Source organism: Clarias gariepinus, chromosome 19 (genome assembly GCF_024256425.1).
Source record: "Clarias gariepinus isolate MV-2021 ecotype Netherlands chromosome 19, CGAR_prim_01v2, whole genome shotgun sequence".
NCBI lineage: Eukaryota > Metazoa > Chordata > Actinopteri > Siluriformes > Clariidae > Clarias > Clarias gariepinus.
The window spans coordinates 3,715,821-3,849,341 of record NC_071118.1 but is presented as its reverse complement, the minus strand read 5'-3'; the positions used below and the strand labels follow the sequence as shown (position 1 = coordinate 3,849,341).

Sequence of the window (133,521 nt, the reverse complement as noted above, 5' to 3'; positions counted from 1 at the left end):
GGTAAGAAATAAGAAAGGTAGGAGAAAAAAACAAGGATAAAAGGAAGAAAAGATGGAAGGCATTACGAAGGAAAGTAGAATGAGGAAGGAAGGAAGGAGAAAAAAGAAAATTATGAAGTAAGGAAAAAATAAATAAGGAAGAAGGGAAATAAAGAAAAGGAAAGTAGGAAAGAAAAAAGAAAAGGAAAGAAGAAAGGAAAGGAAAGAAAAAGAAGAATGGAAGGAAAGAATGAATGAACAAAAAAGGAAGAAGGAAAGAATAAAAAACAAAAAAAGTGGAGAAAATAAGGAATGAACAAAAAAGGAAGAAGAAAAGAAAAAATAAGAAAGATGACAGGGAAGATAGAAGGAATGAATTAAAGAAATAAGGAAGAATAAAAAGAAAGAAGCTTCTGTAAGGTAGTAAATGAGTACGAAAGAAACTTCACTGTTTGAATAATGACATCATATTCATTTTTGGTAGTCCTGTTTTCTGAATCACATTACTCGTTTACTTTTACGGCTGATAAAGCATTGTGTGTGTGTGTGTGTGTGTGTGTGTGTGTGTGTGTGTGTGAAAGAACAACCAGACAGAATATATATATTTTTTTTTTACAAAAAAATGTTTTTATTGATACCATCATTCTCACAAATCCTTTTTGAACACACAAAACTCAACTTTTTTATGTTCTTTGGTTTTCAGATCTTGCAAATTTCATTTTCTAAAAGAATATTTACATTTTGAGAGCCACATGAGAGATCGGTCATGTTGGTCAAACATAAATAATGAGTGTGGGTGCTGAATAAATGGACGGGGCAGTTTTATAGCACGTCACTGTAGGGGGCGCAGTGAGAAGACCTCACGGAGGACCAGGGAGGGACAAACAAGTCTGGATTCGTGGACATTACTCTTATGAAATTTGGTGCTAATTTTGGTGGTGGTGGTGACCAACAGAATCGGTCTAGAATAATCTACGCGCTAATGGAGGAAATCATCTTTTTGTGCAACAACATCAGTTCTGATGTTACTGAAAAAATGTCTGCCGTTACTAACCGGTCTGGGGTGAGGTCTAACATGCTTTGGGGTTTTTCCAACAGAGAATGCGCCAGGCTAAATTTGACTTTTGCCTGATTAAAGCCTGCAAAATTATGGACTGAACAGTCACCTTAAGAGGAACAGGTACACCTGGTCATACCCAACTAGCCAATCATGTAGCATCAGTGCAGTTGATCACATTGACATTTGGTGTGTTTGTTGGTACCGATTTGAGTATTTCAGTATTTATCAGTATATAAGCGATATAAGCAATTCTGTTGGTGGAAAACATCTTCATTGTGAGAGGGGTGTGGTGAGCTTTAATCTGGCAGGAAATCTACAGTAACTCATAGAATCACTTTTTACAAACATGGTGAGCTGAAAACTATCTCAAAGGACAAGGTCAATCCATGAGCAGATCATCACTCCTGTCAAGAAGAAGAATCTGATGCTTGGGACAGGCTCACCCAAAATGAACAAGTGATGATCTTCCAATCTGTATGTATATGCAGGATCTTGCGAAATGATTGGCTGATTGGATAATGACAAGAATATTGAGGTACACAGGGGTTCAAATTAATGTGGCTGGTGAGCGTATATCATTTTGAGTTATACGTGCAATAATCGTCCCTTTACATGTTCTATATTCGGAAAAGACGTACGGTGAGTGTGTTAAAATTTAGCTTAAAGCCTGATTAACAGCAGTTGTTTAATCGTGAATGCACTTGTGTGAATGCTGTGGTAATGATGAATATATATGTGCATGTATATAAAGGGGTCGGGGTGTTTGGGCAGTGGGTACAGGGGTGCTTGTGCTTTACTGTATCGCTCACACAGTGCCGTTGCTGTACTTGGAGAGCTTATTCTCTAAGTCACAGATTCGCTTTTCTTGAGACAGAACTGCAGCCTTCAGACTCTGAATCTCCTCTATAAGCTTTTCCAACAATTGAGGCTAACAGGGAGAGTACAGGGAGAAGAGCAGAGAAAATAAAAAAAAGGATGGAGTGACAGTCGATGGAAGAAAAAAAGAGGAGAAAAAGAAGAAGGGACAAGAACAGAACGGATAAAACGTTTTAGAAGACAAGAAACAAGGAATGGAAAAGCAGGATAAAAGGAAAGCAGGATAACAAAGCGTCGAATGGAGTAACAGGGTGAAGAGATGACGAGTGGAATGGAATGGATGAGTGAGAGATGGACGGTCTAATTACCGGCAAGCTGCCTCCGTCGACAGAAGACATGCTCCTGCGCGGTGCAGGCCTGGTGTCCAGGACGTTCTTCTTGGCCACCTTCAGCTCTCTACTCTTTGGGGGAATGTAGCCATCTTTCATGGAGACTAGGATGGGCTCTTCATCTCGCCCCTCCAGCCACTCCTCAGGCTCCAGCGCAGGGTCCGGACCTGCTGTGTCGGGATAGAGGTCATCCTGGAAGAGATCTGACTGGAGAGGAGGAAAGAAACGACCATATATATATATATATATATATATATACATATATATACTCAGCAAAATAAAAAAAACGTCCGCTTTTCAGGACTGTGTATTTTAACAATAATGTTGTCAAAATCCGAATAACTTTACAGATCTTCATTGTAAAGGGTTTAAACAATGTTTTCCATGCATGTTCAATTAACCATAATCAATTAATTAACATGCACCTGTGGAATGGTCGTTAAAACCTTAAAAGCTTACAGAAACTAGGCATTTAAGGTCACAGTTCTAAAAACGCAGGACACTAAAGAGACTTGTCTACCGACTGTGAAAAACACCCAAAGAAAGATGCCCAGGGTCCCTGCTCATCTGCGTGAACGTGCATTAGGCATGCTGCAGGGAGGCATGAGGACTGCTGATGTGGCTAGGGTGATAAATTGCCATGTCCTAAGACGGCGCTACAGGGAGACAGGAAGGACAGCTATTACCTTCCCTATGTGACCCATTTTAAATTGTTCGCTCAGTAAGGTTTATATAGTTAATTAAAATGAAATAAAATTCAGTTCATATTGCCTATGCTGTGCTGAAAAAAGGATGTCACTCTATACTGCATAATCCTTCTTATTAAAAAAAAACTATTTATATGGTTAAACTAAACATACTTGGTTAGGTAAATACTTACCTTTCTAGGGACTGTCATCATGATGGGCTCACATTTCCTCTCATGAAGCTTGTATAATCTAAAACACACAGAATCAGTGCTGAAGCCTTAAGGCAAACTTATCTTACATCAGTTTTTTCTTCTGTTTCTCATACTGAGTATAGTAACAAGAGATAAAAATAGGTTAAAGTAACAACGCGATTCCAATCTTTTTTTTATTATTATTATTATTATTAATTTTATATACATGTTTGCATTTGAGGTGGTAATATGTTGCAGTTCCTCTATAGCCCTGAAGGTGGTGCACTATAAACTCTTTACACATTAGCAGGCAGCACAAGCAAATTGTGTGCTACGTTTGTTTAGAATTACAAGCGTAACAAAATTTATAAAATCATGATACTTACAGAATCGCAATAGAAATTTCCTCCGAACCGTGCTCGCTCACGTACCATTCGGGCCGCGTAACACACTGGGAGGACAGCGCTATTCGCTCCTTCCGCCTGCGTGAGCTAACAGACGCCCCTGATTGGCTGTAGAGCCGTGGTTAATGTGGAAGCACTAATCCCTCCCCTCTGAGAGAGTTCGGCCAATCAGCTCTCTCTAGACCTTCGGCTGCGAGAGGTTACAGCATCACCCGGGAATCAAAATCGCGGTCTCCGGATGATAGGGCAAGCACTTTACCGAAATCGCGAGGCACACGCAAAGTGGACCCGAAAAACATCACTTGGTCCTGCCCTGCTGTTACATGGTTGGCTGATTAGATAACTTTATGAATCAACATGTGTACATAAGATGTCAATACATATACAACACACACCAATTTTGATAGGTACGTACTCAGCTTAAGCTCACCTGGCAATCTCACACTTGCTAACATCAACTCCTCTCTTGGGCATGAAGCCCATGCCTCGCTGTGGCTCCTTGCTGCTATATGTGCTGAGGTAGTGCACATAGGGAGGCTCGTCCGTGATCTCAAAATAGCGGATGCTGCTGTCCCCCTGGAGGCAGAGACGAGGAAGAGAGATTCAAATCTGTGACACAGTGCTGAGCCCTGAGTTTTAACTGATGCTGAGTAATTGCTGCACATACCTTACCACACAGATACACCATGCTGGTGTCTGGGTCATAAAAAGGCAATAAGACGCCATTACTCGTGTCCAACTCCAAAAGTGCAATGGGTTCCTCGAAATTTGTCTGCAATGAAGAAGAATTGTTTGCATCTACCTGTGCACTTCTCTTTTGTTTTCTGTGCTTTTAAATGCATGCACTCGATTCTTGGGGGCAGATGGAAGTAGGTAGTGTGCTCGTACCGGGTCCCAGAGGCCAACCTCTCTCTGGCTCATCCTGGTAAAGCCTGTAGTGAAGATGTTACCTTCTCTGGTAAAGATGGCTCTCATGGGCCTGATGCCCTCATGTGGCGCCATTCTCTCCTGCAAGGACAAAAACATATCAGTGAAATTTTTTCAATTGTATTTCCTTATAAAAACATTTGGTTAATCGTAATATGCTACGATCTGTTTTGGATACTCTGAGAGTTCTGGCTTTATTGTGCTCGCCAGCTTTCATGCTCAATCATATCTGGATTACTAATTGCTTTCGTTCTCAATACTCACAGCCACCACCTCTCTCTTGCGAGGGTCGCAAACGCGAAGGCGGCGGTCTTTGCAAGTCGTACAGAACAGGCTTCCGTTGTGGTTCCAGCTGACGTTGTAGATGAGGTCTGGGTGATCTTCCATCGTGATCAACGGCTCTCCGATGCCCACGTTCCAGATTATGATCAGATTATCACTGCCTGTGACAGAGAGACATGTTTAACAGACAACACGCAAAGGCAAAACAGAGGCGAGAAGGTGAGAGTTGAGCGTAGAGATATGGGCGAGCTGAGCACACCTGCAGTGAGAAGGACGTTGCGGGCAGTGGGGTGCCAGCTGACGATGCCTACGCGTTTGGAGTGGCCCTCCAGAACCACAATAGGCTCGCTGATGGCACGGGTTGGAGTGTGGTCTGGGATTTGCCATACCTGCAGACAGAAAAGTGGTAAACTTGCACAGAGGTAGGCTCTTATTTTATTCTATGCATCTGACATGGTTCTTCTAGAAATATTGACTGTGACTGTTTTTCCAAGAAATGGGCCACAGTGGCTCAATCAGTTAAAACTCTGGGTTACTGATTGGAAGTTTGGGGGTTCGAGCCCCAGCACCGCCAAGTTGCCACTATTGGATACTGCTCCAGGGGCGCTGTATCCTGAAATCATTTCACCGTGCTGGTAAGGTACATGTGACAAGTAAATAAATCGAGCATTTTTTGTCGGCCATTGGGGAGTCTTTCTTTCACTCATACAATAATCCATTAAGTAACACAGAAAAACTGGGTGTGTCAGATAAAGCACAACACTGGACAACCTATTGTATGTTGGTAACGTCATCCCTAATAACTTCGAAGCGCTATGTCAGTGTTGTTTAAGTATGAACACACCCTCAGTAACAGCGTGTGTGACAGCTGCAGTGTGTTGTCTGCACCAGACTCGCATGCCGTGCATGTCAGTCATTTTTTTTTGCAACACGATAGAACCGACATTCGCCTTTACACTACAGAGTGTAACGTGCTTTATGAGTTCTACAACAAGGTTTCAGATAAAGCACTGAAATACAAGGGGTGTTTAAGTCAAACTGGGACTTTTGCTCATGCAGAACAACAGAACACAGTTATAAGATTAAAAACTCATTTATTTCTCTATATACTGTAATCCCCTGCTACACTAATGCATTTATCCCAGTGTTTGGAAAGTTTTTTCTGTACGCAGGAGCCATGATCAGACTGCCTGTCTGGAACACTGGCCTCCCATACACATACAATAGTTCGAGACGGGATATAGTTTTACCATGGCAGTGGTGTCTTCTGAGCCGCTTGCCACGATGTTGTCATTGTGAGGACACCAGTCAATGTCCAGTACAGGCCCAGAGTGTCCCACCACCAGGGGATAGTTCTTATCCACACGTCCCGCCTGTAATGTGGAACACCAACCAGAAAACATCACATGTAGCAATAGAAGTAGTCTGATAATTTAAAAACTTAGGGGAAAAAAAAAAACTAGGATTTATTTTAGCCTTTCAGAGCTTTCATCATTATTATCATCATAATCAACATGGATCTGACAGTTTAAATATTTTTTGATATCTTTGTACACCTCAGGCCTCCTAATCTGACATCAGTACCCAAGCTAACTAATGTTTGTGTGGCTGAATAAGGACAAATCCCCACATACAAGTGGAGCTCATTATAAAGTCAAAAGGAGAGAATACGTGTCCAACAAGTCAGGTGTCCACATACAGAACCTTTGAATATAGCATTTATATAAACCTGCACACGCTTTTTTTATTTATTGTTTGCTATCTTTCTACTATTTTAGAATAATAACGAAGACAAAAAAATAATATACATTATATAGACATAAGTATTTGGCTATACTTGTCCCCATTTTGCAGCTTCCACTCTTCTTGGAAGGCTGTCCACAAGATTTTGGATTGTCTCTGTGTTGGAATTCGAGCCCATTCATTCTGTAGAGCGTTTATGAGGTCAGGCACTGATGTTGAATGAGAAGGCCTGGCTCACAATCTCCATTCCAGTTCATCCTCAAAGATAGCGGTTGAGGACAGAGGGCTCTGTGTGTGGGTCAGTCAAGTTCCTCCACACTGAAGTCCTTAAACCGTGTCTTTATAGTCCTTGCTTTGTGCACTGGGGCAGAGTCATGTTGGATTAGAAAAGGGTCTTCCTCTAACTGTTGGAAGCATGGCATGTCCAAGATGTCTTGGTGTGCTGAAGCATTAAGATTGCCCTTCACTAGGGAGAAGGGGACTGATTAAAACACCTGAATTCAATAATTAACAGGTTTGGGCAAATACTTTTGTCCATATAAGGTATGTGGAATTATGCAGTGAACAGGAATCTTCAGCAAGCATTTAAACACTTCTTTAGTTTCACCAAACTTTTTTTTGTTGTATAAAGTCTCACAATTTTTGGAAATTTCTTAATTTACTCCAGTGATTGACATGAAAATGGCTTGTTTGGGGAAACAATTTAAAATAACTTTTAGTGAACTACTACTAAAAAAAAATTTTTATAATATATAATACATTTATTCTTAGGCTTTGAATAGACTATTTAAATCTGTCTTTGAAGCCAACTTTATGAAAATATATGTTCATGTCTCGTACTTGTTTATACAGTACATGTGCACCGATAAATAATTTTTGTTAATGGAACTTACTGCTATTAAAAAATAATAATAATAACACCAATTTAAACGCGCACTTAGCATGTCCGCATGTTGTTATTGGTTTATTTCCCTAAGTGCATACTCCTGTTTCATGTCAGTTTAAACCCAGCAGGAAATTTTTCATGTCAAAACCTTGTGGTGTTGGTAATTTGGCTGCTTTTAGAGCGTAGAATTATGTTGATGTAATGGCATCAGAACAACATCGACTACATGACAATGGAAAAAACGTTGAACGAACACTTCAAACACAATGTCGCACAAATGACTTCAATACAATATTAATACCAAACTCGTGGCCTAAACAGGAATCAAACTCTGGTCACTGCGGTGGGAGCAATGTGCGCTTCCTGCTGAACCACTAGGGGGCATGCTTTTGGTTGAAATGAGATAAGAATAACTTGAGATACACACGCTGTGCGTGGGAAGCTGTTTTGTCCGTCTTAATCTCCAAACAGAGTTCTAAACCCTGTTAGAAACTCAAGGGCCCATGCATGTGCTCGAACATTGTGTGAATAGATGTTAATCAGCACGTAGGCTCCAAAAAAATTTCGTTGTTTTGAGGTTGTATTTAGAACCCTGTGGTTGGGGCGATCGTTCAACAATACCTTTACATCATTTAGTCATTCTAAAAGCCTCATAATCCTAATGGGGAACATAATTGCAATGTCATTACAACATTATTATAACACTCATCCAATGTTAGGGTTAAGTAGTAAACTTTAATTACGTCTTTAGTTTGATTGTTAAAGTTCTGGCTCAACTTTATTGTTTCACGTTCTCTTGTTTTGGTTATATTTGTTAAATGATTATGGATCACCCTCTAATAAACTCTTCATGTTCTCCTATGCATTCACCCTGGCACGAATTTATAATAGACATATCACTAAGTTTACACTTAAATCCTGCCTTATATCACATGATACAAGAATCTAGATCTGGTTTAATTACACTCCTTAGAACAAACTGCCCTAATTTCACCGATTCCTGATTTGTTTCTGTGAGTGTGAGTATGTTCCTGTCCTGGGCTGCTCCTGCTGCTGTGGCTCCTTGCTCCCTTGGTGTGTATTTATAACCCTGTGACGAGGCGATGAAAAGGCAGATTTTATTCTGACCTTTCTGGAACTGGGCCGGGTGAGAAAGCAGGCAGGGTATTTATAGGGTGTCTGTTAATCCATGCTTCTACATGCTCATGTGTCCCTGTAATGAGTCTGCATACTGCATTCCCGAAAACAAGGAGAACTGTATTTATATTCCAATAATACCCAGTCATCAGCCTTACTTAATGATGGTCTGATATGGACACAAGGTTGTGATCGCAAAATAGCAAACTCCCATATAAGGTATTGTACAAGAGTTTCCTTAAAGCATACTCTTTCTTATTGATCTACCACTGATCAGTGACGCTCTCATAATGATATACAGTTACAGTTTATGTACAGATTTCACAATCAAATAATCAGCTGGTGTTCCAGGTGGGAAGTATGTGCGTGTGTAGGGGGGTTACAGAAATAGTTCAGACCTACAAAAGTGCTGGGAGATAAGTAACTATCTACTCCTTTAAATCCTGGCACAAGGTTCTTCCAGCTGACAACAAAACTAGTTTCAGGTTTTTTTTGTTAGCTCGTATGTGAGCATTGTGTGATTTTAATTGGTCTTTTGTTAGTCGATTCAATTAACTGAATCATTTGGTTAGTCCCCTACATACGACAATTTGAGTTACGAACTTTCGAAGATATGAACATCCGTTTGCAGATGTTTAATTACGGAAGTTAGATCACATGTCCAGCGTACACTGACACGTGTATGCAGTGTGATTCCCAGGATGTTCAGTAGCAAGCATAAAAAAGCAGTGGCGATGATGATGGTACTGCTAGTAAAAGCCAAGCAATAACCATGGAGACAAAAGTGAAAATAATTGAGAGAATGGAGCAAGGGGAAAAGATGGCAGACATTGCTCATTCTTTTAACATGGATCGTTTAACCATCGTCACAATTCTAAAGGATCATGGACAAGATCATGTAACATGTTATTGTTATACTGTGTATAGCCATTTGTGTTAGTATCCCAGTACCTAGACAATGTTTGTTGGACTTACGAACAAACTCGACTTATGAACGAGCTCTCAGAACAGAACTCATTTGTATGTTGGGTACTTATTGTACTCTTGTTTTGCAAGAGTATCGCTCCTTTTTCCTTTGTTTTTATGATACGTTGATGCATCACCACCACCTTCTGGACTGGAGTGTGTGATCACTTTGTATGAGAAATGGCATTTAACAATTACCAATACAGCATTTCATTGCCTTTTATATACTTTTAGTCATTTTTAATTCTTCAGAACCTATAAGAAATATAGCAGTGCTACTGATTGTAAGGTCACAGGTGCAAACCCCAACACCACCAAGCTGCCAGTACTGAACATTTGAGCGTTAAGCCCTTAATGCTTAAATGTTCAGATGTATAAGCAGATAAATTCAATTTGCTCTGAAATAGGCGTCTGTCAAATTCCTTAAATGAAAATGTAGTGCTGTTGTATTAAATCGACATTCTACTTTTCCTGTGAGCATATATGATCACATTCTGTGAAAAGAGAGCATGGCAACTCAGTTAAATTCTCCTCCTTGAACACAAGAATATCTTCAGTAGAAATCAACACTACTCCTCACATGCTCAGCAGCGCTTGCACATGGACTCATCTCTTCCCTCTGGACTTGCTGAATGGTTTTCCAAAACATCTTTTTCTATGACCTCTACAAACTCTTCCAATGCCAAAGTTTTAACAGTACACTCTTCTTTACAGTACACCTCAACTGAATCATGTCCACCAGGCCAAGCAGTCGTCTGACCACAGTTTCTTGCAGCTACCTGTATGATCAACAAACTTAACCGTGTTTCCATTCAGACTGACTTTTGGTAAAGTTCTTTTGGAGATTAAATTTGTCTCTCACCAAGGCTTCTTCCAGATGATCTGTAACAATCCATTCAGAGTTGACCAGGTAAATATAATATTCTAGACCTGTTTGACTGTCCCTAGAGGTACACTTTGTGGACAACATTTTGGCTACACCCAGTCACCCGAACATCCAATTCCAGACTTAAACCCCCTTGGCTGTTATAATAAGCTCCATCTTTCAGGAAAGGCCTACCGCTAGACTGTGGAGTGTGCTGTTCATTCACAGCTACAAGAGCATTAGCGAGGTCAGGCACTGATGTTGGGATGTTGAGGAGTCTCCAGTTCCAGTTTACCCAAAAGGTGTTCAGTTGAGTTTGAGATCAGGGGACACTTAAGGTCCACTCCAAACTTTATACACCATGCTTTCACAGAGCTTTGTGCCCAGGCTCATTGTCTAGTGAGCTCTTAGGCCTCTCAGTTCCACTGCTGGGGAAATTGAAATGCTACAATGTACAATGACACGCTATACAATTCTGTGCTTCCAGTTTCGGGAAGAACCACATATGGTCTGGTGTCCAAAAACCTTTGCCTATATAGTGTGCAAGGAAGACATGCATCTGTGCATCAGACAATAAGCTCATTTCACCATGATAAGGTCTCAATCTGTAAAAGGAACATTTTTAGTTTAAAGTCTTTATTATTGAGTAAGCAATTTCAGGACAAGCCCCCAGTGCACATCAGATAGCTAATGAGATAATTCAGGTAGTGACATAATTTATCATTATCTGGAAGGTTGGCTCAGAGACCTTCTGGACATCTGAAAATCACCCGTTTTTCGAGGTGAATTTGACAAAATAAATTTTGCCTGTTTAATGAGTTCAACTTTTTTAGGTTATTTAATAAGTTTGCTTTGGTCAATGACATTCTTTCCAATTTTGGATCTGTTGCTGCACCCATTACCAGAATGCTCAAGGAATTTCTAAACAAACAACTTTACAAACTTCTCATTCTTCTTACCTTTGAAAGGGGCAAAACCAAAAAGGCTCCTCCTCCGCTGGACTCCACAATAACTGCCAGGAACTTCGGGTTGACTGCGCAGAACGAGCTGTCCCACGTCACCTTGGAAACCCGAATGTCATCGTAACTCTGCTCCGCCTTCGCAGCTTGACCAAAAACATGCCGGAACTTACTCTGGCGCACAATACTGCGACTCATCACTAGGAGAAAACGAACAGACAAAAATAAGCAAAATTTAATTTGTAGCTTTGTTCGTACTTATGTATACCATATAATGTATGCTGACATGCTTATTTGGGATATACGTAAGTGCCAATATAAAATATGATCTAATAATACAGAATATTGAACTCGTGACTCAGCTGAATGGACGACTCACACGAATGGACGATTCCAGGTTAAAGGAAAGATCAGAATTTGCACCTTGAGTCCATGGAGCCATTACTATGTCAGAGCTGTCTATTTACATTACAATCCAGTACAATTATGATGGTGCAGTGAATGTTTTCCCGCCACTAATCATGTAAAAGGCATGGTGAATCTGGTGGTATCCCTTAGTGGTGGTATTTTATCCAGGCTCAGGCAGATGATGATGCACAATACCAAGCAAAGTATCACCAAATGCTCAAAAATGTAGTCTTTTAATAGGATCTAGGGAAGTTAATCAATGCTTCTCTCCAACAGATTGGAATAACTGCAATGGCACAAGCCAAAAGACACATATGGGTGTGATGTTCATTTGTTATTGCTGTTCTGAAGACGAATAAGGACTAGCATACCTAATAACCAGGTATCACAGGTATGTCTCTATGTTAAATAATGTGACACATTCATTAGTGGGAGGGTCAAAAGCGATTTATTTTAACTAGTCTGTAAGGTATCGTTTATTTGCAAGGTGTTCTTTATATACTTTGTAGGTTTACATATATTAAGATTGAATTAATCAATTATTTGTCACAGCACTTTGATATGATTTATTTTTTTCCCTGCATATCCTATTTAGGAAGCTGGGGTCAGAGCACAGGGTCAGCCAGGATACAGCGCCCCTAGAGCAGATAGGGTTAAGGGCCTTCCTTGCTTGACAGTTGCAGGTTGGTGGTCCTGGGGCTTGATCACTTAACCTATTGGACTTATTGGACCTATTTTAATTGTTTGAACCACCACTGCCCCAATTCAGGTTTCATTCGTGTTAGAGAAATGTTAAAGCCCTGTTCAACAAAATTTTGCTGTGTAGTGTGGCATGGTGGCTCAGGGGTCAGTGCTGTCACCTTACACCTCTAGGGTTAAAAGGGTTCAATCTGAGCTCTGGTCTGTTTGCATAGAGTTTGCAAGTTTCAATGGAATTTCTCCAAGAATTATCGTTTTTTTCCAACAGTCCTACTGTAAAAGTTGTCCAGGGTTAATAATTTTCCAGGGTTGTCCAGGGTTAATAATTTTATAATTGCTTATACTACAGAGCTGCACAGCAATTTTGCAAAGATAATGTGCTTCTTCAAAGGAATGAGGACAGAATTTTGTTGTGACAACAACTGGAATATGGATAGGTAGTGTTTAGGTAAGAAAATTAATATGGACAAAAGTTTTGGAAATCACAATGTTAGTGTCAGTGGTAGCTCAGTGGTTAAGGTATTGGACTACCCTTCAAACCCACAAATGATAAAAATTTTAAAATATGTTCAATAAGTGAGGATACAACAGTATACACTTGATCACCTTGGACGCATGTTAGTTGACCTCTGGTATACATTACTAGAAAGAAGAGGTCAACTAACAGGCATCCAGTGGCATTAAGTAATAACTAGGGATGCACCGAAATGAAAATGCTGGGCCGAAAACGAAACCGAAATTTTTGGATGCACTTGGCCGAAAACCAAAAATGGCTTTATTAAAAAACATGTTTAAAATATTTTCTTTTTGTTTGTATTAAAAAAACTACAAATTAATTAAGCAATCAAACTTTTATTGATAATAAATAACAGTAATAAGGCTGTTTAACAATAACAAAACTTGCTTCCAAGTGCTTCCAAATCGCCGACATACTCCGTTTTGATGCGTAATGACAGCGCGAACGAGACGGGAGGATGGGAGAGGCGTGGCGACAATTTTCGGCTTTTATTTTCAGCGCTTTCTTACGTTTCGGCCGAAACCGATAATGCTATTTCGGCCGAAAATTTTCGGCGTCCGAAATTTCGGTGCATCCCTAGTAATAACTACAGTACATGAAGGGTAAAAACCACAACCTAGAATCAGCCACTACTAAACAAGCTATATCATAAAAAATAAAAAAAAGCCGGCATTACAATATAGTCCTTTTACTCAAGGAAATGTGTCTAGGACTGTAACTGTTTAGGGACACGAAAAAAATTAATATTGTTTAATAAGAGAACTATTTTCTTAAATTCTAACATCATTTGAAAAACTAAAAAAAAATTTTCTTGATAGTTATAGAGTAAGCAAAAGAACTGAGAGCTAGCAGCTAGCGTAGAAAAATAGTCATGCTAAGTCTGACATTCTGTTAAATCTCATTAAGCCTCTGCACAAGAGATGATTCCTTGACATGATTTTGACTTTCTAATGTCATTATCTTAAAAAAAAAAACAAAGTGAGCTCCCATGACACACCGTAAAACATGCAATTTGTTGGCAACGTTTGGCATCATTTGACTGTGACGAGATTCAAAGTAATTTTTCTTTGCTTCTAACTTTTAAACAACTCGCAAACTTTAAGTGGACATTTCTGCACAATGTCCTATTCAGCAAAAAATAAATAAACAAATAAATAAGTAAATAGATTAATATATAAAAAACTATGAAAATGTTCAAATGAAAAGAGAAGAGATTTCGCCCTGCAGTGATGGTTTCTCTTGTGAATTTTCTGTTTACGTTTAATAATATCTAACAAAAGCATCTGTTTGATCATTTTGAAAACAGTTCTAGTTTAATTTTTATTCTGTGCAAGTGTGAGAAACACTGTTTTACAGTTTTGCACATTTATTAGATTAAAACTATACAAATGCACAATTGTGTTTATGTAATAAGTGTTATGATAAGATGCATCATGATTGCAGTGTTAGATGGTATGGGAGGCAAAACTAAGGTTGCCACATTATACTTAAAAAAAAATCGACCGACCAACAGAGAAAACAACTGACCATCATGTAGAGATCAAACTTTTAAAAAAATGAATGATGGCTTTGTTGTGTTTCTTGTCACTGGCCACCAGTTCTGGATAGCTTGTGTGATATTTATGCAACACAGATGTATAAAAATACCTTTGTAGAAATTAGCCATATAAAAACATTATGAAGGACAGTCCTGGGAAAACCGGGACAGGTGGCAACCCTAGATAAAACTATAACAGGTTAAAATTAACATCAAATGTTGTTCCATAAAACAAAAACACAAGAGGATTTTTCTTGCTCTCCAGGGACAATGAAAATAAAAATGCCAGAAGGGTTGGTTCATGAACAGCGTAAGCTGCTTGTACTTCAGATTCTTTTCCCCTTACTCTTCTCCTGTGCTTGTTTCGACTTTTACCCCCTTTTTTCCTGTTCTGCATTTATGTTCCTTCTCTCCATCTCCTTACCTTCAAAGCCTTATTCTCTCTCTCTCAGTTCTTAATTAATGATACCTGCAATACATTTTAAAACAGTATGACATCCATGTAAATCCATCTCACTTGCAGTTCAGACTGTTGCCAAAGTTCTTCTGGCTTGCTGTGTATATCAAAAGTCTATAGAATCTTAAATACATGTGCCTGCTACCTCCTCCTTTGATTTCTCATAAATCACTTTTTCCCTCCCTTTGCAACACCCGGTCGCTCCACAAAATCTAACAACGATGGCCTTGCACACCCAGGTCCTAGGTTCGTTTTTATTCATGATTAGACTCATTAAATACACTAAACTGTGAAACTGCTTTGGGTTTCAAAATTCCATATCGCTCCGTTTTGTTTTTAAAGAGCTCTCATTAGGCTTAGTTTGCTTCAACAATAAAAGTGCCGGTGTGTACATTTGTGTTTTGCTGTTGCCTAGCTGTCACACAACTGTGTTAACCCGTCATGATGTTATTCTGGGAAGCTACGCAAGACAGATGCAAGAAACAAACAGGCAAGCTTCTACAGTATCATGAACAAAATGACACCCTCACGCATCTGTTGAGTGATCCTCAACTTGTCTCTAATTTATGTTCCTCTAATTGCATACAGGTCGAAACAGATAAGCTTTTTACAACTGAAAGTAAACTAGAGCTGTTTATGAGGCACGTGACAGGACGCACTTGTTTCAAATGAACAGCAAAATTAAAGAGAATTGTAAATGATATGACTTGACATGCAGTGACACACTTGCATACAGTGAAACAATTATGTATGAACACCCCGTTAATCCAAGTTTTGCATGTTTTAGGCTAATGTTATCTGCAGAAGCTCTTTAAAATCCCAGCAACACAATGTAAGAGTCGCTAAGGCCCGTTTAACACATCTGTGAACAATGTTCGCATGATGAATAATTCATTTTCTCTTTAAATGACTTAAGCATGAATGGAACGATCAATTTGCAACTCTTTAGATCTGAAGGACAAACACATTTATGTTTGTGCGTGAATTGTAATTGGGTCTTAGTTACATAGCTAATCATTGTCACAAACGGAAACTTTTACTTTAGTCATAGTTATCTAAGAAATAAAACTAAATATTTTGAAGTGTTTCTTTTATACATAGCAGCTTATTATAGCAGCTATAAACCTTCATGCTCTTACCATTCTCTCTTTAAATTAAGGCATAAGTAAAAAAAAAAAAAAAGAAGTACAAATCCATCTGTCCTGAAACATATGCACATATTTCCTCACACTTTTTACACTCATTACCATATTTTTTTAATTCTGTATAACTGCTTTGCAGTAATGACCTTTATTAAAAGCACTCTATAAATAAAACTGAACTGTATTAAACTCAATAAATGTGCAAGCATTGAGAGGAACCTCGAGGTACCTCAGTTTATGAACTTAAATTCTAACACAGATTCTAACTGTTGTCAATGCTGCTCTTATAGAACCTTGAGAGCAATACAATTCAAAAATTGTGACGATTAACGGCCATGGAATAAATAAAGCATGAAATCACAAGATTAAAAAAATGAATCATGAAATAAATTTATTAAATAAATGAATAAATCTTGGGGAAAAGAACATGAAATACACACAATGCTGTGAAAAAGGTTTTTGTTTTGTTTTTTTGCATATTTGTCACACCTAAGTGATTGAGATCATCAAACATTTTTGAACATTACATAGTTCAAAGTTTTTGAATGATGATCTTTGTGTAATATTAAAATGTGCTTATTGATCTCAAATGTTTTTAAAACATTTAATTACTTAATTCTCCTTTAAATATGTATATAATTGCATATCTATCTATTTGTTTATGTATTTATTCTTGCCATATCACACCTTCCATAGTGGAGATCACAGTCCTGACCATATACATAGTTTATGCCTATTTTTTTTTCTTCTTTTCTTTCTTAAAGCTGTTTAGAGAAATTAATCAAACCACGCGGTTCACTTAAACCGGAATCGAATCTGGAACCCGAGTCCATGCTTGAGCAAATGACATGGGGCACTTTCCTAATATAGTCATGCTGAACTACCTCCTACCCCCCTACCCACCAACACCACCCCCGCCCCCTCAAGTTCCCCCACCTCTCCCATGGGGGGGGGGGTCAATGCACACAACAGACCCGCTAAGGAAGAAGCACACAATAATACCCCTCCTCAGCACCCCCCCCCCACTCCCCTCCCCTCCCCCCATGGCCATTTGCCAGAAATATTCCTGATCATACCTTAAACCCCACCCCCAGTAAACCCGCGTGCTCCAGATCTGACAGACCGAAAAGAAGTGCGCGAGCACCGGCGCGCGCTGGCGCACTCTCACGCGCAAACCGTGACACGGCAGTATTTATTTATTTATTTATTTATTGTTCTATAATTAAAGTGACGCTACTCGTTCACACGAACACAAGCAAAAGTCTTACCTCTGTGCTTGTCTTTTATACACCAGTTTGTTTTTATTTCTCAAATGCTCCTTTTTCTCAGGTTTTTTTTTTTTTTGCTGTTTTTGTTCAGAAAAGATGCAATTCGTTTCTTCTTTTTGTCTTTTAATTCCAGATAAGAGAGTTTGTAAAGTCGTTAAAAAAAAAAAAAAGCAAAACCAACTCCGCGTGCTGGTGTCCGGGCGTCCACTGAAAGAAAAGAGAGAAACAGATACGGGCTGAGTGGAGACTGTTAGGGAATGAGAGAAAGAGAGAGAGAGAGAGAGAAGGAGAGAGAGAGGGGGGGGCGCGAGGCGGTTCTACACCCGGGCTATTTTAGAAGCACCTTCATCTCCCGCGACGGCGAGGATCACGTGCACAGCGAAACTGTTCTAAGGACAGTTTTAGAATCGCAGAACTGATTAAGTCGATTTGGCCAGCGTTCTAGAACTGTTCTCAGAACTGTTGCCGTACAACACGGAAAACGTGACACAATAGAAGACGGTCTTGGACTCTGCTGATTTAGTCAGCTTTTCTCTGAGGACTTGTGACTGCAGTCACTCAATAGTTCAGGACTGAAAATCCTAGCTTTGTACCCGAGCCTCCAAAAACAAAAGTGATCAGCTCATTAAGTTAAACCTTTATTTGTCACATGTACATTACTGTACATTGAAACCTTTACAAATCCCAGCAGAACCAGAGTCAGAGCGCAGCGTCAGCCATGATACAGCACCCCGGAGTGTTAGGGGCCTTTCTCAAGGGCCCAACAATGTCAACCTGGTGGAGCTTAGCACACAGTATGACTGCATATCAATCCCTTCTATCTGTTCTCACCCAGATGAGGATGGGTTCTCTGTTGATCTGGTTCCTCTCAAGGTTTCTTGCTATTACCATCTCAGGGAGGTTTTTCTTGCCATCGTCACCCTCAGCTTGCTCATCAGGGACGACCTGATCATTTTGATTCACACATATTTCCTCACATATTTTATCCTGATTTCCCCAACTTTTGATTCCATAAAGCTGCTTTTGCAATAATAATCATCGTATAAAATTTATTTGACTTAAAAAAGACGCCGTAGTACCCTAATAAGAGGTATGTACCATAGTTTCTGCATAGTACCCTCATTTGAGGTTTGAAGTGGTCCCAATTGTCATGTATGATAAAAAGCTAGCCGTCTGTACCTAGCTGCAGTTTTCAGTCACCTCACAAAAAAAAAAAAAAGTGAAAAATGTAATCTGTTCACCTTAATTCTGAGTTTTGGGCCATTTTGAATCATAATATCGACAATTTAGTTATACCGTTAAGTTGTAAAAAAGTTGTAAAGAACGCGTTTGTTTGATCAACAATTAGTTCACTCATGATAAAACGTTCAGAAATGGAACAGAATTTCCATCTTAGATCCACTTGCATTGTGAAACCATGAAAGTATTTTTTTTTTCATCAATAAAGAACTATACATGAAAACACCATAAAACACCTCACAAGTGAACCATACCAGATCAAAGTGGAAGTGGCTTGATATTTATTATATGGCTAAAAAGCTAGCTGTCTATACCAAGTGAGAATTTTCTATTACCTCCTATTAAAAAATACTTTTTGCTGGCAAAGGAAGCAGTTTTAGGTAACCAAAGGGACAAATTTAGCTTTTTAACAATTCCAACTTGCATTGTGAAAACAAAGACTTCCCAGTTATCTTCACATTTGCTTTAGGACTAAAGAGTTAGCCGTACCTAGTATCAGTTTGTGGACACCTCAGTGGAAAAACTAAAAAACTTAATTTAAGTAAAGCCAATAATGACCTTTTAGATTGAAGCTGCACGTTTTTAGGTGAAAGAAATTTATCAAAAGTTACATACGGACTACTGGCACCACCCCACTGCCAAAGACTTTTACACTTTTTCCTTTTTTTGTACTCAGTAAAATCGTTCTCATCCTTTGTGAAAATCACTTGTACTGTATATCACTTTGTATGAGGAGTGTTCAAGTCAAACCTGGACTTGTAAATAAACTGATTAATGTGTACAGAAGGCAGTAAGGTAATGAGACTCTGCAGTCATTCCTGTGAACATTTAGTGAGAGGAACGACTGATCCTTGAAAATCGACGGATAACGTGTCGCCAACTTGCAGAAGAGACACATCTATCTGTGGGAACTGTACACACAATCATTCACCAACACCACTTGCACATTACATTACTGGGAGTTATTGCCACATACGTACAGTACAGTCCTGACCTAGCAAAAGTCCCGGTTTGACCTAAACATCTCTCGTGAATATAAGATTGCATTTCTTAATGATAGTCATGGCAGAACTGTCTAGGCTTTAAAATGTGCATATTCTGGGGTCTAGTACTGGCTTCTTTTCTAGACCTGATGTTATTTGACCATTTTTTGTAATATCATTGGATATACAAGACACAAAATAAAAGCTACCTAAACACCACTTCTCTTTCTTTCACCCTGTCCCTGAACAGTCCTATGTCCATTATGTCCAACCTATAGCCCTTAGGTTAGTGCATGGGTTCCCTTCCTTAGTGTAGTTTTGTTTGTTGTTGCTATTGTTGCTTTCCAGTATATTTCGTTTTCACCCCCATTTGTTAGCGATGAATTGTCATGAGTAGAATATCTAATGTGACAGAATCGCAGGTATTTGTTTTTCCTTAAACGTTCTTTAATTGTCACAGTTTAAGTAGATTAAAAAGAAAATCCAGTTTTACAAGGAACAGGAAAAAAAAGACAAAATTGCACGTTGCATCATACAGGCCACCTTAAATACACACTCAGCCAGCATGCGTCCAGATTACAAACCACAGATTAAAAAATGTAAAACATAATAAAAAAGATAAAGTGCATTTTAAAAACTTCCCCGCATTTGCTTATATATTACTAAAAAAAAGGAGAAACTGCACTTAAGATTTGAACACGGGGAAAAAATAGGTGCACACATACATTTACATATACAGTCATACACATCCATTAAAAATGAATCTATACATACATCCACTAAGCCCCAGAGATCTACATTCTACGTACCACAGGACTTGTTCCATTCTTAACTGAGCTTAACATGCACACTAATCAGACATCCATAACAACTTTGCTTTCATTTACATTACATACATATCTGAATGGTGTTTTAACATTTATTCATCCGTGTCTCTTTAAATCGCGCACACACACACACACAAAATCCCCAGACAATTGAGAATCTATTTCAGTTCAAGATCATTCTGCAGAACGCAGCTGCAGGCTAAGAGGAAACTCTAAATTTATCACTTGTGTGTAATAAACCATTTGACAGATATTGTGCAAAGTGAGGATCAAACTTTTTTCTTTTTTTTAAACCAGAATTTCTATTCATTGCTGATGGATCCGGGATTAAAATTGCCCCATCAACCCCATCACAAAAACCAGTAACTTCTCTAATTGCTAGCTTTGTGCTTCTTACTGTATATCTGATCACTGGCTCCAAAAGCCACCTGGCAGTTTTGTATTATTTCTGGTTTTTATAAGGCCCACTGAGGTATGTGTGGAGAAAGAGAAAAAGAGAGAGAGAACACATGCACACAGCACAAACACATGAGGAAAACAACAGCCTGGGTCACATGGTGTGATAGTAGGAGTTCGTGGGTCGTTTTTGAAGCCTCATCAAGGGATGAGTCCTACCATACTGTTGCCGTGTCGCCACTGATATTAAGGCAGGCGCCGGCACTGGAGTGTATGCTGAATCTGGGACCTTTCTTTCCCCACAGCATTCGTTAGACGATGGTGAGACTGGCAGTGGCATGGGGACCGAGTGCTCTACTTCTCCAGACTGGCAGTTTTCCAACCTTTTATCCAAGTGTGATCCAGCTAAAGGGAGGCGAGGTGTGCAAGACGGAGGGAGGGAGGGTGTCCGTCTGGGTAGAATGCGCTTCTTTTTTGAGGTATCATCAGTAAAAGAGTGAGGGCGTGGCTTTACAGTGCTTGGGAATGAAGACACGGGACTCCGCTCCAGTTTGCTCAGGTCGTTAGCTGACAGGTCGAGGGAGCCTAGCTTAGCCAGGGAGGCCGATCTCTTGATCAGCGAGGGCGGGGTCAGACCGGCATGACGCATTCTTGCCTCTACCTCTTTGGCTCGTTCTTGAACAACCCACCCTCTTTTCTGTTCTTTCCCAGACCAAGGGTGGCTCGGCCTCTTGTCTGATGTGCTGCTTACCTGGCAAAGGAATGCACCGAGCTGTCTCAGGGTCTCCAACATCTCCCTCAGGTGGTCTTGTAAAAGGCATTCGGTGCTTGTCTCCTCCTCCGTGACACCCCTTAACTTAAAAACGGCATTTGAAGACGAACTGGATGGAGTGGAAAGGCTTTGCTTCAAGTGTAAGAGGCTCATGTCTGTCTCTAGAAATCCAGTGTGTCCAAGCTCTTCTTCCCTGAGTCTTATGTTGCACCCTTTTCCCATTGCTTCCTCTACAGGTAAAGGTTCCTCTTCCACTGTTTTTGTCTCAGCCGTTTCCTCAGGCCGATGGTGGTGGGCTGGCACAGTGCTCAAACCGGGGAAGAGGTCTGAATGAGGTGAAGTGTTCTCGGTTCTGTCATTGGTGCTGGTGCTACCGACGGAACGCTGTGTGGGAGAGCCGAGAGCACCTGATAGCAGCGTTGACGAGGGAACGTCTTGCTTCATCTTCTGTTCTAGCTGCCTGGTGGCTCGCCGCACCGTACCCTTTGTCCAGTCGCCTTGGAGGGCTTCTTTGAGCTCCACGTTCTCCTCTTGCGGTGAGTTTTTGACTTCCTCCTCCTCCTTCTCCTCCTTTAAGCTACTGAGATCAGGTTGGCTGGCAGGAGAAGGAGGAGGAGTTGTGCTGGGCCTTGTGGATTCCATTTCTGAGACTGTGTTATAAACCAAAACACTGCTGGTCTCCTGGAAAAAAAAGAGAAATAAAAACGATTAAGGCTAGGGACTGAAGTGGTATTACTACAGGCGAATTTCCACCGCAGGAACCTTTTCAGGAACTCGAGAATTGAAGCAGGATTGAAATAAGGTTCTGAAACTATTTCCAATAATCTTTTCAGCTATAGGCTTCAATTGACTTAAATGTGAGTTTCACAAAATGACTCCAATATAATAAAGAGTTATATTGTACACAAGCAATGACTCAAGCTGGATTACACAACACCGAGCAGCCCGTCAGCACCACAATGACCCTGAGGTTGGGCAGAAATTGAAGCAGATGTGAGCACAAGGAATGACAATTCTGATTCATGAAACTGAGAAGTGCGTTTATGAATCAACTCTCAGATGCGCTGATGCAAGCTCCCGACCACTAGTTCCTTTTTTTTACCAGTCATATACCAGTCATGCAGCATGCCCCGAGTTACCCTCATATACAGATGAATGAAAAATGGAGGAAAGAACAGCACAAAGACACAAAGTTCCTACACCATACTTTTAATCTTTTTGCACAAAGTTGCAAGGAAAGAAGTCCATTCCCTAAATTTGCAGCAAAGTCTGTGGTGTTTTTGTCAACCCTGCCAAAAATAAAAAAGAGTAAAAATAAAAAAATAATGTCAACTTTCATTATGAATAATATGACATTAATTATTGTATACAAGAATACTGTGAAACTTTAGTTTCTTTAATTAATGTAAATAAAGAGCTCGTGTAAGCAGACAGCTGTGATTAAATTTAAACCTGACAATGTTTTTAGCTAATTTAATCCTCCTAACTCAAATCATCCAGATTAAAACAGCACGGGCAAACTAAACACATGAGGAAATGATCCGCTGTGGTGATACCCCCCTAAAAAGGAATAGCCGAAAGACAAAGAAGAAACTAAACAAGTACAAACTACCGTACAAAAGTTTGGGGTCACTTTCTAACTCCGAAGGCGTCCAAAAAATGCATTAATCTCCTTTGAACAGTTAATGGTGAGATGTGTCTGCTACTTCTGCTCTGTAAAGACTTCATAACGCCTCTAATCTGAGGTGCTGTTAATTTGTAATTTTTTAGGCTGATAACTCTAAATGTACTTCTCGTCTGCGGCAGAGGTAGGTTTTGGTCTCGCCCTCCTGGGATGGCCTTCATGAGAGCCAGTTTCATTATGGTGCTTGATGGATTTTGCAAATGCACTTGACAATACTGTTCTTGCAAAAACTATTACAGAAAGGCTGACCTCTGTGTCTTAAAATAACAACTAACTGTTGTTTTTGTTGTTACATAATTACCTCATTCCATATGTGTTATTTTATAGTTTTGTAATAGGTTTTAGTAATAAATAATAAATCTGTGGCTAGATCTCTAATATACTAAATAATACTCTCTAATAAATACTAAATACACGATAAATCCCACACTGCGCACTAAACTACAATGGATATAATGGCTAAATGCAACTAAACTACAGGTTTGTCCCAGACTTATGAATGAGTTCAGTTCTGGGAGCACGTTTTGAGTCTGATTGGTCTTAAGTCCAACAAACAATGTAAAGCATACCGATCGACTCGACTAAATCTTTCCTCATACTGCCATCATGTGGCCAAACCGTAATCGCGACTAACTAAATAAATCTCACACAAATGTAAGTGTTGAATCCCGGACGCCAGTCTGTGTCAGAGCTGTTTTCCACTGTATTGGACTGTGAACTTTTGTTAAGGATTTTCCAAAATTAGGATTATTCACCATAAGGACAGATTAACAGGACAGACATTTTCTATCATCGTGCTCTCGGCCTGATTTATTGAAACCGATGAGGCCGACTCATGTCTCCCACACTCCCCACACCCACACACATACAATATACCGGCATATAGACATTTTATACATTCACTTACACACTTTACTATATTGTTTATAATTGTGAATATTGTTATCTGGTGCACTGCAGTGTCTATTTTTTGTACAATACACGTGAGCTACTTTCGTGATTGTACTGGAAATAGAACTCTAATATGAGATGCTATATCCTCCGTATCACAGAAGTATGCAGAAGTACAGCAGGTTCAAAGCATCAAATCATAAGGTGTAGTGGGTACTTCATAAATTCTAGGTAAATCATAAGTACATTTAAACATTTCTTAGCTGATGCGTAGTCGAGCAACCAAAAACCATTAACGATTTCAACTGGGGACAATTTGGCACGCTCTATCAAAAAGTGTGTGAATACGGGAAAGTCCACTAAGTTTATTTTACACATAAAAAGCAGAAAAAGTTTGATGCATGAAATTGCACATTTTTTTAAAGGCGATACACACTGACCACTTAATTAGGAACACCATACTAATCCAGGGCAGGCTGTGCTCTCAGAACTTCCTTAATTCTTCTTCATGGCATAATAACTCTGTCAGCTGCACTTTTATGCTATGAATCTTCTTTTCTATCACACGCCACATTACCTCTAGTTCCTGACCCGTATCTACACACCGCTGCTACATTCGACAAGTACACAAATTGGTTCCTAATAAAGTGGCCAGCAAGTGTACAATATGGAAAAAAAAGATCACTAACTGTTGGGTCCATCACACACTTCACACTTATAAATTAATGTTATTGGTAATCTTCATGGTCCTGACCCATGTGTTCCCTCCTTTCAATTTAGTTCCTCAAAAGGTTCTGCAACCTTGGTGGAAACAAGCCTTAAGTAAAGAATATACCAAAGGATGACGGACAGCACATGGACCAACACCATAATGGAAATGGGGAACCCCATGCAGCATTCCTTTTCACCACAGGGTGGCAGCCAATGACATGAGTTCAAACTCAAAGCATGGTTACGGCGGGGTGTGGGATACCGATACACCTGAGTTTAAACAAAAATGTCGGACTTACTCTCGGCAACACTACTCCCTTGCTGAAATCAAAAATTATAACAGTGATTTAAACATAGGTTTTCATTTTATCACGTAAAAAAATTAAAAACTATTTGCTAATAGGCTTGTGCGATATTACAATGACGTGATCAGTATGAAGAGACTGAGAATAATCAAACAATACAAAGAATATTTAATTTGCTTTTCTATTTTCCCAAAATTTAACTACAGTTTTAGTTTAGTTTTTTTCCCCCTTTGGTTAGTTTTGCATTTATTTGTTTGTATGTCCAAATGATGTCAGGCTTTTGTTTGACATCATTTTAAATGTCATTCAGGAAGAAAGCGTCTAACCCTCATCAGACGTCAGACCATCGTCAATAGAGCTTTTAATAGTTTTGCTCTAATGTGAAAATTTGCTTTAAAATTACTTTTCTTGTTTTGTTCTATAATTCTAATTCAAAGACCCAATGCGTTGGTGTAAAAAAATGCATTTGTTTAAAAAAAAAAAAAAAGAAAAAAAGCAATAACTAAATCAAAACTGTTTGCTCAAGCTGAAGGTATTTGTTCTGACAGACCCAAGTTCTAAAGTTGTTTCTTTATGACCTACTTTTTTGCATAAATATACTTAACAATTCCACTGGAAAACTTCTCAATGTTGCATCTGATTATGATTAATTAGGAAACTCAACATCGCACAAGCCTAAGATTGATCAAAAAACAAAACAAAAACATGGAAGTCAAACATAAGCTTTTCACGCACACCTACACACACTAATACCTTTTTCTGTTCCTCTTCCCTTTTAACGGCGTGCTCAGGAAACGTGAGCTTCTGCTCCTGGTTTGGGCTTTTATCTCGCGGGTTCTGTTGCACCACCTGCTCAGAACTCCCACGGCTCTGAGCCTCCTGAGAGAGGCCGAGGAATTTCTCTCTGGCACTGAAGAAATCGATGCGGTCAGAGCTGAGATCTGACGGAGGGGAAGCAGAAAGGCCCGCTTCCTGTATTGTGGCACTGGGGTGTTGGTGGTGGTTATCGTCCTTGGCGTGACCTAGCCCTGCGGAGTTCATGTCTGCGTCAGGCACTTGCTGGCTGAATTTTTGCCTAAGTTCAGGCACCTGTGTGTGCTGCCCTGCAGCTGAGGAGGTGGAGGAAGAGTTTGGGGCAGGTCTGCTTGGCTCGGGGGTTCTACTTCTAACACACCCTGTTTTGTTAGGGGAACACACATCTGGCTGCTTGTGGCTGACTGGTTTGGCCTCTGCATCTGGGTGGAGCGTGGGCGATGAGGTGGGGTGATGAAGAGCAGCGGGTGGATGAGGCCGGCTCACCGGGACTGATTCTGGCATGTTTATGGGCGCTGAAGTGGGTCGGGCACCAGGCACTACTGTAGCTGCTCGGGGTTTAGGGGGCTCCTCGGCGGTGAGGCTCTCTTCTGAGTTTCCGAGCCCATTTGCAACAGGCGCCTCGTGCGCGCGGCCCTTTTTTTCTCCTGCAGGGGCTGAGGAAGGAGTGAGAGTCTGGAGAAGCTCCTGCAGAGACGGAGACGCCTGGCTCTGGTTGCGGGGATTGGAACGGCCCAGCGACTGCGCCCCAGGAGCTTTGACAAGCGGCTCGTGGAGCTCGGACAGATTGCTGTCCGAATGGGAACGCCACAGTTTGTTGTGCCTCTGCCTGCTGTTGAGGGAAGAAGGAAAGAAACAGAAGAAATACAGAAGAAGAAAAAAGAACAGGTTTGATAATTGGAACACCACTAATCTGCACTGATGTACAGTGGGGCAAAAAAGTATTTAGCCAGCCACCAATTGTGCAAGTTATCCCACTTAAAAAGATGAGAGAGGTCTGTAATTTTTATCATAGGTGTACCTCAGCTATGAGAGACAAAATAAGAAGAATTAAAGAATTTATTTGCAAATTATGGTGGAAAATAAGTATTTGATCAATAATAAAATTTCATCTCAATACTTTGTTATATACCCTTTGTTGGCAATGACAGAGGTCAAACGTTTTCTGTAAGTCTTCACAAGGTTTTCACACACTGTCGCTGGTATTCTGGTCCATTCCTCCATGCAGATCACCTCTAGATCAGTGATGTTTTGGGGCTGTCGCTGGGCAACACGGCCTTTGAACTCTCTCCAAAGATTATCCATGGGGTTGAGATCTGGAGACTGGCTAGGCCACTCCAGGACCTGGAAATGCTTTTTTCGAAGCCACTCCTTCGTTGCCCAGGCGGTGTGTTTGGGATCATTGTCATGCTGAAAGACCCTGCCATGTTTCAACTTCAATGCCCTTGCTGATGAAAGAAGGTTTTCACTTAAAATCTCATGATACATGGCCCCATTCATTCTTCCCTTTAAACGGATCAGCCGTCCTGGTCCCTTTGCATAAAAACAGCCCTAAAGCATGATGTTTCCACCCCCATGCTTCACAGTAGGTATGGTGTTCTTTGGATGCAACTCAGCGTTCTTTCTCCTCCAAATACAAAGTTCTATTTTAGTTTCATCTGACCATATCACATTCTCCCAATCCTCTTCTGGATCATCCAAATGCTCTCTAGCAAACTTCAGACAAGCCTGGACATGGACTGGCTTAAGCAGGGGGACACGTCTGGCACTGCAGGATTTGAGTCCCTGGTGATGCAGTCTGTTACTGATGGTAGCCTTTGTTACTTTGGTCCCAGCTCTCTGCAGGTCATTCACTAGGTTCCCCCGTGTGTTTTGGGGATTCTGCTGAGATCCTACATTGAGCCCCAGATCGAGGGAGATTATCACTGGTCTTGTATGTCTTCTATTTTCTGAAAGAATTGCTCCCACAGTTGATTTCTTCCCACCAAGCTGCTTACCTATTGCAGATTCAGTCTTCCCAGCCTGGTGCAGGTCTACAATTTTGTTTTTGGTGTTCTTTGACAGCTCTTTGGTCTTGGCCATAGTGGAGTTTGGAGTGTGACTATCTGAGGTTGTGGACAGGTGTCTTTTATACTGATACAGTAACCAGTTCAAATAGATGCCATTAATACAGGTAACGAGTGAGAGCCAGAAATCTTGCTTAGTTTGTAGGTGACCAAATACTTATTTTAATGAGGAATTTACCACTTAGTTCATAAAAAATCCTACAATGTGATTTTGTAGAATTTTTTTCTTATTTTGTCTCTTATAGTTGAGGTATACCTATGATGAAAACTACAGGCCTCTCTCATCTTTTTAAGTAAGAGTACTTGCACAAGTGGTGGCTGACTAAATACTTTTTTGCCCCACTGTACTTGTACTTGTACATCTGTATACTGATTTAAACAAACCTCTCCTATCCTCCGCCTCTAGCCTGCACTCAGTGACCTGTGATTATATCTTAAAACGTCTTAAAGGGTCTTTAAGAGTTCTGCTTCATTATAAACACTGACTGTTATCAATAGAATCAGATGAATAAACATTAACAAACAACACCTTTCAGAGACAGGCAGCTCAAATCACATTCAACTTTCTGCAGCCTGAACATAAAAAAAAAAACAGAAAATGATTTCTTCACGTCTGTTTCAAGCCCGATTTCACGCAGTAAAATTTTTTTTAGGCAACAATGAGCACAAAACCACGTCGTTCATACGTAAACACGCTCTCTGCAGGGGTAAACATGAAAATGTGGAATGTAACATAACAGCTACTGTAAATCTAAAGTATATATAAAGTGACACCCTAATGACACTGCAATGGCGCTCATAACTGAGCTCAGGTGAAATAAGGCAAATCCTGTACATATTTGTTTTAAAACATGCGCACACTGTGTACAGTATGTACCATTACGCAGGTCAGTGGGAAACATGCTAAAGTGACTAGATTATGGATGAACATGTTCTCATTTTAATGTTTATGTAAATAAATTTGTTTCTAGTTATTCATGCAGCCTCTGAGCCTCCGTTCGTTTTGTATGTATGCAAATCAAGTGCATACCTGGCCAACAGGATGCCCTGGTACTCCTCTAGCTGCCTCATAAACGAGGGGTTGGGTTTGGTCACGGCACGGCGCTCTTTGACGTAGTCGAAGGCTTGCTCCAGGTCCCAGCCGTACTCCTTCATGGCGTACGCTATCACGGTGGAGGCCGAGCGGCTCACGCCCATCTTACAGTGCACCAGACACTTGGCTCCTGCTTTCCTGAAAAGATGAGTTTAGTTCTTTGTTAAAGATAAAGAATGCTGGTAGAGGAAAGGGAATAACTTGCGACTAAAACATGCATCTATGGCGTGTAGCCGCTGTTAAACTTACTTGGCTCTGGAGATGAATTTGTACGTGTCGTTCCAATACGCGAGCAAATCCGTGGCCTCTTCATCGTACACGCGGATGTTGTGGTATTCGAACAGACCGGGGAAGAAGTTATCGATCTCCCGTGTCACGTTGAGGATGTACTGAACCCTGACAATGAAAAGAAAAAAAAAAAAAGAAACAATAGTTTGGCATGGTTTTGCTAACACGCGCATTTGCATTATGGATTGTATTTGAGCGTTATGGATGGGAGAGAGAGAGTCGTCTCGATTTGTCTCACCCGCTGTTCTGTAGCTCTTCCAGGTTGGACGCATTCCATTCAGAACCCTTTAAACAATCCCAGACAGACTGTTAAATGATGCTTAATGTCCGGGTGAGAGGTTAAACACTGCTAAAAATGGAAAGTGTTAAATGAATGGAAGGATTACCAGGTACACATGCTCAAAGATCTCAGTAGGGCTGTCCATCTGCCCCAGGATGACAATGATCTCGTTATCGATGAACTCTTTAAACTCTCGCAAGGTACACCCCATCTGCATTTCCAGTTCTGTGCGGATCTGATAGGACAGACATGGAGTCATGAACCATATCTAGTGAATTCAAGATTTTGTATTTTACGTCTTTAGTTAACTTTTTTCTTTTTTTTCGACTAAATGATATTTGTGGTAAGAAATGGTGGGCCAAAAGTCTGGATTCATAAAACTTTCCATTAAAGTACAAGGTTTAATATCAGAATCAAGATTCGAAACTAACAACGGAAGATGCAACAGGCCTCCGAGTGGCGCAGTCATAAAGTGCTCGCTCCGGAGATGATACGGCTACATGGGTCAATCCCCGGGTGATGCTTTTACCTCTTACAGCTGGAGGCCTAGAGAGGGCTGATTGGCCAAGCTCCCTCAGATGGGAGGGATGAGAGGTACTTTGTGCTCCCACATTAATCACGGCTCAACAGCCAATCAGGGACGTCTGTGAGCACGCGCACGCGGAAGGAGCGGCTAGTGCTTTTCTCAGAGTGTGTTACTACGCTGCATGAGCAAGCAGTTCGAAAAGATGCGGCTGGCGTGACGCGGTTTGGAGGAAACACGTCACGTGGTCTTCGGCCATCCCGGCTAAATGGTAGTAGTAGCTTTAATGTGGGAGCCCCCTAGTGACTGGGAGGAATTGGCCCCACTAAATTAGGGAGAAAATCTGGAAAAAATCCAACAAAAAAAGAAGATGCAACAGAACCAGAAGGAACACCAACCACACTGATCTGAAATCAGTAGCTGATCAGAATCTGTCCAGAACAATTGTTGCTCTAAAGCAGGAAATCATCTCTGTGTGGAACAGCATCAGTTCCGATACATTACGAAAGCACCTGTACTTAGAGTATCCAAAAATGCTGCAAAGTCAGAGGCTGTGAATCTGCTTTTTGAATTTGCTTTCGTTTCTAATTTTAAATACTTTAAAAAGATCCATGAATCCAGATTTTTATGTCATACTGTATAAATTCTAGTCATTACTGGTGGAATTGATTAATTTACTCTGGAATTAAGGATACAAACATCCTTATAAAATTAGATGTTGAAGCAGTTATTTAATAGTCTTACAAAAAAAAGCATAAATTATAGTAAAATAAAAAAAAAAAGTTTTGTACAGATATCCAGTATATGAGAAAAGTGTGTTTGCACCCACATCTTTAGAGGTGACATTCTCCAGATCTTTCTGCGTCATGATCTCTCGTAGACGTGTCTTGATCAGCCGCTCCGTTCTCTCTCGCTCCGTTGGCCTAACGACACATACATAACACACGGTCGTTATATAGGAGATTATTAAACGTTAACTTTTTTCACACTCACTAAAGCAAAAACAAGCTAGTAAAAAACTTATGCATTACTGCCTACACATATCATAGAAGAAAAAAAAAGAACATGATAGATGCTGAACATATTGTGCAAACTGGCAGTCTGGCTTGCGATAATGTGCCCACAAACAGGAAGTGTAAAAGAGCAAGTGTGTCTGGCTGCTGAGGGAAGTGTCTGATCTCGTTCCTCTCCGAGCTATCAGACGTTTAGACTTCCTTTCTGATATACTTGTAAACCGCAGTCTCTCACACGACTGTGTGTGTAAACAGCTGGCACGCAACTAGCTGCCAGAAATACTGCCATGTTCTCGGACTTTTAACTCGAGAACCAGCGTATCAGCGCTTGGGGCACAAACTTTTGAACTTTTGTTAGTGGGAAGTGAGAGTTTTAGAGGGCAAATTTTAGTTCTGTTAAAAAAGACTTCTGTGTTTAGACCCAGCCAAAACCGGTGATTTATTTACATACACAGTACTGTGCTAAAAGTCTTGGACCCCAAACCCACACCCCCACCCCCCACCCCTAATTCTTCATAATAAATTAAAGTAAATGCTGCGGATTACATAATAGGAACGGGAACAAATGTTTTACTGCGACAGGGTGCAAATTGCTTATAGATACAATGTAAAAATCGGTTGTTTCTATAACAAATTATAAATAAATTAGATGCTTTTTTAAAAAAAAGAATGTAAAAGATTAATTTTACTTTCTCTTAATATTAATTTTATTGATATTTAATTCTTCTTTCCTCATAAAGCTTCTTTTCTCTGAAAGCTACTGTCTGGCTTGTTTGTAAACAAAAATTTAGCTAAGAAGCCATTTCATGGGCATTTTTGACTGAAATCACACTTGACTGCATGTACACGTTTAGTCATTCTGTCTCTCTCACGCATGATCTCACTCTTTTTCATTCATGTCTGTTGTCTTAAAAGTGCTCTTACAACGAGTCCTGACCCCCGGGACGGTTAAAGGGGAGAAGTTATTTCACGTACACGTCAGAAAAGAGCACGGGTGAGTCGGCGCGGTGCGACTGCACGTCCTGCATGGCGTTCCACTCGTTGATGTGGACCTGGTCCGACGACATGCGGCTCTGGTAGTAGCTGACCCAGGTCAGGAAGAGGCTGCCGGGAAAGTAGTTATGACAGCGAGCTACCTCGCATGCCTTGTGCAGAGACTGCAGAGCCGACCTGAACGAGAGACAAGAAGAGGAAGAGTTGGGCGGGTGAGGGAAAAAAGACAAGACAAGACGCTGTTTAACAGATTCCTTGTCTGCACTGGACACTGACCACATGGCCTGGACTGAGACGGGCTTGAAAACGTGGATCCTGTTATCCGTGGACACGCTGAACCCCCTGTGAGAGGAGGGGAAGAGTGTGAAATGTAACGTCGACACGTCCTGGATGGTAAAGGTTTAGGTGTTCGACTTACCCGTCTCCATCCAAATGGATTAGTGTGTCACTCCAGAGAGGAAGCACCAGGCCTATTGAACAGGAACTAAACACACACACACACACAGACATACACAGTGAATATTTCGTCTATAATCTGGATTCTAGTCAGCGAATAACTCCAACAGTTCACACACACACTGACCTGTCCAAGGGGCTGAAGTCCATGCCCAGCACCACGCTCTCCTCTGTGTCCTGCCGTCCATTTGTGGTCACTACAACCATGTAGCGTGTGCATTGAGGGTGCACGCTTTCCAACCGCACCGCCTGTCCAGACAGCACTAGGTCAATATAACCACTTATTCTAATCGCAGGATTTCTGAACAGCATCGTCTTACCACTATTAAATGGTAACATGAACTGCTATGGGGGAAAAAAAATAAGAAAAAAAAATGTGTTTTTGCATCATTCACCAGACGGATGTTGTCCTCCGGCCGCAGCAGAGTGAACATGGTCTGAAGGTGCTGCTGAAGATCTCCTAAACCAAAAAAAAAAATCATTTAGTCAGGATATACATCTCTGTAATCATGTGATTTATGAGGTCCCATCATCGTGTCAGGGGAATCTGACTTCTCATACCTGCATGTTTGCTACGCAGCCCTGTGATCTGCGAGGAGCAGATGGACGATGAGGAGGAGCCATTTCCCCTTGGGAGGAAGAGCGCGGCGCCTTTCACTGTTAAGAAGCTCTCGCTAATGCTGAGGGAGAAAAATGAGAGGGACAGAAAACAATCGCATCATTCATTCGTTCATCTTTAGAAAGCGCTTCATCCTGACCGGGCCTGTACACGGAACAATGTTCGCAAGGTTGCACAGAATACACCCTTGATAGGATGACAGTCTATTATCTCTCTCTCTCTTTCTTCTTCTTTCTCACGCGCACACACACACACACACACACACACACATAAACACACACACACAGGAGGAATTTGGAGTAGCCAATACATCGAGCAGCATGTTTCTGCGTGCTGGGAGGAATCGTGTTAATGAAAGAAAAAAAAAAAACTCACAGACACGGTGGGAGGATGTAAAACCCCACAGACAGTCTGAGGATCATATTAATCCGCTTTAACACCAATTTACTCCTTAACACGTCTTAATTTATGAAGTTTCGGTAAGAAATATAACAGCACAAACCTTTCAAAAGACCCTCCCACAATGCCGAACCCGGGCAAGATAAACATATAATATTAAAATACTTTTAAAAAATGTATATTACGATTAGATTTTCTGATATTTTGATGATTTCCTTCCTATTTAAATTACATGCAGATCTTTTCTTTTCTTTGTTTATGTTTTCTTTTACAGGAGATTAAAAATAAAATAGTATGTTTTTTTTGTTTCTTTTTAGTGTTTTTTTCCTAATAAATAAAATATTAAAAAATTTGTATATTTAAACTTAAATATTATTATTATTATTATTAAAATTTAACTTATAAAATATTTTTGTAAACATTAAATAAATCAAACACTACTATACATGCCTTTACCCTTTTATAGCTTTTTATTTTTGATATATTTCTCAGCAGACAATCACACATATTTTATTGCACTTTTGTAAATCTGTACATTTGTAGACGCTGAATCCCAAAATTTTACATTTGACATTCTTATTGTTTAATCTTTCTATCCTATACTGTCCTATTGTTCCTTTTAAGGTCACAGACAGTCGTATAAACATTTCCCTGCATATCGTACCGCGTATGGTTGTGTACGTGACAATAAAATATTTTAATTAGAATTTGACTTTTGTGAGGAAAGTTTGTAAAGAAGCCACTTTATTCTGTGTCTTACTATGTAAATGTGTGTTTTTTTTCTTTAAACACAGATAACCCAACACCATGGCCTTGATGATGAAGAAGTAACCCTGGTGTCTGATTTGTCCTGATGTATTTTCTCACCCTGTTGCTGCACTGCCTGCTCTCTAGAAAGAGAAATCAGAGCTCTGGTGGAGCTTATTTGAGGGCATTGCCTCAGACGCTAAACACTCTAAACTGTGCAAAAGAACAGACTGTTCCAGTGCAGCTCTGTTCCCTCCACGCTGCAACAGCTGTGACCGGAGCGCGAGACCGCGAGTGAAACTTGTACAGTCAGGGTTCTTCCTGAAATCCACTGATATCACATAAATAGGCAGAACAAACAAGAGGAACTGAATAGAAACCTGGTAAAGCATGCACACAAAAGCGCAGAAGGTCGCCTGTGTCTGTGGCTCTGAATGTTGGAATCAATAGGTGTGTGTTTGTGTGCGTGGCTTATGCATTGCATTTATGAGCAGGTGCAACGTGTAACTGATACCAGGTGTAGTATTGCAGTTATGGATAGCAAAATTGTATTTTTAATAAAATAATCATTAGAATAAATAGTCACACACACATAGATTAAACACCCAAAACTCTGACATACATTCTGGTAGCATTAGTGGTGGATTAACTTAGGCTTATATTTTAAGGTCATCTGCATCAGAGTGCAAGCATGGGTGATTTAAAGTGCTTGAGGTTCCTCTTTCGTGTGTCCTGTTTAGGGCTGGGTACCAAACTTCAAAACTTATGCAACACTAGCTGAACTGCTTAGACACCATCAAGTACCGGTTCAATGCCTTGCCCATCGGTAATAAAGATGTACATATACAGTATATCTGCGTCAGTGAGGCAATAAACACGCAGCATGTTAGTTACAACGCCTAGAGAAGGAGACGGGACTCACGTGTGCTGTATTTTGAGAGGATTTGTGTAAAGTGTAAAAATGTCTTAACAATCAAAAATAAGACTCCATTTGATCAGGCTTAATGTTAAACCAGTGTGCAATGCAATATATACACAAAGCACACCGACTGGCAAGAAAAACGATCCACATACATCTTCCTTTTATCAGTAAAGTCCAACTAATGCTACAAAATTTGGTTCAAAATGTCCATCACTGGATTCCCCTTGTCCGATATTACTGAGGACGGAATGTCCTATAACAGTGACACCTACCAAAGTAATAACAGCTTACAAATGTAACGAACCACAAGCGTAATACAAATTTACCGCCCGATACGATGTTATCGCGATACCTCGGTGCTGACTCGATTAATATTGCGATTCGGTAACTATCACGGTTTGATAAATATCCCTATTCTATATACATTATTTTCAGATTTTGTTAAAATTTTAAGACCTTGAACCTTTAAAAAGTAAAAAGTTGAGTCAAAACTAAAGTTTTTTACACTAGCGTTATTTACTAGCTCCACAACTAAAATCAACATAAGTAATTAAATGTAGCCTGTTTCTTATACCATTAGTTTTCTCACTTAAAAAAATTAAATGCAGCATTTAAACAATACAAACTAACTTTAAATACAAGAGTTTTACATTACATTCGAATTAAATTAAACAAAAAGCTACATCGTTACTGAGCAGTATGTAAAAAAACTTAGCAAATAATTCACTTCCACCAGACAGGGTGCTAATGTGGAAATCGTAAAAAAATAAAACCGCCTGTGGGATTATAAAGAAACAGTGAATATTTACTGCCTCAAATGCTTCCAAAGTTTTAATGTTTTGAGACTAATTAGCACACGTGGTCCTTTAAGACTAATTTGCTCACAGTGTATGGCTTTTTAACACGTGCAACTTTTGGGAACATAAAAAAAAATGCGTTTCTGTTGCGTCACCCCGAAGCTTGTGCACTTGGCAGAGGATCAGTTATATCCAACGTGAACCATTCAGATGAAAACTAGACAGTTCCGGTCAATGGCTGATTGATATTATAAATGTGAAAAAAATTTCAATTAGAAGAAATCAGAATCAGAAATCAGAAAAAGCGATAGTGGCGATACATGAATCGGCACACAAAAGAATTGCGATTTTTTTTTTTTTTACTTGCTATGTTTGCTGTGCTGATTCATGAATCACCACAATCGATTTAAAATAATTTATTATACATCTTATGATGTAGATGTATAGATATAGTATGATTAAGCAGAAACTAGTATTTTAGCAGAAACATTTACCAAGTGAAAAGTTGTATATTAACATTACTGTAACAGGTGTACTGCAGGGAATGAACCTGGGACCTCTTTACGTTAGACATTGTTTGAGACTAGCTTTATCGTACAGCCAGTGATAGCTAGCTGAAAAAAAAACTAAACATGATTAGTACAGCCGTCTGGCCTTTCAATGTGTTTATTTGCTGATATCATCTTACTGAACAACTTCAAGTTAAATTGATAAATTTATTTTTGGGTTTTATGTAAAACCTGTTCCGTGTAGAAAAATAGAGCTGCTGAAACATAAAACTAAACGGTTGAAACAGACAAGTTAACACACATTGCAGTAAACACTGTAGGTTTATATTTTTCATTTTATAAAAGTGTGTAAACCTGCCAATGAGCTGAAAAATAAAACTTAAGACACATAATAAAATGTAATGTCATTTTCTTTTTGCTATAATAATAAAATTGGTATTGAAACAAAAAATGATAAGGAACTGGCATTAAAGTCAAGCTACTGGTATTAGTGTTAAAAATTCTGAGCGATAGTGCTGTTCCTGTAATACCTTTTGCACAGTTTTGTTACAGTAGAGTACAGTTCATCGGACTTCCTCTGCAGCATGGTTAGAAAAAAAAGCTCCCTCTCACATCTTTCCCACAAGCTGAAGATATGAAATTTCAAGTCAAGTCAACTTTGTTTTCTTTATCGACGCAGGTTTCAATGAACGCATGGCATGTAAGTCAAATCAGCACAACTTACACGTAATTCACTTGTAGACAAAACACAACAGTTTAGTGCTGGTCACTACAACATCAGAAATACTGAATATTACAGAATCAAATAGAAAATAAATTAAAAGTTCGATTCATTGTGCAGTTCTGCTTATAAATTAAGCAGTGTAGAAACAAAGTAAGAGGGTTTCGAAGTGAGATCCAGTCTGCGCTTAGCTAGACTTAGCTTTATCTACTCTTACTAACAAATTTCTTTGTTTGTAAAAAGACACTTTTTTTTTACTTCTTTACATGACAACCCTGACAACAGTGACAGAAGGTTTAATGTTGGTCACGTGAAAAGAACAGATAAGTGACAAACACACCAAGCACACCCAGACCAGCAGATATCATTAAACACCACCCTGCTGCACAGACAGGAAGTGGACGAGTTTTGCATACTCAAAAAGTCTCCAGAAGTCAACAGACAGAAGAGAATATGCCTTCAATATTCATGACTGTTTGCATTTCCTTGCTTGAAGAAAGGTCTCCTGAGTTTGATTATAACAGAATATAACAGTTCATTAATTATTTTAGAAATAAATACGTAGTCTGTCAAAATAGTACCATTTTAGGCATGGAGGGTTCATAATCCAGGACAAATAAATACATAAGTAGGTGATAAAAACAATAATCAGGCACTGGTAACTGGGAACAATGGCGATCACTGACTGGTCACTGAGAACAGTGAAAATAACTGATCGGTTATTGAAAACAACAGGTAACTGGGAACAGTGGTAGGTCAACATCAGGATGACTGGTTATTGGGAACATATGGTGGTGTGCTGTATAACATTTACATTTAGACATTTGGCAGTTGAGGGTTAAGGGCCTTGCTCAGGGGCCCAACAGTGGCAACTTGGTTGTTGTGGGGTTTGAACCTGGGATCTTCCGAACCATAGTCCAATGCCTTAACCACGGAGCTACCCGTAACCATCAACTAATGAGAGCTGGAGAGCTGTATCAAGTGCAGGACAATCACCAACTTCTGTTCTAAAAGGCGCTAGTTGTTTTTTTTACCCTTATGTGTCTGGTTGTTTTTAATCAAGACGGTAAGAACATATAAAAAAGTCAAGCTGACATATCAGTGTACAATGTTCAATGTCCTCAGATGGACAGGACAAGGACAGAATCAAGATGCGTCCTCTTAATGTTATCTCTAAGTCTTCTGCTAGCTAAAAAGGCAGGAAAATCCCAAATACTAACAAAATAAACACTACTGTGAACTATGAATAATAATAAACACAATTAATTACGTCAGTTAATAAAACTGCCAGAACTGCACTGTGATGTGTCGTGACATGAGGTTGGCTAAACCAGCAAAAACAATGTATTAACAATGAGCCACTTATGTGATTTATGTTATTGCTGCATACGAGACTCTTCGCTTTGATAAAAACGTGTTAGATTACAAAAAAAAAACAACAGAGAAGTGAAAGTTTAAAAAATAAAAAAATGCAGGGAGTTAAGCTGTATACACTGCATACAGGAAAAGGGTGGAGAGGCAGAAAAGGTGTCAAATAAAACCCAAATATTTTCACTGCATATTATCACCACAAGACCTGTATAAACATAAGCAGTAGTGGATTTCACACCTTTGTACAGGACACACCCTGGTTTGTGGGAAAGGCACGATGAGCAGTCATATCAACATTCACAGATCAGACTTTGAACTCTGTCATCTGTGTGTAAAGCATTTAAAGAAAATACTGTAAATATATATGTTTATATATATATATATATATATATACACAGATAGATATATATTGATATGTACAGTATAGACAGAACCAAAACAAAACCATCCCAATTGCAACACATCTGATGAACAAACAGTAGCAAGAGACTTGTGTCTCCAGGCAGGTCGTAAATAACAACCTTCCAAAATACTCTCCCTGTTACTTCCTTGTGACGCTGAATGTTTAATAAGTGAAGATCGGACAGGTGCATGACTCAGCAAGCGTAAGGGAAATCCCAATATCGCAACTACCTCCTTGTTTTGTCCATTGTACCCTTGGGTTACACTCTCATGAGACCGAGCCTTTGTTTTCTCTCCATTTATGTTTTGTACACAGACGTGTGGGATAAACACGTGAGGTCGTTATGTATGACACAGTTATGATTGCTCCTAGCTCGGTCGTAGGTGATGAACACTTCAGCTTTGGGAGATTTTGGGCCGTTTGGATCGTGGAGGGTCAGAATTCATCAGTGTCATTATTTAACCTGGTCTTTGAGCAAATCTCTAACCTGTGCCTCCACCCTTGTTCTACGAGTTCTATATGTCAGACTTTAAACTAAACATGTGACCTTTTTTTTTTTTTCAAACTCTACAGACAGGAAGAGTTCTGTTCTGGTCACGTAATTTAAAGTGAACAAAAACCTATCATCTTTTGAACTATAGTAATGAAGAAAAAAAAAACATTCAGTGTAACGTAGCAACTTTGAAAACCAGCATTAAGCCTCTTGCTACTCGGCACCCAGAACAAACGCAACAGCACTTCACATATTGGTTAAAAACAGCTCCCCCCCCCCCCCCCATATGTCATATATAACATTATATTTACATACCATTATAATATACTGAATGCGTCAATTTCTAAAACTTGTCAAACCTTTTATGGTCCAATAATCAGGCTGTAAGCTGATTAAACCGCACTGGTTTTATGATTTCCATTTTTTTAATGTTTAGATGCAAAAATATAGTACAGATCAATCGAGTCAATCCTTGCAAAACTCAAGACACAACAGGCTTCTCGTCCAACTTCACCTTTTAGGCATTTAACTACAGCAAAAAATGCCTACTAGCATGTTCTTGGACAGTGTATGGAAACCGAAGAACCTTGAGAAAACCAACGGTATCAGAAACCTGACCTCAGGATCGAACCCATAACCCGGACATTTCCCATTTTTTTCAATCATTACCCAATATCAAAAAACTTTACTTCTTGGAATTTTAAACAAAATGTACATAACAGAATATCCCTCAATACTCAAAACATCTCATCAAAATGTGATGTCATGAAATTGATATGATACCACTGATTGAGATATTGTTCAGTAAGTTCTTTATCCTTGTAGCGTTTTGCATTAAAACCATAAAAAAGCTTTCAAGGAAGACGTGGTACACAAAATAAAGAGCCTTTTGTCAGCAACACAACGAGCATTTTGTTTCCCCTCAACATCACATGGATACTTTTAAACCTTAAAGTCACTTGATAAGTCACAAAGTCCCCGTGTAGAACAGAATCAGTCCTAGCAAATGAACAAATATTAAACATTAAATCAAAAACAAAGCCATTGCTGAGTCTCCTTTTCCTGCGCACTTACAGATTGTTGACCGTCTCCGGGTGGAACACCTCGCTCCACACCATCGTGGTTTATTCATGCAGACAAGCTCCCCTACATCGCTCTGTAACACTCCAAAGAGCCGCTGCGAGCACAGCACGACTCGTATAGTGAAGAAACATAGTGCTGACTTCCTTGTACGAGTGTGTGTGTGTGTGTGTGTGTGGGATGGTTTGTTTTCATGTTGTCAGGGCTGAGAGGCGACCAGAAGGGGCGGGCTGAGCTGCACGCGCTCTGGAGGAGAGGGCGGGGCATTACTGCTGATGTCAGACAACAAACCTTTATTCCGGGGCTTAATTAAGCAACCACTAAGTAGGTATTGCATGACAATAACGGTGTCCCGTGGAGTGAGCACAAACGGGATCAATTGCCACAAAAACAGTTTAACATTAGATGCTATGAGATTATTAATAAAAAAATATTACTCTAAACTGTATCATATACAGTATCAGTTCAACTTTTAACCGCTTTCATATCTCCTTGTGTACTTTCTCTTTTAATTTTGCATGTACAAATATTTTAACTTATTATACTTATATACATATTAGGGATGGGAATCACCTCACCAAGGATCAGCCAATACGATATTATTACAATATCTAGGTGTCGATTTGATTTGTATTGCAATTAAATAAGTATTATGATTTTATGAATATCCAAATTTTATATAACATTTTTTCAGATTTTGTTACAATTCTAAGACCAAGCAAATAATTTACTTCTGCCACAAGGGGCGCTGTGCTACCTGCCATTATGTATGTAAATAGTTTAAAGTGCTTCACCTGCAGGATTATAGAGCAACATTTAACAAAAACTCACAGACAAATTAAAAATGAAAACAAAATTCAATTTGAAATCAGTATGGGCGATAAATTCTGAAAAATAGTATGATGTATATTATAAACACATGATGTATTTATGATGTATATATTATATACGCAAATATGATACTGTATATTAATTTTATTAATACTCTCATTGTGGTAATTTCTTGGCATTTGATTACATTTGTGTTTACAAAGGTATATATATATATATATATATATATATATATATATACAGTGGAACCTTGAATTGCGAGCATAATTCAAAGCATATCAAACATGTATATCAAAGTAAATTTCCCCATACGAAATAATGGAAACTTCAATGATTCGTTTTTTTCGTTTTTCGAAAAAAAATCATTAATACAAAATGTAAGGTAAAGATAAAAAAATTAACTTGCACTTTACCTTTGAACAGAATTGTGGCTGGAGTAAAGATGGGTGAGGAGAGGAGGAGGAGGAGTAGGAGGGAGGGGGCTACTGTATACGATGACTTTCACACACACTGCTCTGCTTTTGCTTTGCGCGCACACACACGTGGTCATAATGTTATAATAAACAGTACACACACGCACGAATGTTGACTATAAGAGCGTTATATATATATTTATCTGTGTATGTGTATCTGTATAGTTAGCTGTGTATGTAACGATATATATATATATATATATATAACACAGTGGATATACCATATATATAACCACTTTTAACCATATAGCGAGTTCTCATCTATATTCACTTACATATTTCCTTCAGATCAATCGACGTACATGTATATATTCTCTTGTTGAATCTATAACGCAAGGACATCACGAATAGTGTAGATTTTGAGCTGCTTCCAAGGTGATAAGCACAAACCTGACAGAACACTAATCCTGATCAGGAAAAGGTGTAATCCATGAGCTGGACAATATGGTTAGAGAGACCAGTTCACTGCTCAAGGCATGACCTTCCTGTGCTCCATTGTCCTGCCGAGGTCAGAGCGGGGCCGTCCTGAGATCTGGAATTTCACTTAGCATGCAGAGGCTTCATTCGGAACTGCCGCTGCAAGATGACAGGGCAGATATTTCCCCATGGCGCACAGCTGCCCCTGAGCGTGCACACACTCCCGTAGTGACTGGCCTGGCGAAATCCAAAACCCAGGGTGAAATCCAAGGAGAAGGTGCGTCTTATAAGACAGTGCCATGTGAGTGTTGGTGAATTTTAACTGACGAGAAGACACACAAAAATATCTCTTCTGGTTGAGTCACACACACAAACACACACACACACACACACACACACACCGACCTGACCGCGACCATAAAAGCAAGCTTCTGATAACGCCAGAGCCTATCGCACCGGACTTAACACATTAACTAATCACTACACACACAGTATCGATCGATCTCGCCTTGTCTGTAGCTTTAACAGAAACATTCATGATGAGCTCCTTTCAGAAATTATTGAAACTAATGATATATGTAAAGTGCTCGCCCTATCATCCACAGATCGCGAGTTCGATTTCCCGGGTGATGCTGTAACCTCTCGCAGCCGGAGGTCTAGAAAGCGCTTATTGGCCGAGCTCTCTCAGAGGGGAGGGATGGGAGGAACATAGTGTTCCCACACTAATCACAGCTCTACAGCCAATCAGGGGTGTCTGTGAGCTCGCACCGGGTAGGAGCGGATGGCGCTGTCCTCCGAGTGTTACGCCGCCCCCAACGGTGCGTGAGCGAGCAGTTTGAAAATATGCAGTCGGTTGGCGACACGTGGTTTGGAGGAAACACCTGATAGTCTTCGCACCTCCCGACTGAGTGGTAGTAGTAATAAGTAGCTTATTCTGGAGCGCCCTAGTGACGGAAAGGAAAATCGGGGAAAAATGGCAAAAAAAATTTAAAATGATATACACAATGTGACCAAATGTTTGCGGACACCCGGACATCACAATCACACATGCTAAATGTTAAAGACACCAAGCCAAGCTTTTAAACCAAGGTCGCACAGTAACGCATGATTTTTAGGGGTATTTTGCTCAAATCTCATCAGTTGTTCGAAATGAACGAGCAGTCACACAACAGTTCTTCCGGTCAAACCTTAACACACACCTTGTCTTCATGGAGCCGGCTTTATGCAAAAGCAGATCGTCATGCTGGAAGAGGGTTAGGCCTCTCGGTTCCAGTACGAATCCGGGTTAGGCTACTTAGAAGTACTTACAGCCAGTACGTGCATGCTACGAGTCGAGGACTTGGGGAAGAGTTATTCTAAGCAACAGGTAAAGATTTAATGCTGATTTATTTTTACACAATGAACTAACACACACCGATGCTTAAATTCTTTTTTTTTTCTTTTTAAGTTTTGCAGATTTTTATTTTACTAATTCTGCCCATTCTCACCAACTCTCTCTCCAGTCAAGGGGACAAACATTCAACAAGGGAGGGCAAAGTTTTAGAGAAGAGACATGTGATGTCAGCTGACCGCATCTTCCTGAACACCGTAACTCACTCATACGACAGCGCTATCTGCCACATCTTTTGTGACCTCATAAACGCCCGTGATTAACCAATGTCACAATGATTGACATGACAGTGTGAGTATGTAACCCCTCCCCACTAGAGGGAGAGCATGGCCGATCTGCTCTCTAGCGTGATGTTTAATTTCTATGCCGCAAGCTGAGAAAGCATTTTAGCTGACTTTGGAACAGCTCACTTTGTTTCAGAGGAATATTTTCAAAATCAAACACTTTGGGAGAATTTATGAATCAGTGATCTACTTCTGAGATATTATTCTCTAGTGGATCTTGTCTGCATGCAATATTAAACCTCTACTGACATTTTGAAAATGCAAAAATCGAATGCTAGGGAACATGCGTTAGTGTGACCATCGCCTATGTAAAGCTGCACTGGAATGCATTTACATGTCTGATTGCGTCCTCTGGGTGGAGCAGCAAGAGAAGCAACGCTCGCTTCACTGCAGCAACCTGACCTAGTGACCCCTCGAGAAAACCTTTTCACACCACACATGCAAAAAAAAGAAAAAATGAGGGAAAAATAGACTGTTCGCGTGACGCAGCTTACAAATTGAAAGCGCGTAGAAAGAAAAGAAAAATGACGTGAGCCAAGGATAGCGCTGTTGTTGTTGTTGCTGCTGTCTCATTTAAGGAAACAAACACGTCATGGAAATATTTAAATATCTTATCACGGGTTTGGGAACGTTCACGCATTGTGGAGAAATGGAGAGCGAGGTTTACATGGAGAAAAAAAAACACGCAGGCCCCTAAGCTCTGGGTGCAAGCAGGCCATGAAGCATGACTGAACATGAGTTTATAGTGCAGATACATCCTCAAGCCAATGTGTGTTCAATTCAAACCAGGACTTTTGATTGTGAAGAATAATAAAACACGGTTATTTATCTATAAAATCTCCTGCTACACTAACGCACTGATCCTAGTGTTTCACTAGTGCTTGGATACCATCAAGGTAGAGCAAGTCATGATCGGACTGCCAGTCTGCTTCACGTCTGAAACACTGGCCTCTTAGGAACACCTTTACTGGGTCCAACATGTGTAAATGGATTGCAGCGAGGTGGAGACAGTACGGGCGACATGGCAATAATGTGGTGTTGGTGGATGATTGTGTGTACAGTTCCCACAGACACAGATTTAAAGACATTATCTGTTATCTGTTGATGTTTAAGGATCACCAGTTCTACTCGCTGAATGTTCACGGACTATGACTGCAGCGGATCCTGTGCCGTGATCTTCATTTATGCAGCCTTCTTTAAAATGTTTTGCGCTATTCAAATGTTTTCCACGGCTAAGAGTCTCATCACTGTACTGTGCTTGAAGTCTACTGTAACTGTCAATCGGTTTTATGTATTCATTCATGAGAAATTTCATCACTAGTCCTGGTTTGACTTGAATGCCCGTTGTAATGTGTCTGCATTAATGAATCATAAATAAATTACTCTTATAAAAAGTCTTTAAAAGCAGTCAGTGGCGCAGTGGTAAAGTGCTCGCCCTATCATCCGAAGATCGCAAGTTCAATTCCCGGGTGACGCTGTAACCTCTCACAGCCGGAGGTCTAGAGAGAGCTGATTGGCCGAGCTCTCTCAGTGGGGAGGGATGAGAGGTATATGGTGCTCCCACATTAATCACGGCTAATCATTGGACACGAAATCCAAAAAAAAAAAAAAACATCAGCTGAGAATTCCAAACTGTGGATGCGTTAATTTCCGATTTAGGAGATTTTTAGTCGGACTGTCTATGTTGCACCCATGAGTGTTACTAGGAATGCACCTTCACCCTGACCAGGATTACATGAAGCTTACTGAAGATGGATGAATATTAATATTAGTAGGCTATAACAGCAAAAACAAATAATCAAAAACTCAAATGCACCCTAATATGTGTGGATTATTGTACAACAAGGAGTTATATCTTATTCTGTTTATATGTCCAGATCTGTGAAGGACATTATAAAAAAAAACTTTTTTTGATTTGTTGATGAAGCACAATAAAGAATCCTGTGAGGTACGCACCACTACTAATCACAAAACACCTTAGTATCACTGAAAATCTCTGATAGTCTGAAAGACTCCTGCTCCACCATTGTGACATGTCCACTGCATTAAATGAGGAGTAAAACGCCGAACTGTGTATCAGTTGTAAAGGACACAGGCCAGGAAATTCTCAATCTCAACCTAACACCGGTCTGAGGAAACCTGAGTAAAGCCTGAGGAGACTGGTTGGACTCGCTTGCTCGGTATAAGGCGACGCAGAGGGGAAGCACTGAAGTGTGATGTCAACACAACACAATACAGATGCTCGAACATAATACATCCAGCATAATGCAGCCGGAGCCGATGTCAAAGACAAACAGGCTCACTGTGGACGTCTGTGTTCGGTTCAGGAAAGCGGTCTGATGTCTGGTGGCGCAAGAACACACCCTGAAACCCGGAGGAAAGCCTCGAACCGGGTTTCCTCCCAAGTGAAAACAAAAAAGTAGCAGTATAGATTTAGGACCTGATTTCTTAAAATATAATAAAATTTTTTTTTATTGTTTTGCAAAATCTACTTGTTGACAGCGTACAGGGCAGGAAGTTACACAGCAACACAATGCACTGCGTCAAGGAGAACTTTCTGTTCCTGCCAGGTGTAATTATTAGTTATATCAGGAGTAAAAAAAAAAAAAAGTCAAACATGATGAGGTTTTTTGTTTTGTTTTTGTGTTTAATACCTTCTGGGGTGAGATCGGCGATCATCCTCCCCGCTGCCGGACTCCTGATGAGAAAAACAGAAACAACAATTAAAACCAGGCATTATGTTCATAACAATAGCAATAAAAAACATAAAGGGGAAGAGTGCTCTTCTTTTGACATGTTAAGTGCTTTTTTCTATCACGTAGCTTATGTCATCTAAATAAAGCATAACAAAATGCAGAAAAGAGATTTGTTTGTTGTTCAGATCGTGTATCTGAAACTGTATACTTGTATCACATGAACGTTAATTAGTTCTCCTGATTGCTGTTTATTTTTATACACTCGTCCTTATAAACATAAACTCCTCCTGTCTATTTCTGTTGACGAGACGATATGATGGAATAATCCTCGTTTGCTGTACATGGAAAGAAACGACGCAGACGTCCTGGTTGATTTCCGAATGGTGAAAAACCTTTCACAGCTCGCTTTGCATAGAGCCTTAATTTGCATCCGGAGTCATGTGGGACGGCCAGACGGTCTGCACCTGAGAGGGTGACGTCGCTACACCTGACCTCTTGTGCTCTTCGTATGTTAAACCCGAGGCAGGGGGACCTTTGTGTTGGGTGCGGAGAAGCACTCGGACTCACACAGACTATTACACGTATAAAGTAATAATATTCGAAGGGGTGACAATCAACAGAAAGTGGCTGTATTTTTATTAACGGTGGGACGGAATATAATGTTCAGGCTGTGAATATAAATAATAATACTTATTTAATATTACTTATAACATATAATAAATTTAGATTGAAACTGATGCTTTACTACGACTCCGTTGTTGTCTTAGTACAATATGTCTTCATGATTGACTTTACAGCATCATGCAGTCTTATAAATACTTTACAGGGATTTAATCAATCGATATCTCCCATTAAAGGGGCTTATTTGCTATTTTATTACTTACCACGAAACACATTCGTCTGATACGCTGATCTACTACAACGGACTAAGAGTTCAGGGTGAAACCCTTTGGTTTGGGAATGACACAGCTAATTAAGGTAGGTGAGGGGAAGGGATCGCCGAGCCTTACGCAACACATGCAAAAGACAATTTCACCGCCGAATCATCACTCTGACATCACTACCGGCCGTGGGTCATGCCTTGGATGATTGCTGTAGCCGGCTGTAAGACTTTAGGTTCACCCTGAAATACTTTTGCACCCTATGTCAGAAGAGAGGTTCTTCCAGACTGATGATGTTCAAGAATATTATAACTGATGAATTATATAATTCCATATTCCATGAAGCCTTTTTTTCATGAAGAGTGAGGTATAAAAGTATTAAAATAAACTTTTTTTAAAAAGAAACATATGCAATTACAGTTCCCTTAAGGACATGGTCTGTTTTCATGGTTTTATTTGTAGATTTTTCTGTTGGAAAAAGCATGATTTGTGTGCTGACGCCTTTAAGGATAAACGCCTTGTCACCACGTTGGCTTACACTGAGATGGACTGATTTATCTGTATAAACTCGTAACTACAATGTAATCAGATACTTATAACAACTTTAAAGGTTGATGGTGATCTGCATCAGTGACCTCATTAAAGAAAGAAAACAAAGGTCAACATAAACACTATAAGGAAAGGCTCCTTGCTTGATCTAATCTGTTTAAAAAAATGTAAGAAAGCGAAACAGAAACGATACACCTCATTAACTCGGTTTAATTACTAGGTAGTATTATATAGTATTAGTATAAAAAAGTTAATTACAAGATACTGTGCTTTACTTTATCTAACATGCTAGTTTTTTTTAAATCGCTGCATAACAATTGACACATAAAACCTAGGATATATGAACTATATATGACTATTAGAGTTAATGTAACACTAATACCCCTTAATAACCCCTGATCCTGGAATGCAGTCTGTTGAGTAGCCTGTATTAAAGCATATGCACCTCGCTGCTGAAAGAACTAATGTTTGGTATGTACATGCCTCGAGCACCTAACTAACCTGGTGCTTTGCATCATGGAAATCTGTCGACCTTTGAAATTAATCTTCGTTGCAGCCTCTTTATTCCGATCTTTGTGTTTTATCCCGACCCTAGTACTTTGAATTATGGAAATTTTGTCAAACTCTGGGATTATTCTACATCCGAAAAAACCCATCTGTGTTTTGTGTGTGCACGTGTGTGTGTGTTTTGGGGGGCACAACATGGCAAACGTAATGCAATGCTCATAATGATAATAAAAAAAAGTTTATGGATTTAGTACTGGGTATTATGCCAAGATCATCTCATGTTTCCGAGGCGCGGCCAAACTGAGGGCAAAGTAAAGTTTTATTCCAGTCTTGGTGTGAAGGGAAATAACGGAAGCAATAACCCAGGCTTATGCAACAAACGCAAAAGACAATTTCATGGCCGAATCATCGCTGTGACATCACAAACCAGCCTGGACGGATTGGATGATCGCTGTAGCCAGTTGTAAGACTTTAGGTTTACTCTGAGATAGGTTTGCGGTCTATGTTAAAAAGGGTAGCTCTTCCAGACCGATGGTTTCTAACAATATTATGACTGTTGAAATATGTAATAGGACCTCTCGATTAGGAAAGAAATCATAATCATGATTATTTTTACCAATTTTTGAGATCATTATTGTGGGAAATTTTGAAAACATTATGTATTTAAAAAACTACACTTTTCACTTTACACACTGGATTTTCTTGAACTTTAAATAGAATTTAGCTGTAAAGCCTATTGAAAATAATTGAAAGAATTTTTAATAAATGTCTCAATTTGGGCTTTTACTCAGAAACAAACTATAACAAACAAATAGACAAAAAACAAAAAATGTTCCAAACAAAAAACCCACAAACAAATAAAAACATTCTGTCTGCTTTGCTTCATTAGTTTTTTTGGAATTCCAAAAACATCAATAAATAGCTACATTAAAAAAGAAACAAAGACACAAACTAATAAAATCAAACAAACGTTTGTTTTCAGATTTTGTTGTGTCTTTTGTTTTTGTTTGTTTTTGCCAAAACCATGATCTGGTTGTGTAAAATCTACAAGGATAAACGTGCCATCATCACTATCTGAAACAGTAGCCATCTTATGCTGTTTAAGCATAATTAACCTAATAATTAATAAATAAAATAAATAGCTATAAGAACCAACAAACAAATGAGTAACCCAAATAAATGGACGAACCATGTTCGGATGTGGCGGTTTTTGTCTGATTTGTAAATTGCTTTAATTATTGTTTATGGTTGGTCGGCAACACTTCGGCAGGAATAACGATGGACTTGTATAATGCATCTTGTATAATAAACAAAAAAATAATGCAAATTTGTGAGTGGATAGAGCTCTCTAGAATTCGACTTAAAAATAGATACGTAATGCAAACAAAACAAAAACTGAACATTAATATAAAATGAAAATCCTCTTGCTTGCACGATCTGTTTCTCCGAATCAGTTTTTAGTTCTCGTTTCCTGTTTTACTGGCATTTTTATTTTTTTTATTTTTACGATGCACGATTGAGGTGTTTACAGTCGTGAGGATCGACACAGCTATGGATTCATGCATTTTGTATAACCTCGCTGTCTTCCATTTAGTCTGAGAACTTCAACCCGAGCGCTCATTCAGTTTTAATTAGGAAATGTGGGCCACACCGATATCACAAACTCGGACGGATGACACGAAATCTCCAGGCTGTCGAACATCTCATGCGCCGAGCCGGCATGCGAGGTATTTCCTCAGTCTGTTTTGGGTGTTACAGCGTCGAGCCTTTCCTCCCTGTCCTCTGTGAAGATTGCTGTGTGTGATTAAATCTTATCCTTTGTGCTCTTCAGACGTATAGTATGCAAAATAACAGCAAAGTTTATCCCGGTACTGTAGGTGTGACTTGTGTGTGTGTGTGTGTGTGTGTGTGTGTTTTTCTTTCTTTTTAAAATACACAGGCTTGTCTAGGCCTGGTTTTTAAGAACCTGTGTCATTCATACTGTGTGTTATAACACACACATAGAGGGGTTTAAATTGAATAACTTGAGTGTAATGGTGCAAATGTTGTGTATTAGTGTGTGTGTGTGTGTGTGTGAGTGTTTGTGTGTGAGAGAGAGAGAGAGATACATTGTAGCCGCCTTTAATGCAGCCTCAGTCGGTGTAACATTGTTTCCTGTGTCCCTCTGATGTTCGATATACAGATCCAACGCTACAAAATAACCAGGAAAGCTTCACTTCATAACAACAATGTCATTCCAAACCGATATTATTATTATTATTATTATTATTGCGCATGCGCGTTATTCAAGCATAATGGACTGTATAGAGAGAGAGAGAGAGAGAGAGAGAGAGAGAAAAGAAACAGCGGAAATGAACCCAAGAAACTAACCGACACGGTGGAAGAAGGTGTCTGGGGGCTAAAAAAAAACAACAAAAAAAAAACCAAGAAGCCGTGAATTACTCACCGAAACGCACGGGCTGGATGTCGCGCTCGGAGTGGGCGACCTCTGCACGGTTACTAACGCCATTCAGGCTCCGGGAGACGGACACCGGCGGGAATCTGCCGACGCCGAGACCGACATGATCGTGTCAGGAGAGAAATCAGCTGCGCGCGAGCGGATCCAGCTCGTCCGTTGCTGCTGCTCGCGCTGTGTCGCTTCCTCTATGCGCGCGGTCTGCGCATGCGCCGAGCCGCCAGCTGTCAAACCTCAGTGGCCTATCTTTAACCAGTGAGAACATGTTTTCTCACGAAGGTTGAAACCAAAAGGAAAAAAAAGAAGAAGAAGAAAAAGGAAAAAGTATAACTTTCTCATGTACGTTGCATTCACAAAAGGTCAAAAAAGGAGCAATTATATCATAATTATCATCATGATTGTGACTTAACATCTCATAATTATGACTTCATTTCACACACCAACCTGCAATTATTATTATTTTTTTGCACAGCTGTTATTTTTTTAGAGAACTTTTTATCATTCTTTTTTATCTCTGCTGATACTGTTTTTCAGTTTTTTTTCTATCATCTTATAGACACTTTATTTGCATTACTCATTATCACAGAGTAGACAGGTACAACTTTATTGCCACGGCATCGTTCAGGTCCTCAACAACAACATGCAGTTTAGCATCTACACTTAGTGCAAATAGTAGTGTGTATACATCAGAGCAATATTGGCATTGTGCAAAAAAAGAAAAAATATGTACACACATATATACTGTATATATATAGACAATAAACCAATATACAGCTAAAATAAACATACACACTTCAGGAAAAGAAAACTTTTATAAATATTTTTAAACTTTTTAAAGTGTATTGCTATATGTTATATATTGATATGTATGATAATATTATGAATATTATATTAATATAGTATACGTACATCATACTATTTTTCTTTTCCTGAAGTGAGTATACAGTAAATGCAGTATATAATGCACGACAAAAGCAAAAAATCTAGCAGGTAATATCCATAACAGTTGCCAGAATATATTTAAATATATATATATATATATATATATATATATATATATATATATATATATATATATATATATATATATATATATATGTATACTGTTTATATATACACTGAATATACAAAAGACTTAAACTATTTTGTATGTAGCCCCTTGGTCCCGAAGAAACGTTGTTTCGTTTTCACTGGGAACTGAACTGTATGTGGGTGAAATGATAATAGAAGCCTACTTGACTTGACTCGACTTGACTTAATACAATAAATCTAATATGATATAAACAAAGATATTTGGCCAAACCTGCAATTAAATTGTATCTGAATACATATACTTTAATATGTTGGTGAGTTAATCCCCCATTTACAGCTATAACAGCTTTGACTCTGTCCACAAAACTTTGGAGTGTTTCCATGGGAATTTGTGTCTGTTCAATATGTAGAGAATTTATAAGCTCAGGCACTGATGTTGGACGAGAAGACCTTGCTCACAATCTTGTGAATCGTGAATCTCCAGTTCATCCCAAAGGTGCTTGATGGTGTCGAGGTCAGGGCTCTGTGTGGGCCAGTCAAGTTCTTCCACACTGAACTCATCAAACTCATTTCTTTATAGTCCTTGCTTTGCGCAATGGGGCAGAGTCATGTTGGAATAGACCAGGGCCTTCCCCAAACTGTTGCCACAAAGTTTGAAGCATAGCATTGTTTGAGATGTTTTGGTGTGCTGAAGCATTAAGATTGCCCTTCACTAGGGAGAAAGGGACTGATTGAAACACCTGAATTCAATAATTAAAAGGTTCGGCCAAATAATTTTGTCCATATTGTGTATAAATTATTTTAACCACCATTAAATTTTTTCCACACTGAACAAGGGTAAATCAAGCAAATATCCACACTCTGGGTGTAGAATATATTTGAATTATCTTTTAACTTTTAAAGACATAATTCTTTGAAGGTGTCACTGTGGCTTAGTGGTTAGCACTGTAGCTTTCGATTCCCGCCTCGGGTCTTCGTGCATGGAGTTTGCATGTTCCCCCAATTCTTCGTGCTTTTCCTCCGGGTACTCCGGTTTCCTCATACAGTTCAAAGACATGCATATTAGCCTAATTGGCATTCCCAAATATAGCCATAGTGCTAACCACTAAGCCACCTATATATTAACATTTTAAGGTGTCTATACATTGATTGCATGTCTGTACATCTATGACACAAGAATGCATTTTCAATCATAATATTAACAATGTGTTGGTTTCTTGTTTCAGTCAGAGGATTCAAAAAGCTAAACAAACAAGCAGCATGCCCTTATGACCTAACGTATGATTCAACTATTTAAATGTCAAGCACACTAGGCAAATATGGAGTGTGCTGTGTATTTATTAGAGCCATGATGCCTGATGAATTGTAGGTTATATAAGGAAATGTACAACTTCCTTAAAACACACCTCCCCAAACACACACATACCACACACGCACATACAGCAATTAGTATTTTTAGGAAGTTTGTAAGCCCATTTTTTTTAAAGACACCCTACTCATTTATTTAAAGCATTATACTAAATTTAAAAACTTTATATTAAATTATAGTACAGGTTTAAAAATAAGTCTTTCTTTGATTTTAGACATACATTTGCAAAAAAAAATCTATTCTAGGTACAAACATACGGAAAAGAGAAAACTGTGCAGCAGGATGCCTATCTAAAACTCCAAAGAAGTTGGACAATACCGTGTACCACAGCTGTTCAAACACAGGTTTTACATTGAATTGTGCATAAATCAATAGCTCGACTCAATTGAAAGGCTTTTAAAATGGTTTGACGCAGGATGTTGAAAAACCTAATGTGCTGGACAAACTAAAAACAACAGGAAGTACAGGGTCAATATCTATGACTGTTTATACCTGCAACAATACACCTTACAAACAATGACCATAGATTATTATGGTTTTATTATGTTGTAATTTGACTATATTTGTTTGCTCGTCAAACTCTATACCACTATTATTTCACTGTGGTACGTCTTAGTCATTTTGATGGATGATTGATATGTTAAACCATAATACCATCATGGCTTTACTTGTTTTTATCAGGACTATATGTTTTGTGTATTTTACACATATATTTATGTATTTATTAATATTATATTTACAAAAATATTTTTAAATGACGATCAGGCCCAAGCACCTGCACTATTGCTACCCCGGCGCACCAGAAAGACGGTGGGCACATGCGTTTAAAGGGGATGCACCAATACCATTATGACATAATATATGACTACATAATTAATAAAGAAGTTATTACTCATTTTTTTCCCATTAGATTAAGGCATTGCCAAGGCTGAACCGTTTGAGAGATCCAAAATCCCTTTGTAATTTTGCATCCTCAATGTCTTGAGATCATATTGGCCCGGGTTGGTGGCGATCATGTAAACCCCCTTGAAGGAGTATATCAAATTCCTTTGTGTGCATTTTGCAGACAACGTTCCCGATGAGTTACACTGTATTATCATCATTACGAATGATCAGAGCTTTGTGTTTTAAGTATTTACACACTTAAGTGTGTACACACTTGACACACATGAGTAAGTCTTACTTGTTAAGAGAAATAAAGAATAGATTCCTGCTTTAGGTCTATGTGTGGTTTCCCCTGGGTAACCCAGTTTTCTCCCACAGTCCAAAGACATGCAGATTAGGCTAACTGGTGTCCCCAAATTGCCCGTAGTGGGTGAATGAGCATGTGAGCATTGACTGGAGGTCTTTCCTTGTTTGTGAAAATTGTAATTTTATATATATATATATATATATATACATTTACAGTAACTGACATCTGACATGACGTCACTTTAAAACATGATTCTTAAGTTGAAACTATCGCCATCTGCTGGTAAGCATTTGCAATTATACACTATTATACTTTTAACGAATACAGTATTAAATGAACGTTTTCCAGACATTTAAAATTATTTTAAATCTTTCATTAACTGAAATAATTATTATATTATAATATAATCCTAAAAGTCGGTTTCCAGGGGATCCAGGGGGTCAACATTTCTGATTACGGATTACAGTTTCACAAAAATATTTCAAAGCGTTGACCTAAATTTAAAAACTATTTAAAATTTATTATCAAGTGTGTGGTTAATAAAATGAATTTTAAAAATTGTTGCTATTTTAGCGAATCTGCGCCACTCGTTTTTCCCATTGCGCTGAAAGAAAAAAACAAGATGGCGGCCTCAGGTGGTAAACAGTAAGTACCGTCAATTGAAAGTATTGTAGAATTTAATTCGCAGTGTTTAAACGCGTATTAGCAGTTTACAAACGTGTGTAATATCGGTTGTATGAGTGTATAGTTAAGGTAATAATTGTACATTGTTGTTTGTAACCGGAAATAGCGATAGCAACATGGCTAGCTAGCGAAGCCTGAACAAACACCATAGAGATAAAAGTCATGATATCTGCACGCGCCGCATAGCTAATCTGTGCTTTACTTAGACTTATGCTAGGTGTGTAACTGTCTAAAGTGTTTAGTTTGACTTAGTGTTTCAACAATGTTCATGTTTTGCAGCCAGCCTCTTTTAAAATGAAATGAATTAAATCATTTCAACAAATGCATTACATGGGCATAAGTTTGTGCACCCTCGAATATCACAGCACTTCTACGTTTTTCTTCCCCAAACTGTTGATTCATTGGAATGTCTTCTCAGTGGAACCTCTGGGCACAAAGTGAGCTCCATGAACATAAGGTTCATGATGCCAATGTTAGATTGAAAGGATTTGAGACTCCTGATCTCAATTATGTTGAACAAAATAAGGATGAATTGGATGACTGGAACCTCCTCGATGTCACTAATGATCTTGTAGCTGAATTAATACATATCCCTATGTACTGTACATGCTCCAAAATCTTGTGGAAGGTCTTTTAGGAAGAGGATCAAGAAGACGTTTGCATTTATGGGTTCTTATGGTCAGGGTGTACAAATCTTTGCCTAGCTAAAATAGCTTGTATATTTCATGAAAAGATTAAATATTTATTCGGGTTCAGTTCCCACCCAATGCCCAAATCCCAGCCACTGGATGCAGTGCCAGATAAAATAGGAGGGTTGTGTCAGGAAGGGCATCTGACGTAAAGCCTGTGCCAAGTTGTGTGTGGTTTAGATGGTCCGCTGTGGCAGTTAAAAGTTTAATGGCAACGTTATTCAAATTACACAGACTGTAACAACATTATTTGTACGACTTTGCCTGATTATTTGTTTTATTTATATTTGACCACGTGCCTCGTAGAGATGGTGGCGGTGTATCGCGTTTTTGTGTGTGTGACGATACATGTATCCCCACTCCGACTCCAAAATCTAATTTTTAAGTCATTCATGTATATGTGTGTGTTGGGGAGCATAGTGGCTTAGTGGTTAGCACTGTATCCTTGCACCTACAGGGTCCAGGTTCAGTTCCCTGTATGCATGGAGTTTGCATGTTCTTCCCGTGCTTGATGGGTTTCCTCTGGGGACTCGGGTTTCCTCCCACAGTCCAAAGACTAATTACCGTTCCTAAATTGCCCGGAGTGTGTGCGTGTGTATGTGCATCCCATTCAGAATATGCAATGGATTGGCACCCTGTCCAGTGCCCACTTTGTGCTCTAAGTCTTCTGGGATAGGCTTCAGATCCCAGCCCCCATGACCCTGTATACAGGATAAAGCAGTATAGACAATGAGTGAGTGGTATGCATGCGTTTGTGTAATGATGTCGTTTCTCTGTAATCAGACACTCTAAACTATACACACATTGGCAGTTAGTAGGTAGTGTCACAGCATCCTGTGTAATAGGAGTGAATCATTTGCTAGGTTTGTTTAGAATTGTAAGAAAAGCTACATTTTATGTATATAAACACACTAAAGAAGTGGTAAAAAGTTACTCAACAGCAATGTGAAAAACTGGCATAGAACCAAAACGCATGAAAGCTGTAATTGCAAATCGGGTTTATTCCACCAAATACAGATTTTGCTTTGATATTGTAATTTAACGAAAGCATTAACACAATTTGTGTACAAATGATTTGCAGTTTCTTTTATTTGAGTTATTAAAGCTCTGCAAATACGGCGTGATCTTGGGTTATTTTGACACGGTGTGATGTTTTAATTTCCTTTAAATATACACTGAATAACAATTATAATTAATAAGTTATAACAGTTATATTTTGAATTTGGGAGAAATATTGTCAGAAGTTTACAAAAAAAATAAACAAAACTGTTCATCTCACCAATACTCATCTTTATTTGTATAGCAGAATAAATATAAGAAGAAAATAAACATAAGAAACTGATTATTTTTTCAGTGGTCTCTTATTTTCTTTTCTGACCTATATATATTATATTACATTTTATAAATATGAGCAAGATGGAGAGAGAGAATCTGAATATTTCTAAAGTCCTGAGAATCGTAATACAGTCCCTGATGATTACCCTTTCCTAGACTAAAGGGCTTTTCAGCAGTAACTGCAATAAATGTCTAATTTAACTTATGTACACAAATGATGAACTGTGTATATCATCTCAAAATGTGTACATTGTGTTGAACAGGTATGGGCTCATTATACCCCAGAAGAGTGCTTCTAAATCAGCCCCCCTCTCACGACCTTCTATTTTCGGGGACGACTCTGACGATGAAGTAAGAACGCATATATAATTTCTCATGCCTTTCCTCGTATATAGCTTTAATCCAGTAATTAAAGCTGTACATTGATGTCATTTTTACTCGTTCTCAGCGGTCTGTTGGTGAGAGTTTGCAGAAGGAGGCGATCAAAAAAAAGATGATGAAGCAGGTAAGTAGGTGACCCGTTCCCAATATCAAAACTGTAGTGCAGACATCAGATTTGAACATTTTATCTGTAAATTACGTGATTGGAAAAATGGTTAGTTGTGCAGGACAGCCAGAACACGTTGAATAAATGAAGCATTCCGTCACGTGTACATGATTTACGCTTTATAAACTATACATTTGTCACACGTCTTAGACGCGACTTGAGATGCAAAAGGCTCTGGAACAGGACAGCAGTGTATACGAGTACGACAGCGTCTATGACGACATCCAGAAGCAAAGGTTGGAGAGTAATAAGAAGCTCCTGGGAGGCGCTGACAAAAAGGTGGGTTTTATTTGTGTAGTTCAGTTCGAATGTTTAGTTTCTTCCATGTGTCTCTGCATTATAATCTGGATTCAGTGTGAACACAGGACAGATTTTATTGCTATGTGTTTGGGTCGCTGTATTGAAGTCCATTTTTCTCCTTTTAGCCCAAATACATTACTCAGCTAATGCATGCTGTAGAAGAAAGAAAGAAGGAGCAGGAGCGGCGCGAAGACAGAAAGATCCAGAAGGAGAGAGAGGCAGAGGGGGAACAGTTTGCAGATAAAGAAGCCTATGTGACCTCAGCTTACAGACAAAAGCTTAAAGAGCGCCAGGAAGAGTTGGAGAAGGAGCGGAGAGCTGCAGAGATGGAGGGTATAAAAATTTCATCACACCAGAGCTACAGTGTTTTTATAAAGATGCTAAGCCTTTTTAAAAATATATAGTTTTGCTACTCCACCTGAATGTACAGTGGTGGCCAAAAGTATTGAGACAATAATGAAATTCAGTGTTTTAATGCTATTTTCAGGCAGCTTTTATTAGCTCTTAAAGACGTTAACTATAGTCACTTGATCATAACTAAAGCCTGAAAATCTCATTAAAGATGTTACTTCATGGCACCCACTACGGGTGTAATAAAGGGACAATATATATATATATATATAATTCCATGCTTGCACAAATAGTCTGGAAAATGCAGCCGATTAAAACTAATACAAAAGATGATTGAGTCAATGAAAATTTGTGTTTATTAGTTTTGGGATCCATCTCCTGTCAGACGCAAAAGGTTTTGGCTGAGGAGGGAAAAAAAGGAAAGGCTGTGGAAAATTTGGTTACGTTCACATTGTTCTAAAATGGATCAATTTTTAACTTGTTTCACTGGCTAGTTACTGTATAGCCTGATGAAAGTAACAGAAAAATTTAGTAACAAAGATCATTTTGTGAACACCAAACACACTTAATGTCTAAGTCTGGATGAGAAGCTGGACCGGGCGTAAAGCTATCTTAGGCATTTTGGAAGGTGGCAATTAAAAGGATCCACTCATCATCATCCTAAAAGTATACTCTGGGCTTGTTGTGATCGATGCTCTCATCCTCCAGCCACCATAGTACACATACTATGGTCTTGCTCTGGTCTAGATAAGTACTGAGCATTGGTTTTTAGGACCCTCAGTAAGGCTCTGAGGGTTAAGTTGAGACCCAGCTCTTTAATAGCAATTTTTGGAACACCAGACGATACAACAAATGTTACTTGTGACTACTAGCCAGAGGAACATCATTGCTTTTTATTTCTCGCCTTACACGTAGGACAATTTTTGAGCTAGAAATCCTCTTGGGCCTTACAGTGGCACAGTGGTAAAGTACTCTTTTTGAACGAATCTTTAACGTGACTCAGATGAACGAGTCGTCTTGGAGAGTGATTAGTTCATTTTCTAATGGGGCGTGCAGCGCAAAGCATTGCAAAACCTCCGTATGTTATATACAGGAAACAGTATTAAACGATTCTCAGCAATGAATCTTCAAGTCTCGAGTCGTTCGTTCTTTTGACACGTGACTCTCATAGACGCTATGCAGTGCAATAGGTTTAAAAGAATGAACGACTCAGATTGGAAAATATAAGCTGCTTATTCTGTTTATTATAATATGTATATTATCTGTATACTATATACAGATATTTATATATCTGTATATTATCTGTATATTATAATATGTCCTTGGTTGCATTGTAATATTTGCATAACTGGAACTATAGCCAAAATTTGTGTATGTAGACGTATTGGAGGTATTTTTATTGAAAACGCAACATTTTAATTTATTTCTGATCAAAAAAATGAAATGAACGAAATGACTCCAAAAAAGATTCGTTCATTTTGATGAACGAGATTCAAAGAACCGAGTCATTAAAATGATTCAAACTTCCCAACACTAGTGCTCGCCCTATCTTCAGGAGATCGCCAGTTCTCCCGAACCACGTGATAGTCTCCGGCCCTCCCGGCTGAGTGGTAGTAGAAGCTTTAATGTGGGATCCCCCTAGTGACGGGGAGGAATTGGACACGACTAAATTGGGGAGAAAATCTGGAAGAAAAAAAAATCCTCCATCCCTTCGTCAGCAACAGGCTGGCTGCAAGACGTGATGTTTTTAAAACTAGACAAGGTCAAATTTAGTAAATAAGTAAATAAAGGGCTCAGTAATTAAGTTTTACTTAAAATAGAAACCCATTTGACATACTTCAGGGATTACCTAGCAGATAATTTGGTATTTAGACACTTGTTTGTACATCTATGCATATAGACGTTTATATAGACTCTTTTTTTTTTTTTCGCCCTTTTCTTTTCTTCACAGTATTGTAGCTCTGTTAAACAGTTTGGCTGATTTATACTTCTGTTGTATCTTTTGATTTTTTGGAACATCACATCATGAGCTTCACAAACAAGGATAGGAAAATTAGAAGTAAAAAAAAAAAAATATATATATATATATACACACACACACACACTGTAAGCATGACTTATTGATGAAATGTTGATGAAAGAAGGAATGACTATTTTTATCTTTTTAATCTCCAGCTGCTTTGGACGTGAAAAAACAGAAGGACCTGAGCGGCTTTTACAGACACCTTCTGAATCAGACAGTAGGAGAAGAGCCTCTCCCCGATCGCAGCACTGACAGGTAGATTCAGAGAATTGAGAGATTTAGGCCGTAGCCTGATAAAACTATCTGTAGATTGCTACAAATGATTTGCACCAAAATTGCACTAGTAAAAGCACTCACTGGCCATTTTAATAGGAACACTTATTGATGTATTATCGTGTTTTTAGCAGTGTTCGGCATGAAATCTACACAGCTATTTTATTGACGGGTGTGTTTTCTCATCAGTAATTTTTCTAATAATCTTCTAAATCTTGTTACAGAAAAGAGAAATCCAAGTCCCCCATTCAAAATGCTCAACCCCGAGAAAACGACAGCGAGGCTGAATCAAACGAAGAACAGAGCTCTTCTAAAGCGGAATTCAGCAAAAGTGGAGGCAACGGCAGTCACTCCAAACGGCAATACCGCCAGCGGTCCCCATCCTCCGGCAGCGAAGATGAAAGGAAGAATGAAAAGAAACGGGAAAAAGAAAAGCGCAGTCACAGGGAGAGAGAAAGACAAAGAGAGGACAGGCACAGTCATCAGAAAGAGGACCGGGACGGACAAAGAAAGGAAGGCCGCGAGCACACAAGAGACAAGGATCGTCACCGGGAGAGAGACCGAGATAGAAGGGACAGAGAAACGGAAGATAGGCATGGTAAAAGAGACAGAGGAGAGGGTGAGCAGCAGGACAGACGCAGAGATAAAGAACACCACAAAAATAATGACAGAAAGGAACGAGAGGAGAAGCCACAAGTGGATGAAAAGGACAAAGACAAGGAGATACAGGCTGAAAGTGGTGTGCAGGGGAACAGCAAATTTGCAAAACGCAGCAGTGAACAGACCGTGAGCTCGGCCAGAGAGCGATATCTGGCCAGGCAGATGGCTCGCTCAGCTGTAAAGACCTATGTCGAGGAAGATGAATAACACCAGGGACATCACTGAGGGAGTAGCTGAACGTTGGAAGATGATGGCCCAAAAAAAAGAAATTAAACACAGTTTAGAAATTTTAAATTTTCACTTGTTTTTGAAAATATAATGAATCCACTAAAAACATGCTCGTCTTTGCTGTTTTACCTTTAGGGACCCATCAAATCACAGCCGTCTGTTAAAGGTCTAAACAACCTCATTAAGCTTTTGTAAATGGTTTGTAAGAGAGCAAGAGAAACTTAAATGAAAGTTCTTTAATTTGTGTGTGCCCACTTGAATTCAGATAGTCATGACAGATTCTTGTCCAAATCAGAAGAACCCGAATCCAGCAGTCTTTAAATGATAATGTTCTTACTGCGTGTTTAAGTTAAAATAAATCATTGCTGTTGGCCAGTTTATGACTGAATTACTGGCAATACTTACATCGGTTTTGCGTGGTATATTAATTTCTGCACTGGTCGAAAATGAAAGCTAAATGGTCACTCTGCTCAAAAAAAAACATTTCTTGTACATCTCAAAGAGGAATACTAGATCAATTAGTATCTTCCCCCACAAAAAAAAATAAAGTACAAAACAATAGGTCATTTTTTTTTTTCTTCTTTGTTCAGGTTCACATGGTATTCTTGGATATTTAAAGTGATATCTCTTAGAACTCAAAACATTAATGTAATTTTCTCCACACAAAAAAAAAGCCATCAAGGTGTATTTTTAATACATGTTTTATTTACAAAAATACTGATGCCAAGACAATGAACAAAGAAGGGGTCTAGTTTTGATCACTGCTTCTGGACAATTCTCAAGTAACATCAGTGGACACTGCTTGTGGAATCAAGTTCTGCTCTTCCATTGACCCTTCATGCACTGTGGAGAAAAGACCAGGAAAATATAAATATAGTACAAATATAAAAAATAACATTCTTTAAAAGGGGACTCCATTATGCAAACTTCACATTTGGATCATTTTGGCCAGTCTCCTGTGCATTCGTGTTGTGTATTCCGGAAAATTTCCATTCAATTAAACCCCACAATTGAAACAATTTATATAGCCCATATTCTACTTGACTGAGACAATTTAGGGGCCAGGGGTAGCTCAGTGGTTAAGGCATTGGACTACGGTTCAGAAGATCCTAGGTTCAAACCCCACAACCACCAAGTTGCCACTGTTAGGCCCTTGAGCAAGGCACTTAACCCTCAACTGCTCAGATGTGTAATGAGATTTAAAAAAAATGTAAGTCGCTCTGGATAAGAGCGTCTGCAAATGGCTAAATGTAAATTACGCATTGGAATGGTGTGTTTAGAACAAAGCACAGTTGGCCAGAAGCAAAGTCATTCAGATGTTCCGTGTGAGCTTTATAATTATGCAATTAAGATCAATCTTTTGTTGGTAAATTTAATTAATTGAATCATAAATTTTACCTAAAAACAATTTACACAGGATTGTGAAAATTCCAAGTTAACTAGGAGCACCAGAAAGTGAGCCATGTGGTGCTTCAGCTGAAAGCTTACATTTTATAGACTTTACCCAGTTAAAAGAAAGCATTATGGGTCCCACTCAGTAAAAGTTCACAAGTTTAAATATTTACCAATGGACAGCGTGGACATCTGTGACAACTTCACATCAGATGGGTTAACACCAACATGGTGCTCAGGTGGTCCTTTTAACCCTATAAAAGATAATAGTGATTGTTAGAAATGTATAAAAATCTATTCCTTAATTTAAAGTTAAAATATATAACTTTCGTGTTCAGAAAACCGATGATCACCACTGAACAATCTGCCGGTAATTCCAGCTCAATTTCAGTTTAGGTTTTCATCACGACACCAGCTGTGCTTTTTTCTTCCAATATAATACAGAACACCACTTGCCTTGCTGATCCACGTCTACTCAACTAGCTGGTGCCTAAGGAAACCGCTAATTAGAAACCCAATGCTAACCAAAGTGCATGTTTTAAACTAATATTTGTCAATCATCGAGGCGTCAATATAAAATTTACCTTTTGTAACAAACACCTGAAACCTTTTAAAACCTGATTTTGTACTTGTTTTGCAACCTAAAAAAATATGACTTCGATTTACACACATGCAATCCTAATTTCAATAATAATAATAAAGTAGGAATATTAACAATGTAATATTAGGAAGAACATACAAAAAGGATTTATATTAAAATTCAAGACACAGGAAAAGGAAGCGTTAGACGGTTTTAAGGAAGGCTGGTATTGAAAATAGGCTTTTACAGGCCGGGAAGATGAGGGAGAATGACCTACAGTTTGCAGTAACGTAACCAACCTACTGGATTCCAGTCACCGTTAAACAAAGAAAAAGAATATCCATCCATCTAGCAACCTCTAGTCCAACTAAAGACAGTGGAGGCCAATAGTGATTGCCATTGTACTTAGTCCCATTTTACCCAGAAAGCATTATGGGTCCCACTCAGTAAAAGTTCACAAGTTTAAATATTTACCAATGGACAGCGTGGACATCTGTGACAACTTCACATCAGATGGGTTAACACCAACATGGTGCTCAGGTGGTCCTTTTAACCCTATAAAAGATTAAAGTGATTGTTAGAAATGTATATAAAAATCTATTACTTAATTTAAAGGTAAAAATATAATTTAGCAGGAGTTTCGTGTTCAGAAAACCGATGATCACCACTGAACAATCTGCCGGTAATTCCAGCTCAATTTCAGTTTAGGTTTTCATCATGACACCAGCTGTGCAATTTTATTCCAATATAATACAGAACACCACTTGCCTTGCTGATCCACGGATGGACCAAAGGACCAGGATGTTCAACCTGCAGACAAAGAACATGTAATGTAAGAACAGAGACCCTAAGGTGTGTGCTCACGTGGTGCTTCATACACTCGGGTCTCTCAGATTAATTGTGAAATAAATCGTCAGTTATCGCATAAGACGGCACTTCCTATTCACAGGTTTCATCACAGAGACTGTAAAAAGAGATTAATTATTAAAGGGGGGGGGGGGATCTCACCTTGGATCCATGGTGCAGTAAGGAGTTCTCCAGAGTTAGCTTCATGCTAGACCTGTGGAGGCACGTGCTCCAACAATCCTCCGTGAAACTAAATCAGTTTGAACTTTCATAAAAGCCCACATATACCTCAAGTGGTAACATATATTTTTTTAATTAATAAAAGAACTATCAATGAAGGCATTGTTTTTTTTGTTGTTGGTTTTTTTTTTTTTTTGTCGGTATCTACACCCTTAGTTCGACCAGCTGCCCGGCGTGAAAAAGACTGAAGCAGCGGCGCGCGTCCAAATATATTAGACCCTGTTTGATGACGTAGACACATGTTTTGCGTGCGTCATACACATTTTTGCTGCCTACGTCTACTCAACTAGCTGGTGGCTAAGGAAACCGCTAATTAGAAACCCAATGCTAACCAAAGTGCATGTTTTAAACTAATATTTACAGTCAATCATCATCGAGGCGTCAATATAAATGTTACCTTTTGTAACAAACACCTGAAACCTTTTAAAACCTGCTTTTGTACTTGTTTTGAAACCTAAAAAAATATGACTTCGATTTACACACATGCAATCCTAATTTCAATAATAATAATAAAGTAGGAATATTAACAATGTAATAATATTAGGAAGAAGAAAAATACAAAAAGTATTTATATTAACAAAATTCAAGACACGGAAGCGTTAGACGGTTTTAAGGAAGGCCTGTATTGAAAATAGGCTTTTACAGGCCGGGAAGATGAGGGAAAATGACCTACAGTTTGCAGTAATGTAACCAACCTACTGGATTCCAGTCACCGTTAAACAACAAAGAAAAAGAATATCCATCCATCTAGCAACCTCTAGTCCAACTAAAGACAGTGGAGGCCAATAGTGATTGCCATTGTATTTAGTCCCATTTTATGACTGTGGTACAACCTCTGGTCAACATTCACACGCTTGTTCACACACTACGGGCAATTTGGGAACGCCAATTAACCCAATTTGCATGTCTGTGGACTATAGAAGGAAACTGGAGTACATGGAGGAAACCCACCAAGCACAGGGAGAACAGGCAAACTTTATTTACACAAACACCCCGCGACAGGAATCAAACCCAGACCCTGGAGACGAAAGTGCTAACCAATACGCCACCGTGTCACTAATGTTAACAATGTAATACTTAATATTATTACTCCTACTATGACTGTGTCCCTTTACATACAGTAATTGGCAAGGTTAGGGTTGACCCCATTCAAGGTATGAAAACATAGTTATCATTGTTAGAATTGTTGGAGTCTAAATGACTTTACTTAAACAATATACATACAAAGATCAAAGACAAGTCAACATAAGAAATATATCAATATAGGAAGAGAGGTGGATGAAGTAATGCACCCATCAGGCCGAAACAATTCACAGGAGAGAGGATAAACAGAAATGTTTGGATATTTGCAAACAAAATTTGGATCGATACTAAGGAAGGTGAAAGTTTCCTAAAGAGAATCATTACTGGTGACAAGACACAGATTCATTACTACGTGCCTGAGAGTAAACGGCAGAGTATATATAAATATTACGTCCTCAATCACCGACCTAGAAAAAGTTCAAAAGCTCATCAGCTTGAAAATTAATCAATACTTATACAGTCAATACAGTTTTCTTGGATTCTCATTGGCCAGTATTGGAACATTGGAAGATTTTTGTGATCTTGTGTGACAATGAACATCTGCACACTTCTGCCTATACTGTCAATACTTTGTTTTGAGGTGTTAAAGCATCCTCCCTATATTTCTGATCTTGCTCCATCATCAGTTTGGTCCCCTTAGGAGATTATGTCAAAAAATTATGTCTTTGTCTTTTCTACAGCCAGAGTGCAGATAATTTTGACTCATGTTTGTGTGTATGTGTGTGCGTGTATAATGTATAATGTTGAGTAAGTCCCCCTTTTGCCACCTTAACAGTGATACACTGTGTGTTTTGACACCTTTCTATCACAACCAGCATTAACTTTTGAGGAATTACTCAAAATTAGGCTGGTGGTCATAATGTTATGGAAGATCAGTGTGCGCTCCTACAACCTCACAGTATGCTGACAGGGCATCTAATTCGTGACGTCATTGGTGACGCGTATTCAGGGAAACGTCACAGACGGCGCTCGAGACAAGATTCGGGTCATCATGCGTTAACCCGACCACGCGCATGTTTATTTGCGGCATTTCCCGTAAAAGTGTCCTATGAGAGAGCTTTGAAAACAGCACGAGACGAGAGGAAGTCCCGAGCGCTCAGAGAAGCAAGTTTGTGATGTTTGAAACAGAAAAGCACTTTCGGTGAGTTCTCTTTGAAGCCAAAGTTGCTTTAATTCTAACTCACTTGAATTCCCGCTATATAATTTACACTCAATCAAAATTCATTCTGTTTTTGCGTTTATATTATTGCATGCGGTAGTTTATACCATTGTTATTTTTATCAGAAAAAGGAAAATGTCACACACTTTAAAAACTTAGATATATTCTACTGTGTGAAAAAAGGCACTCATGTACATTACAGTGAATTGTGACATAATTTACTGTACTAATTAATTTAACATAATGTATTACTTCTAATTGTTACACAAGATCAAAAGCTACAGAGAAGTATACTAGCAATATATGAACACTGAGCGCAATAAAAACTTCATAAAAAAAATTAAAAGTCAACAACATTCCACCTGAGATACGCAAAATAACGGACCTCCCTTCATTTAAAGCAAAACTAAAGACTCACTAATTTAAAATGGCCTTTAATATTTTATAATTTTATGTTTTTTCTTTATTTTATTATTTTGTTTTATTTATTCATTTAATCAATTAATTATTATTATTATTATTATTATTATTATATTTTCCATAATTTCCATATTTTTCATTTATTTATTTATGACTATGTGTTTTATTTTGTTCCTGTATTTTAATTTCCATTTTTTGCCATTTTATTGTCATTTTTAGTGTGGTGCAGCACTTCGGGTCAACTTAAATTGCTGTAAAGTGTTATATAAATAAATGTTGATTAATTGATGGGATAAAACCTTTATCTTATATAAACTATATATCTATATATCTACCTTTATCTTATATAAACTATATATCTATATATTTATCTTATATAAACCTATATCTTATATAAACTATATATCTAATCTCAAACTACCTAACATTTACCTTTTGCTGATAATAATAATATAATAATAATAATAATAATATAATCTGGCTATAACACATGGCATCATAGCGGATTAGTTGTTAGCACTGTTGCCTTGCACCTCCAGGGTCCGGGTTCGATTTCTCGTGCCAAGTCTGTGTGCTTGCTGGGTATCCTCTGGGTTCTCCGGTTTCCTCCCACAGTCCAAAGACATGCAGATAAGGCTTAATTGGTCTTTCCAAATGTTCCTCATTAGTTCCTCATTTTCCTTTCAGTTTAAATCCTCTTTTCTAGTCCATCACTTTTAGAAACTCATAAAATACTTTCTTCGTTGACCCCTTTTATCATTTTCTAAAATATTTTTTACAGTGTACTCAACCTTTCCAAATTCCCACTTCTCTGTGTATCTCAAAACACTAAGACACACTTCCTCTCTTGGATGTCTCCTTATGTAAGTCACTCTGGATAATATGGTCTGCCAAGTAGTAATATAAGTATTATTATTATTATTATTATTATTATTACTATTATTATTACCTAGCCAGTAAATAACAGGCATTATTTTGATGTCTAATTTTGTAATCTTTTTTAAAGCATTTTCTCTATATTTATTTAACAAACAATATTTTTTATCATAAAATGTCCATTAAGAAATAAGACTAGCAGCCATGTGGGGTGCACATACAGTGGAAGAATTTATAAGAATAACTTTTTTATTAATAATAAAAATAATAAAAAATCCCTTGCACAAATCCTTGCCTATTTATGAGACTGTATACATTTATGAATAATTTTAACTACATTCCGCTCAGAAAGGCTCATGCATTTATCACTTAACATAAAATTCATGTAGGAAGCAGCCATTTAAAACTTTATTCCTCATCGTTAGTTTTAAAGGCCTATTAGGGCATAAACAAACTGTTTGCACTAGTACAGAGATTATTATCAGCAGGTTTCTGTGTGTTTATAATTTAGTTATGTGTTTTTCCACCTGGAGAACTGTGTCTGTTTGTCCTGTACATATACATAAAATTATTGATGTAATATGTTATTCAAGCTATAAATAATAGATATATTATTGTCATGACTGTGTCTGTTCTTTACAAAGTAGGCATATTTCTTATTCTTATCCTACATAACTTAACACATTGATTATGTGTTGGAAGGAAATATTCTACAAATCTTATTAAATTATATGAATCAAGGCAGAATGTCACATTTGTAAACAGAGATTCAAGTGCCTTATCTTGTTGTGTTCTTTCTAAGTGATTGTATTGTGTGTGTGTGTGTGTGTGTGTGTGTGTATGTCTGCGACAAACTTATGCAGTGTCCATAGCAATGCAAGATGGCCAACAAGTCATTCGGTACTCCTTTTGGGGCAGGGACGGGAGGCTTTGGGACTTCATCTACATTTGGACAACAGAGTAAGTACTCGGGATGTTGGTCGTGTTTTAATGTAAAGAAAAAGCACAATAAAAAAAAAGTGAGAAGGAAAAAACAGTTAGCAAATACATTATATAGCTAAATAAATAGATAGACTAATAGATAGGAAGAAAGAAGGAAAGTATTTTATAAATTCCAAAGGGAATTTTTTTATTTTTAATGTGGTGGCATATTGTTTTTTTCCCCCAGATGCAGGGTTTGTAACGACAGGTGGTTTTGGTGCTTCTGCTTCTGGAACCACAAACAACAGCGTTGATCTCTTTGGCGCAACACAGAACAAACCTGGTATGCTTTTATATATATATATACAGTATACGAATATACTGTACAATGTAAAAGCATTACAAGCTACTTGACTAAATCTGTCCCTTTCCCCACACTGCCATCATGTGGCCAAAAATCACAATCGCATCTAAGGTTATAAATCTCACACAAATATAACTGTTGCTGTTAAATTGGGAAGGGAATGACTGATGCCATTTTGTCTCAGAGCTATTTTTCACTGTATTGGACTGCTAAGTCCAAATGTTTTGTTGAGGATTTTCCGAAATTAGCACCCCATACACACATACTAATACAATATACCGGACTTTCGACATTTTATTCATTCACTTACACACTGAAAATATTGTATATAATTGTAAATATTGGTATCTGGTGCACTGCAGTGTCTATTTTTTGTATTTTACACTTATCTACTTCTCCAATTGACCCGAAAGTAGAACCACGGTCTGTTCGTATCCGCAGAAATTTTTAACTCAAATGTTCTTAAGTTGGGGGACAACCTGTTAATGTTACTTCCTTCTACAGATGTTGAGTAAATATTATGCACCGGTTTGGAACAAGTTTTTTGTGTGTTCCACAGTAAGGCAATGGAAAGCTTTTTTTTTATTTTATATTTTGTTTTAATTTAGTAATTGGGTAGATAGATAGGGCTTGACTCTGATTGGTACACGAGTCAACTGAATGAATGAAATAAACATATTAGTAGAAGACATAGAAGTCCCTTTTCTTTAGTCTTGAATTTCAGGAGCTGAATGAGATAATGACCGGTACCTGTTTGTACACACAATCTAACATGACCTTTTGCTCTACCCAGATGGGCTGTTTGGCTCCATCACATTTGGGCAACCTGTCAATTCATCTACCAGCAGCGCATTTGGGTTCGGTGCAACAAGCGGGACCTCCAAAAGCCCCTTTGGAAACACTAATACAGGAGGTGGAGGTCTTTTCTCTCAGCAAGGCAATGCATTTGGTGCCAACAAACCCGCCTCTTTTGGCAGTACTTTCAGTTTCATGTGTTTTTTTTTATGTGGAGTTAACAAGAGAAATGTAACTTATTGGATTTTTTTTTTAAACTGCCAAATACATATTTTGCAGCTTTTGGCACTTGCAGGGGAGGATTCTCCAATCCGTTTGGAAAAACCCCTTCGCTCTTTGGATCCTCTGCTTTTACTGCGACCCAGTCTGGCACAACCATCAAATTTAATGTAAGTATTATTTTTCTGTATAATTTACTTTTTTTGTAAGAAACATAGCTGTGTTATTTTTTTCCCCTTTTTTTTCTATCTCTGATTTTCTTACAGCCACCAACAGGAAGTGATGCGGTGGTAAAGAGCGGTGTGACGACCAGCATCAACACCAAGCACCAGTGTATCACAGCAATGAAGGAGTATGAAAACAAATCTCTAGAGGTCAGAAACAGTTAGTTGGTTTATACTATCTAGTCTCCCATGTGATATGTTGAGTTTAATCATTTTGTCTATATTTTGTAGGAGCTGAGGTTAGAGGATTACCAGGCAGGGAGGAAGGGACAATCCTACAAAGGGGCTGCAGCCGCAGGAACCCTCAGCACTGCTACAGGCCTCCTCGGGACCTCGGGTGCTGGGTTCAACCAGGCAAAGCCCTCATTTAACTCTGGTCTGTTTTTATGTGCAACATTCAGATGTGTAGAAATGTACACGATTCTAAATGCTAGGACACAGTTTGTATAATAGTAACAATATATAATAATTAGAAATTATTATATATTTTATATATAAGAAAAATTATAGACATACAACGCCTTGAAAAAGTATTTGCCTTTTCCTGATTTTTATTTTATTTTACATATTTGTCATACTTAAATGATTGAGACATGTTAATATTGCACAAATAACTTGACAGATTTCATTTATTAAAGAAAAAAAAAGCCCAACCAGCCCTGTGTAAAAAAGTAATTGCCACTTTGCCAAATCAGAAATAAAGTTTGATTCTTGGAAAGCTGAGTTAAATTTCACTTGCCATACCCAGGCCTGATTAATGCCAGACCCACGACTCAAGAAATCACTTAAATTGAACCTGTCTGATAAGGTGACGCTCGCGAAGATCCAAAAAGGCATCCAGGAGTGTTCAGCTTACCTAAAGTACACCAAGAGCACAACGACGACTCATTCAGGAGCTTAAAAGACCCCAGGCATCCATGGGAGAGTTCCAAGGCAAAAGCTGTTGCTGACCAAAAAGGAACACAAAGCCTCGTCTCACAATTGCCAAAAAATATTTTGATTATTCTCAAGACTTTTGGGCAAATGTTATATAATATAAACCTTCAAATGTGGCAGAATTAAACAAAGTCTTCAAAGAAGAGTGGGCCAAAATTCTTCCGCCGTGATGTGAAAGACTTATTGGCAGTTATCACAAACACTTGATTGCAGTTGTTGCTGTGAAGGTTGACACAACCAGTTATTAGCTTTTTTAAATTACCTGGTAAAAAGGCCTGGTGAAAAAGTAATCATCTCAAAATGATTACCAGTAACTTGTCTTATTCTTCTGTAGCTACGATTGGCTTTGGGACGACCCCCGGTTCATTTGGCCAGACATCGCAGACCAATAGTCTCTTCAAGCCCTTTGGTCAGGCCACCACTACCCAAAACACAGGCTTCTCATTCAGTGGCACCAACACCAGCAGCATAGTGAGTAGACGCTAGCAGATTCACAGATGATGTTGCTGCCAGTGATATGTACAGTTGTCTAATACTTTGTAGACTGTTATGTAATTTTTTGTGTTCAGGGTTTTTTTGGCAACACGGCTGAGTCACATCCCAGAGGTCTATTTGGAAACATGGCAAAAACCAGCATGGCCATGGGCTTTGGGCAGCCCAACACCGGCTTTGGGAATGTGGGTACACAGGTGACTGGTGGAAAAACTCAACACCTGTTTTCCATATAAACCACTGTTAATGGTAGTTTAATATAAATTTCCTATGTTCACAGAAACTGGTTGTTAATAAGCCTTCGGGGTTTGGCATCACCACCATGAGTGCTCCCTCCTTTGGCACAAGCACCGGCCTGTCTGGGAACAAACCCATGCTCACTTTGCAGAGGAGCACAAACACCTCCACCCTTGGTGAGCAAGGAGAATTGATTTGTAGTCTATAATGTAAAGATTAGCTATATTTAGATATAGACATGCTTCTCACATCTTTTATTAATGGCTCACTGCTAATACATCTCATAGGGTTCGGGGATAATCCTCCTGGATGCAAACTTCAAAATTGAATTGAAAATTGAAATGTGTCTTGTTGTCTTTGTATTAAGAGTAAATTTTGAGCCCATCCTTTCAGGTGTAGGTGCAGGGCCGACGCCTCTGTCTGGAACCAACCAGAACAAGATAGGCTTCACCATGGGGACAGTGGGGAAGCCTGGGTTTAATCTTTCAGCCCTGACAGATTCCAATGCTGCAACCCAGCAAGCAGTGCTTCAACAGCAGCTGTTCTATGCGAATTACTATTCTCCTTATGGAGATAATCCATTATTCCTGAACCCAATCCATGAACCCAAGAAGAAAGAGGAGGTATGGAAGGCTCTTCTGTGACTTCTACCACTTTTTTTCTCTTAATTTCTCTTAGGCTCTGACGAAGAAGGGAATGTCCTGGATGTCTGTAAGAATAAAGTTGTGAGGTGGTGGCATTTGTGAAAATACTTATTTAAATAATGGATTATTTTTCTTTTTTTTTTTTAACTTTAATTAGCAGCAGAAGCCAGCTAACCAGAGGGCCCCAACGACGACCCCTACGCACTTCAAACTAACCCCTCGTCCTGCCACACCCAAGGCCCTCAGCTCTTGGAAACCTCACCACTGGGATTGGCTAGAAGATGACGAACCGTCTCTCATCAGTGGACCTTTTAAGCCCAGGTAAGGGATCTTTATGATTTTGTAAAGGCATTTTTTCCTTGTAAAACTTGCACCAGTGTCAAGTTTACACCTGTTCTGTTTTTAGGCGGAACATTAAGAAGCATGTGTTGAAGAACATTAATATAATCAACCTGCTCAGCAGCTCCAGGGACAGCAAGACTGATGACTCGAACTCACCGTCAGGATACCCACAAAACAGCCTTGGGTCAGATTTTATCTAAGAATTTTATAACCTTTATAAGTTTTTGAACATTAAAAAAATATTCCCCTAATCCTACCAGGAAAATCCTTAGTACTATTTCAAATTTGTCTTCAGTCTGAGGGCAGATGAGAGAGAAACGCATAATGTAAAGGTGAAAGGTGGAGCAGAAGAATATCTGCAAGTCTCCAGGTTCTACATCAACCCCATTGCTAAGCCCATCCCACTCATTCAGCCCTGTTTTTTGCCACACGACACCATTAGCGAGCTAAATTTTGGAGGCAAGTGCCTGGACGCCGGCAGTCAGGAGATCTCTCTGGGAGACGACAGTATCCAGAAAGAGAGAGACAATGAACTAGACGTACAAAAGCCTTCTCACCCAGCTGGTAGGTCATGGCCATAGTCTTCTGTTCATGAAGTTAATCTAAAGAACCGTCCTGGATCCATTGAGTCATTGTTCTTTACATCCTCAGGTATTGTTCTCACTCGGGCGGGATACTACACCATTCCCTCTATGGAGGAGCTGGGGAAGATGCTGAATGAAAACGGGGAGTGTATTGTCGAAAACTTTACAATAGGAAGGAAAGGTATGCTTCAAATCACGATCCCTAAAATGTTATATTTTTATAATATAGATAGGCGTTAATTAACCCTGAGCGTGTGTTCCAGGCTACGGGTCAGTTTTCTTCCCTGGTGAAGTGAATTTAACAAACCTGAACCTTGACGAGATTGTGCACTTCAGGCGAAAGGAGGTAATCGTCTACCCTGATGACAAAGATAAGCCACCTGTAGGAGAGGCCCTTAACAGGTTAGCAGCTCCATCTCGTGTGTTCTTGATCATGGTTTTGTTAGTCAATCAGTCTTCCATGTTCTGTATGTTGTTTTACATAATCACATTAAATCTCATTTACAGACGAGCAGAAGTGACTCTTGATGGTGTTTGGCCCAATGACAAAACCACCTGCACTCAGATCAAAAGCCCTCAGCGTCTGAGTGAGATGAACTACGAGGGACGTCTGGAGAACGCCTCACGCCGACAAGGCGCCCGCTTCCTGGAGTATAGACCCGAGACCGGATCCTGGGTGTTTGAGGTATGAGCCTGCTTTTTTTTCTTAGTTGTGAGACTGTAATTGCTTGAGCCTTTAGTACTAGATGTTTCTTAGCTTGCTTTGGAAAAATATGTTTACACTTTTTCACACGTTTGTAGGTGAGTATTTAGTATTGAGTATTGAGTTTTTATTTAATGAATCAATCTTCTCCAGGTGCCACACTTTTCCAAGTACAGCCTGCAAGACTCCGATGAGGAGGAAGAAGTTCCCTCAAGATGAAGAAGATGATGAAGGCCATCTCTGCAGGACTGTAACAAATCCCACCGTCCCAGCAGCATCAGCAGATGGCGCCACAAGCTCAGGTGGACGAGGAACACCAACCAGTACACACATCTGCACACATCTGTACACACATCTGTACTTCTGACAGCTCTCCTCCTCATATGGATAACTACATCCATCCTAATGTATGATTTTTTTCAAAATAATTGATAATATATATTGTTGTGTTATATTGTTATCTATCTGAGCCTCCAATAACTAAGACTCCATATTAACATCAATTAACATCAACTGGTATACAGTAGCTGAACTGGCTGCCATCTAACACACAGTATGGATGCAGATCAATTGCTGCTCTCTGTTTCATCCAAATGAGGATGGGTTCCCTGTTGAGTCCGGTTCCTTTCAAGGTTTCCTTCTATTGCCATCTCAGGGAGTTTTTCTTTGCCACTGTCGCCCTCGGCTCGCTCATCAGGGATCTGATCATTTGATTTATACACATTCACATTCCATAAAAACTTAATTAATTCTTTTGATTGTGTAAAGCTGCTTTGCGACAATAACAATTGTTGAATGCGCTATACAAATAAAATTGAGTTGAATTGAATTTAATAGGTTTAGCAATATTCTAATATAAAACTCCTTTGTCTCTAATCCATAAGGAGGTCCCGTCCAACACCAGCACACGCTGAACTCCCCGATCTGCAGCCAGGACATGGTGAAGGACTTCAGGTGTAAGAATTGGAAATCAAGAAAGTGGCCAGGCAGGCTCCAGATGCTCCTCTAACACAACAAAGAGTAGTGGAAGAGAACCAGAAAGCCTTAAGCCGGTCAGCTAAAGGGTGTGGCAACACAGTCCATTGAGGTCTGTGGTGTTGAGGAGACTACTGTATGACGTGATTGTAGAGTAGAATAGTGTGGAAGGCACTTAACTCCTCTTCAGGCACGGATACCGTTTAAGAAAGGTTAAACTTCATCACAGGCTAAAATACCCTCTGCTGTTCCACACTGGAAAAGTGAACAGCGTTGAATTGGCAGAAGTCACAGGCACACACCTTGTGGATCAGCATGTGATGCACATAGGAAACTGGAAATAATATAGAATAAAGGTACCTTAAAGAGTGTTCTGAAACACTCCCATGATAAACAGATAGAGACGATGAGACCTTTTAGACACCCAAGCAATTGTGAAATGAGGGGCACCGATGTCCTTATCCAAATAACCGTCATAATGCTGCCCATTTTATGGGTACATTGGCCACAGGTGGAAAGTAAAAAAAAAAAAAAACTTTACTGATGTGCCTACTGTCATGCCGAGTAAATTCGTCCCCATTTTCCTTAAAAAAAGGACAGTAATTGCTTCTTTTCCTGATCAGGAATTATTAATATTATCCCCTGATTATTATTTTTTACAATTCCACTCTCTCTCTCATCACTTTTTTCCAGTCATTCTCTCTTTCCTCATCCCTCTGCCACCCTGCAAGGAGCCATATAAGAGTATAATTCTGGACCTGTACAGACAGTCGTACAACCTGGGCCTGTAGCCCTAACATCTGTACATCCAAAGCTCTATATAACCTAAGGTTTTCTCTGGCCTTTACTAAAACAATATCATTGGATGTTTGTCTAAATTTGGGTGGGTGCCAGTGCGGTGCTTTATTTAATACATGACTCATGCAAAACTATAAATTGATGGGATAATAATTATCATATAAGACCTTCCTTTTTTGCCTATTTTGCCCAAATCACACATTTATTTGCCTTAGTTTATTTTCAGTTTATTCACCATGCTGGAAATAAAAAAAAAAGTTACAGTGGTCTTTAATGCAAGGCTGTGTACACAGTGTCACAGAAGAATTAGACCATCAATGTAAAACATGAAATTAATTGTCAGATTTTTCTGTCAAGAAACCATATATTTCAAAATAAGCTCAAAGAACTGCGACCCGTATTATTTTCAAGCGACTTCAAAGAAAAAGAAGCCCAAAGTCACGTATTATAAGCGGACCTGGCAACTATGGATATTTCCTTTTTGAGATGCTCCTGCTGTGTATGTACTGTGTACCTGCTGTGCGCAGACAGGTGTGCACGCGCTGCAGTTTCACTTTTGATGTTCTATGACGCACCTGCAGAACTCTGGACGAAAGTAAACGTTGAGACTCATCCACGCCTCTCACGGATGTTTATTCACTTTAACTGGAGGCTAAAATCATGAAACTTTGTGCTTTTATTATTTTCTTTAATAAAATGTCCTTTAATAAAGACAAAACATGATTTGCTCCTGGTTGTATCTATTACAATCCCACCTCCATGTTTTTATCTCATGCTGTCATTATCGTGAACTAAACATTTAAAGACATGCAATCACACACACACACAAAACAATCAAAGCCATATTAAAACTTATGTTTGTTAATTTGTAGCACATAATGGGCCATATTATTCCTGCATTTAAATATTTCATTTAATAAGTATGGAGAATATTATCAACCGGTATCTGTGTATTTATAATGAGTCATGTGTTTTCTCACCTGGAGAACTGAGCTCTAGTCATGTGACCGTTGTTATGTTACGCTTTTTAAAATGATATCGAAACTACTTAATACATTACCTGTTATCACCTGAATAGTGTAATATTCTAATCATATCGAGTGTCATGAATGTCACTGTTGTGAACAGTGGGTCAAGTGCTTTAGCTGGTTGTGTTCTTACTAATTGATTGTGTGTGAGAGACAGATTTATGCAGTGTCCGTAGCAGCGCAAGATGTTTAACAAGTCATCCGGTTCTCCCTCCGAAGCAGGACCAGGAGCATTTGGGACATTTGGACAACAGAGTAAGTACTCGAGATGCCAAGTACACTTAACTCTTGACCAGTCTGTTTAAAAAGAGCTTTCTAGTGTTATGATATTTTATCAGACTGTTATCAGTAGCCGTACAGTAAGCCCCAGTGTTAAGAACACAAAACAGTTCTTACAAACAAACCGATAAAAAACCTATTATCAAATTCAAATTCAAATTTTATTTGTCACATACACAGTCATACACAGTACGAAATGTAGTGAAATGCTTACACAACCGCCAGTGACCTTAAAAAGAGAATTAAAGCTTATAATAGTAATAAATATGAATAAAAGAAATACAATAGAAAATTTTAATTAAAAAATAAAATAAAATTTAACTAGGAAAAATAGAACTAAAAATAGAAACTGAAAATAGAAATGTACTGTACAAATAGAAATATAATGGTGTGCAAATATGCATAGAAAAAGTGACTTTGTGCAAAGGTTATTAAAGTGTCTTTGTGCAATGGTCCAGAATGTAAACGTAATTATGTCCAAAATACAAACAATGAAGGGAGAAGGAAATATCAACTAAATCAATCAAGTACTGTATGTAGTTACTAATTCTTATTATTGCTAAATTTAACGGCAAATAAAAACCTGAATGTACAGTCGAGTGTAAAAGTTAGTTCCCCCTTGTATAAAAACAAACAAAAATCACCTAATTGTACCAGGTCTAATTACAGTATTAGGCGAATTCAACCTCAGACAAACAACATAACGCTTTGTCATTATTTCTTTTGTGTTAATATGTAAGCATACGAGGGGTATCAAAAAGTTTAGAGATTCACGCGCCGCAAATCAGGTCGCTTTCACCATTTTTGGTTAAGTCTTCCTAAGATCTCTTGTCCTCTTCCAGTAAGGTTCTTCCGCTCTTGAAGGGTGCCTGCCACTCAAAACACTTTGACTGTGTGTGCAGCCTCGTGCTGCCCTCTGTTGGTGTATTACAAAACTAGTCTCAAAACTTTTTGATACCACCTCATGCTTAAATACTACTTTCTTCTCCTTATGTTGAATATTAAGCGCTGAGTTTGAACATAATTTATAAAATTTGTTTGGTAACAAGAGGAATATCATTCATTTGTTTTTTTGTTTTATACTTTGCAGCTTTTGACACTAGTGGAGGATTGTTTGGAGCAACCAACACCACGTCAAATCTGTTCGGATCCTCAGAGTTTACTGCGACCCAGCCTGGCACAAGCATCAAATTTAACGTACGTTTTATTTCTCTGTTTAATTAACTTTTTTTTTTTTTAAATTACAAACTGACAGAAAGCCTAATATGTCAAAATTGTTGTTCAATAAAACAAACATGACGTTAACATTTTCTTGGAAGCATGCCAAATCTTGGTTGTGTTTCAAAGAAAAGGAAAATCATGACCAAAAATAAAGTGAGATGGAATTTCTGAATTTCTTACAGCCACCAACAGGAAGTGACACAGAGCAAAAGAGCGGCGTGATGATCTTCATTAACACCAAGCACCAGTGTATCACAGCAATGAAGGAGTATGAAAACAAATCTCTAGAGGTCAGAAACAGTTAGTTGGTTAATTCTATAGTCCCCAGGTACTGTTTATAACAGTAAATAACTGTTTATGTTGAGTTTAGTAATCATGTCTATACCTTGCAGGAGCTTAGGTTGGAGGATTACCAGGCAGGGAGGAAGAGACCCTTCAACACAGGTGGTGTGATTGGGGCTGCAGTCACAGCAACTCCCAGCACCGCTACTGGAGTCTTCGGGTCCTCAGGTACTGGGTTTAGCTTCAACCACAACATATACAGTACATGTGCAACATCCTGGGAATTAAGCTATTATGACACCTAGCACGCAAAACAATTCACACAGATTAATGTATTATATTGCATATCTGCTTGTTATATGATATACACAATTTGGTTGCTAAGTAATTAACAAGAGGAATGGCATAAATTTGAATGTTTTTTCATTGTCTTACACGACTCACTGTAAGTTAGGGATATTGTGAGAGACTTAGTGGATGTCATACATACGGTGTTTGTTTCACTTCCATGCAATGGTGTCACTGTATACAGGTGTGCCTTATATTGGGGCCAATCCCAAAAAACAACTTTTTCCAATGTGTCATTCCAAGTTCATCATTCAAACAGCCATGAACACACCACGTCACTTAACGGACGAGCAGCGCCACCTGGCCATGGCGCGCCTTCGGGTCAGTGGCAGGCAGTCAGATGTTGCTCGTGTACTTGGTGTGTCTGAAAGTGTCATCAGCAGACTTGCATCAAGACACAGAACTACTGGCAGAGTTCATGACAGACCCAGGAGTGGAGCCCCACGAGTGACAGACCGCAACGATGACCAGTACCTAAGGACCTACGCACTCAGACATCGTCATGCAACTGCCATATAGCTGTAGGCCCATTAACGAAATGTGAGTGGGACTAGGGTTTCCAGACAAACCATTCCGACTCCACCGCTTTGGCTTGAATGCCAGACGGTTCTTGCAGGTGACTCCAATGACGCCAAGACACCGCCGTAAACGTTTGCACTGGGCACAAGACCATGTGACCTGGACAATGCAGCAGTGGTCTACCGTCCTGTTCACTGATGAGTGTCGGGTCATCTTGCTGGAAAAGGCGAGGTGAGCGATCCGCTGAGGTCAACATGGTCCCCAGGGTTTGCTTTGGTGGAGAAGGTTCAACAGTCTGGGCAGACATCACCAGTCAGCGCATAACAGATTTGGTTATTGTACATGGCTCAGTCAATGCACGTTCTTACCTCAGAGACATCATAGAACCCATCATCATCCCCCAATTTCACCAGCACACCCCCGACCTTCTGTTCATGGATGATGATGCTCCACCACATCTTGGCAGAATTGTCACAGCTCGACTTCAGGAAGTTGAAGTGCCTCATATGGTATGGCCATCAACGTCCCCTGACCTGAACCCCATAGAGCACGTCTGGGACCAGTTAAAGCAGAGACTGGATGATCGTACCCCCCCACACATGACCTGGCAGAACTTGTAGCACTTGTGGAGAAGTGGAACGTATTGCCTCAGAACAACATCATGAGGCTAGTGAGGAGCATGAGACGTCGCTGTCAAGCTGTCATTGCGGCAAATGGTGGAAACACCCGCTACTGACATTGTCAACTTTTGTTGGGGCTATCCCTGTTATTGTTTAAATTTTTGGGGGTAATAAATATTAAACTGATGAAAATGGTGCCTCTTCTCATACATTATTATTAATTCCAAAGGGAACTTTTACTTATTTCATTCAAATTCAGAGCAAATAGGAACAGCACTCATTTAAACAACAATATCCCTAACCTATTGTGAGTAGTGTATATGTATATTGCAGCTTTTGGCACTAGTACTAGCAGTGGAGGATTGTTTGGGACGACCAACACCACGTCCAATCCATTTGGAGGAACCCCTTCTCTCTTTGGAGCTTCGGGCTTTACTGCGACCCAGCCTGGCACCACCATAAAATTTAATGTAAGTTTTATTTTTTCCGTATGATTTACTTGACTTTTTTCAGGAAGAAACATTTATCCATCTCTGATTTTTCTTACAGCCACCAACCGGAAGTGATACAATGGTAAAGAGCGGTGTGACGACCAGCATCAACACCAAGCACCAGTGTATCACAGCAATGAAGGAGTATGAAAACAAATCTCTAGAGGTCAGAAACAGTTAGTTAATTTATACTATTTAGTGTTTCTTGTGATAATTGTTTATGTTGAGTTTAATAATTGTGTCTAGGAGCTAAGATTAGAGGATTACCAGGCAGGGAGGAAGGGACCCTTCAACACAGACAATCTGTTCTGGGCTGCAGCCACAGCACCTCCCAGCACCGCTCCAGGCCTCTTCGGGTCCTCGGGTACTGGGTTCAGCTTCAACCAGGCAAAGCCCTCCTAATTAGGCTAATGTGACTTTTAGCATATAATGTATTTCTTATCTCTCTTGGGCTCCTCAGGCTTTACTGCGCCCCAGCTTGGCACAACCATCAAATTTAATGTAGGTTTTATTTTTCTGTTTGATTTTTTTTTTTTTTTTTTTAGTAAGAAACATAGCTTTGTTTTTTTTTGTCCCTGATTTTCTTACAGCCACCAACCGGAAGTGATACAATAGTAAAGAGCGGTGTGACGACCAGCATCAACACCAAGCACCAGTGTATCACAGCAATGAAGGAGTATGAAAACAAATCTCTAGAGGTCAGAAACAGTTAGTTGGTTTATACCATCTAGTCTTCCATGTGTAATAACTGTTTATGCTAAATTTAATAATTGTGGCTATACTTTGCAGGAGCTAAGGTTGGAGGATTACGAGCATTACCAGCATCAGCTCTTGGCGTATTCGCAGCTTCCCTTTAAACATGGTCAGCTGCCCTCCTTGTGTCACAGTGAATAAATGCATATAACAAGAGGAATGTCATATACACTATATTGCCAAAAGTATGGATATGCATATGAACTTCATAACATCCAATTCTTATTCCATAGGGTTTAATATGATATGATGTTGGCCCCTCCCCCTTTGCAGCTGTAACAGCTTCAACTCTTCTGAGAAGGCTTTCCACAAGGTTTAGGAGTGTGTATATGGGAATTTTCGACCATTCTTCCAAGAGCGCATTCGTGAGGTCAGACACTGATGTTGGACGAGAAGGCCGGTCTCACAGCCTCCGCTCTAATTCATCCCAAAGGTGTTCTATCAGTTGAGGTCATGATTCAAGGCAGTCAAGTTCTTTCGCACCAAACTCACTCATTCATGTTTTTATGGACCTTGCTTTGTTCACTGGTGCGCAGTCATGTGGGAACAGGAAAGGGCCGTCCCTGGTTGGGAGTATGTAATTGTCCAAAATGTCTTGAGTTTCAGAATGTGAGTTCCTCTCACTAGAAGTAAGGGGTGGAGCCGATTCCAGGTTTATATCAGGGTTTATAAATCATGTGGTTATACAGTAATACATGTAGCCTACTGAATAATCTGTTTAAAATGTAAATGAAATGTTTGCATTGTTTGAAATGTTTCCTGATTTAGTTTGTAATGAATTCTTCTTTTATTCATTATTAAATCTTTCCTGCACAGTCAGTCTCTGGTTATACATTTGGGAGGGGAGACACATGAATTAAATGTTAAGAACTGTATAAGGTTTATATACAGTAAATGTATATAAACCGTATACAAAATACACACCCACGGTGATTAAATAAAAAGAACATAGAGGTCATCTCTATTGGCTTCCTCAAAATAGTCCCCATGCCATGGCACTGGGCTCCAGGCCCCTAGGTGGATGGACTTTAGTCTATGATCGAGACAGGCTGCTTTGGCCGTGTTCTGCAATAAAAAAATGGATACATTCTCATGTCTGCCTTCAGTTCTGACTTTTGTTGACCGTTATCAATTTGTTTCATGAGTTTGGTGTCTTGTAATTAATACACCTGTGTGTTTAATACACTGATAATTTCATAGAATTGGACTGTGATTGAACATGTAGAAGGAGATTATTGTCTGTTGTAGTCCATAAATATATGGTGTGGGTAGTCTATAATTGGATTACATGCCACAATTAATTTTAAAGTATCAATTTAATATAATTTAAAATAAATCAATATCACATATATCTTCACACACACACACAAATAACAAAAAGATAAATTTAATTAAGAGAAAAGCCATCCAAGTTCATGTTCGCGTACACAGGGTTAGGTAGAGGCTAAGGTCATCACTTGAAACAGAATTTCCTTGCAAGTGCAAACTAAACTAAATATCGTAAAAATATTCTCTTCATAGCACAAAAGTGACTGAAACTACAAATAACTACAAATGTCGATGTTAGGGAGAAATCAATTAATTTTGTTGTGTTCTGCTTCTCACAGCAAAAAAAAATAAATCGTTAGAAACTTTACCTCGTTTTCTGTCATTACACACATACACTACACGTTTATTATAAACCACATCAGATTCAGTATAAGAGATGCACGTTTTATTCTATATGGTATCTGGAGTTTTTGTTTACACTGCGCTTACAACGCCATCACTACAACTCTTTTGTGATTTTTTGGTTAAATTGGTTCGTACAGTATGTAGCGTGGGAACAAGTCATGCATCTTTGTCTTTCCGCTGTTGTCTCCTCTGCTTAAGAAACTTGTAAGGACTTGTAAAGTCCTCCTCATTAGTCCTAACAGTTTCTCACCTTAGGATGTTTGATGAATAACTTTTATCTATACAAGGATCTACTCTTTTTAAGAAGAAAACACCTGCAATTCTAAGACTTTTCTTAGAATTTCATCTCTAGGAAAACTCTTTGCTCTAAGAATTTTCATGAATTTGGCCCCTAGTTTAAATGTTAGACGTCTACCCTCAGACACACATATGCAGAGATAACGTTCAATACAACGAGAAAACATTTCATATAGAACACCTGAAATAGAGCACCTAAAATTAGCTCATAAAACATGTACACAGAAGAAAATAGGTTTTTAATTCAAGAATCACATGTATACACAGGATTAAAACCCATACTGAAAAAATATCTACAAGGTAATATTAAATGCTATTAAATATTAAAAAAAATATCTTGAATCTATTGATTTTTAAAAAAATATATACAGGTGCTTTTTTTTAAATACAGAAATGTGACACCAGCAACACCAGCAGATGACATGGTTCCCCAAATCACCACTGACTGTGCAAACTGCGCAGTCTGTGCACTGGACCTCAACCAACTGCAAAAGTCCTCAACCTCAAATTTACTTTAATCTGAAACGAGGACTTTTTGCCCGGACACCAGTGCCAGGCAGAATTTTTGTTTTATATATACAACACAGAAATTCTGTTTGTTTTTGTGTTTGCGCAGGACGTTCCATCACGTTCCATCACAGGCGTTTGATTGTAACAGTAGGCAGCGTCATCATCAACATTTTATGTCATACGGTGAGTGTGTCACAGGCATTCCTTACTAAATGTAGCAGTAGTGAGAAATAGTAGCTACTGAAACCCCAGATTGGATTGTGACGGCATACATGACAGGCAGAAGTAGTTGCTTCCTAAATATTGGAGCAGCAGCAAGTTGACCGAACACGCCATCCGCAGGTAAGGATAATAATACTTCTAATTAGTCTCACTTAAATAGATTTTCTTATGGACACACAGCAACACACTCTAATACCTGCAACACAGCAACACACTCTAAAGCCTGCCGTCTTGTCATTTGACACAACTGGAATGTTTCCTTAATAGTGCCTTGCAAAAGTATTCATACCCCTTAAACTTTTCATATTACAACCACGTAAATGTATTTTTATCAAGATCTTACTTCAGCTTCTTTTACTTTGACCCTCCTAACTAGTATCCAGTGGAACCAACTGCCTTCAGAAGTTACCTAATTAGTAAATAGAATGTGTAATTAAATCTCAGTATAAATACAGCTTTTTTTTTCTGAAGCCCTCGAAGGTTTGTTAGAGAACACTAGTAAACAAAATGCATCTTGACGCCAGAGGAAAATACCAGACAGGTGAGGGATAAATTTGTGGAGAAGTTTAAAGCAGGGTGAGGTTGTTAAAAATATTTTCCAAGCTTTGTACATCCCACGAAGCACTGTTCAATCCATCATCTGAAAATAGAAAGAGTATGGCACGTCTGCAAACCTACTTACAGCCCAGGTAAGGAGTGCATTAATCAAAGAAGTAGCCAAGAGGCTCATGGTAACTCTGAAGGAGTTGCAGAAATCCACAGCTCAGGTGAGAGAATCTGTCCACAGGACAACTATTAGTCAGGTACTAATTGGCCTTTATGGAACATTGGCAAAAAAAGCCATTGTTGAAAGTAAACCATAAGAAGTCCCATTTGGAGTTTGCAACAAGCCATGTGGGGGACACAACAAACATGTGGAAGAAGGTGTATATATTGCATGTCGCCATTGTACATGATTCACACACAATGTACTGGCTCTTTAGTGGTAAGCTCATGTTCATATGGTTGCTAAGAAGTTAAGAAAAACAATGGCATTCATTTGAATATGTTTTTGCATTGTCAAATATATCTTTGCAGCTTTCGGTATTACTACTAGCAGTGGAGGATTGTTTGGGACGACTAACAACATGTCCAACCCGTTCGGAGGAACCTCTCTATCCATGCACAGGCTTTACTGTGTCCCAGGCACCACCATCAAATTTAATGTAGGTTTATTTTTCTGTATGATTTACTTTGTTTTTCAGTAAGAAACCTAGCTATGTTTTTTGTTTATTTTTGTCCCTGATTTTCTTACAGCCACCAACAGGAAGTGACACAGAGATAAAGAGCGGCGTGACGACCAGCATCAACACCAAGCGCCAGTGAATCGCAACAATGAAGGAGTATGAAAACAAATCTCTAGAGGTCAGAAGTTGGTTTATTCTATCTAGTCTCCCATGTGTATTAACTGTTTATGTTGAGTTTAAAGAGGCATGACCTCTGCGCTGCAGAAATATGGGTAAGAGACGAGCACTAAGATCCAGCAGGGGAGACGATTACCCATGCGATTACCCAAACATTTTTTATTTTGTGTTTGTATGCGTGTGTACAGCACGTGTGTACTGTTTATTATAGCACACGTGTGTGCGTGCATTGTAAAGCAAAAGTAAGTCTCATTAGAGATGTTAAAGATCCATTTTATCTCTCCCCCTCTGTATCAGCCTGCACTTTGTCTGCGTGTCATTGGACACCGTGCCCCATCACACACACACACACACACACACACACACACACACAGACTTTCTCTCTATTTACTTTACAGCAGTGATTCTGTTAGCTTACGCTAAGCCAAGTGTCATTAACGATGTTTCTTGATAATTTTTCGGATCAAACTGTCTTTCCGTTAATGTGTGTGTGTGTGTGTGTGAGTGTGTATGTGTGTGAAAAACTTAAATAAAAGAGGAAGAGGAATTACTGTGTAAGACGAGAATAGGAGAGCGTCTGATTCCTTCTCTTCTCTTACTTTAGCTTCACACACATACACAAACACACACGCGCACACACACACACACACATATGCACAGCATCTGCGCGCATACATGGAAACACTTATCTGTCGGGATTTATTTTTACTTTTTTTAAGGGTAAAGTGCAGGTTATTTTGTTTTATTATGAGTTTATATTTAGTATTAATTATTTTATGTAGTTATTTTTTTGGGCTGTGTAACGAATAATTTGAGTTTCCATTATTGCTTATGGGGAAATTCGGCATATAAAGCAAAAGAAAGCTTAAGCTCTTCCTGGCTCCCAATAACTCAAATATTGTATGAGAGCCAGGGATGCATTTAAGTGTGGTATCAAAAACCATTTACTTTCTGCTTTTCTTTTAACCATACATATTCTACTTTTAGAAAGAGCTGAATGAGATCAAAGCCGTTTGGAACAGCTATGCAAGGTATGCAAGTTCCTCTCAGCTGTCCCATGTGACAAAAAATTAATTTGACCTATATAATATGACCATGTTAGAATTGGGACATAATAAAATAGTCTTTTTCAAACTTTTGGGTTAACTTTGTGTTTGCTGGAATTTGGGTTATCTTCACTGATATGTCCAAGCTGTTGAAAGTGTACCAGTAGGTATAATATTGGTGTGAATTGAATGGGGTTAAGTCCCAAACTGCTGTTCAACAGCTTTTATTTCAGCAGCTATTAAATCAGAATATTACACTGTGCAAAGAAAGAAGCTGCCAGTCAACTGTAACCAGTAACTTGAACTTGATATTAAAACTTATAATACAGTTCTGTTATGCACATCCAGTATTATATGCATGTCATTAGGCAAGTGAATACAAAAATCCCTTTTTTTGTAGTGTTAAATTAAATTTGTTTTAAGCAGTTATTAAACAACAAATGTTCAGACAACAAACAAACAATTCTAACAACTGTGTATACACTTGAATCTTCCTAAGTTTGCTTTAGATTATGTCCATAACTCACTGTGCGAGTCGCCAGAGAAATTCCTACTTTTAAGGAGTAGAAGCAACTTATTAATATTCTTACAATAGGAAATTGAAAAATCTCCTTGCTCCTTGTTCTATTTGCTTTGATAAAGTATTAAACGATTTTTAAAAAATCAGGTGAATGGACAGATCACCATATAACTATTCTTCCTGCAGGAAGTTTAAAACCAGTAAATCTCATATGTTTTGAAGCCATGGCGATAATAAAAAGCAGTTATGTAAAGCGCCACTATGAGATAAAACACGTAAAATAGTGCGTAAAATTGCTGAATTGAGAGCTGTGTGACAAAGCAACCAGAGTCATTTTACATTCAATTACAGCCCATCAGCGTGAAAACGAAGATTCACTAAATGCACTTCTTGAGATACTTTCTATATGAGAAAAAATATCTGGACACCTGACCATAATAGAAAATACCTTTAACCATGTAAGCTAAAGTATATTTTCACCTGCTGCCCCCCCCCCCCCCCTTTTTTAGCACACAATTAACTAAATTGAAAGTAATATAAAGGAGAAAAAATAATATAAATAGTAATAGAATGGGCAAAGTTTATGTATAACTAAAATATAGTATGGGTGTTGCTATAAGCTAATTGAAATAAATTAGTGCATCAATGATGCTAATTCTTGTAACTAAGCAGCAGTTAGCTTGGTTGTATCTTTTGCTGTTAGATTCATTTCTTTAGAAGCAGTTGCAAAAAAGTAAAAATTTTCTTCTTCCATCATGTTTTAAAGGTGAAAAACGCATTGACATTTTTTTTCAACCTGTAAATTAAAAATTTATTGCACAGATTTTTAAAATTAAACTTCGTGACCTCGTGGTTCTGCGTGTCGAATCTGCGTCTCTGTTTTTATAACCCGTCGTGACGCATTTCGGTTGCGTTGTTTTCCCTCCATGCCAGTTTATTTGCTCCATGTTCTTTAAAAATGTTCCACTGGAAAGCTGAGCGCTCTTAAAACAACACGAGAGGAACTCCCGAGCGCCTAGAGAAGCAAGTTTGTGATTTTTGAAACGGAAAAGCACTTCCGGTGAGTTCTCTTTGACACGAAAGTTGGTTTAACGCTAACGAAATTGAATAGTCTGGTCTCGCGCGCTACCACGTTAGCTAATGCTAGTTAGCGCTAGCTAGCTGAGGTTTCGGCTTACGTATTGGTTTATTGCTGATAGGTTTATAATATTTCAGGCATTTAAATATTGTGATCATCCAGAAAAGAAGATACGAGGACATACTGATTTTATGTTTTAAAAATATTAAGTCGGTTTGTAAATCTTGAGGTAAGCGAGCTAGGTTTAAGCTAACAACTAGCATAGTAACTAACAGCTAGCACATTATCTTAAAGTACTAACATAATGCATGCAGCAACAAAGCGGGTAATAATAATAATGTTAACATAATTTAATCAAATATAAACTTATTTGGGTGTTTATGATTAATCTACACTTTTGACTAGCCGGAGTTAACAGGTTCGGGTTGGTGCTTGTGAGTATACGCTAGTTTTTACAGGATAAATCCGGTTTTAAAACCGCATAGCGGCTTCTGACTTCATCTTACTGTCTCGGGTACTTTCTCTGTTGTTAGTGTGTGTGTCAGTGACACAAATTAAAGGCATCCTGGTGATTTATATACCCAACACACCTTGTATGATTAAACACAGGCCTTGGCCCAGCTCTAGGCCTGTCTATGGCTCTCGGAAAACTTTTCAATGCCACTTGTTTCAAGTTAGAGCATTATTAAAGATTCATTCTGCTTATATTTCTTCAACTTGCATCATATAATCACAATAAAGGTATAATCATTTAAATGAATAAATGTTCAATTGGTATTAAAAAAATTGTTAGTGACTTGCGTAGCTGACTACAAATCATATTTTATGGACGTTATAACAGTGGCAAAATTCTTTAAAGCAAAACAGCATAATAGTCTTAAAAATATTTGAAGTTTTCCGCATTGCAATTTGATCTGAAGCATTCACAATGGTTGAATATTTAAAAATTTTATGTGGAGATATTGGCCTTACTAAATTGTTGTTTGAAAATGTATATCATTTTAAATAACAAGGATGATATGTTTAACATTCATGTCAACAAAAAAAAGGATTTCACATCCAGGATATTTCAGGAAGAGTGATGGATTGCTGATTGGCTCCATGATGTACCCTAAAGTGTGCTCCCTGTGCAGGAAACTACTGGCCGATTCGAATGACGTGCTTCTAACCAACTAGCTTGGTTGGTAATTGAGCAAACATGCACAAAAATGCTTTGATAAATGCCCCCATTGTCACGGATCTCCCCGATGTAATCCCTATCTCCAAACCAAAGCTGGTGCACACTTTTTTTTTTTTCTTTTTTTTTTCTTTTTTTACGTGATAGTAAAGAGTAAAGATTTTAAATACATTTTGACTTGGAAGACGAGCATCATCTTGGTTTACGAGCATGAAGTATCATGTATCACGCATGCGCTTCTTGATTTGATGCAGAGCGTCACATGATCACAACAGAGCCGAGAACGGTTTTTCTCTCTCTTGCGCTGCGGGTAATTGTCTTCTCTGCTGGGTCTTAGTGCTCGTCTCTTACTGGTATAATCAGCATCTGTGTGTGTTCTTGCGCTGCGGAGTGTGTGTTGTGTGCGCGCGCGTAATTTGACACTGCGCCGGTTCACTCTCGCCTTTAGTTTGTGTGTGTGTGAAGCAGAGAGGGGGGTGCTTCACTCACACACAACTGGCACGGTATCGAATTATGCGCGCACACACAACACACACATTCCACAGCGCAAGAGAGAGAAAAACACACACACAGCGCCTGTGCGCATAAATGGAAACACTTATCTGTCTGGATTTATTTTTACTTTTTTTTTTAAGGTTAAGTGCAGGTTAATTTGTTTTCTTTTTACTTTTATATTTTGTGTTAATTCTTTTTATGTATTTTGTGTGTGTGTGGGGGGGAGGGGGGTTGGGGAACTAATTATTAGAATTTCCGTCATTTATGGGAAAATTTGCTTTTGTGTACGAGTGTTTTGGAATATGAGCCCGCTTCCGGAAAGAATCATGCTTGTAGTCCAAGGTTCCACTGTGCAGTCCCATGCATCAGTTCTGGTTGCACAGGCCTAACAGATTAACAGTTTAAATACAGACGTTTTGCAAAAAATACAAGGAAAAACCCATTACAGTGGAACCTTGGATTACGAGCATAATTTATGAAAGTGGGCCCATATTCCAAAACACTCGTAAACCAAAGCAAAGTATTTCCCATAGGAAATAATAAATTCTAATTATTCGTTCCACAGCCCCAAAAAATAAAGACATTAAAATAATTAACACAAAATATAAAGTAAAAATAAAACAAACTAACCTGCACTTTCCCTTAAAAAAAAAAAAAAATAATTAAATAAATCCTGACAGATAAGTGTTTCCATTTATGTGCGCAGGCGCTGTGTGTTTTCTCTCTATCTTGCGCTGCGGAGTATGTGCGTTGTGTGTGCACGCGTAATTTGACACCTTGCCGGTTCACACATTTTCTCATCCGTACTGTCTTTGTGTGTGTTCATTCAGAGTTAATTTGTTAACCACAATACTAAAACATCATGGAGAATCACTGTGCTCTTAAGAGAATATCAGGATAAGTTATTATTAGTGAATGTTTATGTGCCTTATTAAATATATAGCTATTTATACTGGATTCTAGGGAATATTTTGTTATATTATATATAAAATTTTGAATATTTTGTTTGAAGCAGCACTCACTCACTCACTTACGCACAGTAAAGGGGCGGGGGGAGTGTGTGTGAACCGGGACGGTGTCAAATTATGCGCGCGCACACACTTCGCAGCGCAAGAGAGAAAAACACATGCACACACACACACTCATAACGCGCACACAGTAAAGGCGAGAGAGAAAATGTGTGGACCGGAACGGTGTTAAAATATGCACGCGCACTAATCGACAGAGAGGGAGGAAATGGATTTTTAATCTCTAATGAGACTTTCTTTTGCTTTACACTCGTGCACACGGTATAAGAAACAGTACACGCGTGCTGCACACATGCGCTTTCAAACACAAAATAAAATTTGTTTTACGCACACACGTGGTCACAGTATTATAGTAAACAGTACACGCGTGCACGGATAGTGATGATACCAGTAAGAGACGCTACGACCGAGCAGGGGAGTCGATTACCCGTCATTTCGTAGCGCAAGAGAGAAAAAAAAAATGTTGGGTCAGTCGTGATCACTGTTTTTCAAGTAAAAAAAATTAAAAATTTGCTCGTCTTGCAGAACACTCGCAAACAGAGTTACTCGCAGTTCAAGGTTTCACCGTACTGTGCATTCCTTAAACTGGACGTGTGCCATTTTGATTTTCAAATCAAATAAAAAATCCAAAAGTTGTTCATTACATAATTCAAACGTAAACAGTGAAACCTTGGATTACAAACATAATTCGTTCCGGAAGCGGCTCTTATTTTAAAACCCTTATAAATCAAGGCAAATTTCCTTATAAGAAATAATGGAAACTTAAATTATTTGTTCCACAGCCTAAAAAAATTAATACATAAAAGTAATTAACAAATTAACCTGCACTTTTTTTTTTTTTTTTTTTTTTAAAGTGCGAATAAATTCCAGAAGATGTGCCCGCATTTATGCCCACAGGCGTTGTGTGTGTGCATGTGAGTGAAGCTAAAGTAGGAGGAGAGGAGGAATCAGACCCTCCCCCCTCTCTCTTCTAGTCTTGCACAGTAACCTTTCCTCCTTTTTTATTTGAGTTTCTCACACACATTAGTGGAAAGACTGTTTTATTAGAAAAATTAACAAGGAACGTTGCTAATAACACTTGCGTGAGCACAAACTAACGGAATCACTGCTGTTAAGTAAAAATAAAACAAATTAACCTGCACTTTACCTTTGAAAAGAATCGCGACAGAGCAGTGTTTCCATTAGAGAGAGAGAGAGAGAGAGTGTGTGTGTATGAAGCTGAGAGGAGGGTGAGGAGCACAGTGTCCAATGAGGCGGGCACAAAAAGTGCAGGGTGATGCAGGGAGAGAGAAGATGGATCTTAAACCTCTCTGAGATTTTCTTGTGCTTTACACGCGCAGACACCGTGTTTATAATAAACAGTACACACAAGCATACAAACACAAAATAAAATATGTTTTACACGCACACACTATGTTAGAGTTTTAGTAAACAGTACACATGCGCATTGATGTTGATTTTACCTGTGAAAGATGCACACTAAGACCAAGCAGGGGTGTAAATACATTTAATTAATTACTTGTTGGTATGAGTATTAGGAATTCGAGGCAGAATAATTACAGATGTAAACAGTGGGTCAAGTGCTTTAGCTGGTTGTGTTCTTACCAACTGATTTTTTTTTTTTGTTGTTGTTTTTTGTATGCATGTATGAGACAGACTTATGCAGTGTCCATAGCAGCGCAAGATGTTCAACAAGTCATTCAGTACTCCCTTCGGGGCAGCAACGGGAGGATTTGGGGCTTCATCTACATTTGGACAACAGAGTAAGTGCTCAGAATGTCAAGTGTACATAACTTTTGACAAGATTTTTTTATTTATAAAAAACAAAAAAAAACAAAAAAACCACTTTATTGTTATGAGGTCATTACAGTAAGCCCCGGGGCTAAAAGCATTCAACAGTACTTACGAATGGCCCAGAAAGATCACGTTGCAGTTAAGAATGTGTAAAATGTGAAACTTGATGGCTTAACATTTTCTTGGAAGCATGCCTACGAAACGTAAATCAGAGTAAAATGTCGGTCAAGCTTCAAAGAAAAGGAAAATTTACGACTAAAACGAAGGTGAGAATAAAAAAGCAGTCAGGAAAATACTATATGCGATTACTTATTTTTATTATTGTTATTACAACAAACATTCGAATGTACCAGCCAAGCAGGCAAAAATGACCGTGAGACTCATGGCATTTTTCTGTCTCGTGTTATTCACTGTAAAACTAGCCAATCATGAATGTTAGCTTTTGTCAGTGGGTGATAATTAGCAGGTAGCCAAGGAACAGGTTTATAAACGAGCTGCTTTATTTATTTATTTATTTATTTTAACCTAAAAAACTGTTTCTTTTTCATGCTGTTGGATCTTTTTTTATTTTTTTATGTTTTTCCCCCAGATGCAGGGTTTGGAGCGACAGGTGGTTTTGGTGCTTCTGCTTTTGGAACTGCAAACAACAGCGGTGGTCTCTTTGGGGCAACACAGAACAAACCTGGTATGCTTTTTTTAATATATGCTGTTTTTGAGTACGAGTACATTAGTGGAATCAGTCAAATGAGCATAGTGTTCATTCTGTTCAGTCTTGAGTGAAATAGTAACCACAACTTTTAATCTTTTTGCTCTAACCAGGTGGGCTGTTTGGCTCCAGCACGTTCAGTCAACCTGTCACTTCGTCTACCAGCAGCGCATTTGGGTTTGGTGCAACAAGCGGGACCTCCAACAGCCTCTTTGGAAACACTAATACAGGAGGTGGAGGTCTTTTCTCTCAGCAAGGCAATGCATTTGGTGCCAACAAACCCGCCTCTTTTGGCAGTAAGTTAATATTCATGCGTTTTGGTAATGAGTTAACAAGAGGAAAGAAAGTAATTGGATTTTTTTATGATGTCTAACATATATTTTGAAGCTTTTGGCACTAGTACTAGCAGTGGAGGACTGTTTGGGACGACCAACACCACGTCCAATCCATTTGGAGGAACCCCTTCTCTCTTTGGAGCTACGGGCTTTACTGCGACCCAGCCTGGCACCACCATAAAATTTAATGTAAGTTTTATTTTTTCTGTATGATTTACTTTTTCTCAGGAGGAAACATTTATCCATCTCTGATTTTTCTTACAGCCACCAACCGGAAGTGATACAATGGTAAAGAGCGGTGTGACGACCAGCATCAACACCAAGCACCAGTGTATCACAGCAATGAAGGAGTATGAAAACAAATCTCTAGAGGTCAGAAACAGTTAGTTAATTTATACTATTTAGTGTTTCTTGTGAGAAATGTTTATGTTGAGTTTAATAATTGTGTCTATACTTTGTAGGAGCTAAGGTTAGAGGATTACCAGGCAGGGAGGAAGGGACCCTCCAACGCAGGTGGCCTGTTCGGGGCTGCAGCCACAGCACCTCCCAGCACTGCTACGGGCCTCTTCGGGTCCTCGGGTACTGGGTTCAGCTTCAACCAGGCAAAGCCCTCCTTCAGCTCTGGTACATATGCATATTCATATATATGCATTTTTTTATTTAATATTTGGCTTGGAACAGTAAAGTGACTAATTGTTCTCTAGCTACAAGTGGCTTTGGGACGACCCCCGGTTTATTTGGCCAGACACAGCAGACCAATAGTCTCTTCAAGCCCTTTGGTCAGGCCACTACTACCCAAAATACAGGCTTCTCATTCAGTGGCACCAACACCATGGGCCAGGCCAACACCAGTAGCATAGTGAGTACATTTTAGCAGATTTAAACATGATTTTACTGACATTGATGTGTCTAAAACTCTGTGCACTGTTTTGTTCTGTAATTTTCTGCGTTCAGGGGCTGTTTGGCAACACGGCTGCATCACAGCCCGGGGGTTTGTTTGGAAACACAGCCAACACCAGCACGGCCGCAGGCTTCGGCACGGGCACTGGGCTCTTTGGACAGCCCAACGCCGGCTTTGGGAATGTGGGTACACAGGTGATTTGTGGAAAAACTCAGACTTTTCAACAGTCAATTTCAACAGGAATTTTAATTGTCTTACTTGGAATTAGGTTATTTGTTTCCCGTTGTTAATGTTATTTTAATATTAATTTTTTATTTTCACAGAATCTGTTTGGTAACAAGCCAGCAGGTTTTGGCACCACCACCACGAGCGCTCCCTCCTTTGGCACAGGCACCGGTCTGTTTGGGAACAAACCTACGCTTACTTTGGGGACGAACACAAACACCTCCACCTTTGGTGGTGAGTATGGAGAATTTATTTGTTGCCTGTAATGTAAGGACTTAATTCATAGTTATAGAGACCAATCAGGGATTCTGAGCAGAGATAAATTGAAGGAAAAAAGTTATTTTTGTGAAGGATTAACAAAAGTTGTGCATTAAACTTTGTCCAAATCTGATCCTTGACCAGGTATATCTAGGTTAAAAGTGCTAAACCACATCTATGAATTTTTTTTTTTTTTTTTTTTTTTTTAAGCAAGTTAAAGCTGGTGCTTTTGTAAGGCTAGGTTGGCTACACCTTACATCTTTTTCTGGCAAATCCAAAACTTTCTGCATTATGTTTGGATACAATAATTGGGGTATTGGTAGCTAATAATTAGAATGGTTGCGTAGTAGAATTGTACATGATTAGTTTGCTAGTCTAATTGCCTTTCGTGGAACCTTTCCATTATTTACAAAAGTATACTTTTTTTTGTATGTCTTCTTTGCTCCGCAGCTCCATTTATTTTAATTTTTTTTTTAACCGCTAACATTATAAATATGTCTCCTAGCGTTTGGAGCTAATCCTCCTGGATGCAGTCTGTTTGGAAACAAACCTGCCACTGGTACACTAGGAACAGGACTCAGTGCAGGTTTTGGAGCAGGTATTGCCTATGTTTTTTAGGAGATGAGAAAGCAATGTGTTTGTGAAATGAGTAAATTCTTACCTTATCCTTTCAGGTGTAGGTACAGGGCCAACGCCTCTGTTTGGAAACAACCAGAACAAAATAGGCTCCACACTGGGCACAGTTGGGTCATTTGGGGCTAATAGCTTTAACACAGGTGCTAGCACGTTGAACTTTGGGGCACCGCAGCAACCTGTCGGTGAGTATTACACTTCTTTTTTTTTTTTTTTTTTTTTTTTCTTCTTTTTTTCCCCCAAATATTGAAAAGAAACAGTTGATTGGTTGGTGTAATGATTGTAAAACTATATTGAGAGTATTTAGATTTGAAGATTTTTAAACTTTTATGTCTCATCCTTTAGCCCTGACGGATCCCAACGCTGCAGCCCAGCAAGCAGTGCTACAGCAGCAGCTCAATGCACTCAGCTATTCCCCTTTTGGAGATTCGCCCCTGTTTAGAAACCCGCTCTCGGACCCCAAGAAGAAAGAGGAGGTATTGGAAGGCTCTTCTTTAACTAGTAACACTTTTAGTGGTATATTTGTTGGGGAAAATAGACAAATTTATTTATATAATTTTTTTGGTTTCTTTCAACTTTAATTAGCGCTTGAAGCCAACAAATCCAGCTGCCCAGAAAGCCCTGATGACCCCTACTCACTACAGGCTCACCCCTCGTCCTGCAACCCGCGTACGCCCCAAGGCCCTCACCTCCTCAGGTTCTGGTAAATCTCAGCTTTTTGATGGGCTCGACGATGACGAACAGTCTCTCACCAACGGAGCTTTCATGCCAAGGTAAGGGACGTTTATGATTTGATGATGAAGCCTCTTTAAAAATTATTATTAATTTTATTTTTCTTAAACTTCTTTCAGACAGCTTGTGATGCTTTCCAAAACGCTATAATGGCTTGTAAAAGTGCACTAGTTGAAGTTTACACTTAATCTGTTTTTAGGAGGAGCATAAAGAAGCTGGTGTTGAAAAACCTGAATGGTAGCAGTCTGTACAGCAACTCCGTGAACAGCGAGGCTGATGACTTGAACTCGCCGTCCGAGTACCCACAGAACGGCCTCAGGTCAGATTTTATATTAGGATTTTATGACTTTAGCAGGATTAGGGAAAATGTTTTGAAGTCCAAAAACCTAAATACAGTTTAAAGTACACTTTAACCACATGGCATAGCATTACCAGGAAAGTCTTATTACCAGGTAATATTCCAAATTTGTCTACAGTCTTAGAGCAGATGACCGAGAAACGCATGACATAGAGGTTGAAGGAGGAGCAGAGGATGACATGCAAGTCTCCAAGTTCTACAACAACCCCATCGCCAAGCCCATTCCACACACCCAGCCCAGTCCGTCGCTACACGACACCATTAGCGAGCTGAATATGAGGAGAGCTGTTAGTGCTCGCAATGGCCTGGATCTCAGCAGTGAGGAGATCTCTCTGGGAGACGACAGTATCCAGGAAGAGAGAGATGATGAGCTGGACACACAGAGACCTCCTCACCCAGCTGGTAGGTCATGGCCATAGTCCTCTGTCTATATAATGGTTTTATTTAGGTTTTTTAAATTAAATATTTTAAAAAAATATTTAACTAATTAGTTTTTTCATGTTTTCAGGTATTGTTCTCACTCGGGCGGGATACTACACCATTCCCTCTATGGAGGAGCTGGGGAAGATGCTGAATGAAAACGGGGAGTGTATTGTCGAAAACTTTACAATAGGAAGGAAAGGTATGCTTCAAATCACGATCCCTAAAATGTTATATTTTTATAATATAGATAGACGTTAATTAACCCTGAGCGTGTGTTCCAGGCTACGGGTCAGTTTTCTTCCCTGGTGAAGTGAATTTAACAAACCTGAACCTTGACGAGGTTGTGCACTTCAGGCGAAAGGAGGTAATCGTCTACCCTGATGACAAAGATAAGCCACCTGTAGGAGAGGCCCTTAACAGGTTAGCGGCTCCATCTCGTGTGTTCTTGATCATGGTTTTGTTAGTCAATCAGTCTTCCATGTTCTGTATGTTGTTTTACATAATCACATTAAATCTCATTTACAGACGAGCAGAAGTGACTCTTGATGGTGTTTGGCCCAATGACAAAACCACCTGCACTCAGATCAAAAGCCCTCAGCGTCTGAGTGAGATGAACTACGAGGGACGTCTGGAGAACGCCTCACGCCGACAAGGCGCCCGCTTCCTGGAGTATAGACCCGAGACCGGATCCTGGGTGTTTGAGGTATGAGCTCGTTTTACATTTACATTTCAGCATTTGGCAGACGCCCTTATGCAGAAAGACATACCTTTTTTTTAATCTCGTTATACATCTGAGCAGTTGAGGGCCTTGCTTAAGGGCCCAACAGTGGTAATTTGGTGGTCGTGGGATTTGTACCTGGGACCTTTCAAATCTGTACAATGACTTAACCGCTGAGCTACCCCTACTCCTGTTTGATTGTTATTTCTAGATGTTTACCGGGAATGGTGAGGTTATATAGGTCTCAATGATTAGAACATAATTTCTTTTACTATAATTGTATCATAGTTGCATGAGTTTGATGTTTCCTGACTTGTTTTAGAAATAAATGGTCACACTATTTGTTTCTCTGGTTGCAGGTTTATAAATGGTTAAAAAATATATAATGGATCTTAATCTTTTTCAGGTGGCACACTTTTCCAAGTACGGCTTGCAAGACTCCGATGAGGAGGAAGAAGTTCCCCCGGCTAAAACGGAGACCAAGAAGTTGAAGACGGCCATCCCGGCAGGACTGCAACAAATCCCACCGTCCCAGCAGCATCAGCAGATGGCGCCACAAGCTCAGGTAGACTGAGGAACACCAACCAGCAGACACACACCAAGTTCATCTGTACCTCTGACTGCTTTCCTGCTCATATGGATAACTAAATCCTGGCTGCTCTTTAACTGATGTCTTTTCAAAATAATCAATAAGATTTATTGTTGTGTACCACCATAACGGCGTTTTTACTTGCTCGGAATGTGTTCTATGGGTTTGCAGTTAAGAATATATTTACAAGCATAGTACCTCAGTTGGGATTTTATTTAATATCAGAAAATGTTAAATGATGTAATTGTTTAGCATTTAAATATCTAACTTTTAGGAAAGGTTTTTTATGGAACGTGTTACCTGAGGCCATGAATGTATTTAAATGTATGAGCAATTTTATTACATTATTTTTGAATTGTGTGAGGGTGTTGAAGTGTTAATGTGATTTCATAATTATTCAAGCTTTTTTTTTTTTTTTGGTCAAATGTAGTGATTTCGGCATCTGTGATAGCTAAAATTTACTAAGGGTAAATATTGTGCACATTGAATTTTGTTCTGTATCCTGACAGAAATAAAATTGCAATATTGCTTGGCACTGCAGTAGTTATAAATTGTCTTTTTTTTCCCCCCTTCTTTTTTTTTTCTTTTGGCTTAAAAAAAAAAAAAGTCCAATGTGTAGCATGTTGAACATAAAATTATCGATTTGTCTAGATTATATAGAATGCATGTTAAATATGTGTACACCTCACGGTCTATCTTTGCACATACGTGTAGAGTACAGCAGTACTGGAGCTTCTGAGCCGCGTGTCGGAGCTGGACAGTGACATGGTGGATATTACCCAGGAGCCTCCAGCGGAGGGAGTGTTAAGTGAGGAGGATGACAGCGTGATGGAGGATGATACCAGAATGGCCCTAAGAGCAGTGACCCCTGCTGAACCAGAGCCCATCTCTGCCTCCAGTCAGATCGCCTCCTCATTAGGAATCAATCCACATACTCTTCAGGTTTTAGCAGCATTTGCACGACACTTTTTCATTGCATAGACTTTGTTTATTCAAACATCTGCTTCATTGAGTCGATCCAAACACTACTGCTTTTGTATGTTATATATGGGGTTAAATATGTAATAAGTTATCTACATTTTAATTCCTTTAAATTTCAGATTATGAAGGCTTCCTTGTTTGCGGGTGATGATGACTGCGACCTCTTTAGCGAGCACCTCCCTTCAAAACTTTTGGAGGAGGTGGCGTCTCCCCGGCTTTTGCTCGGCAAAGCACAGGCCAGGCTATCAGGTTGGCAAATTTTGGCTTCAACGCCAGCATGGTTTATAAAGATTCACTGAACACTAGGGGCAGTTCCAAAAATGTATATAAATAAATAAAATAATTTAGGAACCAGTGCAACCTGAGGTTTTGGTTAGTTTAATGTCAAATCGAAACAAACAGAACTGCTATGTGGTAATAAACTTTCTTGTCCAAAAACTTTGCACACACTAAGATTTCATTCAGTCATCTTAAGCTTTAATGACAGCAAAAAATGATGAAAAAATGAAATGATTTCTCATGCTCCCAAAACCACTCTTTGACAATCCGAGTCCTGGAATATACCCGTGTCATCAGGAAGAAAAACTCCATAGATGTGATGACCTGGACATTTAGTTACATTCAGGTCGTCAGCTGACTTCATTTTATTGACGCACAACGTTGCTGAGACTAGACCTGAGCAACTGAAGCAACCCCAGATCATAACACCTACCTCCAGAGTGTCTGTACATTACCCAATACCCATATAAAATGGCAATTTTTTTTGTTTGTTGCCCTGGCCAGTATAGTAGTGCAACTTACTGTATTGTGGTAAACCAACAAATTCAAAACATTTAGCTTGAGTGGATCCTCGGCCCAATGAACGAGGGTTTGATTTTTAAGTTTCTCATATACAATTTCACTTCCTTTCCACTTACTATTAAGGAAAACTATATTCATGGTTTTGTAATCTCTTATTAAACGTTTATGGAGAAGTTATAAAGGTATGGCACCTCTAGTGTGTGTGCATCTGACCGATGCATTTAGCTTTTGCTTGCTAACTGGCTAACTAGCATATAAAGAACATTTTACACACATTAGTGCTTTAAATTGCATGTCTACTTGTGACATTATACGTGCACACACTGTCAAATGTGCAACCGTTTAGCAACTTTTTTTTTTTTTATCTGGAGCACGTACCAAAAATCATGCAGCCAATGCATGAAACGCGGCTCTGCTTTTTTTTCAGTATAAGAAACCTGTCATGTTTCTAAAATGTATTATTTTTCTTTTTTTCTTGGAAGTGGGAGGACTTCTGCAGAGCAAGTTCACTTCGGGTGGAGGGATGTTTTCACAGCTGCCAGAGATTCCTTTTGGGGCGATCTCCCAGAAGCTGAGTAAACCAGCAGCCACGGAAAGCCCATGGCCCTCACTGAGCACCTCCATTATTTTACCTCCTCCAGCCCCCGAGGTCACACTGAGGACTGTAGGAGCACGCAGACTGGGGGGTCCTGTGCCGCTCGATAACTCGGTCACTCGGGGGAAAGGTCGCCTGCTAATGGACGCTGCGCTGTATATGGGTCGCTCGTTCAGGGTGGGATGGGGACCTAACTGGACATTAGTGCATTGTGGGAATCCACTTAGCACATCTTCGGAGTCAAAGGATCAGAACAAAGAGGACATGAGTTTCAGTTTCTTGCCCAGACCTGTCAAGACCCGGCAGTAAGTTTATAGGAAGATGTGAAGAAATATTAATCACATTTGATAAAGCTTTTAAGTTTGTTTAAAATGAACTTTAAAATAAATACTCAGTTAAATACATTTGTTGTTACAATTTTCTGTTTATAAAACCTTAAAAGGTTTCAGTGGATAACTAGCTGTCTAGTTGTTTTGTTAGATAATTAATGCAAAATGAATAACCGTTACACTGCCTTGTTAGATAAAAGCAGTAGTATCAATTTGAATTTTATTTATTTTTTATGTTTACTGCAGGATCACTGATGGCCCTTTTAAAGTACACATAGAGCAAGTGGTGGGCTTGGAGCACAAGGAGACTGCAGCGAGTCTGGCCGTGTATCACCAGCCCCTTGAGATCGGGCTCAAGCACAGCACGATTAGCACTGATGATACCTGCCCCTTCATTCAGCCAGAGAAAGGAGTGAACGCTCTGCACGATTATGCCAAGTGGATTGTAGAGGTTCTGAAGGAGGCAGGAGCTGGAGATGGTAGGATGATCTCCACCATCTTAGACTGCTAACTAATAATAAGAGATTAAGCCGTGGTTGCACGCAGAAATGTCAGTTAGAAGAACTGAGGGAAAAGTGAAAAAGGCTTATGTTTCAGTTGTTAATATATTGAACATTATTTTACATCTAAGAAAAGAATAGATTATTAATGCCTTACTGAGAACCAAAGATTTCCAATTAAAAAGTTCTTTATAATGACTTAAATAGGCATACAAGCATCACATGCAACAGCTTCTCAACCCCCCCCCCCTCTTCTAATGTGTAAGGATTATTAATATAGGTATGCGTGTGTGTAATGTATTCATAAAAAAAGATTTTGCCCTCATTCAACCAGTACTTCTCAGATTGTTCTGTCAGCTTTAGTTACAGACTGGATGTTACTTCCTGCATGCAATGTGGTTTACTAATCTAATTTAAAACTTGGAAGCCTTTCTTATATTGTGGGACTTTGTTTCTTTTAGTTGTACTCGCTCATTGGCAGCAAGTGTGGACTCTGTGTGAGGCTCTGTGGGGACGGCTTGGAGATCAGGACTTGGAACCTGTGGTTGGCAGAGGTTATCGAGAGCAACATGCGAGAAGGCGCACTTTCTCCCGCTGGCTATCTGAGAGCGCCGCACAACACGTCCAGGACGAAGTGTGCCAAAGTCAGACACAGCGCCACGTCAGTGCCATCTTCAGCTACCTGACTGGCCACTGCATTAGTGAGGCTTGCAAACTGGCCCAGAAAAATGGTGAGGGAATGCGGGAAACACACTCATTGTCGGGGTGGCTCTCTCTAAACTCTCTTCTTTTATGTATCAAAACATGGATTAATAATGTGCTCTGTTTGTGGGTGTGTATAGGAGATCATCGCTTGTCCCTGCTGCTGTCCCAGTCTGTGGGTTCCCAGTTCAGCAGAGATCTTCTGGCTCTCCAGTTAGCAGACTGGAACAAAATGCAGACAGACTCATTCATCCAAGAGGAGAGACTGCGTATTTTCACCTTACTCGCAGGCAAACCTGTAAGACTAGCATTTGTGTGTCTGTATTTATGTTTTTCACTGAGTTTGTATGCATCGATTTTATTTATTTATTTTTCTTGTATTCTTCTTGTTTCAGGTTTGGGAAACTACGGACTGCTGTATAAATGTGTGCTCCGAACTGGACTGGAAGCGTTGTTTGGCAGTGCATTTGTGGTACATGCTGCCTCCCACAGCCTCTGTAGCAGATGCTCTCGCCAAATATGAAGTTGCCTTTCAGGTCTGAATCTTGCGCAATACTTCTGCTCCAAATATTTGAAACACCCTTTTTTTTGGGCTGGAGTAAAACTGAAAAAAATGTGGTGTCAAGTTTGTAGTATTAACCAGTAGTTTAGACAAACAGTACATTCTAAATTTGTACCCACTTGTATGAGGGGTGTTCCACTCCAACCATTGTTTTGTGATGAAATGTACGAGGTATGTAGGTGTGAACCTGATTGACTATTTAGAGTTCAATACGGTGAAGAGATCCTTATTCACAGTTAAACATTAGAACCGGGCAAAAGTTTTAAAGTAGACAGTAGCTCTGTTAAAGGCAATCCAAGCAGAGGTAGCTCAGATCCCACTGCAGTTATTCCCGTGAAAATTCAGCGAAAAGAAGCATTTGTCTGTCAGAACCGTTACACACATCACAGGGACATATGATAGGAACTCGACTAGGAGTTATTGCCACATTCCTCATATAGTGTTGACCTCGCTCCAAGAGATTCCCCCATGTTGCATGATTATTAAAAGAAATTTTAACTCTTGATTCTGCAGAATAACAGAACACAAAAGGTCCTGGTTTGACACAAACAATTTTTGTAAAATCACATTTTAATTATTTATTAGATATTGAAGTTACAGCAAGTTTCCTACATATGAACATTCGAGCTACGAACTTTTGAAAATGGACATGCATCCTCTGCAAGTGCAGTAGAAGCCCAGGATGTTCGGAAATAAGTATTAAGTAGCGCTAATAAAGCTGGTACTGCTAAGAAGCGTCGAGCAATAACAATGGAGAAAATAATTGAGGGAATGGAGAGAGGTGAAAAGATGGTGGACATTGCTCGTTTACCATGAATCATTCAACCATCAGCACATTTCTAAATATCACGGACAAGATTATGATTTATATGTGTGTATAATTACTTTTTTGCCCCACTGTATGTATTCTAAGTATTCAGTTGATTTTCTGCTGGACCAAATGAATCCAATTTTTACTTGGATCTTTACTTTTTTTTTCTTTTTTTCTCTCTCCCCTTTAAAACAAATGTATGTTGTCAGGGTTCGGAAGAGGTAATGAAATATGCCTGCGCTCCTCTTCCTCCCTATATGGCTGATGTGGATTCGGAAGCTTTGGACGAGATGGAGGATTCAGAATCTAACAAATCCCTCCACGACATCTGTTTCCATCTACTCAAACTTTACAGTGACAAGTAAGTACACATTTTAGAAAGTTTTTACCCCACAAAGGACCCGTGATGATAGTAGTAGTAGTAGTAGTAATGATGAAAAAAATAATAATAATGGTATTTTATTAGTACAGATTTCTCCTAAGAAATGATCGACTGTCTTATTTCTTCATTAATGTTCTGTTCAGGCACTACAGTTTGGAGCAGCTGCTGGACCCCATTACAGTGACGGCCGAGCAGCTAGACTACAGGTTGAGTTGGCACCTGTGGAACGTGCTGCAGGCATTGAATTACACCCACCTTTCAGTTTCCCGTCAGTCTCTCCTACATTCTAGCTACGCTGCCCAGCTGGAGAGCGCAGGACTCTGGGAGATGGCAGTTTTTGTTCTGCTGCACATCCCTAACTCGTTGTGAGTAACCTGGCTTTAATTTCTTCAAGTGAATTTCAGAGATCGCTTAATGATCCTTAGAAATCGGAGCCATGTTTAAATAATATTTAAATAAATAAATAAATAAAAATATTTGCTAGGGAGCATAAAAATTTATCTTCTGCACAATGGAAACAAGGCATGTGGTCTAAAGAGTTCAGATTGACCCTATTCCTGAGCATCTGGGTAAAAAGGGGACGCAAGAAGCAACAAGCTTTGGATGCCAGTTGGTCAGAACTAGGTTTAGCAACGTTATTTGGCAGTAAAATGTACAGCCAGTGTAAAATATTTGGCATGTATACAATGATCCCATGTGGTGAGGTATGGGAGAAAAATTGCAGTTGCAGTCTTTATGGCCAAATTAAACTCAAATTATTTATAATTATAACATTCCATGTATACTTCTTGTTTGCTGAGTCTTTGCTGTGTCTGCTAATGGATGTGTAGCCTTCGAGAGCGTGCTGTGCGGGAGATCCTGAACCAGCACTGCACCCTTGAGGACACTGAAGAGTCTGCAGAGAAGGAACGCTTTCTTACTGACAAGCTGTTCATCCCCACGCAATGGATTCATGAAGCCAAGGCCACTCGGGCACGCAGAGACGGAGACAAGCATAATGAAGCACTGCACCTCTACAGGGCTGAACACTGGAACCCCTGCCACCGGCTTGTCATCCGGAATTTGGCTTCAGGTTCGTCCACTAATGTGTAAAGGAATAAAAATTCCAAGAGATTTTATCAGTAGTGTTCATAACTTTTGTCATAACTGTTTATTTCTTTGCTTTTTAAGACTGCATCATTAATGATAATCATGAGTATCTGAAGGAGTTTCTGGAAGGCTTGGCAGTGCCTGAGCGCAGCGTGCAGGTACAGGACTGGGACACATCAGGGCGTGTCTATCTGGACTACATCCACGTTATTCAGACCCTAAAGGTCATCCAGCAGGTCCGTTACAACTCTTCCCAAAGGTTAATTTACTTAAACGTTGACTTGGTTATAATTAAATATTTTTTAACAACACATGCTTATTAATTAATTCAGATGGAAAGCCCAGGATACGAGCTGGAGCGGCTGCACACCAACGTGACGTCCCTCTGCAGCAGGATTGACCTCCTTCCCTGTTTCAAAGCCAAAGATCGTCTGGCTCAGTCAGGTCAGTGATGTTCGAATGTGTTTGTCTGATTCCTTTTGTAAAAAGTGTTGCACTTACAGTTTGCTTGTTCTGCTTAATGTACAGAAATGGCCAAACGTCTGGCCAACATCCTCCGTGCAGTGCTAAGCCTTCAGCAGGGTGGAGAGGGCACCCCGGACCCTCGCTACATCCCTCTTTGCCATCTTGCACCCCACATCGGACGCTTACCCATGCCCGAGGACTATGCTCTGGAAGAACTCCGCAGCCTTACCCAGTCTTACCTACGCGAATATATTGGTTGTCACTGAGAATTGGGACAATTTACAGAACTGTCAATCTTTGAGAACTTAAGTTTAACCTCTTGTCCAAAACATAGTCTTTCAACACATTATCATGTTTGTTCATCTGTCATTTGTGTCTGAATTGTATGCTTTGATGTGAATGAGTGTATTTTACTGATTATTGCATCTTGAGAACTCTTACATGCATGTAAGTGTTACTTTTCTTTCTCTTCATGGAGTGCTTGCTAAATGTCTTTGGCTGGCATTCAGTTAAGAGAGAGTTGCAGTGACGGTCATCAGCTTTTCTATATCATTTGCTATTAAGCACCATCCATGTTTAGTTTATATTTTTAGTGTTTTTTTTGATGCTGCAATAACTGGTCTGGCAGTAGACAAACTGTAGAGTTAAGTATTTACTTTTTGCGCTTTATAGTTAAGTAGTTTTGAACATATGACTTGAGCAAATCAAAAACTCTTGGTGGTTGTGATTTTTGAAAAAATAAATGCTGGTCTTTTTAAGGTGATTATAGATTGGAGATAAAGGGGTAATCTCATCAACTGTTTTATCATCACTTGGCATCAAGTGATGTTGAACATAAATCTGTAAAATGGCCGTAAATATCTTTATTTTTGTAAGATTTTGTACATATGCCAAACAGCAAAACTGCATTGTTAAAATTTTCAACAAACGTAATATAAATGAATGGATAGAGCTGCAAAGTGGATGAATGTGAGGATGTATTTAACAGTTGTGGGGTCAGATTCCTTCCTGCTGCCATGTGTTCCTCAGAGATGTTTGTTCAGCATATAAGTCTGCCTGTATATTTTAAGTATATAATAACTCTGTCCAGCTTATAATGCTGATTACCCACCAGTTTTGTTTTAACTCTGTGTAGTTTAGTGTGGACTGTCTGACTGGTGTTTATCTGCGGCTCTGTTCATTTAATCTGTGGATGTTTGAATCTTTTTTTTTTTTTTTTTTTTTTGGACTAAGCATGTTTGTGCAGGTTAATTTTCTAAAATAAAAAGGCAAATAAAATTGAATTCTATTTTCTGCTGAAATTGCTTTATTTATCTTATGAAGAATTTAAGGCTTGAGAATCTAAATCGCATAAAACCTTAAAATCGGAAGGCATGTGATTTAGAAATACAGGTGAAACTCGAAAAATTAGAATATCGTGCAAAAGTTATTTCGGTGAGGCAACTTAAAAGGTAAACCTAATATGAGAGTCTCATTACATGCAAAGCAAGATAGTTCAAGTCGTGATTTGTCATTATTGAGATGATTATGGCTTACAGCTCATGAAAATCCCAAGTCCACACTCTCACATTAAAATATTACATGCAATCAATAAAACAAGGGTTGTACGTAGAACACATCGGACCTCTGAAAAGTATCAGTAAGCATATGTACTCAGTACTTGATTTGGGCCTGCTGAGGGGTTATGGAAGACCCGGATGCTTCAATAGCGGCCTTCAGCTCTTCTGCATTGTTCGGTCCCGTGTCTCTCATCTTTCTCTTGGCAATGCTTCATAGATTCTCTATGGGGTTCAGGTCAGGCGGGTTTGCTGGCCAATCAAGCACAGTAATCCCACGGTCATTAAACCAGGTTTGGTGCTTTTGGCCGTGTGGGCAGGTGCCAAGTCCTGCTGAAAAATGAAGTCAGCATCCCCATAAAGCTTGTCTGTGGAAGGAAGCATGAACTGCTCGAAAATCTCCTGATAGACTGCTGCGTTGACCCTGGACTTAATTAAGCACAATGGACCAACACTAAGAGATGACATGGCTCCCCAAATCAACACAGTGGAAACTTCACACTGGACTTTAAGCATCTTGCAGTGTGTGCATCTCCATTCTTCATCCAGACTCTGGGTCCTTTGTGATTCCAAATGAGATGCAAACATTGCTCTCATCAGAAAAGAGGACTTTGGACCACTGAGCAACAGACCAGTTCTTTTTTTTCTTTAGCCCAGGTAAAGCGCTTCTGACATTGTTTGTTGTTCAGGAGGAATATTGAAGCCCAAGTCCAGGATCCGTCTGTGTGTGGTGGCTCTTGATGCACTGACTCCAGCCTCAGTCCACTCCTTGGAAAAGTCCCCAAAACTTTTGAATAGCCTTTTCCTGACAATCCTCTCCAGGCTGCGGTCATCCCTGCTGCTTGTGCACCTTTTCTTCCACACTTTTCCCTTCCACATAACTTTCTATTAATGTGCTTCGATACAGCAGTTTGGAAACATCCAACTTATTTTGCAATTACCTTTTGAGGATTTCCCTCCTTATGGAGGATGTCAATAATGGTTTTCTGCACAACTGTCAGGTCAGCAGCATTTGATCAGTGAATGATTTGATCAGTGAATAGGTAACGTAGACACAGGAGCCATTAACCAAATTACACCCATTGTATCCAGCGGTTGCTGGATGAACAGCGGTGCACCTACAGTACATCCAAACCACACAACCCATGGAGTTCCAGCTAGTCAGTGTTTTCCTCCTCCAACCTAATGCCAGCTGTAAGTTTCTGGCTTCCTGACAGACTGGCACACAGTTGTCGAGTGAGTCAACCCTGTCAGCTATGAATTACAGTAGCCCAGTTAGAGTCACAGACATGCCATGTTAACCTGCAAAAAAAGTGTATAGAACGTGTTCCTGCCAACACAGCCTATGTTGATGTTTTTTTCTGACTACTCAGACTCTTGGAGAGTATTTTCTCCAAGTACTCGTTGTGAATGCTTAATTTGCTTTTCATCCACTGTGACCAGGCACATTCCTCACTGTGCTCATTCTTTTGAGCTAGACACACTCTTGTCAGGCGTATGTTCTTTTCCATTCACATGGCTTGCTCCCTTTACAGAGCAATACCTGACCACACCATCACAACAACAGTTCTTCTGCTTACTCGGGTTTTCTCCCACAGTTTAAAGACATGCAGTGCAAACTGATTAGCATTTCCAAATTGCGCCTAGTGTATGATCGCATGTGTGAGTGTGTGATTGTGCCCTGAAGTGGGTTAGCATCCAATCCTGCCTGTACCTACCTACCTTGTGCCATGTGTTCTAGGGGAGGCTCCAGGCCATTTGCAAAGTCACACAGGATAAACTGTATGGAAAATGGAGGGATTATATTATTATTATTATTATTATTATTATTATTATTACTTCCATTTGACTCCAGTTACAGTGCTTACAAACTATTTAGATTTATTTAACACTATATTTGATAAAAAGACGCCAATTCTAGATCTATTGGTTTAGTTTGATGTTCATTACAGCATTCACTGTTGGAAGCAAAATGCTGAATCATTTTTGGAGTAACTTTTTATTATTTATTTTTTATATTTGTAGTGTGTGGTGAATAAATTCAAAATTAACCAGCCAGTTTCCAAAAACTGTACAAAGCGTAATTTCCTTAAGGCAAACGCTTTTCATATTAATTTCATAGTCTAATTAAGTGCAGTTTAAAAAAATATTCAGAGTTTAGAGTCATGCTTTACAATAGTGTTTCTCCACTGATCCTGTGGGACGCCCTGTTTTGCACATTTTAATGCCCCCTACTCCATTGAGCCACCTTCAATTCAGAAAACCAAAGAATCCATGCTTCATACTTTTTTTGTACAACACGCCATTATTGCGAGTCATGCTGCGTACATTACTTACATTTGCATTTGTAACACTTCATATAAGGAATCCTGAAATCACTTGAAATGGAACTCAATCATAAGTAGGTGACAACCTGTATTCCCCATAATGACAGTTTTACAGGACAACCATTTTCTGTCATTATGCTTCTGGTCTGATTCATTAAAACTGATAAGTTTTTTTTTTTTTTTCCCTGATTTTCTCCCTAATTTAGTGGCCAATCCCTTCCCGTCACTAGGGGGCTCCCACATTAAGACTACTACTACCATTCAGCCGGGAGGGCCGAAGACTATCACGTATTTCCTCCGAACTGCGTGACGCCAGCCGACTGATCTTTTTTGAACTGCTCGCTCACGCACCGTTGGGGGCGGAGTAACACACTCAGAGGAAAGCGCTAGCCGCACAAAGTACCTCTCACCCGCCCCCTCTGAGAGAGCCTGGCCAATCAGCTCTCTCTAGGCCTCCGGCTGTGAGAGGTAACAGCATTACCCGGGGATCGAACCAGCGATCTCCGGATGATAGGGCGAGCACTTTTACCACTGCGCCACCCGGTAAAAGTGCTCGCCACTCATATATTGTATGCGCATTCATACAATATACCCGAGAGTTTTTTAAGAGTTTTCCTCCTCTTTCCTATACCAACTGTATATTCCTGTGTCACTGACAGGCTGGTACTGAGTCTGTCCTTTCAGCTATGGTCTACAGACATACAATATTAACCTACCAAAGAAGTAGATACTGTAAGAACCAGTTCCTGCCAACACAGTCTATGCCATTTTATCTACTCCATATTTTATGCCTGCTTTTAGCAGCTAAACATCTGATGGAAACAAGGACAAAGTGATTTTTCAAATTACAGTACTGTTTAAAAGTCTTAGGCACTGTATTATATGCTGTACCAATTTTGTTATATATGTTTATCATGTCTGCATAATTATGTACAAAATCATTCAGTATTTCCATATACAACTTAAAAAATTAATAAATAAATAGCATTACAGAAGAATATATGCATGGCTGTAAAGGATAAAATATAGTACAAGACAGACCGGTTTTCGGATGAAAACAAAAAACCTAATGTACGCTCCTGGGATTTGCATAAAAATTTAAAGGAGCGAGTGTGACAAAGTTACCAGAAGAACTCATATTCTCCAGCAAGCTCAGTCCATGATCCGAATTAGTGGTCGAGATAGAAGAGCGGGGGTTAATATGCAGCCATCCAAACTAACAACAATCCGAGACATGAAGCAGGAGTGTGATAACGGTGAACTAGACTGTGGAACAAAGTCGTAGGTGATCATGGCTTGACAGTTGGGCATGACCTGGCGTTCCATGTGTTGTGTACTTTGCATTAAATCCTGCATAGCTTATATAGTTCATTGAGGATCACGTAATAGTTTAATTTTAGATACAGTGGAACCTTGGAGTACGAGCATAATTCGTTTCGGAAACGGGCTAGTATTCCAAAACACTCGTAAACCAAATTTAATTTTCCCATAAGAAATAATGGAAACTTAAATTATTCATTCCACAGCCCTGAAAAATGAATACATAAAAATAATGAATATAAAATATAAAGTAAAAATAAAACAAATTAAAGTGCACTTCATCTTTAAAAAAACCTTTAAAAATAAATGCAGACAGATAAGTGTTTCTTTTTGTGCGAGCAGGCGCTGTTTGTGTGTTTGTGTGTGTGTAATGATGAGATGGACAAACTGGTCAATGCATGCCAGTTCTTTTATTTGCTGCATTGTCGGGCTATAGTACAAACTTTGGGGTGGATTCTGCACTTAAATCCAACTAAAAAAAACAAAACTTAACTCAGGCTCTATATCCTAGCTTACATCTCGCATTCGCGTTCAAACACACCAGACTGCATTACCCACAATGCATCTCACGCACTGGACTACACTTCCGTTAACAGCTGTCATAAATGAACCTCTCTCTCCCTCAACACTGTTTTGTCGGAAAAATTTACAAGGAACATCGCTAATGACACTCGTTTGAGCTCATACTAACAGAATCACTGCTGTACAGTAAAACAAACAAACAAATGAACCCGCACTTTACCTTTGAAAATAATAGCGACAGAGCAGAGTTTCTGTATAGACCAAAGAGTGTTTGTGTGTGTGTAAAGCAGAGAGGGGGTGCTTCACACAGACACACTAAAGACCAGAGAGTGTGTGTGAACCGGCACAGTGTCAAATTACGCTGTACACACGTGTGTTATAAAAAATAGTACATGTGCGCTGTACACGCGCGTACAAACACAATATAAAATATGTTTTACACAAACACAGTTATAGGAAACAGAACACGCGTCCACGTATGTTGATTATTCCAGTAAGAGATGAGCACGAAGACCCAGCAGGGGAGACGATTACCCACAATTTCGCAGCGCAAGAGAGAGAAAAACCGTTGGCTCAGTTGTGATCACGTAACGCTCAGTGTCAAAACAAGTAGCGCATGCATGTTACATGATACTCGGTGCTCGTAAACCAAGACAATGCTCATTTTTCAAGCCAGAATATATTAAAAATCTAACTACGTTACTCATAATCCGAGGTTCCACTGTATACAGGATATTGCTGCACAAATGTCCTAGGCATCATTGGGTTTCCTCAAGGTACATTGGTTTCCTTACACAGTCCAAAAATATGCAGATTAGGCTAACTGCAATTCAAAATTGCCTATGGTTGTAGATGAGTGTGTGAAAGTATGTGTGTGTGTGCCATGCAATGGATTAAAACCTTCACACAACGTGTATGTGTGTGGACCCCGCCTTTTTAAGGCACCTTTTTAAGGTTCTCCCACTTAAAAAGATGAGAGAGGCCTCTCTCAGAAAATTACATTGTAGGATTTTTAATAAATTTATTTGGTAAATTCCTCAGTAAAATAAGTATTTGGTCACCTACAAACAGACGATTTCTGGCTCTCACAGACCTGTAACTTCTTTAAAAGGCCTCTCTGTCCTCCACTCGGTACCTGTATTAATGGCATCTATTATCAGTATAAAAGACACCTGTCAACAACCTCAAACAGTCACATTCCAAACTCCACTATAGCCAAGACCAAAGAGCTGTCAAATGACACCAGAAACAAAATTTTAGACCTGCACCAGGCTGGGAAGACTAAATCTGAAATAGGTAAGCAGCTTGGTGTGAAGAAATCAACTGTGGAACCAATTATTAGAAAATAGAAGATGTACAAGACCACTGATAATTTCCCTCGATCTGGGGCTCCATGCAAGATCTCAAAATGATCACAAAAACTGTGATGAGCAAAAATCTCAGAACCACACGGGGGGACCAGCAGAGAGCTGGGAACAAAGTGACAAAGAGCACCATCAGTAACACACTGCGCCGCCAGGGACTCAAATCCTGCAGTGCCAGACGTGTCCCCCTGCTTAAGCCAGTACAAGTCCAGGCTCGTCTGAAGTTTGCTAGAAAGCATTTAAATGATCCAGAAGAGGATTGGGAGAATTTCATATGATCAGATGAAACCAAAATAGAACTTTGTGTTTGGAGGTGAAAGAATGCTGAGTTGCATCCAAAGAACACCATACCTACTGTGAAGCATGGGGGTGGAAACGTCATGCTTTGGGGCTGTTTTTCTGCAAAGAGACCAGGATGGCTGATCCGTGTAAAGGAACGAATGAATGGGGACATGTATCATGAGATTTTGAGTGAAAACCTCCTTCCATCATCACAATGATCCTAAACACACCGCCCGGGCAACAAAGGAGTGACATGGTGGGAAGCATTTCAAGGTCCTGGAGTGGCCTAGCCAGTCTCCAGATCTCAACCCCATAGATAATCTTTGGAAGGAGTTCAAAGTCCGTGTTGCCCAGCGACAGCCCCAAAACATCACTGCTCTAGAGGAGATCTGCATGGAGGAATGAGCCAAAATACCAGCGACAGTGTGTGAAAACCTTATGAAGACTTACAGAAAACGTTTGACCTCTGTCATTGCCAACAAAGGATTTATAACAAAGTATACTTTGTATACTTCCACCATAATTTGCAAATAAATTCTTTAAAAATCCTACAATGTGATTTTCTGGATTTTTTTTATTTTTATTTTGTCTCTCATAGTTGAGGTATATCTATGATGGAAATTACAGGCCACCCATATCTTTTTAAGTGGGATAACTTGCACAATTGGTGGCTGACTAATTACTTTTTTCCCAACTGTACATGCTGCACAAATGTCTTAGGCATCTTAATGTTTTTTTTTTTTTTATACAAACGCTTGTTTTACAGGATAATTGTATGACATTACATTGCTATAATAAAACATTACTTCTTCATAAAAAAAAATTGCATTACACAGAAATGTTTTCACATCAGTAAAGGACGTATAATATTAAAGGTTTAAAAATAAGTGGATCATAGATCATGCTTTAGACCAGTGGTTCTCCACCCTGATCCTGGTGGACTTTTTAATAAAGCACATTTTAATGTCCCCCTGCTCCATCACACCCAACTTCAAATCAGAAAATGCTGTTGGTGCTGGGAGATAAGAAAGGACTAAGAGTAGGAGGTCAACCAGGGCCGGGATTGAAAAAATATTGTTTTCTTTAGAAGACTTTGCAAAGAATACATATTTACTGTTAATATATGTATAACCAGTGTTAACCATCTAAATAAAATGATGGACAAGGTAATACTTAATCTCACTGGGAACGTAAACAGTTTCTTTTTTTAAACTTAGTTTTATACACTAAATATTTTTCTAATAATAGCATATATGTATCTTTTGGTTTCAAACAAGCCATTACTGCCAGTCATGCTGCTTACATTACTTACATCATTTTACATCATTACTTACATCTACTTTACATCATAAGTAACACTTCATTCATATAGCATAAAAATACATATACTGTATACTTTCAATATTTATGTACTGTAATAAGATAATCATCCTGGAATCACTTTCCTTCTCAGGAATATCTGCTTAAGGCCCTGTCTAATTTCTTTGGTCTGAAGGCCGTATACAACAGGGTTAAGGCTTGATGGAATAGCGTAAAATAAGACATTGGCCACATTTCGTAGTTCCTCATAAGCTGAGAAACGGTGCAAAATAATCACACTACAATCACATCCAAGCAGAATGAGATACACAATCAGATGTGTGCTACATGTTTTTATGGCCTTGCCTTTCAGCATGCTGTTTTGTTTTTTTATACACACATGTGCGATCTTTAGATAAGTAACAGCGATACATGATATCGACATCGTCCAAAGCATGACAGCAGTGGATAAACCAACGATCTGATTAAGTAACAAATTCTCACAGGAAAGTTTAAACAGAGAAGGATTGTCACAGAAGGGATTAGATATCACTGAAGTACAATGAGAGAGCCTTGCTGTGAGGGCCAAAATAGCCCCAACTGGGACAGTAGCAATTATCCAAGCTATTACAGAGAGCCTTACAACCATTACATTATTCATTATGGTGTGGTATCTTAATGGGTGACATATGGCCACATACCTGTCAAAAGCCATGATAATTATTATAGTGTGTGCACTCGTACTCAAAGAGTGAACACCAAAGGCTTGAATTACACAAGCGACAAAGCTGATATACCTGTCAGATTCAGCCACAATGTCTTTGAGTAAACCAGGCAGTACGACAGTAGCGCTGATTGCATCACTCAAAGGAAGGTTACAGAAAAGGAAGTACATTGGTTTGTGAAGAGCTTTGTCCATTGCTATCATTATGACAATGCCAATATTAGATACCATAATAAACAGATAGATCAGGAAAAGAAGAGCAAACACTGGATAAGATGAATAACGCGTGATCCGCAATCCTTCGATCCTGAGAATCTCATATCTGTATGATCCATTTTCCATCACCTTCTACAAGCCTGTAAAAATACGAACTTAATTATTTTTTTTGTGTTAACCAGTTCCATGTTCAATAATACCTCAATTTATATGCATTTTGCATGATGGACATTATTTTATATTTACCAATATTTCAATATTATAACACTTTCCAAAAGTTATACTGTACACCACCTTCTGTATTTGTCTTTTCACCGCTCATCAGTTACCTGCTTGTGCCAGTGTAGTGGTCTGTGCAACTTTTATAATCTATACTGTTTCCTTGTGACTTTCTGGCATGGCAACAACAATCCGATAACAAACCATCACTTGAGAGTTAACAAACAATGTGATATTATCGGAGGACATCTACCCAGGGTATTAATATTCATACAAACCTATGAAAAGTAACCATTTGAACCCCAAGGCATTTCTCTATGTGTGTAGAGAATTGCATGTGTTATTTGTAACAATTTTTTTTATAACTCTCTCTTGAGTACATGAAGATAAGTTGATGAACGATAGAGATCAGTCTTGGGTGTCAGTCTTTTTTTTCTTTTTGGTTTACTTCTGTAAAATACAAGTTCAAGATTTAAAATGTAAGATACCTTTATATACCATTTACAGCACAATTAAAACAACTTTTACACACTTCGCAGGCAAATGTACTGTAAATATTTATATGTCTATATGCCCATAAGAGTTGTTTGTTTTTAGCTGAAGAGATTACAGTAAAGTTTCTATAAATTAATTCACTGATAGTAAGTTTGTCCATGCTAGTATGCTTTTTGTTTCATCTTTTTTGTCTTATCCATAATGGTGGAATCACCCAGACGATATTTAGTTCCTCATAAACACATCATGATTAAAATTTTGTGGCTATTGCACCAATGTATATATGCAGGGGTCTACAATGTACACATTTATCCGTGCTGTATATTTTTTAAATATAGCATAATATTACTTGTTTGGAAGTTTCATACAAAGACAAGCAGTGGCAAGAAAAACCTTGTAACCTTTTGGAATCTCATGGTCTCCTGCGTTTGTTCGTCATAAAACATGATCTGATCTTCGTCTAGGACAAGAGTATGATCAAGAATTGTTGATTTACATAAAATTGGAAATGGTTACAAAGTGTTTTCAAAGACTCTAGAAATTGATCAGTCTACACTATGGCAAATGGAGACACTTTGGAATCGTTGCAACATTACCAAAAAGGAAAGACCAAGAACAGTCCCAGAGAAACAACCAAATAGATAAGTTAAAGGCATCATTGGAACTGGCTAACATCTGGGATTTACAGTACATAAAACATTGAACAAGGGTGTCCATGGTAGTACACCTAAGGAGGCCATTCTTATTAAAAAGAAAATTGCTGCACGCCTGAAGTTTGTGAAAGGAAGCACACTGACAATTCACAGCGGTTATGGCAAAATGTTTTGTGCACCACAACAAAGAAAGAACATACAGCACTACAGCTTATGTCAAAATAGCTTTACTCCTATACACCTTTGCAACAAATATACAATATAAAGAATACCAATCCACTAGCCCAATCTGTCTCTTTTTTAACTCATGCAATTAGACACACACAGATGTTAACTTTACTTCGACCGCAAACTAAGTTATGTTCGCAATGCAAGGTTTTTCTGGTTTGTGAAAGGTAACACTTTTATATCTGCACCTCTAAAAAAACAGGGTAATCTCACGCCATCCTGTCAGCTGTTTTCCACTTTCTTGGACTGAGAACTCTGTTTTGTTGAGGATTTTTAAAAATTAGGATTACAGGTTTTTCCCAAATTTCTGAACATTCGACATACAAATTTCTGCATTTTACGAATGTACCGCATTCCTACTAACATTCATAGATATGAACAAATCGCAGAAATAGCTCACGTGTATTGAGCAAAAATAAACTCTGCAGTAAACCGGATACCAATAATTACATAAACCTGTAAAACCTAGCATTGCAAATAACTTTGCAGGCTAAGTACAGTCACCGTCTGTATGTGTGCGTACACCTGTGTGCGTACACCTGTGTGCATGTGTGTGTGTATGGGTTGACCTACACAATAACCCCCTTCCTCCTCTCCTGTCAGGGGTGAATCTTTCCAAAGGTAAAGAGCAGTTTAATGTCTTTTTTTTACTTAATATTTTTATTAATCATTTTTAAATGAATATTTTTGCGAATCATTGGAGTTTCCATTATTTCTTATGGGGGAATTTGCACCTCATGATTTAAAGGTGCGGAGAAAACATTTCACTGTGAGATTCATGTCGTTGTAATGGTTTTTGGCTACATAATGGCAGTGTTTGGAAAAGGGAACAGATTTAGTGGATTGGTATGCTTTATATTGTATATTCGCGTCAAAGGCATATTAGACTTGCTTTGTCCGGATCACGAACAAATCTGACTTACAAACATGCTCTTGGAATGGATCTTATTCATAAGTAGGAGGCAACCTGTATTTAATATTGTGACAGCTTTACAGGAAAGCCATTTTCTATCATTGTGCTTCTGGACTGATTCATTGAAACTGATCAAGTTGACTTCTTTCTCCTGCACCCCCACATGCGCACACATACAATATACCAGACTCATACAGTCACTTCCGAACTGAAATTATTGTATACTAGCTGAAGTACCCGGGCTTTTCATAGTTGAAAGTTCGTGGTGGTAAGGTAAAATATTTCCTTGTATTTTTCATACTTTTAGGACTAATTTACACAATTTAATTTTAGAAAAAGGCTTCAAGGGCTGTGGGTAAAAGTCCACCTGAAGTACTTGACGATATACTATGTATAGTTTGGCCAACTGTTGCAAAATAAACAAATTTTTTGGGGAACCCACCCTTGAGCATGCAACTGTGAGGGTTTGCCACTAGAGGGCAATGTTTGTTTTTTTGTAGTTTTGTTTGCAGACTCAGTTTACCAGAAGGCACCTTGGTCAGGTGATGCAGGTGCTCACCTGAACCAAGGTAGTTTATTATATCTGCTATAAATAGTTGTTTAGTCTGGGAAACTGGGTGGCGGAAATGCACCTTAAGTTGGTTTGCCACCCGCCATTAAACCTAAAGAAGAAGAAGAAGAAGAAACTGGGTCGGGCATTGTTTGTATTTACTGTCATGTATGTGGGCATTTTGGTTTGTATTTTCATTAGTTTTTGTTGTGCACTTGGATTTTGTTTTCTTAAGTAACCGGTGTGTAAGTTCCAAGGCTCTAATGTAAAGAGCATAAGTATGATTATGTTTTAGTGTGTGTTAGTAACAAGTTTTGTGTAAGTATTGTTTGTGGTGTCACTAATGTTGAGGCATCCTTGTATGTTTAGGACATTGGTAAGTTTAGCCTCCTAAATGTTTAGGACATTGGTAAGTTTAGCCTCCTAAATGTTTAGCTAATGACCATGTCCAGCTGATTGCCATGCTTTGATGGGTGTATGTGAACTTCAGGGTAGGTTCGGATCTGGGTTTGTGTGGCTGGGTTCCGTCATCTGGTCTCTCGTCTTGTTTTAGCTCCATGCGTAGTTTGTGCACTCTGAGCCTTTGGTCCAAAGCTACAGAGCCTGTTTTTCGCCATAAAGCTTGTGTGTCTCACCCTATGCCTTTGTTCCTTTGTTTTGTTTCTTTATTGTTCATGTTTTGTTATTATATTATTAAAAGACTCGTGTTTAAAATGCGCCTATGCCTGCCCTTCGCGCCCACGGTAACAACAGCCAGTACCACCCATTTGTGACGGCAACATAAAATTGCCTGTAAGAAACAGGAAGACCTTAGATTAAAGTGTCAATTAAAAACAAAAACAAAAAACATCTGTATCTTGTAATCAGAATGCACAGTTCAACACTCACTGAAAAACTATCCCTACTGTAGCTCAAGGTTTATTTTATTTTGCTCCTACCTCCTCGGCTTCTTCCAGAATATTAAACACAAAGTAGTGTCAATTTTCCTCTTCTGCCATCTTAAAAATGAATGTGTAGTATGGAATGAAATCAGTATTTTCTTGAAAATGAGTGAGTATGGGCCTCCGAGTGGCGCAGTGGTAAAGTGCTCGCCCTATCATCCGGAGATCGCTGGTGATGCTGTTTTCCTCTCACAGCCGGAGGCACAGAGACAGCTCTCTCAAGGAGGAGGGATGAGAGGTACTTGCGCTTCCACATTAATTAAGGCTCTACAGCCAATTAGGGGCGTCTGTGAGCTCGCACACGCGAAAGGAGCGGCTAGCGCTTTCCTCCGAGTGTGTTACTCCGCCCCTAACGGTGCATGAGCGAGCAGTTCAAAAAGATGTGGTCGTGATGCTGACATCACGCGGTTCGGAGGAAACACATGATAGTCTTTGGCCCTTCTGGCTGAATGGAAGTAGTAGCCTTAATGTGGGAGCCCCCTAGTGATGGAGAGGAATTGGCCAGGACTAAATAAGGGAGAAAATTGGGGAAAAAAAAAAAAAAAAAAAAGAAAAGAAAATGAGTGAGTATTAGGGGATGAAACCATAGCAGTATTTTAACCACTGACAAATATACGGTAACATAGCCATGTTGACTTATATATTTGTAAAGATTGGTATTTGGTGAGCTACTCTCGTAATTTGCTTGCTTCTACGAATGTAATTGTGACATAGTAGCATATGGTTTAAGCCATCATCCTGTCCACTGCATCTACATCTGGCCCACTCAATATATGGTGTTCCAGTCAGGTTTCCTCCTTTTTTTCCCTCCTAATACCATCTGTATATTTCTGGCTCACTGACAGGCTGGTACTCAGTTGTCAAGTTTTTCACTCATGGTCTAGACATACAATGATCTACTGAAGAATTAGATTGAACCTGTTCTTGCTAAAACAGCATATGCCACTCTTTCTACTAGTCACGCTGAGTCCATATTTTCTAATTGCTTTTAGCAGCTAAAGATCTGATAGAAACAAGAACAAAGTGCTGTCTGTAAAATTTTTAATTTTTTTTAAATATATGTCACTTTGTGCGCCTGTGATGGGTGTGCGCAGTGCCAGTTGTTTTTTAACATAAAAAAGTGCTCACAGTGCATATAACCTGAGCACAGGCCCATTCATGTTGAGCTGAAGGGTTTCCTTCCCCTGGGTGGAAAATAATAGTGGCTAGTTGCACCAATGAGGCTACAGAAAACCTTTGTCAGTGACCTTGAAGTGACCAGAAGACTTAGCTTTGGCGGTTAGCCCTTTGTAGCGTGATTGGTAAACACAAACGCGGAAGCAAGCGAGTAGGCAGGATAACCACGCGAGTTGGTCTAAGGACTTTCACAAAAGGGGAGCAAGGGAAAAACACAAATTTAACCCGCGTCCTATATACACACACTCGAAATCAGAAAGCAAAACCCAAGAAGGTGAGTACTCACGAATTGGTAGACGGACAACCCAAACCGACATGGGCGAACTCAATGACTGAGCGATATCTGATCAGGGTTGCGTCACTATACTTGTGTTAATTTACCTCAGCGCAGCTTTTGACACTATTAATCATAGTGTTCTCCTTCACATATTAGAAAATGTAGTAGGAATTAAAAGAACGACCCTCTTGTGGCTCAAATCCTATTTGACTGATCATTATCAATTTGTAGATTTAAATATTGACCATTCTGCATGTTCTCAAGTGGAGTTTGGTGTTCCACAAGGTTCAGTTTTAGGCCCACTGCTTTTTTCCCTTTACATGCTTCCTCTGGCAACATAATTTGTAAGCATGGTATTAGTTTTCATTGTTATGCTGATGACACACAATTATATGTCTCAGCAAAAGTAGACGAGAAAAAAATGTTTACTAAAGTTGAGCAATATGTGCAGGACATAAGAGATTGGATGTTAAATAACTTCCTTATGCTCAATCATGATAAGACAGAAGTTCTAGTCATAGGACCACATGCAATTAGAAGCAAGCTTTTTTGATCACACTGTAAGTTTAAATAGCCTTTCAGTTCCAACTAGTCCAACAGTAAAAGACCTTGGTGTGATTATAGATTTCAGCCTTTTATTCAAAGCACATGTAGATAATATTACTGTAACAAAGTCGGACTCACACATAATCATAAAGTTTTTTTAAGATGAGCAAGTTTTTATTAACAAACAGATTGAGAAATGGCAGGTTCAAGAATATGCAGTCTGAATCAGGTAAGGTTAAATGCAAAATGTAACTTTCATTAAGTAGGTGACGTAGACTGATCCTTTCCAATTGTTCTTTTCTGGAGGATAGTGAGTGACGAGAGGTTGGTGCTGGAAACACTAAGGAGCCGGTGAGGAATATGCGCACATGCACAGAGTCACGGAGATGGAGAGGAGGAAGACAGGCGGGAGGACAAACGGGAAACACACCTGAGGAAAACAAGGAGTACAGGTAATTTTGTTAAGTATTTGAGTCTTACTTTTTTCTAGCGATTCGGTCTACTTCCGTCCATACGAGCCCGGACACTGAATGCTGTGTGGTGTGCGCTTTTGAGGGTTTGTCTTGATTGATGTCAGGTGATGGTGATTAGTATTCTGGAGATGGGGGGCGTGGTGTTTGATTTGATTCGGAGCCTGGCCCAACTGTGACATTACCCCCTCTTCCATGACCTGCTCCATGACTGACCCCTTTGCCGTCGTGGTGGTCTACCTCTTCTTCTTGGCGACGGGCGGTCTGCATGGGTGCAATGGAACTCCTCTAGTAGAGTGGGGTCAAGGATGTCATCTCAAGGTACCCATTATCTCTTTTTCGGACCGTAACCTTCCCAGTTCACCAGGTATTCCAGGCGACCAGCACGGCGGCGGGAATTAAGAATTCCTGTACTTGGTAGATGGTCCCTTCATCCACTATGATCAGAGGAGGAGGTGTTTCCTCTTCTGGGACAGGCTCTGTGGCTAAGAAGACAGGGTCTTGGTATTTTTTTTCAACAGAGAGACATGGAAAGTGGGGTAAATACGAGTGGAGGTAATTGTAGTTTGTATGTGACCATGTTTACCTCCTCGAGAACAGTGAAGGGACCGACATACCTCGGATTGAGCTTCTTGCATGCTGACGCAGATGCATGTCAAGCCATACCTTGTCTCCTGGTTAGAATAATGGAGTGATGGATCGACGTCTATCACCGTTAGTCTTGTGTCTGTGTATAGCATGTTGCAGATGATGGTGAGCTTTCTCCTAGACTATCTCACTTTCTTGGAACCAGCTGTCGACCGCTGGGAGGTCAGAGGATTCCCTGTTACAGGGAAATAACGAAGTTTGATAACCTAGAATACAATGAAAAGGGGTGAGACCGGTAGTCGGTTGTCAAAGGGAGTTTTGGGCAAATTTTGCACAACCAAGGAACTGGTTCCAGGAGTCCTGGTGGCCATGGCAGAAGGTCCTCAGGAAGTGACCGATTTCTTGGACTTTCCCCTCACTCTCCATGTTCGTCTGAGGATATTATCCAGATGACAGACTTATGGTCACACCTAGGAGTCGGAAGAAGCCTCGCCATACCCGTGATATGAATTGGGCCTTTGATATCGTTTCTTTAGACAAATGATACATCTTCTTCAGATATAACAGTCTATCACTGAAGGAGCTGCTTAAAGATGTAACTGTTGCATACAGAGGGTGAGACTTATTCTCCAACAATGATGATAGCTGTACAGGAGGTGTTTTTTTTTACCACCTCCTGTACAGTGTCCAGGGGAATCCCCAGACCTGAGCTGGTCTTCTTAATCAGCGTGTCCAGTATCTTCTTGTCTGCAGTAGAGATGCTATTGCACCAACAGACTGCTCCATATAATATGGCTGACCAATAGAGTCAAAAAACTTCTTCAGTAGTTCTCCCTGAACTCCAAAAGACCTTAGTCTACTCAACAGAAAGAGTTTGCTCTGTCCTTTTTTATAGATAGCGTTTGTTTTGTCTGTCTAGTCCAGTTTGCTGTTCAGATGAACACCCAGGTGTTGATTTGAGTGCACTCTCTTAATGTCCTTTTTCTGAATGTTCACTGGTGTGTTTGTGCCTGCGGAAGATTCACCATCAGTTCTTTTGTCTTCCCCGAATTTAGCTGAAGGCAGTTCTGTTGGCACCAATCCAGAAAGTTCTGAATCAGTCCTCTGTACTCTTGTCATAATCTTCTGTGATCAGATCGATGATGGCAGAGTCGTTAGAGACCTTCTGCAGGTGATGGGTTGCTGAGCTGAACATGCAGTATAGAGTAAAAAGGAATGGAGCCAGGACTGTTCCCTGCGAGGTGTTCCCAGAAAATCATTTTAGACTCACACTTACGATTCCTTACATACTGTGGTTGGTTTGTGAGGTAATCGAGAATCCAGGAAGCCAGATGATGGTCCACTACCATGTACTCCAGCTTATCCCTCAGAAGTACAGTTTGGATGGTGTTAAAAGCACTAGAGAAGTCAAAGAAAATGACTCTCACAGTGTTCCCAGCCTTTTCCAGGTGTAAAAGAGCTATTTAGGAGAAAGACAGTGTCTTCCACTCCAATGCCAGGCTGATAGGCAAACTAAAGTGGATCCATTGATGGGCGCACCAGCCTCTCAAATGTCTTTATCAGGTGTGAGGTAAGTGCTACTGGTCTGTAGTCCCCAAAGTCTTTTGGGCGAGACGTCTTTGGTACAGGTACTGTACCACACAAGATGTCTTCCACAGTTGTGACACCTTGCCCAGCTTCAGACTCAGATCAAACATGTACAACAATATGCAGCACAGCTGGTCTGCACAGGTTTTAAGCAGCCTGGAGCTGATGCTGTCCGGGCCTGCCACCTTCCGTAACTTGATCTTCCCGAGCTCCATTCTCACCTGGGCTTCTGTAAAGGATGGTGCTGGAGCAGCTTGCTGTGGAAAAGGAGATGGGTGAAAAATGAAAAAAAAGATAATTGAAGTCATCTGCATTTTCAACAGCAGATGGCGCTTGTCTGCTCTCCTGCTCTCCTGCTCACTTGATTGCTCTTAAGCGTTGGACGGACATAAGCAGTGTTGGGGGACTTTACTTTTTAGTAACTTATTACATTACAAAATTACTGTCTTTAAAATGTAATCAGTTACATTACAGCATTACTTTCTGATAAAAGTAACTAGTTAGAGTTTTTTCCAGTGTAGAAAATGAAAACTCCTTTGTGATTCCTCATGCATGTTGTTCTAGTCAAGACCTTTATAATTATTCTACCATCATCACTCAGCGAAGTTTGACCCTTAATCTGTTAACTACTAGAACCCCTATCTCACGGTTTCGCGCAATGGCTGTAAGTACGGTTCATCATGATTCTCCGCAAGTTTTGGTGCTGTGATTAGGTTTCCTAATCGTCGTTCCTATGGGTCGGTCCTTGCATAGACAAACTGCATAGCTAAGATAGGGGTATAACAGCAGAAATAACAGAGGGGGGGGTTATCTGGGGTGGTGCTTGTAGGATGACTTTCACAGACACACACAAAAATGGAATAACTGCTGTCTCTCTCACGGATTACATAAATTGTCTGACTAACGGATAAAATAAAAAAAAAAGTAACTAAATTACTTAAATGTCAGACTTAATGCTTTAGATTACTTGTTACATCACAAAAGTAATCCAAGTACTCTAATGCGTTACTTTGTAGCGCGTTACACCCAATACTGGACATAAGTCTCTTAAAAATCCCTGCCGTGATGACGTCTTAAGCTTAAACCAAAAAGTGGTTAATAACTTTCTATATGTTTTTCTGGTGTGCCCGAGTGGCAATGGCGCAGGGCGCTTGGGCCCATCATTGTTGCTTGTAACTATATTTATTGTTTTTATTATTGTTATTATTCTTACTTCTATTTGACAGCAGGGACGTATTCCACGCAGCAGGATTAAGAGAAAGTCTGTCTTATTTCGATAAGTCTGTCTTATTTAAGTGAGAGTTCCGTTCCATCAACGTGTCTTAAATAAATCCCCGCTGAGTTGCCATAGTTACTTACACCTCCGAACAAGTCTGCTCGGGACCAGGTTAACTGTCTCGCTTATTTAAGCGGTGTCTCAAAGAATCTTCGACGTGTGGGAACATATTGCCTAAAGATCGTTCCATCAGTTTAATTTCCGCGTTCTTACTAATCATGTCGTGTAATAAAAAAATATTAAGCCTATAAAAATCAGCAAATGTTTTAGCATTTGAATTGTGGGAGATAATTCTTCCACCTGTTGATGTTGCTGTTAGTTTAAAATATCAATCAGTTAACAAGTCACTTACAAAGAGAATTAAAGAAGAATTAAAGAAGATTACGCCACGCAGAGCTGGATGAAGTAAGTCAGGCTTTTATTGCAGCAATAAGAACCCAGATGAGCCAGACTAGCAATGCTTTGGATCAGATCCCAAGCAGTGCCAAAATCAGACTACCTTCATGGTCAAAAGCACGCTCCTTTTATACAGTTTTTGAAAGCGGGGGGGGGGGGGGGGGGGGGAATCTCTAGTCTCCTTCCCTGTACATTCACTCACCAGGGTAAGGCTACTGGGTCAGTAGAGTTCACACACACATCAGTAAAGCTCTTATTAACAACCTAGTTATATTACACGTGGTTACAAGTAGGCTTAAACAAGTAGGCTTCTTCTAGTGAAGACAGAGCGCTCCGCAGCGATTTTCCCCCTCGAAACTAGACGTCAGGTTTCTGTCGGGTGGCTGGGGGGCGGAGCCTCAATTACGCTCTCTCCCCTTCTTTAGCGACCTCCATGGCGTAACTCTTGGTAACTCTTTAATGGAGCAAGCCATATTCATCCCGTGTTTTTTGTGCCATCGACTTTGATTTATTCTAATATCATTGATGCGGAAGCGCAGGGTTATACGATTATCACCCAGATAGAAGAGACGCTTGCAGGCTATGTCTTTCCTGGAACATCATCCTCCCTGAAAAGCCAACACTTCCTTCCAAGGCGTGTAGACTTTCATCTTCCCTGGGGGGAAAAGCTTTTCAGGCAGCAGGTCAAGCTGGTGCTGCACTGCACACCATGGCGGTTTAGCAGGCTTACCAGGCTGACCTGAAAGACTTAAGTACTGACTGGGCTCTTGATGATAGGGCATCCTTGGAATTACGCAGAGCCACAGACTTGTCTCTTCGTGCAACAAAGCAGACGGCTCGTGAGGATCGTGCATTCCTCCTTGATGCCCCTATCTCGCCTTCCGGCCTGTTTGGCGATGCTGTTAACTCGGTCGCCATCAGGTTTAGGGAGGCGAAGCTATACGAACAAGCCTTTGGAAAATTCCTTCCCAGCCGTGCTCAATAGTCGGAACTGTCGGCCACCCTGTACCGACCGGGTCTGACTCTTGCAAGGCGTGAAGCACAGAAGGAGAGTGTTTTGAGCCGGGCACCCCCTTGTAAATACTAGGGTGCGACGCGCCGCGCTTTGCAATCTGTCTCAAAGAAGTCGGATTGGCGTACTGTCTTCTTCACAAAGAAGAAGCCCTGACGCTCATTCGCTTAGGACCATGGTTCCCAAGAAGAATGGGGGGCTGAGTCTAATTTAAGATCTTCGCAGGTTGAACCGCTATCTGAAAAAATACAGGTTCAAAATGTTGACTGTCAAGGTGATTGTTTCGCAAATCCAACCAAGGGATTGGTTTGTGACAATCGATCTGAAGGACGCATATTTTCACATAGAAATATTGCCACAACACAGGAAGTTTCTGAGGTTCGCTTTCGGGGCGAAGCTCACTAGTATCGGGTCCTTCCATTTGGTCTAGCTCTTTCACCCTAAAAATACACAAAATGCATGGATGCAGTTCTGGCTCCTTTACGACTCCAGGGCATCCGACGACTGGCTGATTCTGGCTCAGTCTCAGGAGCTAGCGCTTCATCATCGAGATGTTGCCTAGCTCATCTCCGTTCCTTAGGATTGAGACTCAATGCCGCGAAAAGCGTGCGCTTTCCTGTTTAGAGGACAACATATTTGGGTGTCACATGGGACTCGATTGCAATGCGGGCACAGCTGTCTCCCGCTCGTGTCGAATCCATTCTTAACAGTCTCAAGGAAATCAAGCTAGACCAAAAAGTGACTGTTAATCACTTTCAGAGATCCTTAGGTCTCATGGCAGCTGCGTACATGGTGATATCTTTGGGCCTTCTGCACATGAAAGTGTTTCAGTTGTGGCTAAAAGCCAGGAAATTTCACTTAAGGGCCAATCCCCAGAGGCAAATAAGGGTTATGCGCCAGGGGCTTTGTACCCTTTCTATGTGGTTCAGACCCCGGTTTCTGACTCTGGATTCCACTCTAGGTCCGTCTTGTCGTCGCAAGATGCTAATGACAGATGCTTCCCTCACACGCTGGGATGCGTTCCAAGTAATATGAATGTAGAAGCAGCATCAGAATGTGGGGGTGGGGTCAGTGTTGGGGGCGTGCGGGGGCGTGGTTAGCGCTGACTACTGTACACGCATCGTGATGTTTACTCGCGCTGTGTACAGTAGTGGCGGTGTTCGGGTCAGCGTTGTGTGCGGTGTGTGTCTCTGTGGTGGCGGTGTGTGAGGACTGACCTCCGTGAGTGCTGGCTTGGGTGTGCTGCTGAGGCCCGCGGCAGACTTATAGTCCTCTGTGTTTTCCGGCTGACTGTCCCCGCGCTGCTGCCGCTGTTCCCCGACCAAGTCGCCATCGAGCTCCTCGGCTGCGCGGCTCCGTGTGGACAGCTCAGCCTTTTGTGTCCGCATCCCCGCACTCAAAACACCTAATACACTCTGTTGTATAGCGAAAATGGGGTAGCTGCTGTCCCCCGCTTTACACTTAAAATTGACATTAAGTGTGCCTTCTTCAGTTATTTATTATTTATTTTACAGGACGTGCTTCATGCTGGAACTCTTACCCCGAGCAGGATGGCTCTCAAATTGTACCATCAGTTAATATATAAAAAGTATACTAACATCATGCTTTTACCAAATTTTGGAATTAAATTTTTAATATACTTAAAAATAATTGTATTATTGTACACTTTTCAAAAATATATTATTGGAAAATATACTTGAAAGGTTGGTAAATTTATATGTACTTATATTTAATGCACTACTCTCTCGTGCTTTTAGACTCGTTTTTGCACGCTAAATCTCTCTCTCTCGCGCGATGTTAAACTCGTTTTTGTGCGCTAAAAACAAGGTTTTCCTGTTTAAGATAATTTATGTTTGCACTCTCTCACTCTTCTGTGCGCTCACAGAATAAAGTGACACACTGCAGCAGTGTGATATCTTTGTATCTATTCCAGCAACCCATAAACTAGTGATCGGCCCCCCACCAGCCAATCAGAGATTGTAGGCGGGCAGATTCGGAAAGTCTGCTCTCTGGTTGGCTCCCCAGTCCTCCACTTCTAGTTTGAATTAACGGCTGGAAGCTGCATCATCGCGTGCGTTAGTTCGTATCGTTATTATTTAATTTTCATCGGCATAAGAAATTTTTTTATAGTTTTTATTAGGTAGTTTGTAATTAAGTACATACTTTAAACTGTAGAATGTATTGTCTAATGTGTTGTTGCTAAATCTTATGTACTAGCTGTAATGTACTTATAATATATTAAATATATACTTAAATTGTATTAATTACTGTCAGGTATGTACGTTAGTACACACACAGGCATATGCTTTAAGTGTACTAAGTATACTTAAAGTTGTTCCACTTTAGCACACAAAAGTATACTTAATACACTTCAAATTGTACTTTTGTACAATTTAATTACAACTTAAATACACTTAGTACGAAATTAGTTGTTCCAAACTAGCAACCTTCAAGTATACTAGTCATTAGTCTGGCTGCAAGTACATTTAAGTATGCTTTGGCATGCTAGAATTTAATATACTTAGTATACTTTTTTTTTTACTAGGGAATGCAGCCAACATAATCCTCTATATTAAAATTCCATTCTTTTCCTGTAAAATATCGATATCACAAATTTTCCTTTCTAAACATTACATACTGCGTTGCCACGGGTTACTCTTGTCGTCCTCACGCGTTTGAGTCATGGTCGTGGCTAAAAGGGATATATAGCTCCGACCGGAAACTTACAATGAAATGAATTGTTATACCTATTGGATAATTTTTCACGTCTAAAACTAATCCTTTTTGTAATACAAAAAGTTTTATTGTTGTATAGTGAGAGAGAAAAAACGTTTGATTGATGTGCGCATGCCCAATAGAGCTCGAGCTGTATTCCATCTAGCCTTAACTGTATTAAATCCATAATCAAAATTACAATTATTTAAAAGAATATAGTACCACAAGCTGTTCATAAAAATTATGTAATTTTAATATTTTTGGAATACTATTAACTTTCTATTGGTTAAACAAGTTACAGAATTAGTAATTTAGAATGTTTTGAACTGACAGTTGTTTTTCTGTAGTTTTACCAAAAGTGCATAAAAACTAAAAACTTTCTTGTTTATACTGTTTTGGTCACCGTTTTTTTATACTGTTTTATATTGCTCTTTTTTTATAATGTCACTTTAATCAACTAAAATAAGCACACTTGCACTATTCTTATTGCACTGTTCCATTTTTCACCATATCAGCCTTCTGTGTTGTAAACTGTCCCTTTTTGCAGAATAATAACTCAATTATCTTACCTTTTTTTTCAGGTTCATTTAAGTTTCAGTGTTATTTGTAACAAGGATGAGAGAAACGTAATTGTAATTTTCTATATGTATGCACTGTACATGTAGCAGAATTGACACTAATGTTGACTTTGACATTGCCTGATAAGGACAAATATGGTTCATAAAACACCACAATAAATAGGGGGAGGAGTACAGTTTAGTAACCTTTGAAGTGGTACTTATTCAGTAAACAGACACAATTTTAGCCAATAAAACATTTTATTTAGAGGCAGAGCTGCTCCGTTTAAGAGTGTACACCACCCAACCTGTACACTCAATCTGCTTATTCATTTATTTATGCTGTAGTAGCAGTCTATGGAACAGAATCCTTCGAACTTTCGGTCAGAATGAAATGCTGTGAACACTCCTTTCTGTCCGATGCCACAGTATCCAACTTTGTTTTTGTAGATGCATCCACACCCATCATACCTGGTGAGCTTAAACTCCACTCTGTAGTAGACTTCCAGTCAATGATACCTACACCAGGTGGGGGTAAAAATTTTTTTTAACAGCAACAAAAATATACTACAAAAAAACAACTGCTCAGCACACTAAGAATTTACTCTTCCAGCCAACTCAGGAACAAGCTGTGTTTTGCAAAGTTTATCGCGAAAGTCGTTTGTGTTGTTTTTGTTAAAAATGTCATAAAGAACATAGTGTTCGGATTAGCCGGTAAATGGATGCCCATTCACATCTGAATGCATTTTTTTCTCCTTCAGCATTTCAGTGATACTTTGAGTCTTCCCTGTTCCGCTGCTGTAATATTGCCATGATTCGACTTCAAATTTTTTTTTTTAACAGCAACAAATATATATATATATATATATATATATATATATATATATATATATATATATATATAAACTAAAAAAAAAGCCTCTGAAAAAGTGCAATAAATTTTCTGAATATTTAAAAACATTTCTTAAAAGTAATAAATTTACATACTGTCTAGCCAGGCAAGGTGAGCTTTTCTTCGAAAAGTCTGCTGGTTTAAAATATCATAATACTTTCTGCACACTAGTGACAGTGAGAAAAAGGCCCTATCTCCTTCTTTATAGACAACCTCTAGCAGAACCTGTTGTAGCAGCTCTGATGGTAGCTAAATAAAAGAAAAAAAAAATATGCGAAATTACAGAAAAACTAGGTAGTGTTAAGTGTAAATACTTCACAATATTCAATCATACATCAGCAAGGTTTTTTGTTGGGCCCATGGCTGAAGAACAAAAACAGAAACAAACCAAAACCATGTTAAAAAGTACATGTTAATTAGTATTTGTACTAATGGATTCACAATTACATAAAGGTTTTTACCTACAATTAAAAGATGTTAAATACAATTAAAAGTATATACAAAGTTATACAATTATAATTTCCACTGGCAATGTTTTTAATAGACTTTTACATTATTACATGTTTTATATTATAAATTATTTAATATATTAATATTATATTATTATATTATATATGTTTAAGATGTTTACCTTCCACTAAGCCTTGATGTGCTTTTAACCAAGCAGAGCCTTCAACTTTTTTGTGCCTTCTTTCTTTTGAAGGAGGCCTTAAAAAATAAAAAAGAAAAGAAAAGCAAGATTTACAAAGTGCTAAATGTCATCTCTAAGTTTATATAAGACTTAAAATTTACCCTGAGCGTTTAAGTAAGAGTGAACACCACCATTTCCTTATACTTGGCATATTAGCCTGTTTAAAAGAACAAAACAAAAACAAAGATTATTATAATATTAAACATTTTTCTTTTATACTGGCTCACACCTCTAAGAAGTCAAACTCCACTCCCAGTGGTATGTACAGGGCATACTGAAAGTCAAACACCGTTTAGACCCTTTAAATGTTTGTTTAATACAACAGAACTGATGTAAATTGTCTAATAAACTCACCATGAGCACAAAGGCGCCACAGTTATTGGAGGAACCCTGCATTGGAATGCCCTGGGTAATGTTTGCAAGCAAGCAATAAATCAATAAATAAAAGTTAAACTATATGCCAGTACAACACGCAATGATTCAAAAAATTACTGGAAGGTCTTCACAGGACAACTCGGTCCAATGTCCAGGAGAAAAGGTCTGAGCAACCCACCTATTAAATGTACCCAAATACACAAAAGTAAGCGATTCACTTAAAGTAGTAACCGTAATATAGTACAAGTTATCTGTGAATGAGTTAAAAATGAAAAAGTATAATGCTGAATGGTTTAGAACAGAACCCCCAAACAGCAGTTAAGAACATTTGAACGAGAACTGGTCATCTGGTACTTCTAAACATGAACTACCGAACTTGTATGTAAAAAACCTGTACACTTGACAGTATCCGCCATCACTTAGACCACTCTTCTATAGCGAATCAAGGAAAAAAAACCTGTTTCAACTTTGGGCGCAGAATCTGAAAAAGGTTGTAAAGAAAAATACAAAACACAAAATACTGACATCCATTTGACAAGTCTTAAAAAAAAAAGTCTTAATGACAGCTTACAGAAAGCATCCAGTGCGACTTGCTCCATGACGGAAACAGAATCCAGTCTTTTGCAGAAGCATCAACCTGTCACAAAAAATAAATACTAAAGTAAAATTGTGTACAACACATTTCTTATTGTGAGATCTTTATGACCACTGCTCTGAGAGAATACTTACTACAATTTCTATGCAACATCAAATTTAAATGCCA

The 133,521-nt window shown here is 39.2% G+C and overlaps 7 protein-coding genes, 1 long non-coding RNA gene and 3 other non-coding genes across 16 annotated transcripts; 4 read left to right on the top strand and 7 right to left on the bottom strand.

Annotated features, from left to right (window-relative positions):
• Positions 1-623: 623 nt before the first annotated feature.
• Positions 624-17,561, bottom strand: coro6 (coronin 6). Its single transcript, XM_053477820.1, has 11 exons — positions 17,322-17,561; positions 11,294-11,493; positions 5,988-6,110; positions 4,997-5,126; positions 4,720-4,898; positions 4,417-4,536; positions 4,196-4,300; positions 3,959-4,104; positions 3,125-3,182; positions 2,224-2,451; positions 624-1,967 (listed from the first exon to the last, which is right to left on the bottom strand). The coding sequence occupies exons 2-11, from the start codon at positions 11,489-11,491 to the stop codon at positions 1,845-1,847; spliced, it is 1,410 nt and encodes a 469-aa protein (XP_053333795.1). The 5' UTR covers positions 11,492-11,493; positions 17,322-17,561; the 3' UTR covers positions 624-1,844.
• A 2,382-nt stretch (positions 17,562-19,943) lies between these two features.
• Positions 19,944-51,517, bottom strand: ssh2b (slingshot protein phosphatase 2b). 3 transcript variants are annotated; one of them, XM_053477898.1, is made up of 16 exons: positions 51,190-51,517; positions 46,765-46,808; positions 33,216-33,334; positions 33,050-33,114; positions 32,782-32,903; positions 32,617-32,682; positions 32,475-32,540; positions 32,181-32,375; positions 31,022-31,115; positions 29,776-29,904; positions 29,628-29,674; positions 29,351-29,497; positions 29,039-29,239; positions 25,883-26,774; positions 25,124-25,145; positions 22,049-22,219 (listed from the first exon to the last, which is right to left on the bottom strand). In XM_053477898.1, exons 1-16 carry the CDS (start codon positions 51,250-51,252, stop codon positions 22,194-22,196), a joined length of 2,298 nt encoding a protein of 765 aa, XP_053333873.1. In that variant the 5' UTR covers positions 51,253-51,517; the 3' UTR covers positions 22,049-22,193. The 3 variants fall into 3 exon arrangements, with proteins under 3 accessions (XP_053333871.1, XP_053333872.1, XP_053333873.1); XM_053477896.1 differs by lacking the exon at positions 25,124-25,145 and having other exon boundaries at positions 19,944-22,219; positions 51,190-51,512; XM_053477897.1 differs by lacking the exons at positions 25,124-25,145; positions 46,765-46,808; positions 51,190-51,517 and adding an exon at positions 40,710-40,879 and having other exon boundaries at positions 19,946-22,219.
• Positions 51,518-55,383: 3,866 nt separating this feature from the next.
• nsrp1 (nuclear speckle splicing regulatory protein 1) lies at positions 55,384-62,285 on the top strand. The gene is made up of 7 exons (XM_053477899.1): positions 55,384-55,436; positions 57,763-57,850; positions 57,948-58,004; positions 58,197-58,325; positions 58,472-58,679; positions 60,873-60,975; positions 61,218-62,285. Exons 1-7 carry the CDS (start codon positions 55,414-55,416, stop codon positions 61,858-61,860), a joined length of 1,251 nt encoding a protein of 416 aa, XP_053333874.1. The 5' UTR covers positions 55,384-55,413; the 3' UTR covers positions 61,861-62,285.
• Positions 62,286-62,564: 279 nt separating this feature from the next.
• LOC128507193 (uncharacterized) lies at positions 62,565-64,406 on the bottom strand. Of its 3 annotated transcripts, XR_008355792.1 has the most exons (4): positions 64,328-64,406; positions 63,858-63,914; positions 63,447-63,763; positions 62,565-62,724 (listed from the first exon to the last, which is right to left on the bottom strand). It is a non-coding gene; the product is annotated as an uncharacterized LOC128507193 (long non-coding RNA). The 3 variants fall into 3 exon arrangements; XR_008355790.1 differs by having other exon boundaries at positions 63,447-63,914; XR_008355791.1 differs by lacking the exon at positions 63,858-63,914 and having other exon boundaries at positions 63,447-63,527.
• LOC128508120 (small nucleolar RNA SNORD65) lies at positions 63,606-63,682 on the bottom strand. Its single transcript, XR_008355879.1, has one exon. It is a non-coding gene; the product is annotated as a small nucleolar RNA SNORD65 (small nucleolar RNA).
• Positions 64,407-64,497: 91 nt separating the features above from the next.
• On the bottom strand, positions 64,498-64,574 carry LOC128508119 (small nucleolar RNA SNORD65). Its single transcript, XR_008355878.1, has one exon. It is a non-coding gene; the product is annotated as a small nucleolar RNA SNORD65 (small nucleolar RNA).
• Positions 64,575-64,740: 166 nt separating this feature from the next.
• LOC128508116 (small nucleolar RNA SNORD49) lies at positions 64,741-64,816 on the bottom strand. The gene has a single exon (XR_008355875.1). It is a non-coding gene; the product is annotated as a small nucleolar RNA SNORD49 (small nucleolar RNA).
• A 2,287-nt stretch (positions 64,817-67,103) lies between these two features.
• Positions 67,104-75,235, top strand: LOC128507682 (nuclear pore complex protein Nup98-Nup96-like). Its single transcript, XM_053478744.1, has 18 exons — positions 67,104-67,163; positions 69,341-69,437; positions 69,646-69,741; positions 70,556-70,738; positions 70,837-70,946; positions 71,043-71,150; positions 71,232-71,376; positions 72,271-72,407; positions 72,506-72,625; positions 72,709-72,841; positions 73,059-73,288; positions 73,467-73,630; positions 73,716-73,835; positions 73,935-74,215; positions 74,303-74,416; positions 74,499-74,637; positions 74,743-74,920; positions 75,092-75,235. Exons 2-18 carry the CDS (start codon positions 69,359-69,361, stop codon positions 75,155-75,157), a joined length of 2,403 nt encoding a protein of 800 aa, XP_053334719.1. The 5' UTR covers positions 67,104-67,163; positions 69,341-69,358; the 3' UTR covers positions 75,158-75,235.
• A 598-nt stretch (positions 75,236-75,833) lies between these two features.
• Positions 75,834-82,896, top strand: LOC128507664 (nuclear pore complex protein Nup98-Nup96-like). Its single transcript, XM_053478720.1, has 8 exons — positions 75,834-77,994; positions 79,109-79,215; positions 79,422-79,529; positions 79,632-79,749; positions 81,342-81,478; positions 82,090-82,197; positions 82,289-82,361; positions 82,486-82,896. Exons 1-8 carry the CDS (start codon positions 77,925-77,927, stop codon positions 82,500-82,502), a joined length of 738 nt encoding a protein of 245 aa, XP_053334695.1. The 5' UTR covers positions 75,834-77,924; the 3' UTR covers positions 82,503-82,896.
• A 5,923-nt stretch (positions 82,897-88,819) lies between these two features.
• LOC128507432 (nuclear pore complex protein Nup98-Nup96-like) lies at positions 88,820-107,874 on the top strand. Of its 2 annotated transcripts, none has more exons than XM_053478351.1 (33): positions 88,820-88,984; positions 93,359-93,465; positions 94,086-94,181; positions 94,316-94,498; positions 94,590-94,726; positions 94,802-94,909; positions 94,999-95,161; positions 95,242-95,396; positions 95,492-95,620; positions 95,762-95,897; positions 96,427-96,519; positions 96,596-96,739; positions 96,900-97,030; positions 97,140-97,327; positions 97,486-97,605; positions 97,763-98,046; positions 98,153-98,266; positions 98,349-98,487; positions 98,593-98,770; positions 99,192-99,350; positions 100,089-100,316; positions 100,475-100,604; positions 101,639-102,056; positions 102,327-102,559; positions 103,042-103,311; positions 103,423-103,580; positions 103,678-103,818; positions 104,865-105,016; positions 105,181-105,402; positions 105,868-106,109; positions 106,208-106,362; positions 106,459-106,570; positions 106,655-107,874. In XM_053478351.1, the coding sequence occupies exons 2-33, from the start codon at positions 93,387-93,389 to the stop codon at positions 106,855-106,857; spliced, it is 5,400 nt and encodes a 1,799-aa protein (XP_053334326.1). In that variant the 5' UTR covers positions 88,820-88,984; positions 93,359-93,386; the 3' UTR covers positions 106,858-107,874. The 2 variants fall into 2 exon arrangements, with proteins under 2 accessions (XP_053334326.1, XP_053334325.1); XM_053478350.1 differs by having other exon boundaries at positions 95,492-95,632.
• Positions 107,875-115,388: 7,514 nt separating this feature from the next.
• LOC128507773 (olfactory receptor 4E1-like) lies at positions 115,389-116,327 on the bottom strand. The gene has a single exon (XM_053478868.1). It carries the CDS (start codon positions 116,325-116,327, stop codon positions 115,389-115,391), a length of 939 nt encoding a protein of 312 aa, XP_053334843.1.
• Positions 116,328-133,521: the final 17,194 nt, after the last annotated feature.

Excerpts from the sequence above, each read along its gene's own strand:
- LOC128507664 (XM_053478720.1), top strand. The coding sequence starts at position 77,925 with ATGTTTAACAAGTCATCCGGTTCTCCCTCCGAAGCAGGACCAGGAGCA. Across the intron at positions 79,530-79,631 it reads ATGAAAACAAATCTCTAGAG|GAGCTTAGGTTGGAGGATTA; the intron begins GTCAGAAACAGT and ends TATACCTTGCAG. Across the intron at positions 79,750-81,341 it reads TGGAGTCTTCGGGTCCTCAG|CTTTTGGCACTAGTACTAGC; the intron begins GTACTGGGTTTA and ends TGTATATTGCAG.
- nsrp1 (XM_053477899.1), top strand. The coding sequence starts at position 55,414 with ATGGCGGCCTCAGGTGGTAAACA. Across the intron at positions 58,326-58,471 it reads TGGGAGGCGCTGACAAAAAG|CCCAAATACATTACTCAGCT; the intron begins GTGGGTTTTATT and ends TTCTCCTTTTAG. Across the intron at positions 60,976-61,217 it reads CCCGATCGCAGCACTGACAG|AAAAGAGAAATCCAAGTCCC; the intron begins GTAGATTCAGAG and ends ATCTTGTTACAG.
- ssh2b (XM_053477896.1), bottom strand. The coding sequence starts at position 51,252 with ATGGCGTTAGTAACCGTGCAGAGGTCGCCCACTCCGAGCGCGACATCC. Across the intron at positions 33,115-33,215 it reads GCTGCGTAGCAAACATGCAG|GAGATCTTCAGCAGCACCTT; the intron begins GTATGAGAAGTC and ends TTTTTGGTTTAG. Across the intron at positions 32,683-32,781 it reads GACTTCAGCCCCTTGGACAG|TTCCTGTTCAATAGGCCTGG; the intron begins GTCAGTGTGTGT and ends GTGTGTGTTTAG.
- LOC128507682 (XM_053478744.1), top strand. The coding sequence starts at position 69,359 with ATGGCCAACAAGTCATTCGGTACTCCTTTTGGGGCAGGGACGGGAGGC. Across the intron at positions 69,742-70,555 it reads CGCAACACAGAACAAACCTG|ATGGGCTGTTTGGCTCCATC; the intron begins GTATGCTTTTAT and ends TGCTCTACCCAG. Across the intron at positions 73,631-73,715 it reads AGTGGACCTTTTAAGCCCAG|GCGGAACATTAAGAAGCATG; the intron begins GTAAGGGATCTT and ends TTCTGTTTTTAG.
- coro6 (XM_053477820.1), bottom strand. The coding sequence starts at position 11,491 with ATGAGTCGCAGTATTGTGCGCCAGAGTAAGTTCCGGCATGTTTTTGGT. Across the intron at positions 3,183-3,958 it reads AGCAAGTGTGAGATTGCCAG|ATTATACAAGCTTCATGAGA; the intron begins GTGAGCTTAAGC and ends TGTGTGTTTTAG. Across the intron at positions 2,452-3,124 it reads TGATGACAGTCCCTAGAAAG|TCAGATCTCTTCCAGGATGA; the intron begins GTAAGTATTTAC and ends CCTCCTCTCCAG.
- LOC128507773 (XM_053478868.1), bottom strand. The coding sequence starts at position 116,327 with ATGGAAAATGGATCATACAGATATGAGATTCTCAGGATCGAAGGATTG.
- LOC128507432 (XM_053478350.1), top strand. The coding sequence starts at position 93,387 with ATGTTCAACAAGTCATTCAGTACTCCCTTCGGGGCAGCAACGGGAGGA. Across the intron at positions 94,727-94,801 it reads GCACCACCATAAAATTTAAT|CCACCAACCGGAAGTGATAC; the intron begins GTAAGTTTTATT and ends TTTTTCTTACAG. Across the intron at positions 96,520-96,595 it reads CAGTGCAGGTTTTGGAGCAG|GTGTAGGTACAGGGCCAACG; the intron begins GTATTGCCTATG and ends TTATCCTTTCAG.